General features: G+C 47.9%; 2 protein-coding genes across 2 annotated transcripts; both read left to right on the top strand.

Moving 5' to 3' along the window:
• The first annotated feature begins 19,188 nt into the window (after positions 1-19,188).
• On the top strand, positions 19,189-68,290 carry TRIM66 (tripartite motif containing 66). Its single transcript, XM_040410383.1, has 18 exons — positions 19,189-19,197; positions 19,680-19,836; positions 19,931-20,057; positions 21,275-21,391; positions 21,834-21,948; positions 22,231-22,377; positions 24,579-24,696; positions 24,820-25,676; positions 45,017-45,184; positions 47,703-47,966; positions 50,632-50,872; positions 50,964-51,021; positions 56,474-56,648; positions 57,808-58,196; positions 59,257-59,392; positions 64,335-64,409; positions 64,890-65,042; positions 67,394-68,290. The coding sequence occupies exons 1-18, from the start codon at positions 19,189-19,191 to the stop codon at positions 67,646-67,648; spliced, it is 3,561 nt and encodes a 1,186-aa protein (XP_040266317.1). The 3' UTR covers positions 67,649-68,290.
• A 22,372-nt stretch (positions 68,291-90,662) lies between these two features.
• On the top strand, positions 90,663-143,536 carry STK33 (serine/threonine kinase 33). The gene is made up of 13 exons (XM_040410319.1): positions 90,663-90,793; positions 112,623-112,739; positions 121,469-121,582; positions 121,742-121,846; positions 122,481-122,619; positions 123,602-123,690; positions 124,173-124,260; positions 124,681-124,756; positions 129,453-129,565; positions 131,883-131,968; positions 132,266-132,478; positions 133,380-133,463; positions 142,448-143,536. The coding sequence occupies exons 2-13, from the start codon at positions 112,623-112,625 to the stop codon at positions 142,643-142,645; spliced, it is 1,422 nt and encodes a 473-aa protein (XP_040266253.1). The 5' UTR covers positions 90,663-90,793; the 3' UTR covers positions 142,646-143,536.
• The last annotated feature ends 643 nt before the right edge of the window (positions 143,537-144,179 follow it).

A 144,179-nucleotide genomic window follows, 5' to 3' on the forward strand; every position in this document is an offset into this window, starting at 1 on the left:
TACATTCCACACGTGACCCTGCGCCCCATATACATTCCACACGTGACCCTGCGCCCCATATACATTATACACCTGACCCTGCGCCCTATATACATTCCACACGTGACCCTGCGCCCCATATACATTCCACACCTGACCCTGCGCCCTATATACATTCCACACGTGACCCTGCGCCCCATATACATTATACACCTGACCCTGCGCCCCATATACATTATACACGTGACCCTGCGCCCCATATACATTATACACGTGACCCTGCGCCCCATATACATTATACACGTGACCCGGCACCCTATATACATTATACACGTGACCCTGCGCCCCATATACATTCCACACGTGACCCTGCCCCCATATACATTATACACGTGACCCTGCGCCCCATATACATTATACACGTGACCCTGCGCCCCATATACATTATACACGTGACCCTGCGCCCCATATACATTATACACGTGACCCTGCGCCCCATATACATTATACACGTGACCCTGCGCCCCATATACATTATACACGTGACCCTGCGCCCCATATACATTATACACGTGACCCTGCGCCCCATATACATTATACACGTGACCCTGCGCCCCATATACATTATACACGTGACCCTGCGCCCCCTATACATTATACACGTGACCCTGCGCCCTATATACATTATACACGTGACCCTGCGCCCCATATACATTATACACGTGACCCTGCGCTCCATATACATTATACACGTGACCCTGCGCCCTATATACATTATACACGTGACCCTGCACCCCATATACATTATACACGTGACCCTGCGCCCCATATACATTATACACCTGACCCTGCGCCCTATATACATTATACACCTGACCCTGCGCCCCATATACATTATACACGTGACCCTGCGCCCCATATACATTATACACGTGACCCTGCCCCCTATATACATTCCACACGTGACCCTGCGCTCCATATACATTATACACGTGACCCTGCGCTCCATATACATTATACACGTGACCCTGCGCCCCATATACATTATACACGTGACCCTGCGCCCTATATACATTATACACGTGACCCTGCGCCCTATATACATTATACACGTGACCCTGCGCCCCATATACATTATACACGTGACCCTGCGCCCTATATACATTCCACACATGACCCGGCACCCTATATACATTATAGATGTGACCCTGCGCCCCATATACATTCCACACGTGACCCTGCGCCCTATATACATTATACACCTGACCCTGCGCCCCATATACATTATACACGTGACCCTGCGCCCTATATACATTATAGATGTGACCCTGCGCCCCATATACATTCCACACGTGACCCTGCAACCTATATACATTATAGATGTGACCCTGCGCCCCATATACATTCCACACGTGACCCTGCGCCCCATATACATTATACACCTGACCCTGCGCCCTATATACATTATACACGTGACCCTGCGCCCCATATACATTATACATGTGACCCTGCGCCCCATATACATTATACACGTGACCCTGCGCCCTATATACATTCCACACGTGACCCGGCGCCCTATATACATTATACACGTGACCCGGCACCCTATATACATTATAGATGTGACCCTGCGCCCCATATACATTATACACGTGACCCGGCACCCTATATACATTATACACCTGACCCTGCGCCCTATATACATTCCACACGTGACCCTGCGCCCCATATATATTATACACGTGACCCTGCGCCCCATATACATTATACACGTGACCCTGCGCCCTATATACATTATAGATGTGACCCTGCGCCCCATATACATTATACACCTGACCCTGCGCCCCATATACATTATACACGTGACCCTGCGCCCCATATACATTATACACGTGACCCTGCGCTCCATATACATTATACACCTGACCCTGCGCCCCATATACATTATACACGTGACCCTGCGCCCCATATACATTATACACGTGACCCTGCGCTCCATATACATTATACACCTGACCCTGCGCCCCATATACATTATACACGTGACCCTGCGCCCCATATACATTATACACCTGACCCTGTGCCCCATATACATTATACACGTGACCCTGCGCCCCATATACATTATACACGTGACCCTGCGCCCCATATACATTATACACGTGACCCTGCGCCCCATAGTCATTATACACGTGACCCTGCGCCCCATATACATTCCACACGTGACCCTGCGCCCTATATACATTATACACGGCTGACCCTGTGCCGCCCCATATACATTATACACGTGACCCCTGCGCCTATATACATTATACACGTGACCCTGCTCACCCATATACATTATACACGTGACCCTGCGCCCCATATACATTATACACGTGACCCTGCGCCCCATATACATTATACACGTGACCCTGCGCCCCATATACATTATACACCTGACCCTGCGCCCCATATACATTATACACGTGACCCTGCGCCCTATATACATTATACACGTGACCCTGCGCCCTATATACATTATACACGTGACCCTGCGCCCCATATACATTATACACGTGACCCTGCGCCCCATATACATTATACACGTGACCCTGCGCCCCATATACATTATACACGTGACCCTGCGCCCTGTATACATTATACACGTGACCCTGCGCCCCATATACATTATACACGTGACCCTGCGCCCAATATACATTATACACGTGACCTGCGCCCCATATAATTATACACGTGACCCTGCGCCCCATATACATTATACACGTGACCCTGCGCCCCATATACATTATACACGTGACCCTGCGCCCATATACATTATAGATGTGCTCCATATACATTATACACGTGACCCTGCGCCCATATACATTATACACGTGACCCTGCGCCCCATATACATTATACACGTGACCCTGCGCCCCATATACATTATACACGTGACCCTGCGCCCCATATACATTATACACGTGACCCTGCGCCCCATATACATTATACACGTGACCCTGCGCCCCATATACTTTATACACGTGACCCTGCGCCCCATATACATTATACACGTGACCCTGCGCCCCATATACATTATACACGTGACCCTGCGCCCCATATAATTATACACGTGACCTGCGCCCCATATACATTATACACGTGACCCTGCGCCCCATATACATTATACACGTGACCCTGCGCCCCATATACATTATACACGTGACCCTGCGCCCATATACATTTCTACACGTGACCCTGCGCCCCATATACATTATACACGTGACCCTGCGCCCCATATACATTATACACCTGACCCTGCGCCCCATATACATTATACACCTGACCCTGCGCCCCATATACATTATACACCTGACCCTGCGCCCCATATACATATCCCGTGACCCTGCGCCCCTATACATTATACACCGTGACCCTGCGCCCTATATACATTATACACGTGACCCTGCGCCCCATATACATTAACACGTGACCCTGCGCCCCATATACATTCCACACGTGGACCCTGCGCCCCATATACATTATACACGTGACCCTGCGCCCCATATACATTATACACCTGACCCTGCGCCCCATATACATTATACACGTGACCCTGCGCCCCATATACATTATACACGTGACCCTGCGCCCCATATACATTCCACACGTGACACGGCACCCTATATACATTATACACGTGACCCGGCACCCTATATACATTATACACGTGACCCTGCGCCCTATATACATTATACACGTGACCCTGCGCCCTATATACATATATCTTTCCCACAATTCCACAGTGGCATCTCTGAACCTCCAGTGCCATGCATATGCACACACTCCGCACTCCTTTTAAAGGGAGTCTTTCACCTAAACTGACCATTACAGAACACGAACCCCATGATCTGCATCATAGTCCCCATATTGGAATGCTACTTACCGTATAGCTGTCCGTCACTTATTTTCGTTAAAAAAACACTTTTATTCAATATGTTAATTAGGTTGTGAAGGTGCCCAGGGGCGGCGTTCATGTGGCCGGTGACCAGGCCCCTTGTCGCTTTTCATATGAAACCCCTCTGGCCGCCCCTAGGTTCTTCAGAAATCCAGCGCCGTTCACAAGATTCGCCGCGCACTTCATTCCCCATTATGGGCAGAGGCACAAGAGCGTTTACTGCACATGTGGCGGCCCGTACATCTAGCCGGCCTTGTGCCTCCGCCCATAATGGGGAATGAAGTGCGCGGCGAATCTTGTGAACGGCGCTGGATTTCTGAAGAACCTAGGGCGGCCAAAGGGTTGAAAGGGGGGGGGGGGGGTTTCATATGAAAAGTGACGAGGGGCCTGGGCACTGCCAAATCTCTATACCTTGCCAAAAGTCTATACCGGAAGTGACGAGATCGCCAAGGAATCAGCTGGAGGAGGGTGTGCGCGGCACTGCGCAAGCGCACATCCACCGGCTTAGCAAAGAATTATTGCAGCGCCGCGATAGAAGTACTTCCTACACAGCGCGTGCGCACTTAGGGGTATAGAGATTTTGCAGCGCAAAATGTTGCATCAGATCTCCCTACCCCTGAGTGCGCAGGCGCCCACAAATCATCAGTTGCAGTTCATCTCTACTATGTGGTGAGCTCGGTATCCAGCACTCAGCTCTGCGGTAAACTGATGATTTGTGGGCGCCTGCGCACTCAGGGGTAGGGAGATCTGATGCAACATTTTGCGCTGCAAAATCTCTATACCCCTAAGTGCGCACGCGCTGTGTAGGAAGTACTTCTATCGCGGCGCTGCAATAATTCTTTGCTAAGCCGGTGGATGTGCGCTTGCTTAGCGCCGCGCACACCCTCCTCCAGCTGATTCCTTGGCGATCTCGCCACTTCCGGTATATAGACTTTTGGCAAGGTATAGAGATTTGGCAGAACACCGCCCTGGGCACCTTCACAACCTAATTAACATATTAAATAAAAGTGTTTTTTAACGAAAATAAGTGACGGACAGCTATACGGTAAGTAGCATTCCAATACGGGGACTGTGATGCAGATCATGGGGTTCGTGTTCTGTAATGGTCAGTTTAGGTGACAGACTCCCTTCCATATCTGTGGGTGAGAAGCACAGCTCGGGGCGCAGGACTGGAGCGCTCTCCCATATTACTATTGTAGGCTGCAGAGCATTCCTCTTGGTTTCTAGAGAGAATATATGCAAATTATTGGGAGAGCTCATTTGAATATCTTTCCCACAATCCCACAGGAGCATGGCCTTGCATACAATACCGCGCTCGTGTACTCCGCGTAAGAGAGGTTCTCCATTGTGACGGACTGAACCGTCACTGGGGCTGCTGGAGAGGCCTCCTTCCTATGGACTATGGAGAACCCCCTCCCCCTCACTCTCTTGGGGTTACTTTTAACCCTGATTTATGTGTGGAGTATTATAGGCCATATCGTTCCTATTGCCCATTAAAGAGGATCATGGGCCTGAACATTGTAAGATAACTATCTGGACATGTAGAGCGGCGCCAAGAGATCTCCCTGCAGTTACTATTATCCCTGGGCGCCGCTCCGTTCGCCCGCTGTGTCCCCCGTTACCGTCTCCCGCGCTGTATGGTAATTACTACTATCGGAACACCAGGGAGGAGACATCAGCTTCTCTCCCTGGGCGTCTCCTTCTCCATTGCTGTGACGTTCTGCGCTGCGATTGGACAGCGCTACCGCCGGGGAGAAGGAGACGCCCAGGGAGAGAAGCTGATGTCTCCTCCCTGGTGTTCCGATAGTAGTAATCACCATACAGCGCGGGAGACGGTAACGGAGGACACAGCGGGCGAACGGAGCGGCGCCCAGATATAATAGTAACTGCAGGGAGATCTCTGGGCGCCGCTCTACATGTCCAGATAGTTATCTTACAATTGGACCCATGAAAGGTCCTCTTTAATGGTGCAGGGGTGAACCCGGCAACACAAAAAGGGTTAACTCTGCACTGAGGCTCCCAAGGAATGTGTTAGTTCATTTGTCCCTTTGTTCTATTGTGTTAGTGATAGGATTAAGTAGCCTACTCCGGTGTAGAGGAGTAGATCACCCTCAGGAGATGATCCCATCATCACATGTGTCTCCTCTCTCCATCATGAGGAATCCACAGAAAGGAGCCCTTGTAATATGTCACAAAGTCCAGAAAATTGGCATAAACTGAGGTCCAGAAATGAAATAGAAAACATGATATGGAAGGTACAGAAACCAATGTAAGACAGTGATAGCCCTCTGAGTACAGATAATGTAGTAGATGTCACCTGCAGTCCTATGTAACACCACAGATAACACAGTGATAACCCTCTGAGTACAGATCATGTAGTAGATGTCACCTGCAGTCCTATGTAACACCACAGATAACAGTGATAACTCTCTGAGTACAGATCATGTAGTAGATGTCACCTGCAGTCCTATGTAACACCACAGATAACAGTGATAACCCTCTGAGTACAGATCATGTAGTAGATGTCACCTGCAGTCCTATGTAACACCACAGATAACACAGTGATAACTCTCTGAGTACAGATCATGTAGTAGATGTCACCTGCAGTCCTATGTAACACCACAGATAACACAGTGATAACCCTCTGAGTGCAGATCATGTAGTAGATGTCACCTGCAGTCCTATGTAACACCACAGATAACACAGTGATAGCCCTCTGAGTACAGATAATGTAGTAGATGTCACCTGCAGTCCTATGTAACACCACAGATAACACAGTGATAACCCTCTGAGTACAGATCATGTAGTAGATGTCACCTGCAGTCCTATGTAACACCACAGATAACAGTGATAACTCTCTGAGTACAGATCATGTAGTAGATGTCACCTGCAGTCCTATGTAACACCACAGATAACAGTGATAACCCTCTGAGTACAGATCATGTAGTAGATGTCACCTGCAGTCCTATGTAACACCACAGATAACACAGTGATAACTCTCTGAGTACAGATCATGTAGTAGATGTCACCTGCAGTCCTATGTAACACCACAGATAACACAGTGATAACCCTCTGAGTGCAGATCATGTAGTAGTCGTCACCTGCAGTCCTATGTAACACCACAGATAACACAGTGATAACCCTCTGAGTACAGATAATGTAGTAGTCGTCACCTGCAGTCCTATGTAACACCACAGATAAGACAATGAAAACTCTCTGAGTACAGATAATGTAGTAGATGTCACCTGCAGTCCTATGTAACACCACAGTGATAACTGAGTACAGATAATGTAGTAGATGTCTCCTGCAGTCCTATGTAACACCACAGTGATAACTGAGTACAGATAATGTAGTAGATGTCTCCTGCAGTCCTATGTAACACCACATATAACACAGTGATAACTCTGCCAGTACAGATAATGTAGTAGATGTTACCTGCAGTCCTATGTAACACCACAGATAACACAGTGATAACTCTCTGAGTACAGATAATGTAGCAGATTTCACCTGCAGTCCTATGTAACAGCACAGATAACACAATGATAAATGAGTACAGATAATGTAGTAGATGTCACCTGCAGTCCTATGTAACACCACAGATAACACAGTGATAACTGAGTACAGATAATGTAGTAGATGTCACCTGCAGTCCTATGTAACACCACAGATAACACAGTGATAACTCGCTGAGTACAGATAATGTAACAAATCAGAATTTCCATGATAAGTTGTGCCAGTTGACACACCCTGGAAGCCACATACAGCGGCACGCACGTACTTACCGTACAGGAGGGGCTCAGCACTGAGAACTGTTCTCTTTTCCATTACACAATCATAGCTGTTACCTGTAGTTGCCACCAGGTGGAGCTCACGGTTCACAGACCTGCACATGTAATATGGTTCATTACTGGCTGCATATCCATGTGCTCTCTGCTCCCCCTAGTGGTAGTTGTAGGCAGATTCATCTTTCCACTTCCTCCCCCTTTTACAGATGCAGCGAGGGAGGATTCACTATAGAAGTCTGGACATTTAGGGCTCATGCACATGACTGGTGTCGGCCGATGCCCGTATTGCAGCCCGCCAACAGCTGTTTGTGCACCGCCTCACGGACCGCAATCCAGAAGTGATAGAACTTGGATTTTTTTGCAGATCCGTCTGCATCCGTATCGTACACGGCGCTCCAGAATCCTGGCTTCAGAAAAGTTGCAGATTAGGGTTTTGTGATATTATGCTTTTTTTTTTTTACCGCTCACTTGTTTTCAATAGTGGTTGGGGGTGGGCGTGGACAGTTATGTTAATTAGGTGCACTCCAAAAAGTTGAAAACTCCGCTTCAGTAGGGGGTGCTGTAAAAATAAATAAATAATTGGCGTCAAATTTAACATTTCATAAATTGGGTGCAAAGGGCGCCAGCGCAGCCTCGAGGAGGGGCCGACCAATCATTCCCCACCTCTGGCCCTTGGTGGTTTAAAGGGCTTCTATCATCAGGAACATGGTTATTCGTAAACTGGCGGACTTCAGACATGCGCCAATGTCAGCATTGTCACCCTGGTCTACGCGCCTTCGTTTTTGTGAAAATTTATTTATGCAAATGAGCCTCTAGGAGAAATGGGGGGTTGCCCCTACTCTGGTCACGCCCTCATCATGTTGATTGACAGGGTTAGGCAGGATGATGTGAACTTTGCAGGGTCCTGTCAATCAACATGATGAGGGCGTGGCCAGAGGAGGGAGAACACCCCCATTTCTCCTAGAGGCTCATTTGCATAAATTAAGAGTTCATTTTTCACAAAAACTGAGGCGCCTAGAAAGAAGAGACACAGACATTGGCAGTCAGACAGTTTACTATTCAATGCTTCACCGTCTCCGAGATCTCTGCTTGCTGCTAGTGAATGGTAACAGTGTATCAGGGCAGAGCTCATCTGCTGCTGGCTCTTCGTGTGGCTCAGGGATTAAGCCACCACCTCTCGTCACCGGGGCCGCCGGTTCTAGTCCCGGGCAGGGTAGGTGAGACGTGCGCAGTCTCCAGTCCCAGGGTTGAGTGGAGTTTGCTTAGTGTCTCACAGATTGATGTGGAGGATGGGAAGGAGTGATTGTCACCCCTCCCCCGCTCACCTCCTACAGCTTGGATCACATTTTACCAGGATTCACGGCAGACATTGGGGGTCACTGCCATGGACATGACTGGAGCAGGTCCCTGTTCACTCTCCGCGGCCGCTCTGACGTTTCAGGCTTATTTCTACAGATTATCATCAAGATAACATCAGGGGATCTGCTGCTGGAGCGCCAAGAAAAGTGGCAATAAAAAAGTTGCAATTTTTTGCACAAAAATGTGCTGCTTTTGGTTACACCACTTCTCTGTAAAGCGAGGGTGTTTTAGTCGCGTCTTCATGTCGGGGCGTGACCTCTGCAATCTCGCGCTATGATTTCACGTATGCAAACTAGCAGAGCTGACCGCACCCACTCTGTCACCCACCCGGAAACAGTTTATCATTTTTGGTGCAAATGTGGACTTGGGCCAAAAATTTTGATTTTTCCACGCCAGAAAACTCTCCGACTTTGGATACGTTCAGATTTGATTAAACGTAGAAAAAATTCTGCAACAAGTTTACTAAATCAGGATTAGCGCTTCTGCCCCTTAACTCCTCGCAATTTCCGAGATCTCTGCTACTTGTCAGTTAATGGAAACATTCTAGAGGTTGGAAATGTCTGCTCTCCTTTCTCTGTTTCAAGTCACTGGGGCAATTACTGTAGCGTCTGGGGCTGTTTTTAGGCAAAAAAATGCTGTTTTAGACAGGCTTTTTTTTCGCATTTACTACTGAAAACGGACTCGTTTTGGGGGCATTTACTCCTTGTTCGGCTGTTTTAATTTTTTTTTACTAATTCAGAAGTTTTATAACTTTTTTGCCTAATTTCTGACCTATTTATGGAGGTGCGCCTGATTTAGTCACAAAAACAGTTTAATGTCTACTCCGCCCCAGGGCTGGCGGACATGTTTCGAGTGGTCAGTTGCTACGCATTTTGCCTAAGAAGAGGTCCTTTCATGGAGATGTGCGCCTAAATTTAGTTCACTTGCGTGACATTCTCATGCACATACTAATTGGACCAGTCTTAGTGAATATGAACCTGTCGTACTGACAAAGAACCACCAGGGGGCGGACTAATACTATGTCTAGTAATTTATGAAGCGCTGTGAGGCCTGGACAAAGTCCCCATGGTTTTAAACCATCGCCCCACACCAGCAGAATCAAGAAAAGTCAAGATAAAGTAGCAGGACAGCGCCGCGGTTCACGTTGGGTGCTTACAGTCTATTGCTCCCTGTTATCAGCCATTTCAGGGGAGAGGATGACTGTAGGACAGGAGAATACAGTCTATTGCCCCCTGTTATCAGCCATTTCAGGGGAGAGGATGACTGTAGGACAGGAGAATACAGTCTATTGCTCCCTGTTATCAGCCATTTCAGGGGAGAGGATGACTGTAGGACAGGAGAATACAGTCTATTGCCCCCTGTTATCAGCCATTTCAGGGGAGAGGATGACTGTAGGACAGGAGAATACAGTCTATTGCCCCCTGTTATCAGCCATTTCAGGGGAGAGGATGACTGTAGGACAGGAGAATACAATCTATTGCTCCCTGTTATCAGCCATTTCAGGGGGAGGATGACTGTAGGACAGGAGAATACAGTCTATTGCTCCCTGTTATCAGCCATTTCAGGGGAGAGGATGACTGTAGGACAGGAGAATACAATCTATTGCCCCCTGTTATCAGCCATTTCAGGGGAGAGGATGACTGTAGGACAGGAGAATACAGTCTATTGCTCCCTGTTATCAGCCATTTCAGGGGAGAGGATGACTGTAGGACAGGAGAATACAATCTATTGCCCCCTGTTATCAGCCATTTCAGGGGAGAGGATGACTGTAGGACAGGAGAATACAATCTATTGCTCCCTGTTATCAGCCATTTCAGGGGAGAGGATGACTGTAGGACAGGAGAATACAGTCTATTGCTCCCTGTTATCAGCCATTTCAGGGGAGAGGATGACTGTAGGACAGGAGAATACAATCTATTGCTCCCTGTTATCAGCCATTTCAGGGGAGAGGATGACTGTAGGACAGGAGAATACAGTCTATTGCTCCTGTTATCAGCCATTTCAGGGAGAGGATGACTGTAGGACAGGAGAATACAGTCTATTGCCCCCTGTTATCAGCCATTTCAGGGGAGAGGATGACTGTAGGACAGGAGAATACAGTCTATTGCCCCCTGTTATCAGCCATTTCAGGGGAGAGGATGACTGTAGGACAGGAGAATACAGTCTATTGCCCCCTGTTATCAGCCATTTCAGGGGAGAGGATGACTGTAGGACAGGAGAATACAGTCTATTGCCCCCTGTCATCAGCCATTTCAGGGGAGAGGATGACTGTAGGACAGGAGAATACAGTCTATTGCTCCCTGTTATCAGCCATTTCAGGGGAGAGGATGACTGTAGGACAGGAGAATACAGTCTATTGCTCCCTGTTATCAGCCATTTCAGAGGAGAGGATGACTGTAGGACAGGAGAATACAGTCTATTGTCCCCTATTATCAGCCATTTCAGGGGGGAAGATGACTGTAGGACAGGAGAATACAATCTATTGCCCCCCTGTTATCAGCCATTTCAGAGGAGATGATGACTGTAGGACAGGAGAATACAGTCTATTGCCCCTGTTATCAGCCATTTCAGGGGAGAGGATGACTGTAGGACAGGAGAATACAGTCTATTGCCCCCTGTTATCAGCCATTTCAGGGGAGAGAATGACTGTAGGACAGGAGAATACAGTCTATTGCCCCCTGTTATCAGCCATTTCAGGGGAGAGGATGACTGTAGGACAGGAGAATACAGTCTATTGCTCCCTGTTATCAGCCATTTCAGGGGAGAGGATGACTGTAGGACAGGAGAATACAGTCTATTGCTCCCTGTTATCAGCCATTTCAGGGGAGAGGATGACTGTAGGACAGGAGAATACAATCTATTGCCCCTGTTATCAGCCATTTCAGGGAGAGGATGACTGTAGGACAGGAGAATACAGTCTATTGCTCCCTGTTATCAGCCATTTCAGGGGGGAGGATGACTGTAGGACAGGAGAATACAGTCTATTGCCCCCTGTTATCAGCCATTTCAGGGGGAGGATGACTGTAGGACAGGAGAATACAGTCTATTGCCCCCTGTTATCAGCCATTTCAGGGGAGAGGATGACTGTAGGACAGGAGAATACAGTCTATTGCCCCCTGTTATCAGCCATTTCAGGGGGGAGGATGACTGTAGGACAGGAGAATACAATCTATTGCCCCCTGTTATCAGCCATTTCAGGGGAGAGGATGACTGTAGGACAGGAGAATACAGTCTATTGCCCCCTGTTATCAGCCATTTCAGGGGAGAGGATGACTGTAGGACAGGAGAATACAATCTATTGCCCCCTGTTATCAGCCATTTCAGAGGAGAGGATGACTGTAGGACAGGAGAATACAGTCTATTGCCCCCTGTTATCAGCCATTTCAGAGGAGAGGATGACTGTAGGACAGGAGAATACAATCTATTGCTCCCTGTTATCAGCCATTTCAGGGGAGAGGATGACTGTAGGACAGGAGAATACAGTCTATTGCCCCCTGTTATCAGCCATTTCAGGGGAGAGGATGACTGTAGGACAGGAGAATACAATCTATTGATCCCTGTTATCAGCCATTTCAGGGGAGAGGATGACTGTAGGACAGGAGAATACAGTCTATTGCCCCCTGTTATCAGCCATTTCAGGGGAGAGGATGACTGTAGGACAGGAGAATACAGTCTATTGCCTCCTGTTATCAGCCATTTCAGGGGAGAGGATGACTGTAGGACAGGAGAATACAGTCTATTGCCTCCTGTTATCAGCCATTTCAGGGGAGAGGATTACTGTAGGACAGGAGAATACAATCTATTGCCCCCTGTTATCAGCCATTTCAGGGGAGAGGATGACTGTAGGACAGGAGAATACAGTCTATTGCTCCCTGTTATCAGCCATTTCAGGGGAGAGGATGACTGTAGGACAGGAGAATACAATCTATTGCTCCCTGTTATCAGCCATTTCAGGGGAGAGGATGACTGTAGGACAGGAGAATACAATCTATTGCCTCCTGTTATCAGCTATTTCAGGGGAGAGGATGACTGTAGGACAGGAGAATACAGTCTATTGCCCCCTGTTATCAGCCATTTCAGGGGAGAGGATTACTGTAGGACAGGAGAATACAGTCTATTGCCCCTGTTATCAGCCATTTCAGAGGAGAGGATGACTGTAGGACAGGAGAATACAGTCTATTGCCCCCTGTTATCAGACATTTCAGGGGAGAGGATGACTGTAGGACAGGAGAATACAATCTATTGCCCCCTGTTATCAGCCATTTCAGGGGAGAGGATGACTGTAGGACAGGAGAATACAATCTATTGCCCCCTGTTATCAGCCATTTCAGGGGAGAGGATGACTGTAGGACAGGAGAATACAATCTATTGTCCCCTGTTATCAGCCATCTCAGGGGAGAGGATGACTGTAGGACAGGAGAATACAGTCTATTGCCCCCTGTTATCAGCCATTTCAGGGGAGAGGATGACTGTAGGACAGGAGAATACAGTCTATTGCTCCCTGTTATCAGACATTTCAGGGGAGAGGATGACTGTAGGACAGGAGAATACAATCTATTGCCCCTGTTATCAGCCATTTCAGGGGGGAGGATGACTGTAGTTTTCTTTCATATGTTATGAAGTTGCTTCAATGATCACTACATTTTTATAAACATTACATACAATAATCCGCCATCTTTCTGGTAAAGGGTTAAACATGCCGCGGATGATGAGGATGATGAAGGTCCCATTAGAGCTCATTGTGAATTCCCCCGTAGTCGGGTATCTGTGCGATGCTGCGCCCCCCGGAGGATATCTGATGTCATTTATTCAGATTGGATGGGAGCTCGGGTCACTGGGGTCATATCATACAATGTTCAGCTCTGCAACTTTCTGATACACTTTGTACTAAAAGTTCTCACTATTGTCAATATCTCTGTTTGCTATCAGTGAATGGGAACACTCTGGTTTACGTCCACGTGTCTGATTTGCCACATTGTCCAGTACTGCTCCCTGCATAGGAGTCAATAAGAGGAGGAAATACATAAGCGGCGCTCGTCTCGTCGAGAGGTTAAATCCTTTGTAATCAATTCTCCCTCCAGAATGTACTGCATAGCCCTGTTTATCCAGAGCAAGGAATAGAATACCAGCACTACAGTGAAGACTGACACCAGGTGGAAACCCAGAAGAAAGGGGACAGCACCAGACAATAATGCAAACCACAAGGAAGATAACAGAAGGGTTAATGCTCCGCCCCTTTGGAGTGTCAGCTCTGCAGGTCAGAAGCAGAGAGGCTGCGCAGTTCTGAGGTTGTGGCCCCCTCCCCGGCTGTGTCTGGGCCCCCAGGGGCTGCTATTTACATCTAGTGCTTGCATCATTCAGCTCTTCGTATAAACAGGCTCCGCCGCCTGGGACAGAGCTGAGAGCGGAGCTGCTGCACCGAGGGCTGCGCCACCTGCACCGGACACTCCAGGTACCAGCGGGGGAGACGCTCTGCAGGACGGGGAAGGGAGGGAAGGGAGACGCTCTGCAGGACGGGGAAGGGAGACGTTCTGCAGGACCGTAGTGCCAGGAGCGGAGATGTTCTGCAGAGCTACACGAGAGACGTAAATGTTGACTCAAGGTGTTTAAAAACTAGAGATGTTCTGCCAGAGCTGCGAGTGAAATGAACCTGTTTAGCTAGGATGCGATGTTCTGCATAGATATATTAACTTATGAGCATGTTTTTTGTTTTTTTTTAGCTAGGGTGAAATGTTCTGCACAGTTGGATTGAGTTCTCTGCATTGACTAGATTTGAGTATATTTAGCATCGGGTGAGATGTTCTGCATAACTATAAGTACACTGGCATGTGAGTCTAATAGGAGGTGAGATGTTCTGCTGAACCGTAGTTACATTGGCATGTATGTTTAACAGCAGGTGAAATGTTCTGCAGAACTGTAGCTACATAGGCATCGGTGAGATGTTCTGCATTGCTATAAATCTATTTACAGCTGTATAGTCAGCAGCAGGTGAGATGTTCTGCAGGCCTGTAGCTACATTGGCATGTATGTTTAACAGCAGGTGAGATATTCTGCAGAACTGTAGCTACATAGGCATCGGTGAGATGTTCTGCATTACAATAAATCTATTTACAGCTGTATAGTCAGCAGCAGGTGAGATGTTCTGCAGGCCTGTAGCTACATTGGCATGTATGTTTAACAGCAGGTGAGATATTCTGCAGAACTGTAGCTACATAGGCATCGGTGAGATGTTCTGCATTACAATAAATCTATTTACAGTTGTATAGTCAGCAGCAGGTGAGATGTTCTGCAGGCCTTTAGCTACATTGGTATGTATGTTTAACAGCAGGTGAGACGTTCTGCAGAACTGTAGCTACATAGGCATCGGTGAGATGTTCTGCATTACTATAAATCTATTTACAGTTGTATAATCAGCAGCAAGTGAGATGCTCTGCAGAGGTGTACACCCTGAGGGTGAAATAGGGAGGAGGTGTTGCTCAGATGTGTCCATCACGACTGGTTTCCCGAGTATTATACCGTCATATAGTGATCATATCCAGCAGGCAGCGAGGTCAGGGGACATCGGGCCTCACATATTAACGTCCTGCGCCATTCTCCTACATGAGGCCTCTGTCGTCACATTAATGAATGTGTCCTGGCGTATGTGCAATATGGCGGCATGCGTTATTGTCAGGACACGTTCACATGTGTCCTAAATTTCTGCCAGATGGCAGCGCCCATCACCCACAATGGTAAATAGGAGTTATCAAATCCGATAACCTGGGAGCCTGTGGCATCATGTGGTGGCCAGGGTGGCATCATGTGGTGGCCGGGGTGGCATCATGTGTTGGCCGGGGTGGCATCATGTGTTGGCCGGGGTGGCATCATGTGTTGGCCGGGGTGGCATCATGTGGTGGCCGGGGTGGCATCATGTGGTGGCCGGAGTGGCATCATGTGGTGGCCTGGGTGGCATCATGTGTTGACCGGGGTGGCATCATGTGGTGGCCGGGGTGGCATCATCTGGTGGCCGGGGTAACATCATGTGGTGGCCGGGGTGGCATCATGTGGTGGCCGGGGTGGCATCATGTGGTGGCATTATGTGGTGGCCGGAGTGGCATCATGTGGTGGCCTGGGTGGCATCATGTGTTGGCCGGGGGGGCATCATCTGGTGGCCGGGTGGCATCATCTGGTGGCCGGGGTGGCATCATCTGGTGGCCGGGGTGGCATCATGTGGTGGCCGGGGTGGCATCATGTGTTGGCCGGGGTGGCATCATGTGTTGGCCGGGGTGGCATCATGTGTTGGCCGGGGTGGCATCATGTGTTGGCCGGGGTGGCATCATGTGGTGGCCTGGGTGGCATCATGAGTTGGCCGGGGTGGCATCATCTGGTGGCCGGGGTGGCATCATCTGGTGGCCGGGGTGGCATCATCTGGTGGCCGGGGTAACATCATGTGGTGGCCGGGGTGGCATCATGTGGTGGCCGGGGTGGCATCATGTGGTGGCCAGGGTGGCATCATGTGGTGGCCGGGGTGGCATCATCTGGTGGGCGGGGTGGCATCATGTGGTGGCCGGGGTGGCATCATGTGGTGGCCGGGGTGGCATCATGTGGTGGCCGGGGTGGCATCATCTGGTGGCCGGGGTGGCATCATCTGGTGGCCGGGGTGGCATCATGTGGTGGCTGCGGGCAGGGGTGGACTGGGAACTGGAAAAATCACTAAAAGTGGCCCCGTTTTGTAGTTGGGTCCAAACTGATGGAAGGCAGGGCCAGCAATCCCATGTTGCGGCACATTATACCGCCCCAACAGAGCCAAATACCACAGCCCCAGCAGCACAAACTACATCCCCAAAAACTTCCACTGGCCGACCATGAGGAGGGCTCGGGCGGCCCCCTGGGCATCTGCCCACCAGGAAATTACCATGTAAGGTCTATGGCCAATCCGTGTTTGGTGGCATATTCTGGTGGTTACATGTGGACTAGTGATGTCACTGAGTGAGAGGTTGGGGTTACATGGGGATTGATGATGTCAGAGTGGGAGGGCGGGATTATATATGGAGGACTGGTGATGTCATCATATACAGGTAAAGCCTGTACTGAGCCAGCCTGGGATGAGAAAGGAGAAAATAATGTCTGGGGGTCCCAGGTGATGGCGGGCCCTGTTATAAAGCTTTGTTATGGGCCCCTGACTGAGCACTAACCTGTACACAGGGGATCAGACGTGACAGGGGCCACACTGGCTCCAACACCACACAGATAACAAAAACTGGAAGCGGCCCCTGCGACTCCAGGATTACTGTCACACTGTGCGTGCATTTCCAGCATGGAAAGAGTTAAGCAGTGGAGTTACATGGCAGCATCTGGAGGGGCCCCTGGCATGGTATGTCATCAGATTGCCTCATTCACCGGGCCCCCAGTTATCAGAGGAGCAGTGACGCAAGAGACCCTCATGGCTGGTGATTAAGCCAGGCATCAGCTGTGGTGAGGAGTCCCAGAGCAGCAGGAACGCCGCACACACAAATCCGAACAGGTGGAGTGATCTGCGCTGGATCCCGGGAAAGGATCTCATGGGATCCAGAATTAGAGCAGCGCAGATTGCAAGAGAAAACAGGGCTCTGCAGAGGATCGCACCTCTATGGTGCAGCACTGAGATTCTGCCCAGTCACAATAGAGCACTGGGTCACTAAGTTCTGAGCAGACTGCGTCCTCAAGGCGGTTGTGTTGTACTTAGCCCCTCCCCCAGAACTTGATTAGCATATAAAAGAGATAATAGTACCGTCATATGGATCCTACATAGAAGGGCCATCAAATAATGCTAATTCTGCTATACTCAGTACTAACTATATGTGTCTGATATCAGCCGCTCCTCTTATAACGCTGCTGTACTGTAATAAGATGGGACTGATATCAGCCGCTCCTCTTATAACGCTGCTGTTCTGTAATAAGATGGCACTAATATCAGCCGCTCCTCTTATAACGCTGCTGTACTGTAATAAGATGGAACTGATATCAGCCGCTCCTCTGATAACACTGCTGTACTGTAATAAGATGGGACTGATATCAGCCGCTCCTCTGATAACGCTGCTGTACTGTAATAAGATGGGACTGATATCAGCCGCTCCTCTGATAACACTGCTGTACTGTAATAAGATGGGACTGATATCAGCCGCTCCTCTGATAACACTGCTGTACTGTAATAAGATGGGACTGATATCAGCCACTCTTCTTATAACACTGCTGTACTGTAATAAGATGGGACTGATATCAGCCGCTCCTCTTATAACGCTGCTGTACTGTAATAAGATGGGACTGATTATCAGCCGCTCCTCTGATAACACTGCTGTTCTGTAATAAGATGGGACTGATATTAGCCGCTCCTCTGATAACGCTGCTGTACTGTAATAAGATGGGACTGATATCAGCCGCTCCTCTGATAACACTGCTGTACTGTAATAAGATGGGACTGATATCAGCCGCTCCTCTGATAACACTGCTGTACTGTAATAAGATGGGACTGATATCAGCCGCTCCTCTGATAACACTGCTGTATTGTAATAAGATGGGACTGATATCAGCCGCTCCTCTTATAACGCTGCTGTACTGTAATAAGATGGGACTAATATCAGCCGCTCCTCTGATAACGCTGCTGTACTGTAATAAGATGGGACTGATATCAGCCACTCTTCTTATAACGCTGCTGTACTGTAATAAGATGGGACTGATATCAGCCGCTCCTCTTATAACGCTGCTGTACTGTAATAAGATGGGACTGATATTAGCCGCTCCTCTGATAACGCTGCTGTACTGTAATAAGATGGAACTGATATCAGCCGCTCCTCTGATAACGCTGCTGTACTGTAATAAGATGGAACTGATATCAGCCGCTCCTCTGATAACGCTGCTGTACTGTAATAACGTCTGTACTGGTCATTCAGTTTTGCAAACCCTTTTGTAGGTTATCAAGCAGCAGGTGCGGAGGGGGTGGAGCCACGCATTGTTTCTGCACAGGAGCTGCATACATAGAACGGTGGCAGTGCTGGCTGCAGCGCCCTGGTCCCTGTATACATCCAGCTGCCGATTTGTCTTTCAGGTGCCGCCTCATGCCCCGCGCTGTGCCCGCTGTGAATCTCTCCAGGGTGCAGTCTCTTCACCATGGCTAAGGTGGGTGCATTACACGTGTGGAACGTACCGTGTATTATAAGGCAGCGCTTCCTAATCACAGGGGGACGGCGTGTAATTAAAGCGCCGCAGCGCAGTGTGAATTCCCAGCTATAAATATCCACTTTCCATGACTGGCAGGTAAACAAGATAATTACCGCCTGCACCCCCCGCATCAGCTCCGCCAGCCGTTCCCCACACATTAGTCATACACCCAGGCAGAAAGTCACAGATCTCACTGCATAGACATGGGAAAAGATCTCTGCTGGCTGTCAGTGAATGGACACATTTACAGATCCAAAATGTACCACAGCTGAGGGTTTGCTACACTGATCCATCCTCAGTTGTGTGAACAGGATATGGTCATGAGGGGTTCTAAGCCTCATGGAAAAGTTTCCATTCACTGACAGCAAGGAGAGCTCTTAGAAACCGTACTGGGACTTGTAGTTCCTCAGGCAGCTGACATCATCTCTTCTGTGTTTTAGACCTGTTACGAGTGCACGGAGAAGAACCCGGCTCACAGCCTCTGCACCAAGTGCAACAAGTGGCTGTGCAGCACCTGCGCCGAGCAGCACCGGCACAGCAAGGCGGCCGCCGCCGCCGGGGATCATTACCTGGCGACATCTCAGAGAGGTAAGACCGGCCAGAGGGTGTTACTCACCTCTCCAGAAGCCCTCAGTGGCGCCCCCTTCCTGTCCGTTCTGTGCGGTGACATGCTGACGTTTCCCCCGTGCAGGGAGCGACGGCTCCGGAGGTCTCATCTTCTGCCCCATCCACAACCAGGAGTCACTGAAGTTATTCTGCGAGTCATGCGACGTCCTGATGTGTCGCCACTGCCTGCTCCTGGAGCACAAGGATCACAGGTAGCAGAGTTATGTCCGTGTAACCTCCTGACTGGTACAGAGGGATATATCCTGCAGATTATCACACCTCTAACCTCTAGAGATCTGCAGATCATAGCTCTGTCCTCTCTACCTCCTGACAGATACATAGTGATATATCCTGCAGATTATCACACCACTGACCTCTCTAGAGATCTGCAGATCATCGCTCTGTCCTCTCTACCTCTTGACCACTACGTAGTGATATAGTCTGCAGATTATTACACCTCTGACCTATCTAGAGATCTGCAGAACATCGCTCTGTCCTCTCTACCTCCTGACCACTACATAGTGATATATTCTGCAGATTATCACACCACTGACCTCTCTAGAGATCTGCAGATCATCACTCTGTCCTCTCTACCTCCTGACCACTACATAGTGATATATTCTGCAGAATATTACACCTATGACCTCCCCAGAGATCTGCAGATCATCGCTCTGTCCTCTCTACCTCCTGACCACTACATAGTGATATATCCTGCAGATTATTACACCTCTGACCTCTCCAGACATCTGCAGATTATCGTTCTGTCCTCTCGACCTCCTGACCAGTACATAGTGATATATTCTGCAGAATATTACACCTATGACCTCCCCAGAGATCTGCAGATCATTGCTCTGTCCCCTCTACCTCCTGACCACTACATAGTGATATATCCTGCAGATTATCACACCACTGACCTCTCTAGAGATCTGCAGATCATCACTCTGTCCTCTCTACCTCCTGACCACTACATAGTGATATATTCTGCAGAATATTACACCTATGACCTCCCCAGAGATCTGCAGATCATCGCTCTGTCCTCTCTACCTCCTGACCACTACATAGTGATATATCCTGCAGATTATTACACCTCTGACCTCCCCAGACATCTGCAGATTATCGCTCTGTCCTCTCGACCTCCTGACCATTACATAGTGATATATTCTGCAGAATATTACACCTATGACCTCCCCAGAGATCTGCAGATCATTGCTCTGTCCCCTCTACCTCCTGACCACTACATAGTGATATATCCTGCAGATTATTACACCTCTGACCTCTCCAGACATCTGCAGATTATCGCTCTGTCCTCTCGACCTCCTGACCACTACATATATTCAGCAGAATATTACACCACTGACCTCTTTAGAGATCCGCAGAACATCGCTCCGTCCTCTCTTGTGGAGGTTTCAATCTCTTTTCCCTCTGGCAGATTTCGGAGACTGGATGAGGCTCTGCAGAACCAGAGAGTTTTGTTGGAAAATGTTATAACTCAAGTAGAAGAAAAGAAAATAGTCGTCCAGGCGGCGGGGAAGCAGATCGAGGAGCGGTGAGTGCGCGCCCAGGTTCTCTCCATATGCTAGTAGGCCACGCCGGTGGAGTCCACGAGCTTGGACCTCCCGTGTCCAGCACTTTACACTGCAGACCCTTTTAGCTTTGCTGAGAGATGACCGATCCACCAGTAACCTACAGGTCAGAAGACCGAGTCTGATGGATCCGGTCCGAGATTTTAATGTTATGGCACGTCAGACAGGTTTAGAGGTGGCAACCCCAACCACAGAGCTCATGGCCCGTCTGTGCCATTGACCTGGTGTCCCAGGTGCAGAGGTCTCTAGTGCCCCTACTGTTCGACTGGTGCATGACAACGGAAAGGCTCGTCCTGCGAGGGCTCACTCCTCGGGGGTGGGCCTCAGCATATGATCATTACACAGGAATTATCACCCTGAAATAACATAGGAGATGCCGATTGGTCTTTGTTCTGTTGTACGCAGGTTGTATGAGATAAAGCACATGCAACGGAAGGTGGAGAACCAGATAAAGATGACGAAGATGGTGATAATTAATGAGCTGAACAAGAGGATGAACTCCCTGCTGGAGCAGCTGGAGGTGAGGAGGCGACGGGGTTAATTCTGCACAGAATCGGGCCGGCCCAAAAGAGGACCCGGGGGCCTGGTTCTGATGACCTAAGAAGAATGCAGCACCTAAATAAGGCTGGAATCACACATGCAGTTTTTGGTGCAGTTTTTTTTGTGGTTTCACCAATGGAAGGACATGTTCCTCCCCCTCCAGAACCTGCGTGTGTGACTGCAGCCCTATAGGACCGTGACGAGTATGTGTCGGGGTATGTCGCTGCCCCATCTGCCATGACACAGCTTCTTCTTCTTGCAGAAAATCACCAGCGAGAAGCAGCAGAAGTTTGAGCAGCAGCTGCAGTCGGTTCTCCTTCTAAACCGTCAGCTGGAACACGTACAGAACTTTGTGAACTGGGCCATGTACAGCAAGAACAGCGTGCCGTTCCTGTTCAGCAAGGAGCTGGTAAGTGAGAGGACGACAGATACGTGCAGACGTCACTGCGGCCTTAGATTGCTTCCTTCCATCGGGCCTATGATCCACAGGTGGAACCAAGCAATGCCCTGTAGACACCAGGGGTCTGTAAACCTGGAGAAGATGGCATCATTGTCTGGGCAGCAGGTGCCAACTGCTGATCACCACAATGTGGCTGCAGCACTAGGGGGGCTGGCTAGCTGTCGGCTCCGACTGAGTGGCAGCACGGCCGTCACTTTTGGTGGCCTTCACTGGGTGACAACCACTAATAGTCGCCATTACACTGCTGATCGCCATATTAGGCTACATGCACACGAACGCTGTTTCGTTGTTTCGTTTCAAAAAACGCGGACAGCACACCGTGTGCTGTCCGCATCAGTATGTCCGTTCCGTTATTACAATGGATCCGCAAAAAAAAAAAAACGGATCCGCAAAAAAAACGGATGCCATACGGAACGTCATCAGTTTTTTTGCGGATCCGCAATTTACGGACCGCAAAACACATACGGTCATGTGCATGTAGCCTTAGGCCTCATGCACACGGCCGTTGTTTGGGTCCGCATCCGAAAGGAGATTTCCAGGACCAGACTATGGATGGTTTATACGTGTGAAAGGCTATCGATATCAGATCAACACCCAGCACAGGCGCCAATCACTGACTGGCCTCTTCAGCACCACATCCATTTCACTGCTTTCCAATCACAGTGCCACACCTTTCGTAGAGGCCGTGTCTCGTATTGCAGCTCACCGCAGCTCCATTCCAGCAGTAATACCTGGCACATCCTCTACAAAAGGTGTGGCGCTGTGCCTGGAAAGCAACGAAAGGGACATGGAGCTGGAACTGTGCATCACCTTCAGTCCGCTGATCAGTGGGTGTGCCGGAAGTCAGACCTCCACCCATCTGAATGATTTCTCCTATGAACAGGCCATCCATTTGCTAGTCCGTGAAAAGTACTTAAAGGGGTTGTCTCATCTCGCCGTTACTAAGGCGATATGAGACACAGTTCCAACTACCAACTGTCCGGGAAACAGCAGAACGCTCCTGCGCTCTGCTGTTTCAGTAGCTCTCATTGCTGGGCAACACTGTTTCAGTAGCTCTCATTGCTCTGCTACACTGTTTCAGTAGCTCTCATTGCTATGCTACACTGTTTCAGTAGCTCTCATTGCTCTGCTACACTGTTTCAGTAGCTCTCATTGCTCTGCTACACTGTTTCAGTAGCTCTTATTTCTTTGCTACACTGTTTCAGTAGCTCTCATTGCTGTGCTACACTGTTTCAGTAGCTCTCATTGCTCTGCTACACTGTTTCAGTAGCTCTTATTTCTTTGCTACACTGTTTCAGTAGCTCTCATTGCTGTGCTACACTGTTTCAGTAGCTCTCATTGCTGGGCAACACTGTTTCAGTAGCTCTCATTGCTCTGCTACACTGTTTCAGTAGCTCCTATTGCTCTGCTACACTGTTTCAGTAGCTCTCATTGCTGGGCAACACTGTTTCAGTAGCTCTCATTGCTCTGCTACACTGTTTCAGTAGCTCTTATTGCTCTGCTACACTGTTTCAGTAGCTCTCATTGCTGGGATACACTGTTTCAGTAGCTCTCATTGCTCTGCTACATTGTTTCAGTAGCTCTTATTGCTCTGCTACACTGTTTCAGTAACTCTCATTGCTGGGATACACTGTTTCAGTAGCTCTCATTGCTCTGCTACACTGTTTCAGTAGTTCTCAATTGCTCTGCTACACTGTTTCAGTAGCTCTCATTGCTGGGATACACTGTTTCAGTAGCTCTCATTGCTCTGCTACACTGTTTCAGTAGTTCTCAATTGCTCTGCTACGCTGTTTCAGTAGCTCTCATTGCTCTGCTACACTGTTTCAGTAGCTCTCATTGCTCTGCTACACTGTTTCAGTAGCTCTCATGCACGGCAATGAGAGCTAATTAAACAGCAGAGCGCGGGAGTAACGGCGAGATGAGACAACCCCTTTAACGCTGGAATTGCAGATGGAGTTTGTAGACCCAAAGCATAAAACAGATCCAGCAGGAAGAAGAAGTACAAGTCCTTCCTTTACATTTCATATTCCCTTCGTATCCACTTCTGACTTTGGCTCAAAAACTGCAGCAAAAAAAAAAAAAAAATCCTAAACGAAGCTTTGGTGCTTTCGTGCAGCTCATTAAGACGTCAACCCTTCTTTCTCTGACAGATTGTTTTCCAAATGCAGCGACTTCTGGAAACGAGCTGCGGAAATGACTTTGGGCGCCCCTTGAAGATGAAATTCAGCTGGGAACCCTCTTTTTGGACCAAGCAGATCTCAAACTTAGGTAATAGACGAGTAAAGGGAGATGCATATAAAATGGCGCACCTCGTTTCCTTTTGATGAATCTCCCATTCGTTTCAGTTGGGTCATTAATTCCAGGGTGCCTCATGTCTCTGCTTCTCCTTAGGTTGTATACTGACGGACAGCGTGCACTTACCTCCTACGGAAGTCCCTACTTATGGAGCTGTAGAAGACGTGCAGTCACCTTATTACCAGCCTCATCTCCCTGCTCCCACTCCCCACCTAGCGACCGTCGGCAACTCTCAAAGCTACGCACCCACTGTCCAGTGCCCCACCCCGGTTTGCTGTGCCCACTGCCATACACTGCCATCTATTACTAAAAGCCAACCCGCCAACAGCACTGTAAGCCACCACATGAATGTTACCCATTCCACGACCATAAAGCAGCAGGTGGTGCAGCCCATCCAGTACAGCTCCAGTAAAGAGCAGAAATGCCTGTCTCGACCTCTGAGAGTCATTCAGCCATGGCTACCTCACCAGCCGGCCATAGACCACGAGAACTCGTCTTACTGGTCGGAGAACCAGCAGCAGAGAGCCGCCATCCAGCCCCCAGTGCAGAACGTGGCCCCGATATGTTCAGTGACATCGCAGGACTTTAGCCAGGTGCACACGGCCATCCCGCTGAGTACGACTACACCCTTACCGACCCCCTCTATACAGATGCAGCTGAACCCAGTGCACAGTGTCCAACAGCAGAGACACCAGAGCCAGACCACGGTGTGCCCAGCCGACAACGCCCACGAGCAGGTCATGCACCACAGTCTGGACATCATTAACCAACAGTTTGAGCTGGAGCAGATGCAGAAAGGACTTGAGCTTCTCCTCCAGAGTCAGCCATCAAATGTCCAGCTGAACCAGAGCAAGCAGCCCCAGCACGTCCAGCAAACCATCGTGGGGCAGATTAACTACATTGTGCGCCAGCCTGCGCCCCTGCCGCTGCAGAGCCAGGAGGAGGTGCCCCCGGTCAGTCTACAGCTCATGCCTATATATCCCCTGCCCATAATATATATTAATAATTAGCATGTGCAGGATGAGTGTAAAGAACATGCATGGAGAGGATAAGGAGTAGAGTACGGTATAAGGAAGCAAAGCTGCATAATATGCATAAAATATAGAAAGTGGACAGGATACTGACCAGGAAGAATTATTTCAGAAAGTTTCTCTAAAATCCGTATAAAAACAAACTAAAATCTTATTGGGAGGAAGAACTAAAATAATGTGAATGCATAAGTACCCACAGTGCACGCGCTTAGGTCCCCTGCACATGACCGCGTGCAGGCGGCACATTGACTTCAGGGTACATGCACACGTTCAGGATTCATGTGCGGGGCATCCGCACTGAAATCCGCAGGTGTTCGCAGGCAAATCTGTGCGGTCAATCCGCATCAATTGGTGCAGATTTGCATGCGGATTTGCGCATTTGGTTTTGATTTGGTGCGGTTTCGGTGCGGATTTTACTAAGTGAATGAAGAAAATCCGGTCAGGAAAAATAAAATAAATTGACATGCTGCAGATTTTAAAATCCGCACCGCAGGTCAAAATCCGTGCGGAAAAAATCCACATCGTGTGCACTGAGAATTTAAAATTCTCATAGAATAAAATGTACATAACCTACAGTGCGGATTATCCGCACGCAAATCCGCGCGGAAAATCCGCACGCAATCCTGATCGTGTGCATTTGGCCTCAAGGGGTCTGCGATCCGCAAGATGCGGCTAATGCCGTGCCTCTGCATACTGTAATATAGAGTGAAATGTATAGAGTGCACTGCACGGTATATAGTGTAATATAGAGTGGAATGTATATAGTGCACTGCATGGTATATAGTGTAATATAGAGTGGAATGTATAGAGAGCACTGCATGGTATATAGTGTAATATAGAGTGGGATGTATACAATGCACTGCATGGTATAGAGTGGGATGTATATAGTGCACTGCATGGTATATAATGTAATGCAGAGTGGAATGTATACAGTGCACCGCATGGTATATAGTGTAAAATAGAGTGGAATGTATACAGTGCACTGCATGGTATATAGTGTAATACAGAGTGGAATGTATAGAGAGCACTGCATGGTATATAGTGTAAAATAGAGTGGAATGTATATAGTGCACTGCATGGTATATAGTGTAATACAGAGTGGAATGTATACAGTGCACTGCATGGTATATAGTGTAATATAGAGTTGAATGTATATAGTGCACTGCGTGGTATATAGTGTAATATAGAGTGGAATGTATAGAGAGCACAGCACGGTATATATTGTAATATAGAGTGGAATGTATACAGTGCACTGCATGGTGTATAGTGGAATATAGAGTGGAATGTATAGAGAGCACTGCATGGTATATGGTGTAATATAGAGTGGAATGTATACAGTGCACTGCATGGTATATAGTGTAATATAGAGTGGGATGTATACAGTGCACTGCATGGTATATAGTGTAATACAGAGTGGAATGTATATAGTGCACTGCATGGTATATAATGTAATGCAGAGTGGAATGTATACAGTGCACCGCATGGTATATAGTGTAATATAGAGTGGAATGTATAGAGTGCACTGCATGGTATATAGTGTAATACAGAGTGGGATGTATATAGTGCACTGCATGGTATATAATGTAATGCAGAGTGGAATGTATACAGTGCACCGCATGGTATATAGTGTAATACAGAGTGGAATGTATATAGTGCACTGCATGTTATATAGTGTAATACAGAGTGGAATGTATAGAGAGCACTGCATGGTATATAGTGTAATATAGATGGAATGTATATAGTGCACTGCATGGTGTAAAGTGTAATATAGAGTAGGATGTATACAGTGCACTGCATGGTATATAGTGTAATACAGAGTGGGATGTATATAGTGCACTGCATGGTATATAATGTAATGCAGAGTGGAATGTATACAGTGCACCGCATGGTATATAGTGTAATACAGAGTGGAATGTATATAGTGCACTGCATGGTATATAGTGTAATATAGAGTGGAATGTATAGAGAGCACTGTATAATATATAGTGTAATATAGAGTGGAATGTATAGAGAGCACAGCACGGTATATAGTGTAATATAGAGTGGAATGTATACAGTGCACTGCATGGTGTAAAGTGTAATATAGAGTAGGATGTATACAGTGCACTGCATGGTATATAGTGTAATATAGAGTTGAATGTATAGAGAGCACTGTATGGCATATAGTGTAATATAGAGTGGAATGTATACAGTGCACTGCATGGTATATAGTGTAATATAGAGTTGAATGTATAGAGAGCACTGTATGGCATATAGTGTAATATAGAGTGGAATGTATACAGTGCACTGCATGGTATATAGTGTAATATAGAGAGCACTGTATGGTATATAGTGTAATACAGAGTGGAATGTATATAGTGCACTGCGTGGTATATAGTGTAATGCCGAGTGGAATGTATACAGTGCACTGCATGGTATATAGTGTAATATAGAGTGGAATGTATATAGTGCACTACATGGTGTATAGTGTAATACAGAGTGGAATGTATACAGTGCACTGCATAGTATATAGTGTAATATAGAGTGGAATGTATATAGTGCACTGAACTGTATATAGTGTAATATAAAGTGGAATGTATAGAGTGCACTGCATGGTGTATAGTGTAATATAGAGAGCAATGTATAGAGAGCGCAGCACGGTATATAGTGTAATATAGAGTGGAATGTATACAGTGCACTGCATGGTATATAATATAATATAGAGTGGAATGTATACAGTGCATTGCATGGTATATAGTTGAATGTATACAGTGCACTGCATGGTGTATACTGTAATATAGAATGGAATGTATAGAGAGCACAGCACGGTATATAGTGTAATACAGAGTGGAATGTATATAGTGCACAGCACGGTATATAGTGTAATACAGAGTTGAATGTATATAGTGCACTGCATGGTGTATAGTGTAATACAGAGTGGAATGTATACAGTGCACTGCATGGTATATAGTGTAATACAGAGTTAAATGTATATAGTGCACTGCATGGTATATAGTGTAATATAGAGTGGAATGTATACAGTGCACTGCATGGTATATAGTGTAATACAGAGTGGAATGTATATAGTGCACTGCATGGTATATAATGTAATACACAGTGGAATGTATCCAGTGCACTGCATGGTATATAGTGTAATATAGAGTGGAATGTATATAGTGCACTGCACGGTATATAGTGCAATATAGAGTGGAATGTATATAGTGCACTGCACTGTATATAGTGTAATATACAGTGGAATGTATATAGTGCACTGCACTGTATATAGTGTAATATAGAGTGGAATGTATATAGTGCACTGCATGGTATATAGTGTAATATAGAGTGGAATGTATACAGTGAACTGCATGGTGTATTTAGTGTAATATAAAGTGGAATGTATATAGTGCACTGCACGTTATATAGTGTAATATAGAGTGGAATGTATATAGTGCACTGCATAGTATATAGTGTAATACAGAGTGGAATGTATATAGTGCACTGAACTGTATATAGTGGAATATAGAGTGGAATTTATATAGCGCACTGCACGGTATATAGTGTATTATAGAGTGGAATGTATATAGTGCACTGCATGGTATATAGTGTAATATAAAGTGGAATGTATACAGTGCACTGCATGGTATATAGTGTAATATAGAGTGGAATGTATATAGTGCACTGCACGGTATATAGTATAATACAGAGAGGAATGTATACCGTGCACTGCATTGTATATAGTGTAATATAGAGTGGAATGTATATAGTACACAGCATGGTATATAGTTTAATACAGAGTGGAATGTATACAGTGCACTGCATGGTATATAGTGTAATATAGAGTGGAATGTATATAGTGCACTGCATGGTATATAGTGTAATACAGAGTGGAATGTATAGAGAGCACTGCATGGTATATAGTGTAAAATAGAGTGGAATGTATATAGTGCACTGCATGGTATATAGTGTAATACAGAGTGGAATGTATACAGTGCACAGCATGGTATATAGTGTAATATAGAGTTGAATGTATATAGTGCACTGCGTGGTATATAGTGTAATATAGAGTGGAATGTATAGAGAGCACAGCACAGTATATAGTGTAATATAGAGTGGAATGTATACAGTGCACTGCATGGTGTATAGTGGAATATAGAGTGGAATGTATAGAGAGCACTGCATGGTATATGGTGTAATATAGAGTGGAATGTATACAGTGCACTGCATGGTATATAGTGTAATATAGAGTGGGATGTATACAGTGCACTGCATGGTATATAGTGTAATACAGAGTGGAATGTATATAGTGCACTGCATGGTATATAATGTAATGCCGAGTGGAATGTATACAGTGCACTGCATGGTATATAGTGTAATATAGAGTGGAATGTATAGAGAGCACTGTATAATATATAGTGTAATATAGAGTGGAATGTATAGAGAGCACAGCACGGTATATAGTGTAATATAGAGTGGAATGTATACAGTGCACCGCATGGTATATAGTGTAATATAGAGTTGAATGTATAGAGAGCACTGTATGGCATATAGTGTAATATAGAGTGGAATGTATACAGTGCACTGCATGGTATATAGTGTAATATAGAGAGCACTGTATGGTATATAGTGTAATACAGAGTGGAATGTATATAGTGCACTGCGTGGTATATAGTGTAATGCCGAGTGGAATGTATACAGTGCACTGCATGGTATATAGTGGAATATAGAGTGGAATGTATATAGTGCACTACATGGTGTATAGTGTAATACAGAGTGGAATGTATACAGTGCACTGCATAGTATATAGTGTAATATAGAGTGGAATGTATATAGTGCACTGAACTGTATATAGTGTAATATAAAGTGGAATGTATATAGTGCACTGCATGGTGTATAGTGTAATATAGAGAGCAATGTATAGAGAGCGCAGCACGGTATATAGTGTAATATAGAGTGGAATGTATACAGTGCACTGCATGGTATATAATATAATATAGAGTGGAATGTATACAGTGCATTGCATGGTATATAGTTGAATGTATACAGTGCACTGCATGGTGTATACTGTAATATAGAATGGAATGTATAGAGAGCACAGCACGGTATATAGTGTAATACAGAGTGGAATGTATATAGTGCACAGCACGGTATATAGTGTAATACAGAGTTGAATGTATATAGTGCACTGCATGGTGTATAGTGTAATACAGAGTGGAATGTATACAGTGCACTGCATGGTATATAGTGTAATACAGAGTTGAATGTATATAGTGCACTGTATGGTATATAATGTAATACACAGTGGAATGTATCCAGTGCACTGCATGGTATATAGTGTAATATAGAGTGGAATGTATATAGTGCACTGCACGGTATATAGTGCAATATAGAGTGGAATGTATATAGTGCACTGCACTGTATATAGTGTAATATACAGTGGGATTTATATAGTGCACTGCACTGTATATAGTGTAATGTAGAGTGGAATGTATATAGTGCACTGCATGGTATATAGTGTAATATAGAGTGGAATGTATACAGTGAACTGCATGGTGTATTTAGTGTAATATAAAGTGGAATGTATATAGTGCACTGCACGTTATATAGTGTAATATAGAGTGGAATGTATATAGTGCACTGCATAGTATATAGTGTAATACAGAGTGGAATGTATATAGTGCACTGAACTGTATATAGTGTAATATAGAGTGGAATTTATATAGCGCACTGCACGGTATATAGTGTATTATAGAGTGGAATGTATATAGTGCACTGCATGGTATATAGTGTAATATAAAGTGGAATGTATACAGTGCACTGCATGGTATATAGTGTAATATAGAGTGGAATGTATATAGTGCACTGCACGGTATATAGTATAATACAGAGAGGAATGTATACCGTGCACTGCATTGTATATAGTGTAATATAGAGTGGAATGTATATAGTACACAGCATGGTATATAGTTTAATACAGAGTGGAATGTATACAGTGCACTGCATGGTATATAGTGTAATATAGAGTGGAATGTATATAGTGCACTGCATGGTATATAGTGTAATACAGAGTGGAATGTATAGAGAGCACTGCATGGTATATAGTGTAAAATAGAGTGGAATGTATATAGTGCACTGCATGGTATATAGTGTAATACAGAGTGGAATGTATACAGTGCACTGCATGGTATATAGTGTAATATAGAGTTGAATGTATATAGTGCACTGCATGGTATATAGTGTAATATAGAGTGGAATGTATAGAGAGCACAGCACAGTATATAGTGTAATATAGAGTGGAATGTATACAGTGCACTGCATGGTGTATAGTGGAATATAGAGTGGAATGTATAGAGAGCACTGCATGGTATATGGTGTAATATAGAGTGGAATGTATACAGTGCACTGCATGGTATATAGTGTAATATAGAGTGGGATGTATACAGTGCACTGCATGGTATATAGTGTAATACAGAGAGGAATGTATATAGTGCACTGCATGGTATATAATGTAATGCAGAGTGGAATGTATACAGTGCACCGCATGGTATATAGTGTAATATAGAGTGGAATGTATACAGTGCACTGCATGGTATATAGTGTAATACAGAGTGGGATGTATATAGTGCACTGCATGGTATATAATGTAATGCAGAGTGGAATGTATACAGTGCACCGCATGGTATATAGTGTAATACAGAGTGGAATGTATAGAGAGCACTGCATGGTATATAGTGTAATGCCGAGTGGAATGTATACAGTGCACTGCATGGTATATAGTGTAATATAGAGTGGAATGTATAGAGAGCACTGTATAATATATAGTGTAATATAGAGTGGAATGTATAGAGAGCACAGCACGGTATATAGTGTAATATAGAGTGGAATGTATACAGTGCACTGCATGGTGTAAAGTGTAATATAGAGTAGGATGTATACAGTGCACTGCATGGTATATAGTGTAATACAGAGTGGAATGTATACAGTGCACCGCATGGTATATAGTGTAATATAGAGTTGAATGTATAGAGAGCACTGTATGGCATATAGTGTAATATAGAGTGGAATGTATACAGTGCACTGCATGGTATATAGTGTAATATAGAGAGCACTGTATGGTATATAGTGTAATACAGAGTGGAATGTATATAGTGCACTGCGTGGTATATAGTGTAATGCCGAGTGGAATGTATACAGTGCACTGCATGGTATATAGTGTAATATAGAGTGGAATGTATATAGTGCACTACATGGTGTATAGTGTAATACAGAGTGGAATGTATACAGTGCACTGCATAGTATATAGTGTAATATAGAGTGGAATGTATATAGTGCACTGAACTGTATATAGTGTAATATAAAGTGGAATGTATATAGTGCACTGCATGGTGTATAGTGTAATATAGAGAGGAATGTATAGAGAGCGCAGCACGGTATATAGTGTAATATAGAGTGGAATGTATACAGTGCACTGCATGGTATATAATATAATATAGAGTGGAATGTATACAGTGCATTGCATGGTATATAGTTGAATGTATACAGTGCACTGCATGGTGTATACTGTAATATAGAATGGAATGTATAGAGAGCACAGCACGGTATATAGTGTAATACAGAGTGGAATGTATATAGTGCACAGCACGGTATATAGTGTAATACAGAGTTGAATGTATATAGTGCACTGCATGGTGTATAGTGTAATACAGAGTGGAATGTATACAGTGCACTGCATGGTATATAATGTAATACACAGTGGAATGTATCCAGTGCACTGCATGGTATATAGTGTAATATAGAGTGGAATGTATATAGTGCACTGCACGGTATATAGTGCAATATAGAGTGGAATGTATATAGTGCACTGCACTGTATATAGTGTAATATACAGTGGAATTTATATAGTGCACTGCACTGTATATAGTGTAATATAGAGTGGAATGTATATAGTGCACTGCATGGTATATAGTGTAATATAGAGTGGAATGTATAGAGAGCACAGCACAGTATATAGTGTAATATAGAGTGGAATGTATACAGTGCACTGCATGGTGTATAGTGGAATATAGAGTGGAATGTATAGAGAGCACTGCATGGTAAATGGTGTAATATAGAGTGGAATGTATACAGTGCACTGCATGGTATATAGTGTAATATAGAGTGGGATGTATACAGTGCACTGCATGGTATATAGTGTAATACAGAGTGGAATGTATATAGTGCACTGCATGGTATATAATGTAATGCAGAGTGGAATGTATACAGTGCACCGCATGGTATATAGTGTAATATAGAGTGGAATGTATAGAGTGCACTGCATGGTATATAGTGTAATACAGAGTGGGATGTATATAGTGCACTGCATGGTATATAATGTAATGCAGAGTGGAATGTATACAGTGCACCGCATGGTATATAGTGTAATACAGAGTGGAATGTATAGAGAGCACTGCATGGTATATAGTGTAATGCCGAGTGGAATGTATACAGTGCACTGCATGGTATATAGTGTAATATAGAGTGGAATGTATAGAGAGCACTGTATAATATATAGTGTAATATAGAGTGGAATGTATAGAGAGCACAGCACGGTATATAGTGTAATATAGAGTGGAATGTATACAGTGCACTGCATGGTGTAAAGTGTAATATAGAGTAGGATGTATACAGTGCACCGCATGGTATATAGTGTAATATAGAGTTGAATGTATAGAGAGCACTGTATGGCATATAGTGTAATATAGAGTGGAATGTATACAGTGCACTGCATGGTATATAGTGTAATATAGAGAGCACTGTATGGTATATAGTGTAATACAGAGTGGAATGTATATAGTGCACTGCGTGGTATATAGTGTAATGCCGAGTGGAATGTATACAGTGCACTGCATGGTATATAGTGTAATATAGAGTGGAATGTATATAGTGCACTACATGGTGTATAGTGTAATACAGAGTGGAATGTATACAGTGCACTGCATAGTATATAGTGTAATATAGAGTGGAATGTATATAGTGCACTGAACTGTATATAGTGTAATATAAAGTGGAATGTATATAGTGCACTGCATGGTGTATAGTGTAATATAGAGAGCAATGTATAGAGAGCGCAGCACGGTATATAGTGTAATATAGAGTGGAATGTATACAGTGCACTGCATGGTATATAATATAATATAGAGTGGAATGTATACAGTGCATTGCATGGTATATAGTTGAATGTATACAGTGCACTGCATGGTGTATACTGTAATATAGAATGGAATGTATAGAGAGCACAGCACGGCTATATAGTGTAATACAGAGTGGAATGTATATAGTGCACAGCACGGTATATAGTGTAATACAGAGTTGAATGTATATAGTGCACTGCATGGTGTATAGTGTAATACAGAGTGGAATGTATACAGTGCACTGCATGGTATATAGTGTAATACAGAGTTGAATGTATATAGTGCACTGCATGGTATATAATGTAAAACACACTGGAATGTATCCAGTGCACTGCATGGTATATAGTGTAATATAGAGTGGAATGTATATAGTGCACTGCACGGTATATAGTGCAATATAGAGTGGAATGTATATAGTGCACTGCACTGTATATAGTGTAATATACAGTGGAATTTATATAGTGCACTGCACTGTATATAGTGTAATATAGAGTGGAATGTATATAGTGCACTGCATGGTATATAGTGTAATATAGAGTGGAATGTATAGAGAGCACAGCACAGTATATAGTGTAATATAGAGTGGAATGTATACAGTGCACTGCATGGTGTATAGTGGAATATAGAGTGGAATGTATAGAGAGCACTGCATGGTAAATGGTGTAATATAGAGTGGAATGTATACAGTGCACTGCATGGTATATAGTGTAATATAGAGTGGGATGTATACAGTGCACTGCATGGTATATAGTGTAATACAGAGTGGAATGTATATAGTGCACTGCATGGTATATAATGTAATGCAGAGTGGAATGTATACAGTGCACCGCATGGTATATAGTGTAATATAGAGTGGAATGTATAGAGTGCACTTCATGGTATATAGTGTAATACAGAGTGGGATGTATATAGTGCACTGCATGGTATATAATGTAATGCAGAGTGGAATGTATACAGTGCACCGCATGGTATATAGTGTAATACAGAGTGGAATGTATAGAGAGCACTGCATGGTATATAGTGTAATGCCGAGTGGAATGTATACAGTGCACTGCATGGTATATAGTGTAATATAGAGTGGAATGTATAGAGAGCACTGTATAATATATAGTGTAATATAGAGTGGAATGTATAGAGAGCACAGCACGGTATATAGTGTAATATAGAGTGGAATGTATACAGTGCACTGCATGGTGTAAAGTGTAATATAGAGTAGGATGTATACAGTGCACCGCATGGTATATAGTGTAATATAGAGTTGAATGTATAGAGAGCACTGTATGGCATATAGTGTAATATAGAGTGGAATGTATACAGTGCACTGCATGGTATATAGTGTAATATAGAGAGCACTGTATGGTATATAGTGTAATACAGAGTGGAATGTATATAGTGCACTGCGTGGTATATAGTGTAATGCCGAGTGGAATGTATACAGTGCACTGCATGGTATATAGTGTAATATAGAGTGGAATGTATATAGTGCACTACATGGTGTATAGTGTAATACAGAGTGGAATGTATACAGTGCACTGCATAGTATATAGTGTAATATAGAGTGGAATGTATATAGTGCACTGAACTGTATATAGTGTAATATAAAGTGGAATGTATATAGTGCACTGCATGGTGTATAGTGTAATATAGAGAGCAATGTATAGAGAGCGCAGCACGGTATATAGTGTAATATAGAGTGGAATGTATACAGTGCACTGCATGGTATATAATATAATATAGAGTGGAATGTATACAGTGCATTGCATGGTATATAGTTGAATGTATACAGTGCACTGCATGGTGTATACTGTAATATAGAATGGAATGTATAGAGAGCACAGCACTCTATATAGTGTAATACAGAGTGGAATGTATATAGTGCACAGCACGGTATATAGTGTAATACAGAGTTGAATGTATATAGTGCACTGCATGGTGTATAGTGTAATACAGAGTGGAATGTATACAGTGCACTGCATGGTATATAGTGTAATACAGAGTTGAATGTATATAGTGCACTGCATGGTATATAATGTAAAACACACTGGAATGTATCCAGTGCACTGCATGGTATATAGTGTAATATAGAGTGGAATGTATATAGTGCACTGCACGGTATATAGTGCAATATAGAGTGGAATGTATATAGTGCACTGCACTGTATATAGTGTAATATACAGTGGAATTTATATAGTGCACTGCACTGTATATAGTATAATGTAGAGTGGAATGTATATAGTGCACTGCATGGTATATAGTGTAATATAGAGTGGAATGTATACAGTGAACTGCATGGTGTATTTAGTGTAATATAAAGTGGAATGTATATAGTGCACTGCACGTTATATAGTGTAATATAGAGTGGAATGTATATAGTGCACTGCATAGTATATAGTGTAATACAGAGTGGAATGTATATAGTGCACTGAACTGTATATAGTGTAATATAGAGTGGAATTTATATAGCGCACTGCACGGTATATAGTGTATTATAGAGTGGAATGTATATAGTGCACTGCATGGTATATAGTGTAATATAAAGTGGAATGTATACAGTGCACTGCATGGTATATAGTGTAATATAGAGTGGAATGTATATAGTGCACTGCACGGTATATAGTATAATACAGAGAGGAATGTATACCGTGCACTGCATTGTATATAGTGTAATATAGAGTGGAATGTATATAGTACACAGCATGGTATATAGTTTAATACAGAGTGGAATGTATACAGTGCACTGCATGGTATATAGTGTAATATAGAGCGAATGTATATAGTGCACTGCATGGTATATAGTGTAATACAGAGTGGAATGTATAGAGAGCACTGCATGGTATATAGTGTAAAATAGAGTGGAATGTATATAGTGCACTGCATGGTATATAGTGTAATACAGAGTGGAATGTATACAGTACACTGCATGGTATATAGTGTAATATAGAGTTGAATGTATATAGTGCACTGCGTGGTATATAGTGTAATATAGAGTGGAATGTATAGAGAGCACAGCACAGTATATAGTGTAATATAGAGTGGAATGTATACAGTGCACTGCATGGTGTATAGTGGAATGTATAGAGAGCACTGCATGGTATATGGTGTAATATAGAGTGGAATGTATACAGTGCACTGCATGGTATATAGTGTAATATAGAGTGGGATGTATACAGTGCACTGCATGGTATATAGTGTAATACAGAGTGGAATGTATATAGTGCACTGCATGGTATATAATGTAATGCAGAGTGGAATGTATACAGTGCACCGCATGGTATATAGTGTAATATAGAGTGGAATGTATACAGTGCACTGCATGGTATATAGTGTAATACAGAGTGGGATGTATATAGTGCACTGCATGGTATATAATGTAATGCAGAGTGGAATGTATACAGTGCACCACATGGTATATAGTGTAATACAGAGTGGAATGTATAGAGAGCACTGCATGGTATATAGTGTAATGCCGAGTGGAATGTATACAGTGCACTGCATGGTATATAGTGTAATATAGAGTGGAATGTATAGAGAGCACTGTATAATATATAGTGTAATATAGAGTGGAATGTATAGAGAGCACAGCACGGTATATAGTGTAATATAGAGTGGAATGTATACAGTGCACTGCATGGTGTAAAGTGTAATACAGAGTGGAATGTATACAGTGCACCGCATGGTATATAGTGTAATATAGAGTTGAATGTATAGAGAGCACTGTATGGCATATAGTGTAATATAGAGTGGAATGTATACAGTGCACTGCATGGTATATAGTGTAATATAGAGAGCACTGTATGGTATATAGTGTAATACAGAGTGGAATGTATATAGTGCACTGCGTGGTATATAGTGTAATGCCGAGTGGAATGTATACAGTGCACTGCATGGTATATAGTGTAATATAGAGTGGAATGTATATAGTGCACTACATGGTGTATAGTGTAATACAGAGTGGAATGTATACAGTGCACTGCATAGTATATAGTGTAATATAGAGTGGAATGTATATAGTGCACTGAACTGTATATAGTGTAATATAAAGTGGAATGTATATAGTGCACTGCATGGTGTATAGTGTAATATAGAGAGCAATGTATAGAGAGCGCAGCACGGTATATAGTGTAATATAGAGTGGAATGTATACAGTGCACTGCATGGTATATAATATAATATAGAGTGGAATGTATACAGTGCATTGCATGGTATATAGTTGAATGTATACAGTGCACTGCATGGGGTATACTGTAATATAGAATGGAATGTATAGAGAGCACAGCACGGTATATAGTGTAATACAGAGTGGAATGTATATAGTGCACAGCACGGTATATAGTGTAATACAGAGTTGAATGTATATAGTGCACTGCATGGTGTATAGTGTAATACAGAGTGGAATGTATACAGTGCACTGCATGGTATATAGTGTAATACAGAGTTGAATGTATATAGTGCACTGCATGGTATATAATGTAATACACAGTGGAATGTATCCAGTGCACTGCATGGTATATAGTGTAATATAGAGTGGAATGTATATAGTGCACTGCACGGTATATAGTGCAATATAGAGTGGAATGTATATAGTGCACTGCACTGTATATAGTGTAATATACAGTGGAATTTATATAGTGCACTGCACTGTATATAGTGTAATGTAGAGTGGAATGTATATAGTGCACTGCATGGTATATAGTGTAATATAGAGTGGAATGTATACAGTGAACTGCATGGTGTATTAAGTGTAATATAAAGTGGAATGTATATAGTGCACTGCACGTTATATAGTGTAATATAGAGTGGAATGTATATAGTGCACTGCATAGTATATAGTGTAATACAGAGTGGAATGTATATAGTGCACTGCGTGGTATATAGTGTAATATAGAGTGGAATGTATAGAGAGCACAGCACAGTATATAGTGTAATATAGAGTGGAATGTATACAGTGCACTGCATGGTGTATAGTGGAATATAGAGTGGAATGTATAGAGAGCACTGCATGGTATATGGTGTAATATAGAGTGGAATGCATACAGTGCACTGCATGGTATATAGTGTAATATAGAGTGGGATGTATACAGTGCACTGCATGGTATATAGTGTAATACAGAGTGGAATGTATATAGTGCACTGCATGGTATATAATGTAATGCAGAGTGGAATGTATACAGTGCACCGCATGGTATATAGTGTAATATAGAGTGGAATGTATACAGTGCACTGCATGGTATATAGTGTAATATAGAGTGGAATGTATATAGTGCACTGCACGGTATATAGTGCAATATAGAGTGGAATGTATATAGTGCACTGCACTGTATATAGTGTAATATACAGTGGAATTTATATAGTGCACTGCACTGTATATAGTGTAATGTAGAGTGGAATGTATATAGTGCACTGCATGGTATATAGTGTAATATAGAGTGGAATGTATACAGTGAACTGCATGGTGTATTTAGTGTAATATAAAGTGGAATGTATATAGTGCACTGCACGTTATATAGTGTAATATAGAGTGGAATGTATATAGTGCACTGCATAGTATATAGTGTAATACAGAGTGGAATGTATATAGTGCACTGCGTGGTATATAGTGTAATATAGAGTGGAATGTATAGAGAGCACAGCACAGTATATAGTGTAATATAGAGTGGAATGTATACAGTGCACTGCATGGTGTATAGTGGAATATAGAGTGGAATGTATAGAGAGCACTGCATGGTATATGGTGTAATATAGAGTGGAATGTATACAGTGCACTGCATGGTATATAGTGTAATATAGAGTGGGATGTATACAGTGCACTGCATGGTATATAGTGTAATACAGAGTGGAATGTATATAGTGCACTGCATGGTATATAATGTAATGCAGAGTGGAATGTATACAGTGCACCGCATGGTATATAGTGTAATATAGAGTGGAATGTATACAGTGCACTGCATGGTATATAGTGTAATACAGAGTGGGATGTATATAGTGCACTGCATGGTATATAATGTAATGCAGAGTGGAATGTATACAGTGCACCGCATGGTATATAGTGTAATACAGAGTGGAATGTATAGAGAGCACTGCATGGTATATAGTGTAATGCCGAGTAGAATGTATACAGTGCACTGCATGGTATATAGTGTAATATAGAGTGGAATGTATAGAGAGCACTGTATAATATATAGTGTAATATAGAGTGGAATGTATAGAGAGCACAGCACGGTATATAGTGTAATATAGAGTGGAATGTATACAGTGCACTGCATGGTGTAAAGTGTAATATAGAGTAGGATGTATACAGTGCACTGCATGGTATATAGTGTAATACAGAGTGGAATGTATACAGTGCACCGCATGGTATATAGTGTAATATAGAGTTGAATGTATAGAGAGCACTGTATGGCATATAGTGTAATATAGAGTGGAATGTATACAGTGCACTGCATGGTATATAGTGTAATATAGAGAGCACTGTATGGTATATAGTGTAATACAGAGTGGAATGTATATAGTGCACTGCGTGGTATATAGTGTAATGCCGAGTGGAATGTATACAGTGCACTGCATGGTATATAGTGTAATATAGAGTGGAATGTATATAGTGCACTACATGGTGTATAGTGTAATACAGAGTGGAATGTATACAGTGCACTGCATAGTATATAGTGTAATATAGAGTGGAATGTATATAGTGCACTGAACTGTATATAGTGTAATATAAAGTGGAATGTATATAGTGCACTGCATGGTGTATAGTGTAATATAGAGAGCAATGTATAGAGAGCGCAGCACGGTATATAGTGTAATATAGAGTGGAATGTATACAGTGCACTGCATGGTATATAATATAATATAGAGTGGAATGTATACAGTGCATTGCATGGTATATAGTTGAATGTATACAGTGCACTGCATGGTGTATACTGTAATATAGAATGGAATGTATAGAGAGCACAGCACGGTATATAGTGTAATACAGAGTGGAATGTATATAGTGCACAGCACGGTATATAGTGTAATACAGAGTTGAATGTATATAGTGCACTGCATGGTGTATAGTGTAATACAGAGTGGAATGTATACAGTGCACTGCATGGTATATAATGTAATACACAGTGGAATGTATCCAGTGCACTGCATGGTATATAGTGTAATATAGAGTGGAATGTATATAGTGCACTGCACGGTATATAGTGCAATATAGAGTGGAATGTATATAGTGCACTGCACTGTATATAGTGTAATATACAGTGGAATTTATATAGTGCACTGCACTGTATATAGTGTAATATAGAGTGGAATGTATATAGTGCACTGCATGGTATATAGTGTAATATAGAGTGGAATGTATACAGTGAACTGCATGGTGTATTTAGTGTAATATAAAGTGGAATGTATATAGTGCACTGCACGTTATATAGTGTAATATAGAGTGGAATGTATATAGTGCACTGCACGTTATATAGTGTAATATAGAGTGGAATGTATATAGTGCACTGCATAGTATATAGTGTAATACAGAGTGGAATGTATACAGTGTACTGCATGGTATATAGTGTAATATAGAGTGGAATGTATAGAGAGCACTGCATGGTATATAGTGTAATATAGAGTGGAATTTATATAGTACACTGCACGGTATATAGTGTATTATAGAGCGGAATGTATATAGTGCACTGCATGGTATATAGTGTAATATAAAGTGGAATGTATACAGTGCACTGCATGGTATATAGTGTAATATAGAGTGGAATGTATATAGTGCACTGCACGGTATATAGTATAATACAGAGAGGAATGTATACCGTGCACTGCATTGTATATAGTGTAATATAGAGTGGAATGTATATAGTACACAGCATGGTATATAGTTTAATACAGAGTGGAATGTATACAGTGCACTGCATGGTATATAGTGTAATATAGAGTGGAATGTATAGAGAGCACTGCATGGTATATAGTGTAATATAGAGTGGAATTTATATAGTGCACTGCACGGTATATAGTGTATTATAGAGTGGAATGTATATAGTGCACTGCATGGTATATAGTGTAATATAAAGTGGAATGTATACAGTGCACTGCACGGTATATAGTATAATACAGAGAGGAATGTATACCGTGCACTGCATTGTATATAGTGTAATATAGAGTGGAATGTATATAGTACACAGCATGGTATATAGTGTAATACAGAGTGGAATGTATATAGTGCACTGCATGGTGTATATAGTGTAATACAGAGTGGAATATATATATAGTGCACTGCATGGTATATTGTGTAATATAGAGTGGAACGTATAGAGAGCCCTGCATGGTATAGAGTGGAATGTATATAGTACACTGCATGGTATATAGTGTAATATAAAGGGGAATGTATACAGTGCACTGCATGGTGTATATAGTGTAATATAAAGGGGAATGTATACAGTGCACTGCACGGTACATAGTGTAATATAGAGTGGAATGTATACAGTGCACTGCATGGTGTATATAGTGTAATACAGAGTGGAATGTATATAGTGTGCAGCATGGTATATAGTGCAATATAGAGTGTAATTTTATAGAGAGAACAGCACGGTATATAGTGTAATACAGAGTGGAATGTATATAGTGTGCAGCATGGTATATAGTGCAATATAGAGTGTAATTTTATAGAGAGAACAGCACGGTATATAGTGTAATACAGAGTGGAATGTATATAGTGCACTGCATGGTATATAGTGTAATGCAGAGTGGAATGTATAGAGTGCACTGCATGGTATATAGTGTAATATAGAGTGGAATGTATACAGTGCACTGCATGGTATATAGTGTAATACAGAGTGGAATATATACAGTGCACTGCATGGTATATAGTGTAATATAGATTGGAATGTATATAGTATACTGCATGGTATATAGTGTAATACAGAGTGGAATGTATACAGTGCACTGCATGGTATATAGTATAATATAGGGTGGAATGTATAGAGTGCACTGCATGGTATAGAGTGGAATGTATATAGTGAACATCATGGTATATAATGTAATACAGAGTGGATTGTATATAGTGCACTGCACGGTATATAGTGTAATATAGATTTAAATGTATACAGTGCACAGGAAGGTTACAGTATATAGCAGGCATCCTCAAACTGCGGCCCTCCAGATGTTGCAAAACTACAACTCCCAGCATGCCCGAACAGCCTACAGGTATTAGCCTACAGAAGGGCATTGTGGGAGTTGTAGTTTTACAACAGCTGGAGGGCCGCAGTTTGAGGATGCCTGGTATATAGTATAATATAGGGTGGAATGTATATAATGCACAGCATGGTATATAGTATAATATAGGGTGGAATGTATACAGTGCACTGTATGGTATATAGTATAATATAGGGTGGAATGTATATAGTGCACAGCATGGTATATAGTATAATATAGGGTGGAATGTATAGAGTGCACTGCATGGTATATAGTGTAATACAGAGTGGAATGTATACAGTGCACTGCATGGTATATAGTGTAATACAGAGTGGATTGTATACAGTGCACTGCATGGTATATAGTGTAATACAGAGTGGAATATATACAGTGCACTGCATGGTATATAGTATAATATAGAGTGGAATGTATATAGTGCACTGCATGGTATATAGTGTAATACAGAGTGGAATGTATACAGTGCACTGCATGGTATATAGTGTAATACAGAGTGGATTGTATACAGTGCACTGCATGGTATATAGTGTAATACAGAGTGGAATATATACAGTGCACTGCATGGTATATAGTGTAATACAGAGTGGAATGTATACAGTGCACTGCATGGTATATAGTATAATATAGGGTGGGATGTATAGAGTGCACTGCATGGTATATAGTATAATATAGGGTGGAATGTATACAGTGCACTGCATGGTATATAGTGTATTATAGAGTGGAATGTATACAGTGCACTGCATGGTATATAGTGTAATACAGAGTGGAATGTATACAGTGCACTGCATGGTATATAGTGAAATATAGAGTGGAATGTATAGAGTGCGCAGCGTGATCGTTAATCTTGGGACCCTTACATGGCGGACCGTTTGTTACTCTCCGGTTCTGGCCTAAGTTTCTCTTTTCTTGTTGCTTTAGGTGTGTGAGGAGCCCATCTCCCCCGGGGGCCACACTGTGGACTTATCCCCAGTAACGGCTCACTCTCCTGGGATTCCCCAGTCACAGTCAATAGCAGATGAGATTATTGCGGCCGTGGAGAGCGACGCTTGCCGGAGGAACCAGCTTTCTGAAAATCCAACCAGGAAGGTAAATCTGCCGGATCAGTGAGAACCATCAGGTCTAGAACCATCAGCGCCCGTCTCTGGAATATGTGACTGAGAATGTAGTTTGGCTTCAGTGCCTTGTATATAAAGCTACATTTTCCTGACATATTTTGCAGACTTCTTAAAGGCTTGCTAGTAGCTGCTACCAAGATTCCCCATTTTCTTTTTAGCCTAGTGTCAGATTATGGCATCTACAGAAAACAATGCCAGGCTGCGCCCCCTGTGGACTAATCTGGTAAACACTGCACTTGGGAAATACTGGTGTATTGCTGATACTGGTGCACTATGAGAAACCTGCACACTGCTGATACTGGTGCACTATGGGAAATCTGCACACTGCTGATACTGGTGCACTATGGGAAACCTGCACACTGCTGATACTGGTGCACTATGGGAAATCTGCACACTGCTGATACTGGTGCACTATGGGAAACCTGCACACTGCTGATACTGGTGCACTATGGGAAACCTGCACACTGCTGATACTGGTGCACTATGGGAAACCTGCACACTGCTGATACTGGTGCACTATGGGAAACCTGCACACTGCTGATACTGGTGCACTATGAGAAACCTGCACACTGCTGATACTGGTGCACTATGAGAAACCTGCACACTGCTGATACTGGTGCACTATGGGAAATCTGCACACTGCTGATACTGGTGCACTATGAGAAACCTGCACACTGCTGATACTGGTGCACTATGGGAAATCTGCACACTGCTGATACTGGTGCACTAGGGGGAAACATACACACTGCTGATACTAGTGCACTAGGCAGATACCTGCATACTGCTGATAATGGTGCACTAGGCAGATACCTGCATACTGCTGATAATGGTGCACTAGGCAGATACCTGTACACTGCTGATACTGGTGCACTGGTGGAAACCTGCTCACTGCTGATACTGGTGCACTAGGGGGAAACCTACACACTGCTGATACTGATGCACTATGGGAAACCTGCACACTGCTGATACTGGTGCACTATGGGAAACCTGCACACTGCTGATACTGGTACACTACACAGATACCTGTACACTGCTGATACTGGTACACTACACAGATACCTGTACACTGCTGATACTGGGGCACTACACAGATACCTGTACACTGCTGAAACTGGTACACTAGGGGGAAACCTGCACATTGCTGATACTGGTGCACTAGGGGGAAACCTACACACTGCTGATACTGGTGCACTATGGGAAACCTGCACACTGCTGATACTGGTGCACTATGGGAAACCTGCACACTGCTGATACTGGTACACTACACAGATACCTGTACACTGCTGATACTGGTACACTACACAGATACCTGTACACTGCTGATACTGGGGCACTACACAGATACCTGTACACTGCTGAAACTGGTACACTAGGGGGAAACCTGCACATTGCTGATACTGGTGCACTAGGGGGAAACCTGCACATTGCTGATACTGGTGCACTATGGGAAACCTGCACACTGCTGATACTGGTGCACTATGAGAAACCTGCACACTGCTGATACTGATGCACTATGGGAAACCTGCACACTGCTGATACTGGTGCACTATGAGAAACCTGCACACTGCTGATACTGATGCACTATGGGAAACCTGCACACTGCTGATACTGGTGCACTATGGGAAACCTGCACACTGCTGATACTGGTGCACTATGGGAAACCTGCACACTGCTGATACTGGTGCACTACACAGATACCTGCACACTGCTGATACTGGTGCACTAGGCAGATTCCTGCACACTGCTGAAACTGGTGCACTAGGGGGAAACACAACCAAATGTTTTTTTTATCAATGTGTAGATTTTCCTCTCGAATGGTATATTCAACATATACAGTAGGAGTGTAGCTGGAGACTGTGCTACCGGTCTCACAAAACACAGGTATAATACTAGAAGCAGAATGAGACGCCACCCCTGGACTATAAAGTAATAGGCTAATCTGACATGGAGCTACTTTTGTTTCATGTCGGCTTCGTGGTATTTCCAGACCACTGGATGCTGGATTAAAGGAATTTCATCATCTGTACCTTGTGAATGGTTATGAGATCCTTTTACAGGCAGAAGATGCAGGATTATCACACTTAGGCCTCATGCACATGAACGTATTTTGTTTCCATGTCTGTTCTGTTTTTTTTTTGCGGATAGGATGCGGACCCATTCATTTCACTGGGTCAGCAAAAAATGCGGACAGCACGCCGTGTGCTATCCGTATGTCCGTTCCGTAGCCCCGCAAAAAATTAGAACATGTCCTATTCTTGTCCGTTTTAGGCATTGTTACAATGGATCTGCAAAAAAAAAAAAAACGGATGGCATATGGATGTCATCCGGTTTTTTTTTGCGGATCCGCAATTTGCGGACCGCTAAACACATGCGGTCGTGTGCATGTAGCATTACAGCGTGTGCCGCCTGCCGCTTCATCTCCAGCGTCTGCAGTGTGAACAGTGGATTATACACAAATTCTAAAACTCGTTTCTTTGTTTCTTCTGCAGCGTTCAGCCTCGGAAAGTTTCTCAAATTCTCCAGATCTAGAATTATCATCCCCCAGACTATCTCGTTCTGTGGACCCCCAAATGCAAGCGGTGCCCTGTCAGTTCTTCAGTCAGCCCCAGGACAGGTGTTACAGTGCTGAAGGGGAGGCAGAGAGAATGACGGCTTACAGCCCTGTGGAAGCAGCTGTCGCTGAGGAGATGCACTTAGGATCCAACGATCACCTGGCAACAGGGGGCGCTCTCCTGGGAAATGCAATATGTAAGGTATGATTTACTGATCCCTGGGAGGACTGACACACAAACAATGCAGCACTCTGAGACCGCACAGCTTCTCCTCACTGTGCAGATCAGGGACGACCACAGGGCTCCCGGCTCCACACTCCAGGGGTTCAGGGCACTAATGATACAATGTAACAACCGAGCGCTCATTATATGAGGGAGATCAACTCGGGCGTCGCTGTGCTGTACCCCGAGTGTGAGCGCGTCACTGTGCTGTACCCCGAGTGTGAGCGCGTCACTGTCCTGTACCCCGAGTGTGAGCGCGTCACTGTCCTGTACCCCGAGTGTGAGCGCGTCACTGTCCTGTACCCCGAGTGTGAGCGCGTCACTGTCCTGTACCCCGAGTGTGAGCGCGTCACTGTCCTGTACCCCGAGTGTCAGGGGGTCACTGTCCTGTACCCCAAGTGTGAGCGCGTCACTGTCCTGTACCCCGTGTGAGCGCGTCACTGTCCTGTACCCCGAGTGTCAGGGCGTCACTGTCCTGTACCCCGAGTGTCAGGGCGTCACTGTCCTGTACCCCAAGTGTGAGCGTGTCACTGTCCTGTACCCCGAGTGTCAGCGCGTCACTGTCCTGTACTCCAAGTGTCAGGGCGTCACTGTCCTTTACCCCAAGTGTGAGCGCGTCACTGTCCTGTACCCTGAGTGTCAGCGCGTCACTGTCCTGTACCCCAAGTGTCAGTGTCATTATCCTGTACCCCGAGTGTCAGTGTCATTATCCTGTACTCCGAGTGTCAGTGTCATTATCCTGTACCCCAAGTGTCAGTGTCATTATCCTGTACCCCAAGTGTCAGCGTCATTATCCTGTACTCCGAGTGTCAGTGTCGTTATCCTGTACCCCGAGTGTCATTATCCTGTACCCCAAGTGTCAGTGTCATTATCCTGTACCCCGAGTGTCAGTGTCATTATCCTGTACCCCAAGTGTCAGTGTCATTATCCTGTACCCCAAGTGTCAGTGTCATTATCCTGTACTCCGAGTGTCAGTGTCATTATCCTGTACCCCGAGTGTCATTATCCTGTACCCCAAGTGTCAGTGTCATTATCCTGTACCCCGAGTGTCAGTGTCATTATCCTGTACCCCGAGTGTCAGTGTCATTATCCTGTACTCCGAGTGTCAGTGTCATTATCCTGTACCCTGAGTGTCAGCGCGTCACTGTCCTGTACCCCAAGTGTCAGTGTCATTATCCTGTACCCCAAGTGTCAGTGTCATTATCCTGTACTCCGAGTGTCAGTGTCGTTATCCTGTACCCCGAGTGTCATTATCCTGTACCCCAAGTGTCAGTGTCATTATCCTGTACCCCGAGTGTCAGTGTCATTATCCTGTACCCCAAGTGTCAGTGTCATTATCCTGTACCCCAAGTGTCAGTGTCATTATCCTGTACTCCGAGTGTCAGTGTCATTATCCTGTACCCCGAGTGTCATTATCCTGTACCCCAAGTGTCAGTGTCATTATCCTGTACCCCGAGTGTCAGTGTCATTATCCTGTACCCCGAGTGTCAGTGTCATTATCCTGTACTCCGAGTGTCAGTGTCATTATCCTGTACCCCGAGTGTCGGTGTCATTATCCTGTACCCCGAGTGTCGGTGTCATTATCCTGTACCCCGAGTGTCAGTGTCATTATCCTGTACCCCAAGTGTCAGTGTCATTATCCTGTACTCCGAGTGTCAGTGTCATTATCCTGTACCCCAAGTGTCAGTGTCATCATCCTGTACCCCGAGTGTCAGTGTCATCATCCTGTACCCCGAGTGTCGGTGTCATTATCCTGTACCCCGAGTGTCGGTGTCATTATCCTGTACCCCGAGTGTCAGTGTCATTATCCTGTACCCCAAGTGTCAGTGTCATTATCCTGTACTCCGAGTGTCAGTGTCATTATCCTGTACCCCGAGTGTCATTATCCTGTACCCCAAGTGTCAGTGTCATTATCCTGTACCCCGAGTGTCAGTGTCATTATCCTGTACCCCGAGTGTCAGTGTCATTATCCTGTACTCCGAGTGTCAGTGTCATTATCCTGTACCCCAAGTGTCAGTGTCATCATCCTGTACCCCGAGTGTCAGCGTCATTATCCTGTACCCCGAGTGTCATTATCCTGTACCCCGAGTGTCAGTGTCATTATCCTGTACCCCGAGTGTCAGTGTCATTATCCTGTACCCCAAGTGTCAGTGTCATCATCCTGTACCCCGAGTGTCAGTGTCATTATCCTGTACCCCGAGTGTCATTATCCTGTACCCCGAGTGTCAGTGTCATTATCCTGTACCCCGAGTGTCAGTGTCATTATCCTGTACCCCGAGTGTCAGTGTCATTATCCTGTACTCCGAGTGTCAGTGTCATTATCCTGTACCCCAAGTGTCAGTGTCATTATCCTGTACCCCAAGTGTCAGTGTCATTATCCTGTACCCCGAGTGTCAGTGTCATTATCCTGTACCCCGAGTGTCAGTGTCATTATCCTGTACCCCGAGTGTCGGTGTCATTATCCTGTACCCCGAGTGTCAGTGTTAATCCCATCCTCACAGCTGTGAACATGAACTTGGTTGTAGGGGGCGCTCACACTGAAGTGAACGGTGACAAACTCCGTACAACGCTGTGTAGTATGTTGGCGCTATGTAAGCAGCATAAATAAAGTTACAATCTTTATCGTTTTCACATGTTTCTTCAGATAGAAAACGAGAATTTCAGCTGCAGTGGACCCCCGCCGCCGCCGCCACCTCCACCTGACAACACCTTGGGGACGGACTCTGGGACTGCGCTGAGTGATATCGTGCTGCCGCTGGATAACATGTTTGAGGAGCCAATTAATCTCTCCCTTAAAAAATGTTTCCCACCCGATTCGTCCTCTGCACCCCGACGAGACCCCACCCCCCCACAACCGGTTATCAAGGAGATAAAGAATGAAGCAGGTGACTGGACTACGATAAGGAGTCACATAAGAGAAGTACAGCAACTGTAACCTGATCACAGTCTTTTCTGACACCTCCTCCTTAGATACAGATAATCGCTTCCAGCCACGTTACCCTGAAGAGCTGAAGCGGCAAGAAAACCCAAGCAGGTAATTCCGGAAAACCGGCCAGAGTCGGGCCCTGTTCACACACACCTGCAGACTGAGCGTTCCTACTGCCCCCCCTGTATTACAGGATCATCTCATATATTGATGGCAGATCTCTAGGATATGTCATTATTAATGTCAGAGAGGCGGGGGGTCCCAATTATGAGACCCACTCGTATGTCCAGAACAGAGCCAAGGAGATTACACCGCGCACATGCTCTCTATGGGAGTTCCGAAAATAGACGAGCGAGCACGATCGCTCTATTCACTGCTATGGGACTGCTGGAAATGCAATACAAACAAACGTGTGCTGGCCGTGCATGAATTGCAGCCTGCTAACAGCTGCTCCGCAATATACGGCCACTGGCCGCGTGCGGACCCATTCACTTGAGGGCAGAGACACGGAGCGGAAGGCCACAGAAGCACTATACAGAACTTCCGGGGCATTTCGGTCTCTGCCTCCGCACTGCAAAAAAATAGAACATAGAACATGCGGACGGATCTGGAAATCCTTCAAGCTGAATGGGTCTGCGTCCGTCAGCACAGGCCACACGGACAGTGCCCATCTATTGGGGAATACAATTTGCCGTCCCCGATGCACAGGCAGCAGATGTTCATGTGCATGAGCCCTCACTGTCAAGCAAGTTGAAGATGAAATGATCTCCAAAAACAAGTTTTTAAATTTCCATATTTAACATTTTCAAAATAACAAAAAAGGAACAAATCCTTCCCGACGGAGGTCAGCTGCTGTCTTCCGAGTCTGACACCGACCACAATCCGTCGAAGACGTTGATGTTGCCTCTGCCCGTGTCTCCAGCGATATCCTTCAGTCAAGAACACCACAGTCACGTACCAAAAACAGTTTCTGCAAAAACACTTCAATTCACTCAAAAGATTAAAACGTATAAAACTGCATAAAATAATCCTTGCGGACTGCCCTCGGGGTTGTTTTATATGCTGCTTTACATGTTTTAATCCTGTGAGTGAATGTGACATGCGGTGCGCTTGGCTGAAGGATATCGCTGGAGACACAGGCAACATCAACGTCTTCGGTAGATTGCAGTGATTGTGGTCGGGGAACGGCGGGTCGGGATCAGACTCGGAAAATAACGGCTGACCTCTGTCAGGAAGGATTTGTTTCTCGTCTCTCCAAGATTTCTCTGGATGTCCCCGCGGTGAGAACCACATTTAGGGTTGAATCGAGCTTCTGATCATAGATTGATTCGTTAAAAAAACTTTGTACTGCTGTTTCCATACGGCCTTTACAATGTATTTGCTCCGTGTAGGAAAACTTCGTCGCGTCCGAAGATGCGCAAGACTTCAGTAGATGACTTCTGTATTCCTATCTGTGGATTTAACATTTTAAAATAGGAATCTGAAGTCGGCTTCAGTACCGAGGTACCAGCCAGTACGGGACCCGACTTCAGATTCCTATTTTAAAATGTTAAATCCACAGATAGGAATACAGAAGTCGTCTACTGAAGTCTTGCGCATCTTCGGACGCGACGAAGCTTTCCTACACGGAGCAAATACATTCTAAAGGCCGTATGGAAACAGCAGTACAAACGAAGTTTTTTAACGAAGCGACTTCTGGTCTCAATTCACTCAACCCTATATATAGACCTGTTCTACAGGACCCTGCTGACGTTTTACACCTTATACAAGGGACAGTTTTATTCAATTTTTGCTAAAAAAAAGAAAAAGGTCTGAAGCAAAACTTTGGGCGTCCTGCATGGTTAGTACCTAGTAGCACCCCCTTTGGCAAGTATCACAGCTTGAAAACGCTTTTTGTAGCAGCCAAGAGTCTTTCAGTTCTTGTTTGAGGGATTCTCCTCCATTCTTCCTTGCAGACAACTTCCAGTTCTGTCAGATTCCTGGGCCGTCTTACATGCTCTGCGCTTTTGAAGTCTATCCACAGATTTCCAATAATGTTCACATCAGGAGACTGTGAGGGTCATGGTAAAACCTTCAGCAGATCAGGGGACTGTGAGGGTCATGGTAAAACCTTCAGCAGATCAGGGGACTGTGAGGGCCATGGTGAAACCTTCAGCAGATCAGGGGACTGTGAGGGCCATGGTAAAACCTTCAGCAGATCAGGGGACTGTAAGGACCATGGTAAAACCTTCAGCAGATCAGGGGACTGTGAGGGCCATGGTACAACCTTCAGCAGATTAGGGGACTGTGAGGGTCATGGTAAAACCTTCAGCAGATCAGGGGACTGTGAGGGCCATGGTAAAGCCTTCAGCAGGGGGACTGTGAGGGCCATGGTAAAGCCTTCAGCATATCAGGGGACTGTGTGGGTCATGGTAATACCTTCAGCAGATTAGGGGACTGTGAGAACCATGGTGAAACCTTCAGCAGATCAGGGGACTGTGAGGGCCATGGTAAAGCCTTCAGCAGATCAGGGGACTGTGTGGGTCATGGTAAAACCTTCAGCAGATTAGGGGACTGTGAGAACCATGGTGAAACCTTCAGCAGATCAGGGGACTGTGAGGGCCATGGTAAAGCCTTCAGCAGATCAGGGGACTGTGTGGGTCATGGTGAAACCTTCAGCAGGGGGACTGTGAGGGACCTGGTAATACCTTCAGCAGATTAGGGGACTGTGAGAACCATGGTGAAACCTTCAGCAGATCAGGGGACTGTGAGGGCCATGGTGAAACCTTCAGCAGATCAGGGGACTGTGAGGGCCATGGTAAAACCTTCAGCAGGGGGACTGTGAGGGACCTGGTAATACCTTCAGCAGATTAGGGGACTGTGAGGGACCTGGTAAAACCTTGAGCAGATCAGGGGATTGTGTGGGTCATGGTAATACCTTCAGCAGATCAGGGGATTGTGTGGGTCATGGTAATACATTCAGCAGATTAGGGGACTGTGAGGGCCATGGTAAAACCTTCAGCAGATCAGGGGACTGTGAGGGCCATGGTAAAACCTTCAGCAGGGGGACTGTGAGGGCCATGGTGAAACCTTCAGCAGATCAGGGGACTGTGAGGGCCATGGTAGAATCTTCAGCAGATCAGGGGACTGTGAGGACAATGGTGAAACCTTCAGCAGATCAGGGGACTGTGAGGGCCATGGTAAAACCTTCAGCAGATTAGGGGACTGTGAGGGACCTGGTGAAACCTTCAGCAGATCAGGGGACTGTGAGGGCCATGGTGAAACCTTCAGCAGATCAGGGGACTGTGAGGGCCATGGTAGAATCTTCAGCAGATCAGGGGACTGTGAGGACAATGGTGAAACCTTCAGCAGATCAGGGGACTGTGAGGGCCATGGTAAAACCTTCAGCAGATCAGGGGACTGTGAGGGACCTGGTGAAACCTTCAGCAGATCAGGGGACTGTGAGGGACCTGGTAAAACCTTCAGCAGATCAGGGGACTTTGAGGGCCATGGTAGAATCTTCAGCAGATCAGGGGACTGTGAGGGACATGGTAAAACCTTCAGCAGGGGGACTGTGAGGGCCATGGTAAAACCTTCAGCAGGGGGACTGTGAGGGCCATGGTAAAACCTTCAGCAGATCAGGGGACTGTGAGAACCATGGTGAAACCTTCAGCAGATCAAGGGACTGTGAAGGCCGTGTTAAAACCTTCAGCTTGCACCTTTTGAGGTAGTCTATGGTGGATTTTGAGGTGTGTTTAGGATCATCATCCATTTGTAAAAGCCATCTTCTGGATCTGGATTTACACACCCCAATAATTAGCACCGCTCTTGCGAACACTCGTTCCCAATAATCTGGCCATCTAAATGTGGAACCTGCACTCCCTGAATTTTATGGTGGCCGTTATGGCACATAACAGGTAGAATTTAGTGTTAGGTCCCGTCTTACAGAGATCGCCTTGACGTTTGGCAGACGGGCCCAAATAATTTTGTACAAAATGTATTTGCCAAGAATCTCAAATTTACAAAATAAGCGCAGTATTAGCACCAGAATATTTTCTATTACTATGGCATTCTTGTGCTTTCTTTGGTTTGCAGAGTGCTGCTGCTTTGTGGTTTTTTCTTTGGTTTACATTCAGATACAGTAAACATGTGAATAGCCAGTTTTGCTCCCACGTTGAGTGTTCCATTTAGACAATGCTCTGCGAGTTAAACGCGTCAGTAGCCGCTGTCCAGATCTATCTAGTCTGCTACAATGTATCAGTCTGGAGCCCGGGGTGTTTAGAGCATTGTCTGGACTGGTACAATTGTAGCCATTTCTCAGTTGCGAGCAGCAGGAGCTGTGTACGGCTTTACTGCCTCTGAATGTAGCCAAGCCAGGGGCCCCTCCATACACACGGGGCCGAGAATCTGCAGCGAGGTGTGGAACCGTGACCTGTGTCGAGGACTTTATAATCCGCAGCTTATTCGCTTCTGTTGTGGATTTGGTGTGGTGAAATGTGCAGCGATTCCACGTGTCGATCATTTTGCTGTGCATTCGTCATATTTTGCGCCGGATGTTTCTTTCCTGTGTGGACGTACCCTAAAGGTTCATACGGAAAGAGCTGAGATAAGCGTCTCCGCTTTCCGCTGTGACCGAGCTGCAGCTGCATGTCCGAGGTCAGAGCTGAGATTAGGGACAAGGGCGGCCCAGGAGCAGAGCCAGAGGTAAAGCGAGGTCATCAGAAAAACAAGCACAATCCTTATCGGAGAGAGCGGCGCTCAGAACGCCAGCGCGCAGGTGGCGACTTTCCCTGAGGCGCCAATCACTATGAGACTATAGAAGCTGATGGCTGCGGGTCAGACTCTCCTTTGGAAAGGCTCCTGTACAGCACGTGACCAGCGTCTTTCCATTACAGCATCAAAGTGAACAAGGGTTGTGGCGCCCTGAGGACAATACGCACACGCCTCAATACTACAGCGGGGTCACTTACTTGTAGGTGGAGCGTGAGCCGGACGTCCTCGTATCCATGTCCTGCCGGCTCCCACTGACTGACAGCCTTCTCCATATTAGGGTCCATTCGCACGTCCGTATGAATGGGTCCACATCTGCTCCGCAATTTTGCGGAAAGGGTGCAGACAGCACACAGTGTTCTGTCCGCATCCGTAGTTCTGTTCCGCAGCCCCACAAAATAAGAATAGGCATTGCTATCACAGGGCCGGCCATGTGCGGTCTGCAAACCCTTACTGTGCATCTGGAGAAGCCTGCGGGGAGCCGGAGGACTCCAGCGCGGCGCCCCTACACTGCCGCAGTCGTAGAATGAGGGTGTTGGACACTGCCTGAGCTACCGCTCTGTTCCTGTTCTTTGAATGCAGCATGCAGAGGTTTTTTTTATATGGTTGTTAGGACCACTAAGACATTAACCTGGACATAGCCATGACAGCAGTATGGAAACCTCCATTCTTTTCACTGCAGGCTGCATCCATTATATTACAGAGAGATAAACGTCAGTCCCATGTAAATCATTGAGTTCTTCCTGGACATGGCTCTGCAGGTCTACATGTGGCAGACGTCTTAATGTACAGTATTAATGCTTCATTTCAGGGCAGAATCAAAAGAAACCAAGATCCCGTACGTGCGTCTGGAGCGTCTGAAGATCTGCCCGCCGCCGTCCGGAGAGCTGCCCGTGTTTAAGGTGCAGCCGCAGAAGAAGGATGAAGACGGATCCCTGCGCCTGCTTATTAAGTATGGCGCCCGATACAAAAGTATGTCGATAAAGGTAAGTCTGGAGAGAGCGCGCACGCCACAGTGTCAGTAGCTGAAAGCAGACCTATACTCTAGTCACATCCAGAGCTGCACTGAACTCTGTCACACCCAATGATGTATTGGACCTTTGCTTCATTAAATTGTGACAGATGTTGGAAAATCTCAAGCTTCTTCAACAGGAAACCAGTAAGAAAGTAACTGCAGCTCTGGATGTGACTGGAATATAAAACAATATTACAGCAGAATAGTGAATGCAGCTCTGGATGTGACTGGAGTATAAGAAACAATATCACAGCAGAATAGTCAATGCAGCTTTGGATGTGACTGGAATATAGGACATGTTTTAACAAGAGAACAGTGGATACAGCTCTGGATGTGACTGGAGTATAAGACGCAGTAAAACAGTTGAGTAGTAAATGCAACTCTGGATGTGACTGGACTAGAAGACACAATATAACAGGAGAGTAGTGAATGCAGCTTTGGATGTGACTGGAATATAGGACATGATCTAACAAGAGAACAGTGGATCCACTTTTGGATGTGACTGGAGTATCAGACAGTATATTAGTAAAGTAGTAAATGCAGCTCTGGAAGTGACTGGAGCATAACACACAGTATAATAGGAGGGTAGTGAATGCAGCTCTGGAAGTGACTGTAGCATAAGACACAGTATAACAGGCGAGTAGTGAATGCAGCTCTGGAAGTGACTGGAGCATAATACACAGTATATTAGGAGGGTAGTGAATGCAGCTCTGGAAGTGACTGTAGCATAAGACACAGTATAACAGGCGAGTAGTGAATACAGCTCTGGAAGTGACTGTAGAATAAGACACAGTATAACAGGCGACTAGTAAATGCAGCTCTGGAAGTGACTGTAGCATAAGACACAATATAAAAGGTAAGTAGTGAATGCAGCTCTGGAAGTGACTGGAGTATAATACACAGTATAATAGGAGGGTAGTGAATGCAGCTCTGGATGTGACTGGAGTATAATACACAGTATAATAGGAGGGTAGTAAATGAAGCTCTGGAAGTGACTGGAGTATAATACACAGTATAATAGGAGGGTAGTGAATGCAGCTCTGGATGTGACTAGAGTTGATTTGCATATTTGCTTTACCCGACTGTAGTGAATCTATAGGGTTTGACCTGTTTATTCCTGAATGTTGCAGGTGAATGCGGACAGCTCGCACTCGTCACCTCCTTCCACCGATATCTCACCGCAGTCTACAGTTCCGTATGGAACAGACGCCATACCACCAGCCGCGGCGCATCCCGTGCAGGTGCCACCACTACAGCCGCACCCCTTTCCTCGGATACAGTCTTACACCGGGGGGTCTCAGGAGATCAGACATGTTGTAGATCCTGAGCCGGCGGATGAACCCCTCCAAGAATGTAAAATGAATACAGGGCCGTCGAAAAAACCGGAGGGCCCCAATCACATTGAGAACGAGGATTTCTGTGCTGTGTGTCTGAACGGCGGCGAGATGCTGTGCTGCGACACCTGTCCGAAGGTTTACCACTTGTCCTGCCATGTGCCGGCGCTGCTCAGCTTCCCGGGGTACGACCTCACAGTCCTGTGCAACCTAGGGATAATGAAAGGGGGGCTCCAGGTCAAGACCTACACTTGCTGTCATGGAATAGAAGCATTTCACCATATAATGAAAGTTTCTGCAACTCTTTAGTTGTTTTTGTTTTTCATTTCCTCCCCATTCTCATGATATCTGCTTCCTGTCAGTGAATGAGAACATCCTAGTTTCTATTCAGAGGTCCTGTCTAACTGAAACAGGTGCAGAGCTCGTGACAGTGTATCAGAGGGAGTTCTTATCCACGTGGCTCAGTCAGACATGACTGGGAAAAGATGTAAAAAAGAATGTCCCCGTTCACTGGCAGCAAGTAGAGATCTTGAAAAGAGTGAGGTGCCGTAGATTGGAGCTATAATGTATAGTAAATTAGTTTTCTGGCCGGAGGCCACATGCCCTTTTACTGAGCCACCCTGTTTTTTTAAGTGGATAGAGCAGCATCAAAATGGGGAAATTTGCCACTTGCTCAAAAATATGCAACTTTTGTATCCAAGAAATCGGGTTTATGTATTTGATCAAATACATTGGTGCTCAGTACAGAAGTCCACTGACTGCATGGACGACAACGTTTCAGATATGATATGCCATAAATGACTAGTGGGGAATAAACCTTTAAAGGGGTTCTCCGAGTTAATTCAAATGTTTTCAAAAGCCCCTGGAAGTAACAAAGCATGAGCCTGTACGCCACTGCGAGGTCCTCGCCGGTGTTCGCGGTGATGCAGCCGTGACGCGGACCAGGGCTGCGGCCCTGAAAATAGCGGCGTTGAACAGGCTCATATTTTATTTTGTTACAGTTTAATGTAGTTTTAAATAAACTTGGAGAACCCCTTTAGGAGGCAAAACAACACCGGATCCTCCAGAAGGAAGCAGAACGTCCCATTCCTGACAGGCAGTGTGAATACGGCCATAGCCCTGAGCTGAAAGAGCTCTGCTGCCACCTGCTGGCCCAACATACGCACTGCACGATGTATCTAACAATCCTACTGTAGAGGGCGCCACTTCCGGGCATTTATCACTAATGTGGTCCATTTGTTACAGCGGTGAATGGGTCTGTACACTGTGCCGGAATCTGAACAAGCCAGAAGTGGAATATGACTGTGATAATACACGTTACAGCAGGGAAAACAAGATCGAAGAGGGGATGTTACCGCACCTGGACGCAGTGGATGAAAGGGTGAGCGAGACCGGCCTCTCATTATAACGGACAACGCACAAGGCCGACGTATCGAGACTCTACATGTGATACTGTCTGCTAAGCTGTGTATCTAATCCTATCCTGTGTGATACAGTCTGCTGTGTATCTAATCCCATCATATGTGATACTGTCTGCTGAGCTGTGTATCTAATCCCATCATATGTGATACTGTCTGCTGAGCTGTGTATCTAATAATATCCTGTGTGATACTGTCTGCTGAGCTGTGTATCTAATCCTACCCTGTGTGATACTGTCTGCTGAGCTGTGTATCTAATCCTATCCTGTGTGATACTGTCTGCTGAGCTGTGTATCTAATCCTATCCTGTGTGATACTGTCTGCTGAGCTGTGTATCTAATCCTATCCTGTGTGATACTGTCTGCTGAGCTGTGTATCTAATCCTATCCTGTGTGATACAGTCTGCTGAGCTGTGTATCTAATACTATGCTGTGTGATACTGTCTGCTGAGCTGTGTATCTAATCCTGTCCTGTGTGATACTGTCTGCTGAGCTGTGTATCTAATCCTATCCTGTGTGATACAGTCTGCTGAGCTGTGTATCTAATCCTATCCTGTGTTATACTGTCTGCTGAGCTGTGTATCTAATCCTCTCCTGTGTGATACTGTCTGCTGAGCTGTGTATCTAATCCTGTCCTGTGTGATACTGTCTGCTGGGCTGTGTATCTATTCCTATCCTGTGTGATACTGTCTGCTGAGCTGTGTATCTAATCCTATCCTGTGTGATACTATCTGCTGAGCAGTGTATCTAATCCTATCCTGTGTGATACTGTCTGCTGAGCTGTGTATCTAATCCTATCCTGTGTGATACTGTCTGCTGAGCTGTGTATCTAATCCTATCCTGTGTGATACTGTCTGCTGAGCTGTGTATCTAATCCTATCCTGTGTGATACAGTCTGCTGAGCTGTGTATCTAATCCTATCCTGTGTGATACTGTCTGCTGAGCTGTGTATCTAATACTATGCTGTGTGATACTGTCTGCTGAGCTGTGTATCTAATCCTGTCCTGTGTGATACTGTATGCTGAGCTGTGTATCTAATCCTATGCTGTGTGATACTGTCTGCAGAGCTGTGTATCTAATCCTCTCCTGTGTGATACTGTCTTCTGAGCTGTGTATCTAATCCTATCCTGTGTGATACTGTCTGTAGAGCTGTGTATCTAATCCTATGATGTGTGATACTGTCTGCTGAGCTGTGTATCTAATCCTATCCTGTGTGATACCGTCTGCTGTATATCTAATCCCATCATATGTGATACTGTCTGCTCAGCTGTGTATCTAATCCTGACCTGTGTAATCCGGTCTGCTGTCATGTGTATCTCATTCTGTGTGATCCGGTCTGTGTCCTGTGTATCTCATCCTGTGTGATCCGGTCTGCTGTCCTGTGTATCTCATCCTGTGTGATACGGTCTGGTATCCTGTGTATCTCATCCTGTGTGATCCGGTCTGCTGTCCTGTGTATCTCATCCTGTGTGATCCGGTCTGCTGTCCTGTGTATCTCATCCTGTGTGATCCGGTTTGTGTCCAGTGTATCTCATCCTGTGTGATCCAGTTTGTGTCCAGTGTATCTCATCCTGTGTGATCCAGTTTGTGTCCAGTGTATCTCATCCTGTGTGATCCGGTCTGCTGTCCTGTGTATCTCATCCTGTGTGATACGGTCTGGTATCCTGTGTATCTCATCCTGTGTGATCCGGTCTGCTGTCCTGTGTATCTCATCCTGTGTATCTCATCCTGTGTGATCCGGTCTGCTGTCCTGTGTATCTCATCCTGTGTGATCCGGTTTGTGTCCAGTGTATCTCATCCTGTGTGATCCAGTTTGTGTCCAGTGTATCTCATCCTGTGTGATCCGGTCTGTGTCCTGTGTATCTCATCCTGTGTGATCCGGTCTGTGTCCTGTGTATCTCATCCTGTGTGATCCGGTCTGTGTCCTGTGTATCGCATCCTGTGTGATCCGGTCTGTGTCCTGTGTATCTCATCCTGTGTGATCCGGTCTGTGTCCTGTGTATCTCATCCTGTGTGATACGGTCTGTGTCCTGTGTATCTCATCCTGTGTGATACGGTCTGTGTCCTGTGTATCTAATCCTCTCCTGTGTGATACTGTCTGCTGAGCTGTGTATCTAATCCTGTCCTGTGTGATACTGTATGCTGAGCTGTGTATCTAATCCTATGCTGTGTGATACTGTCTGCAGAGCTGTGTATCTAATCCTCTCCTGTGTGATACTGTCTGCAGAGCTGTGTATCTAATCCTCTCCTGTGTGATACTGTCTTCTGAGCTGTGTATCTAATCCTATCCTGTGTGATACTGTCTGCTGAGCTGTGTATCTAATCCTATCCTGTGTGATACTGTCTGTAGAACTGTGTATCTAATCCTATGATGTGTGATACTGTCTGCTGAGCTGTGTATCTAATCCTATCCTGTGTGATACCGTCTGCTGTATATCTAATCCCATCATATGTGATACTGTCTGCTCAGCTGTGTATCTAATCCTGACCTGTGTAATCCGGTCTGCTGTCCTGTGTATCTCATCCTGTGTGATACGGTCTGTGTCCTGTGTATCTCATCCTGTGTGATCCGGTCTGGTATCCTGTGTATCTCATCCTGTGTGATCCGGTCTGCTGTCCTGTGTATCTCATCCTGTGTGATCCGGTTTGTGTCCAGTGTATCTCATCCTGTGTATCTCATCCTGTGTGATCTGGTCTGTGTCCTGTGTATCTCATCCTGTGTGATCCGGTCTGTGTCCTGTGTATCTCATCCTGTGTGATCCGGTCTGCTGTCCTGTGTATCTCATCCTGTGTGATCCGGTCTGTGTCCTGTGTATCTCATCCTGTGTGATCCGGTCTGTGTCCTGTGTATCTCATCCTGTGTGATACGGTCTTGTGTCTTGTGTATCTCATCCTGTGTGATACGGTCTTGTGTCCTGTGTATCTCATCCTGTGTGATATGGTCTGTGTCCTGTGTATCTCATCCTGTGTGATACGGTCTGTGTCCTGTGTATCTCATCCTGTGTGATACGGTCTGTGTCCTGTGTATCTCATCCTGTGTGATCCGGTCTGCTGTCCTGTGTATCTCATTCTGTGTGATCCGGTCTGCTGTCCTGTGTATCTCATCCTGTGTGATACGGTCTGTGTCCTGTGTATCTCATCCTGTGTGATACGGTCTGTGTCCTGTGTATCTCATCCTGTGTGATCCGGTCTGCTGTCCTGTGTATCTCATCCTGTGTGATCCGGTCTGCTGTCCTGTGTATCTCATCCTGTGTGATACGGTCTGGTATCCTGTGTATCTCATCCTGTGTGATCCGGTCTGCTGTCCTGTGTATCTCATCCTGTGTATCTCATCCTGTGTGATCCGGTCTGCTGTCCTGTGTATCTCATCCTGTGTGATCCGGTTTGTGTCCAGTGTATCTCATCCTGTGTGATCCGGTCTGTGTCCTGTGTATCTCATCCTGTGTGATCCGGTCTGTGTCCTGTGTATCTCATCCTGTGTGATCCGGTCTGTGTCCTGTGTATCTCATCCTGTGTGATATGGTCTGCTGTCCTGTGTATCTCATCCTGTGTGATCCGGTCTGTGTCCTGTGTATCTCATCCTGTGTGATTCGGTCTGTGTCCTGTGTATCTCATCCTGTGTGATACGGTCTTGTGTATCTCATCCTGTGTGATACGGTCTTGTGTCCTGTGTATCTCATCCTGTGTGATCCGGTCTGTGTCCTGTGTATCTCATCCTGTGTGATCCGGTCTGTGTCCTGTGTATCTCATCCTGTGTGATACGGTCTGTGTCCTGTGTATCTCATCCTGTGTGATCCGGTCTGTGTCCTGTGTATCTCATCCTGTGTGATACGGTCTGCTGTCCTGTGTATCTCATCCTGTGTGATACGGTCTGTGTCCTGTGTATCTCATCCTGTGTGATACGGTCTGGTGTCCTGTGTATCTCATCCTGTGTGATCCGGTCTGTGTCCAGTGTATCTCATCCTGTGTGATCCGGTCTGCTGTCCTGTGTATCTCATCCTGTGTGATACGGTCTGGTATCCTGTGTATCTCATCCTGTGTGATCCGGTCTGCTGTCCCGTGTATCTCATCCTGTGTGATACGGTCTGGTGTCCTGTGTATCTCATCCTGTGTGATCCGGTCTGCTGTCCCGTGTATCTCATCCTGTGTGATACGGTCTGGTGTCCCGTGTATCTCATCCTGTGTATCTCATCCTGTGTGATACGGTCTGTGTCCTGTGTATCTCATCCTGTGTGATCCGGTCTGTGTCCTGTGTATCTCATCCTGTGTGATCCGGTCTGTGTCCTGTGTATCTCATCCTGTGTGATACGGTCTGGTGTCCTGTGTATCTCATCCTGTGTGATACGGTCTGGTGTCCTGTGTATCTCATCCTGTGTGATCCGGTCTGTGTCCTGTGTATCTCATCCTGTGTGATCCGGTCTGTGTCCTGTGTATCTCATCCTGTGTATCTCATCCTGTGTGATACGGTCTGGTGTCCTGTGTATCTCATCCTGTGTGATCCGGTCTGCTGTCCTGTGTATCTCATCCTGTGTGATCCGGTCTGGTGTCCTGTGTATCTCATCCTGTGTGATACGGTCTGGTGTCCTGTGTATCTCATCCTGTGTGATCCGGTCTGCTGTCCTGTGTATCTCATCCTGTGTGATCCGGTCTGGTGTCCTGTGTATCTCATCCTGTGTGATACGGTCTGTGTATCTCATCCTGTGTGATCCGGTCTGGTGTCCTGTGTATCTCATCCTGTGTGATACGGTCTGTGTATCTCATCCTGTGTGATACGGTCTGCTGTCCTGTGTATCTCATCCTGTGTGATCCGGTCTGGTGTCCTGTGTATCTCATCCTGTGTATCTCATCCGGTGTGATACGGTCTGGTGGAGGAGTGTTATAATCTACAGCGGTGTCTCTTCTACAGAAGTGTGAGAAGCTGGTGCTGTCCCTGTACTGTAACAGCCTGAGTGTCCCGTTCCAGGAGCCGGTCAGCCCAGTGGTAAGTGACGCGCCCCCCGCTGGAGGGTGACATTGCGGCACCACTGCGCGCCCGCAGATTATCGCCTCTGGGCCCCTGAACAGCAGTGTGCGGCGCAGCCATCGCTCTCCTTCCTCCACACTGAGGTGCCGAGCACAGAGATCTTATGGCCGAGCAGTCTTAAAGGCACCCCGTACCCCCCTGGCAGACCCCGCCCCTCTGTGTACCACCTGGGCAGCCAGTCTGTATGAACTCTGCTGCTGCTCCTGATTCCTCTGTGCTGCTGATAAGGACCGTGTAATAAAACTAATGCTGTCAGTTACTTTGGGAGACACCAGTGTTTTATGTGGGACACCGTTCATGTGTCTACCGCCCCCCCCCCTTTATAATAGCTCCCCCCCCCCATGCATCCAGATAGCTGAGAACAGCTACATAATCGTGCGGATTCTTGCATCGCTGATTACACTAATTGGTGTGTTATATGCACGTCTTTTAATGAAGGCACGTCACTATTACCAGATTATAAAGAGGCCCATGGACCTGTCAATCATTCGAAAGAAGCTTCAGAAGCGGCATATCCCTCATTACTCCGCCCCCGAGGAGCTGGTGTTTGACATAAGGCTCATGTTATGGAACTGCGCCAAGTTTAATTACGTAAGTGACCCGTTTGTATCATGTCTTGAAAGTGGGGGAGACCACAGCTCAAGCTCTAAGCTTTGAGGGCATCTGTCAGCAGTTCTGACCATGCTAAACTGCTGACAGAAAAGCTGCCCTGACCTAGTTCTGCTTTCCAGGTCAGGGGTTTGTTACAATGTACCAGTGTAGGTAGATATCCCGGACAGGAGAGAGGTTGCTGCTGCGCTTCGCTCAGAGAGGATTGTCTGCACTGACACATTGTAACAAGCCGATTGTTTCTTTCTGCAGGGTGAGCTCACACGTTGACAGGAAACATGTTGATAGATTGGAGGGCCCTCTGCGGATTTTCTGATCTGTAATATATAAGGAAGAGAACCATCTCGCCAGCACCACCTCTTGGAAGTCAAAATCCGATGGGGGAATATAATAGGTTAGATGGGGGAATATAATAGGTTAGATGGGGGAATATAATAGGTTAGATGGGGGAATATAATAGGTTGGCTGGAAAGTTGCAATTTGTCTCAGGAACCACCAGGTGGCGATGGTGAGATGGTTCTCTTCCTTGGGAGATACCTCTGTGCATATATTGCCAATATCTCCATACAGGACTGTCCCCTTTAAAGGGGTTCTCCGGGCTCTCCTATATTGATGACCTATCGTCAGGATCAGCTGTACGAGGAGGCAGCGCGCGCAGTGTACACGCGCCGTCCCCCTTCCTGCTCAATGCTTCTGTCTATGGCAAAGCAGCGGTGAGTAGAAAGAGAGACAGGAGACGCCACATGCACACTGTGCGCGCCGTCTCCCCTGGGTGTTGGACCCCCGCCGATCTGATATTGGTGACCTATCCTGACGATAGGTCATCAGTATAGGAGAACCCCTTTAAGGAGGTTCAGCACCCTGCCGAAGCTGCAGTACTTAGGGTGAAATCTGCACCAAAGTCCATACCAAAACCTCTGCGCCGATTTGTTGCAGCAGAAGTTGAAACCCAGTCTATAGCCCCTCATGCACACGGCCGCGTGCGTTCCGTAATTTCGCACTCTGCACTTCCTGCCCCAATGTTAAAAATGCCTAAAGGTATGGGAATAGGACAGGCTCTATTTTATTTGCAGGATGGCGGACTGGACATACGGATGCAGACATCACCCAAAGAGGAGGCTTCGTTTACAGGAAATCCCCTTTAGGCCTCCTGCACACGAAAGTGTGCGCCCCGTTGCCGTATTGCGGATCCGCAATACACGGGCGCCGTTCCTTGTGCCTTCCACATCACAGATGTGGAACCATTCACTTCAATGGGTCCGCAAATCCGGAGATGTGGAATGGTGCAGAACGGAAGCACGGAACGGAACCCTACGGGAGTACTACGGAGTGCTTCCGTGGGGTTTCGTCCCGTACTTCCGTTCCGCAAAAAGATAGAACATGTCCTATCTTTTTGCAGAACGGACGGATCGCGGACCCATTAAAGTGAATGGGTCCGCGATCCGCTGCGGCTGCCCCACGGACGTTGTTTGTGCACGAGGCCTTAAGGCGCCATTTTCTAGACGGTTTTTGGGCAGCAGATGGGAAGATGACAGAAGGGCGCCCAGGAGCCGCCATTACTAGCCTGCAGCCGCTCGTCCTGGCCGCCAGTTTGCTCAGACTATATAAATATTGGTTCAGGCTTTCATCATTGGGGTTTAGATAATATGAAGGCAATTAATGTCCTTTCTCCAGTTACACAATATCTCCTGAACACTTGGGCCGGCGCCAGGTCCTTTCATTGTGCGCGGCCGCTCATGGGGCACACGATACTGGAGAGTGAAATAGAAGCTGAGGATCAGGAGGGATGATGAATGGCGCTCAGTAATGGGAGAGCCCTGTGTGCCCAAATAATGGATCCCGTCACCGCCGCAGATCTCGCACAGTATCGTCCAGGCAAGTCAGAGTCATCGACACCGTGCAGTATAACGACACATACCGGCCTGCGCTGGGTGCATGGGGGGTCGATATGTGCGCCGGGGGCTCGCTCAGCGCATCCATCGAGCATGTTCACAAATAAGGTGTGACCGGGGCCTGCGCGGCGCAGCAGCATGATGCACCGGGGTCTGCGCGGCGCAGCAGCATGATGCACCACCAGCTCAGGCTCGTGTACACTGTAGCATGTCAATTGTGTGGACTTTCAGTGCAGATTTTACCCTCAGATCTGGGCCAAATCCCCATCAAAACCTGCAAGTAAAAAATGCAGATTTTGGCGCGGAAACAGAGAAAAATCCCACGAAAATCTGTGTGGAAAACCAGCATAGATTACACCGCCTCGTGCCGCTTAATAGGACGTTGCGTTTTTTTTATGGGATTATTCTAAGGATTTTCATGTGTCTCCTCTCATCTCACAGGAAGACTCGGAGGTGGCGGAGGCCGGAAGGAACCTGGGGCTGTGTTTTGAGGACATGTTAAAGGAGATCTACCCCGGCCGGGCGTTCCCCTTTCCACAAGATGACGACTCTGAGACAGAGGAGATCGGGGCGGATAACTGCCCCTTGAATCTGAAGAGCTTCCATTGGCCAAACTATGGACAAGACTGTGTTCAGCCCAAGAGAAGGAGGCGCCACCCCATGACCCAGAAGACCAGAGACTTCAACCTCTGCTAGATGCCCCCAAAGCCCCTCACAGCGCATGGACCGGAAGACATGGCACTGGGGCAGGAGGGGCGACTCCGCTGGGATAATCATACTCATCACTCTCACATTTTTACTTCTATGCAAAACCCGGTGACAAGAGACATGTCCTTCCACGAGGAAGTACCACGTGCCTTAAAGGGGGCCTGATGTCATGTGTAGGAAGAAACCTAAAGCGGTATTCCGATTATGTAATGTTATCCTCAATCCTCAGGATAGGGGAGGACTATTAGATCGGTGGGGGTCATACACGGATCACAAGAACAGGGACCCCGTAACCCTGTGGAGCCCCTCAAAATGAACGGAGCGGCCGGCTATCTCCAGAACTCCCATACAAATAAATGGAGGACTGGGACCCCCACGATCTAATCTTATCCCCTATCCTGTGGATACATAACCGGAATACCCCTTTAACTTTATCTCAAGTGACTATTAAAAGGAAACCAACCCTACAGTCTACAGTTCTCTATGTATTGTATAGGTGAATGCAGTCTATTGCTCCCTGGTATCCGCAGAGGCTGGGGCGGGGGAGACCGAGGTATAGGGCAGTGTCCTCTTATAACGCTCCGGCACTGATATAACCTCCAGAGACATTACATCATATGTGACTGATATCAGCCGCTCCTCTTATAACGCTCCAGCGCTGATATAACCTCCAGAGACATTACATCATATGTGACTGATATCAGCCGCTCCTCTTATAACGCTCCAGCGCTGATATAACCTCCAGAGACATTACATCATATGTGACTGATATCAGCCGCTCCTCTTATAACGCTCCAGTCCTGATATAACCTCCAGAGACATTACATCACATGTGACTGATATCAGCCGCCCCTCTTATAATGCTTCTGCGCTGATATAACCTCCAGAGACATTACATCCTATGTGACTGATATCAGCCGCTCCTCTTATAACGCTCCAGCGCTGATATAACTTCCAGAGACATTACATCCTATGTGACTGATATCAGCCGCCCCTCTTATAATGCTCCAGCACTGATATAACCTCCAGAGACATTACATCCTATGTGACTGATATCAGCCGCTCCTCTTATAACGCTCCAGCACTGATATAACCTCCAGAGACATTACATCATATGTGACTGATATCAGCCGCTCCTCTTATAACGCTCCAGTGCTGATATAACCTCCAGAGACTTTACATTATATGTAACCGATATCAGCCGCTCCTCTTATAATGCTCCAGCACTGATATAACCTCCAGAGACATTACATCATATGTGACTGATATCGGCCGCCCCTCTTATAACGCTCCAGTACTGATATAACCTCCAGAGACATTACATCACATGTGACTGATATCAGCCGCTCCTCTTATAACGCTCCAGCGCTGATATAACCTCCAGAGACATTACATCACATGTGACTGATATCAGCCGCTCCTCTTATAACGCTCCAGTACTGATATAACCTCCAGAGACATTACATCATGTGACTGATATCAGCCGCTCCTCTTATAACGCTCCAGCGCTGATATAACCTCCAGAGACATTACATCATATATGACTGATATCAGCCGCCCCTCTTATAACGCTCCAGTACTGATATAACCTCCAGAGACATTACATCACATGTGACTGATATCAGCCACTCCTCTTATAACGCTCCAGCGCTGATATAACCTCCAGAGACATTACATCATATATGACTGATATCAGCCGCCCCTCTTATAACGCTCCAGTACTGATATAACCTCCAGAGACATTACATCACATGAGACTGATATCAGCCGCTCCTCTTATAACGCTCCAGCGCTGATATAACCTCCAGAGACATTACATCCTATGTGACTGATATCAGCCGCCCCTCTTATAACGCTCCAGCGCTGATATAACCTCCAGAGACATTACATTATATGTGACTGATATCAGCCGCTCCTCTTATAACGCTCCAGCGCTGATATAATCTCCAGAGACATTACATCATATGTGACTGATATCAGCCGCTCCTCTTATAACGCTCCAGCGCTGATATAACCTCCAGAGACATTACATCACATGTGACTGATATCAGCCACTCCTCTTATAACGCTCCAGTGCTGATATAACCTCCAGAGACATTACATCGTATGTGACTGATATCAGCCACTCCTCTTATAACGCTCCAGCGCTGATATAACCTCCAGAGACATTACATCACATGTGACTGATATCAGCCGCTCCTCTTATAACGCTCCAGTGCTGATATAACCTCCAGAGACATTACATCACATGTGACTGATATCAGCCGCTCCTCCTCTAACGCTCCAGCGCTGATATAACCTCCAGAGATATTACATCACATGTGACTGATATCAGCCGCTCCTCTTATAACGCTCCAGCACTGATATAATCTCCAGAGACATTACATTATATGTGACTGATATCAGCTGCCCCTCTTATAACGCTCCAGCGCTGATATAACCTCCAGAGACATTACATTATATGTGACTGATATCATCCACTCCTCTTATAACGCTCCAGTACTGATATAACCTCCAGAGACATTACATCAAATGTGACTGATATCAGCCGCTCCTCTTATAACGCTCCAGCGCTGATATAACCTCCAGAGACATTACATCACATGTGACTGATATCAGCCGCTCCTCTTATAACGCTCCAGCCCTGATATAACCTCCAGAGACATTACATCACATGTGACTGATATCAGACGCTCCTCTTATAACGCTCCAGCACTGATATAACCTCCAGAGACATTACATCACATGTGACTGATATCAGACGCTCCTCTTATAACGCTCCAGCACTGATATAACCTCCAGAGACATTACATCCTATGTGACTGATATCAGCCGCTCCTCTTATAACGCTCCAGCACTGATATAACCTCCAGAGACATTACATCACATGTGACTGATATCAGCCGCTCCTCTTATAACGCTCCAGCGCTGATATAACCTCCAGAGACATTACATCACATGTGACTGATATCAGCCGCTCCTCTTATAACGCTCCAGCGCTGATATAACCTCCAGAGACATTACATCAAATGTGACTGATATCAGCCGCTCCTCTTATAACGCTCCAGCGCTGATATAACCTCCAGAGACATTACATCACATGTGACTGATATCAGCCGCTCCTCTTATAACGCTCCAGCCCTGATATAACCTCCAGAGACATTACATCACATGTGACTGATATCAGACGCTCCTCTTATAACGCTCCAGCACTGATATAACCTCCAGAGACATTACATCACATGTGACTGATATCAGACGCTCCTCTTATAACGCTCCAGCACTGATATAACCTCCAGAGACATTACATCCTATGTGACTGATATCAGACGCTCCTCTTATAACGCTCCAGCACTGATATAACCTCCAGAGACATTACATCCTATGTGACTGATATCAGCCGCTCCTCTTATAACGCTCCAGCACTGATATAACCTCCAGAGACATTACATCCTATGTGACTGATATCAGCCGCTCCTCTTATAACGCTCCAGCACTGATATAACCTCCGGAGACATTACATCACATGTGACGGATATCAGCCGCTCCTCTTATAGCGCTCCAGCACTGATATAACCTCCAGACATTACATCATATGTGACTGATATCAGCCGCTCCTCTTATAATGCTCCAGCGCTGATATAACCTCCAGAGACATTACATCACATGTGACTGATATCAGCTGCTCCTCTTATAACGCTCCATCGCTGATATAACCTCCAGAGACATTACATCACATGTGACTGATATCAGCCGCTCCTCTTATAACGCTCCAGCACTGATATAACCTCCAGAGACATTACATCACATGTGACTGATATCAGCTGCTCCTCTTATAACGCTCCATCGCTGATATAACCTCCAGAGACATTACATCACATGTGACTGATATCAGCCGCTCCTCTTATAACGCTCTAGTACTGATATAACCTCCAGAGACATTACATCATATGTGACTGATATCAGCCGCCCCTCTTATAGCTCTACTATGGAGTTTGTACATGCTGTGGATTTTAGGGTTAGTGGCCTTAATGTACAAAAGGTAAAATAAAGTTACCCTTCATTTCAATGCCTGTAAACCTTCCATTAGTGACCTGGGTCATAGAATATTATCTACAATCGCCTTTCTTAGCAGACGTCGGATACGGATTGTAAAGTGACAATAAAACAAGAACTTTCATCATTAGCAGCGATGAGAAACCCCGTGCGCCTGTAAATAAAATCTGACCCTGAAATCTGCTGTGCACGTCTTTAACCCTTTCAACCCCGGGCCAGTTTTCACCTTCCTGCCCAGGACATTTTATTTTTTTTTATCTGACCAGTGTCACTTTATGTGGCAAACTACGCCCCCAAGGTATTCAACACTGATTTTACAAACTTTGTTAACCCTTTAGGTGTTCCACAAGAATTAATGGAAAATGGAGATGAGATTTCTGAATTTCACTTTTTTGGCATATTTTCCATTTTTATAATTTTTTTCCCCACTAACACATCAAAGGTTAACATCCAAACAAAACTCAACATGTGTTCGTAAACTGCTGTACGGGCACACGGCGTTGCGCAGAAGGAAACGAACGCCATATGGTTTTTGGAAAGCAGATTTCACTGGGATAATGTTGAGCTGTCAGGTCATATTTGAAGACCCCCTGATGCACCCCTAGAGTAGAAACTCAAAAAATGACCCCATTTTGGAAATTACGGGATAAGGTGGCAGTTTTGTTGGTACTATTTTAGGGTAAAAATTATTTTTGGTTGCTCTATATTACACTTTTTGTAACAAAAAAGATCTGTTTTGGCACCGTTTTTATTTTTTGTTATTTACAACGTTCATCTGTCAGGTTAGATCATGTGCTATTTTTATAGAGCAGGTTGTTACGGACGTGACAATACCAAATATGACTACTTTTTTTGTTGTTTGTTTCAGTTTTACATAATAAAGCATTTTTGAAAAAAAATATTTTTTTAGTGTCTCCACATTCTGAAAGCCGTATTTTTTTATATTTTTTTTTGGGTGACTGTCTTATATAGCGGCTAATTTTTTTGGTATGAGATGATGGTTTGATTGGTACTATTTTAGGGTGCGTATGGCTTTTTGATCATTTGGTATTACACTTTTTGTGATGTAAGGTGACAAAAAATGGCTTTTTTGACACCGTTTTTATTTTATCTTTTTTACGGCGTTCACCTGAGGGGTTAGGTCCTGTGGTATTTTTATAGAGCAGGTTGTTACGGACGTGGCAATACCTAATATGTATACTTTTTTTTATATATTTTTTTACATTTAAAGGGAACCTGTCATCAACTTTATGCTGACCGTACTGAGGGCGGTATAAAGTAGTGACAGAAATGCTGATGTCAGCGCTGTGTCACTCAGGAGCTAAAAGTAATTGGTTGCTGAGAACCGGCATCATAACCATTGCAGCCCAGGCCTCGAAGAGAGTCCCATCTACCTGAGAAGAGTCCTGGTTATTATAATCTCCTGCTGATGATTGGCAGTTCTCTCCTAGAGAGAAAGGGAGAAAACCAGGTAGAAGCCGGTCAGTCATCAGCAGGAGATCAGGAGTAACCAGGACTCTTCTCAGGAGTCCGGGACTCTTTTCCAGGCCCAGTCTGCAATGATTGTGATGTTGGTTCTCGGCAACTACACTGAACAAAAATATAAACGCAACACTTTCGGTTTTGCTCCCATTTTGCATGAGCTGAACTCAAAGATCTGAAACATTTTCTACAGACACAAAAGACCCATTACTCTCAAATGCTGTTCACAAATCTGTCTACGTCTGTGTTACTGAGCGCTTCTCCTTTGCCAAGGTAATCCATCCCACCTCACAGGTGTGGCAGATCAAGGTGCTGATTAGACAGGGGAGACCGTGGTGAATGTGGTAAACCAGGAGCTACTATAGGGGAGACCGTGGAGGATGTGATAAACCAGGAGCTACTATAGGGGAGACCGTGGAGGATGCGGTAAACCAGGAGCTGCTACAGGAGAGACCGTGGTGAATGTGGTAAACCAGGAGTTGCTACAGGGACACCGTGGTGGATGCGATAAACCAGGAGCTTCTATAGAGGAGACCGTGGAGGATGCGGTAAACCAGGAGCTACTACAGGGGAGACCTGCAGTGTCCCACTATGTGCTACATGTGGGCACTTTAAACTTTTGAGATGTCATGTCAAAGCATTGCTGTGTAAACAGTAATTCCTAATAACAAGCTGCTGTAGATAAGAGTGTCATTACATCTATTCACCCCTAGGTGGTGCTGGCACCACATATACAGTTGTGTTCCAAATTATTCAACCCCCAATGCTGTAAAGGGTTTTAGGGAATTTAGTGTACATTTGTAATTGTGTTCAAAATGAAATCTTACAAGGACTTTTTAAAGAACCAAATGCAACTAAAATGACATCAATTGTTTTTGTAATACAGTATTAAATGTTTTTTTTGTGATTTCTTCATTGACACAATTATTCAACCCCTTAAAGACTACCACTCTTAAGAACAGAGGTTCATTCAAGTGTTTTCGATCAGGTATTGAAAACACCTGTGGATGTCAAGGAGCCGCAATCAAGCATAATAAGCACCAATTAGGCCGATGTAAAAGGACTGTGATACTCGGCTTCTTCTAGACATTTACTGGTGTGTTTACAAACATGGTGAAGTCAAGAGAATGGTCCAGGAAGACAAGAGAAGAGGGGATTTCTCTTCACAGGAAGGGCAATGGCTATAAGAAGATTGCAAAGATGTTAAACATACCAAGAGACACCATAGGAAGCATCATTCGCAAATTCAAGGCAAAGGGCACTGTTGAAACGCTACCTGGTCGTGGCAGAAAGAAGATGCTGACTTCGACTGCTGTGCGCTACCTGAAGAGCAAAGTGGAGAAAAGTCCCCGTGTGACTGCTGAGGAACTGAAGAAAGATCTGTCAGATGCGGGCACTGAAGTCTCAGCTCAGACAATAAGGCGCACACTGCGTAATGAAGGCCACCATGCCAGAACTCCCAGGCGCACCCCCTTGTGTCTCCAAAGAATAAGAAGAGTCGACTGCAGTATGCCAAAAGTCATGTGGACAAACCACAAAAGTGTTCTGTGGACTGATGAAACAAAATGAGAACTGTTTGGGCCCATGGATCAACGCTATGTTTGGAGGAGGAAGAACAAGGCCCATGAAGAAAAGAACACCTTGCCTACTGTGAAGCATGGCGGGGGGTCAATCATGCTTTGGGGCTGTTCTGCTTCTACAGGTACAGGGAAGCTTCAGCGTGTGCAAGGTACCATGAATTCTCTTCAGTACCAGGAGATATTGGATGAAAATGTGATGCCGTCCGTCACAAACCTGAGGCTTGGGAGACGTTGGACCTTTCAACAGGACAATGACCCCAAGCATACCTCCAAGTCCACTAGAGCATGGCTGCAGATTAAAGGCTGGGACATTGTGAAGTGGCCATCGCAGTCACCAGACTTAAATCCGATGGAGAACCTCTGGTGGGACTTAAAGAAAGCAGCTGCAGCGCGCAAGCCTAAGAATGTGACTGAACTGGAGGCTTTTGCCCATGAAGAATGGGCGAAGATACCCGTAGATCGCTGCAAGACACTTGTGTCAAGCTATGCTTCACGTTTAAAAGCTGTTATAACTGGAAAAGGATGTTGTACTAAGTACTAAGATTGAATGTCACTTGGGGGTTGAATAAAACGGATAATGATGTGAGCACAGAAAAGACATTTGTGGTTATTTCATTATAAATGTTGTTATATTTGTCTGACTTACAAGGGCCTCTTTGATTTAATTGTAAACAAGACGACTGAAATGATCAAAATCAATGTCAAACTGGGGCCAAAACACTCCATTTCAGTGGGGGTTGAATAATTTTGAAAACAACTGTATATATCTGAGGATGTGCTAATACTAGGGAGAACAGAGAGGAAGTTTGCTGAGTAGAAGGAAGGAAGTATGTTATGTGTGAGGAAGTGAATAAGAACAGTCCTAGATGTAGCTGCCACTTTGGCCCTTTGGCCCTGATCAAGCTGAGGGAACGTGGACTAGATCTTTATAGCTACCTAGCACCGACCAGTGAGTCAATGTATGGATATAGAGCAGGTCTAGTGGAGATAGAAGCAGCATTAGTTTATGGACTCCACAGCACCAGTGACCGGGAGAAGCATAAAAGCGCCTGGACACAGCCGGACGACTAGGCGGAAAGTTGTCCAATACCACAAACCTCTATGGACATTGTGGACCTGAGTTTTATGGAATGTTATCGCAATTCATGTGATTCTCATCTTCTTTGTGTGGTGCCAAATCAATTAGAAGTATAAGTATGAGCACTCCATACTGCTTTCATAATGAGACCAGACACACAAGTTGGTTTCATGAAAGCATCTTCTCATCCCCCCTGAGACGGAACAAGAGAGAGCTTTATTCAAGTCACATTCACTTAAATAGCAGACATGACATCACCAAAGGGGCATTCCTTAAGAAGAGACTATTGAGAAGAGACCAGCGGAAAGGAGCCCAGCACAGCCCCAAGTCCTCCGAATCTCCTCCTTGCTGGCTGACGTCACAGAGCTGGAGCGCCGAAATCTTGCGATGCGAAAAAGGCTCGGCGAAAAGCCATCTCGGAGGAAGTGCAGCTAATGCTGAGGCTGGATGTCATCGAGGAGTCTAAAAGTGAGTGGGCCAGCCCAATAGTTCTAATACCCAAGCCAGACGGGAAATTACGTTTCTGTAATGATTTCCGTAAACTAAATTAGATTTCTAAATTTGATGTGTATCCCATGCCCCGGGTGGATGAGCTAATCGAGCGGTTAGGACAGGCAAGGTATTTCTCGGTCTTGGACCTCACCAAAGGGTACTGGCAGGTGCCCTTAACGGAGGCTGCCAAAGGAAAAAACTCCCTGAGGGGTTGTATCAGTATAAGGTGTTACCCTTTGGCCTTCCGTTTCAACGATTAATGGACATTGTGCTTAGTCCCTATCGTAGGTACGCCTCGGCTTACCTGGAGGATATTGGCATTCATAGTACCGACTGGGAGAGTCATCTGCCCAAGGTGCAGGCCGTAGTGGACTTCCTTCGGAAGGCTGGACTAACCGCTAACCCAAAAAAATATGCTTTTGGGTTAGAAGAGACTAAGTACCTGGGGTATGTCATTGGGCGTGGACTCATCAAACCCCAATTTAACAAAATAGAGGCGATACGGAACTGGCCCCGACCTGTCACCACTAGGCAAGTAAAGTCATTCCTGGGAATGGTGGGCTATTATATGAGGTTCGTTTCCCATTTTGCCACTTTAGCGGCTCCGTTGACAGGGTGTCACGCCTTGCCCTGTGAATGTGCGGAGGTCTGTCAGACTGGCTGCACATGTCTGAGTTCTCTGTTTGTTTTGTTTTGGGTTTGAGCTGGATCCACCTTCCCTCAGGTGTACTGGGTTTCATTGTTAGTGAGACTATTTATCCCTCCTTCCCCTAGTGGCCTGTGTGGGTTGTAGTTCTTTCCTGTGATCTCTGGATGTGTGGTGGATCGTCTGCTCTAGCTCTGCTCCAGATAAGTCCTCTCCTTTATTTCCCTTTGTGTGTTTTATCTAGGCCTCTAGGGAGACGCTTGCTTCCTCCTGGTTTGAAGAAGCAGGTTGCCTCTTCCCTTTCTCCTGCTGCTTAGGATTTGCCCAGGGTGTTTAGGTTTAGGCATGAGGGCATGTGCATATCCACCCTAAGGGTATGCACATGGGCACAGCAGTTTAGGGAAAGCTTTTAGGGATCGCTAGGAGTTGACCCTTTTCTCCCTAGCTTTTGGGCCTAGTCGTTCGTTCTGTTTGTTTTCCCGTGTTTGGTTATTTCCCCGCTTACCTACCTATCTTGACACAGTGCTCTTGAAGGGACGGAAGTCCGTGATGGTCCACTGCAATGACCAGGCGGAGGAGGCTTTTTCCGCATTGAAGTCGGTCCTGTGCGGGTCACTGGTTTTGGTGACGCCCGACTTCAAGAGGGAGTTCATGGTACAGACCGACGCCTCCGAAGTGGGCCTCTGTGCTGTACTGTCTCAGGCAGTCAATGGGGAGGAGCATCCCGTTGTTTTCCTGAGCCGCAAACTCACCCCAGCCGAGACCAGGTACAGTATAGTGGAGAGAGAGTGCCTGGCCATCAAGTGGGCACTCGAGTCTCTCCGCTATTATCTGTTGGGGACCGACCACTCCCCTCTCAAGTGGATGAGCCAGGCCAAAGACAGAACTGCCCGGGTCACCAGGTGGTTCTTATCCATACAGAACTTTAAGTTCTCGGTAGAACACAGAGCAGGCCGGTTGCAGGGAAACACGGATGCCCTGTCCCGGCTGCACTGTTTGGCATGTGCTCACCCCCTCAAGGTTGAACAAAAAGGGGGGGGGGGGGGGGGATGTGACACAGTAAAGGGAGTTGTATGGGGAGGCAGGTATTTTCCTCCCAGTGTGTGCTGCTGGACTGATTAGCGACCAGGTGGGGTCAAACACCGGACTGGACTCATGTGCCGGTCTGGGTTTTGACAACACCTAGCTGCCTTCAAAAGACAGCTGGGATCAGCAGAAAGGATCTCTGTATTGGGACCTGAGGCTTGTGCTGGGCTTGGAGGTCCGAGACCAGTGTGAGGGGAAACAGGCCGCCTAAAGCCTGCTCATGGAGTCTGAGGCAGAACTGCCAGCTGGGTGTGAACTAACACCAAAACCAAAAGGTGACTTTTTTGTGTTGAATGTGACTTATTGTTTATGAACTTGCCAAGAGTGTGAATAAACACTGAACTGTTTGATTTAAGAACTGGTTGGTGCCTCTATACTGCGTCCGCTTATCCTGTCTACCAGAGCGAATCCCCACAACAGATATAGAGAGAGAAGGAGAACTCCTCAAGTTACAATTGCCAAGCCTGTTACAAGGATTACAGATAAGCTAATATTTGGATTATTGCTTTTGCTATATAGATGAACTGTTGTCACGGTCTCTAACGTGACAGGTGTCAGAAGATCTAAGAGACTGGCTGCCCGTGATGTGATCTGACAGCCTCTTTGGTTTCACTTGTTTTCAGTGTGGTTGCTGGTAATGACCTCTGGTCTCAGGTGTAGCTTAGTGGTCATTCCAACTCCTCTGGCGTCACCCATCATGCTATGCGGTTGATAGCTTCAGTTTGGTATTGGAAGTGCTGGTGTGTGGTCCTCTTCTGAGTTCCTGCTCGTCCACTTACTTTTAAGTGTTACTTCCCTTTTATATTTTGTTGTTTCCCCTCTGTCTTTTGTTACTAGGCCTCAGGGAGACGCTGGTTCTTTCATAAGGGAAGGAACAGACCGTCTCAAGCCCAGACACTACTCCAGGGCAATTCAGGGTTTCCAGGGTCTCAGGTTCCTGTGTATGAACATTCCTACCCAAAAGGTCCGTTTATACGGATAGGAGTGAGGGCTAGGATTAAAGGGGTTGTCCGGGTTCAGAGCTGAACCCGGACATCCCTCCATTTTCACCCCGGCAGCCCCCCTGACATGAACTGCTCCGATGCTCTCCTTTGCCCTGCGCTAAATTGCGCAGGGCAAAGGCATTTTTTGGAGATCCGGTGAAGTACCGGGGCTCTCCATGGGGCTGCCAGGAACCCCGGTGACGTCACCGGCACTGATGGGTGGGATTTAGCTCTGCCCTAGCCAGTAAAACGGCTAGGGCAGAGCTAAAGCCCGCCCCTTAGAGCCTGTGACGTCACCGAACACACTGCCGGGAAGTTACCGCCCGGCAGTGTGTTATTGAAAACAAAAGAGCCTGTGCCCTGCGCGACTTAGCGCAGGGCAAGGGAGCGCATCAGAGCATGAGATGCTCCGATGCTAGCCTCAGGGGGGCTGTCTGGGTGAAAATAAGGGTATGTCCGGGTTCAGCTCTGAACCCGGACAACCCCTTTAAGGTTTCCATAGGGTGTGTCCGTTTCCCTTTTCCTAGCTTTGAGGCCTAGTTCCTTTTCCCTTCCCTCCTGTTGTCGGTGTGGTGTTCCCTCCCACATCACTACGTGACAACTATACTGACTACTCTGAGACAATTGATCAAGTAAAAAGTTCTGTTGTTTACAACCATTGATTCATCCTTTCTACCACCTTCCTTTGCGCTTAATGGTGCTGGCGTCACGAACACCAGGGACCCTGCCTCCAAGGCACCTAAAAACCCATTCCACCAAGGGCACCTCAACTACCATCTGGCGGGAATCCCTGGACAAACAGAGAGTGCCCCGAAGGAACTGGTTCTGTCCTTCCAATCACTGCATGCCGGCCCAGGGAGCGCTGCTAACCGTGAGTAAAACAACTACTACCCCCATTTGCCCACTGAAGCTCACGTGTTACCCCTGCAACCCGATTGCTGCAAAAATTGGCGTCACAAACAGGATCAAAATCCTCTGCACCTAGTGTGAATAGGACCTTCAATTGTAGATTCTTTGAGAAAGACTGTATATGTGCTTTAACTCCTTACTGTCAGTGAAGCGACTTTAAACGTCTTTATTGAGCTGAAAAAGTGTTCATGCGGATTACGAATTGCATGAGAATAGTATACAAGAACCCTACTGCAAAATTGCATTGTCAAAAGTAATTTTTTTTTTAGATTTTTGTGTCACTAAAACTGATTGCTGTCATTGAATGGACTGTTAAGTTGCACCTAAAATGGGCGCCTGAAGGCTTTACTGCGCCATCACTGTGGAAAAAGCTAGTAAAACCCCGTCAAAAGCGGGAAAATTTAGTTGCCACCCCTTTAAAAGAGCGGGAAGATAATTAATTGGCTGCACCATCATAGACTTTTCATTATGTCTCCAAATGTCTATGCCGCCCAACTTATGCAAGTGAACCTAGGGGGCAGGCTTGTAAGAAGGTGGAGTCTGTCTGATGGCTGGAGAGATGTGCTCAACGTCTATTGCTGTGCTAGGCCCCAAAAAATCAAGCAGAAGATTCCCCAGTGGGCCGGAACCTATTTTTGCAGGCTCAGGGGCATGGTAGTGTCCAGAATCATTCTGGGCGGCATGGAACCTGTGCCCGCTGCCAGCGCTTCCTCCCGCTCGCTCAGCACTTTTCCGGCTCCTGCAACGCATTAAACTAATAATTCTTTACATAATTAGGAAATGAAATGTCCAGAGAAGGAAGCCCCATCAAAATAAGACCCCTCTCCGTAATGGAGCCAGAGCCATTGGTTAGTGAGAGACTCCTTGTTGTCATTCAGTGGTAGTTTGCCACGCCACTCAGGAGCCTACTACCCCCTTTAAAGGACTCTACCCTGGGCTCCACTAATGTTCGCTGAAATGTCACAAGTTGCGCTCACTTTGCACCATTTTATCCCCTTTTTACCCCATTCTCAGGTTTCCGGGGACTCTTAAGTTTCTGCAACGTTTAAGTGAAGTATCCAGAAGGACATTCTTCTGCGTTTTATCCTATGCAACGCACGTGTTTTAAGAATGAGAGACTTTGCACTTTAACCTATGGGATTACAAATATTTATGCCCCAAATCAGGGATGGACTTTGTCTCAGAGGACTTTGCCATGGACTTTATTTCCCCATTTTAAGATCAACGCCCTGTTGTCACCGTCAAGCACCGAAGTTACAACGCCCAATGTCCTTTTGAGCCATGAGAGCAGAAAGAAAAATATTTCAATAAATGTGTATTGTTATGCATAACCCTTTGCTTACATGAGGTTATCGAAGTAACATAATAGTACTTTGCAACAGTAATTATATGCATATTTGTGTTTGCGGCGCGTGTTTTGTATTTTGCAGGTGACGGCGTAAAGATCCACAGCATCTAGCAAGATAAACGCCGAGGACGGCTTATCTTAAACCAAGGGGGGATGCAGTGTCTCACTATGTGCTACATGTGGGCACTTTAAAGTTTTGAGATATCATGTCAAAGTATTGCTGTGTAAACTGTAATTCCTTATAACAGGCTGTTATAGATAAGAGTGTGATTACATCTATTCGCCCCTAGGTGGTGCTGGCACCACATATATACCGTATTTTTCACCCTATAAGACGCACTGGCCCATAAGACGCACCTAGGTTTTAGAGGAGGACAATAAGAAAAAATATTTTTCATTACACCTCAGGTCAGACCACCAATCAGACCCCCAATGTTAATCAGACCCCAGCTGACAGCCCCAATCAGACCCCCAATGTTAATAAGACACCAATAAGACCTCAGATCAGACCCCCAATCAGATGTCCGCTCAGACCCCAATGTAAATGACCCCCAATCACACCTTAGATAAGAGCCCCATGCTTTTCATCATCCTCCATGCCTCTCATCAGCCCCTATTATCAGCCTTATGCCTCTCATCACCCCCATTGCTTCAGATCAGCCCCAAGCAGCCTCATGCTTTATAAAATAAAAAAGCACTTACCTCTCCTGCTCCTGGATGCCGCCGCTCCTCACCGCCCACGATCTCCTTCCTCCTGCTGTCGGCTGTGCTGTGAACTGGCGCGTACAGCGTGAGGTCACAGAGCGCCCTCACGCTGTGCACAGCCAACAGCTGAGGACCAGGAAGCGGTGAGTACAGAGCCTTCATCGCTTCCTGGTCCTCCGGTACAAATGAGTGCTTCCATAATGGAAGCGCTCATTAGTTGTGACAGAACCATCTGTATTTGGAATTGTATTGTATGTTATGTGAGGGTACCCAGATAGCTATGAAAACCATGGAGCCTGTTCGTGAAATTAAAGACTTTGGCTCCATGTCGATTTTATTGTATTTGTGTAGTCTGAGTGCCATTCACCTAATAATATGCACTCAGACTTGAGCTATCTGGGGATATGTTAAATGTCTGTGTTTACTGTAATGGTTGTGACATTGTATGTTTAAATGGTGATTTCTGTCCTGTTGTCCCCACATGTGTATTGGCGATTTCCCTTTGTCCTGAGAGATAATTGAATTGCTCCTCGGGTGTCTCCAGGGCAGAGAGGAGGAAACCATGATACATTGTGGGGATGTATTGTGTCTGTGTATCCTGAATTGCTGCATATCTGTCCTGTGTCACAGTCTTCCATCTGGTCCCCTAGGGGCGTGTCCACCAGATGGGGAACTGCATAAATACGGGCGGGTAGCCCTCAGTAAAGGTGATTCTGATTTACCCTCAACACAGAGCTTGGTCTCGGTTTTTTTTTGGGGGGGGGGGGGAGTTCTTCTAAACGGCGGTTTCACCCTCTCCTGTCGAGAGGATCGTAACATTAGTATTCGCCCTGGGGGGGGGAATGCATCTTATGGGGAGAAAAATATGGTACAGTCCTGATCAAAAGTTTAAGACCACTTGAAAAATGTCAAAAACTCCTATTTATCATGGCTGGATCTTAACAAGGTTCCAAGTAGAGCTTCAACATGCAACAAGAAGAAATGGGAGGGAGACAAAACATTTTTTTAACATTCAATTTAATGAAAACAACGAATAAACTGAAACAGGCTGTTTTTCAGCTGATCAAAAGCTTAGGACCACACCTCCAAAAAAAAACTAAACCCCCCAAAACAGAAATCCAACTTCCAAACATGAACTAAGTAATGAGTAGCTCCGCCGTTATTGTTTCGGCATGCTTGATGCAAGCGTTTCCATGAGGTGAGTGGGAACATTTCTCCAAGTGGTGAAGACGGTGAAGGCCATCTACTGTCTGGAACTGTTGTCCATTTTTGTAAACTTCCCTTGCCATCCATCCCCAAAGGTTCTCAATTGGATTTAGATCAGGGGAACACGCAGGATGGGCCAAAAGAGTGATGTTATTCTCCTGGAAGAAGTCCCTTGTCCTGCGGGCATTGTGTCCTGTAGCCTTGTCCTGTCACCACACAGACGAGGGCCCTCAGCCATGAGAAATGCTCTCTGCAACATCCGGACATAGCCCGCGGCCGTTTGACGCCCCTGCACTTCCTGAAGCTCCATTGTTCCACTGAAGGAAAAAGCACCCCAGACCATTATGGCGCCCCCTCCACTGTGGCGCGTAGAAAACATCTCAGGTAGGATCTGCTTGTCATGCCAGTAACGGTGGAAACCATCAGGACCATCAAGGTTACATTTTTTCTCATCAGAGAATAAAACTTTCTTCCACCTTTGAATGTCCCATGTTTGCTGCTCTCTTGCAAAGTCCAAACGAGCAGTTCTGTGGCGTTCAAGGAGACGAGGTATTTGAAGACCTTTTTTTGTTTTTGATGCCCTTCAGTCTCAGATGCCGTCTGATGGTTATTGGGCTGCAGTCAGCACCAGTAAGGGCCTTAATTTGGGTCGAGGATCGTCCAGTGTCTTGACGGACAGCCAATTGGATCCTCCGGCTCAGTGCTGATGAAATTTTTTCAGCCTTCCACTTGACTTTTTTGTTCCATAACCCTGAGGATCATTTAAGAAATTCCAAATGCCTGTCTTCCTGCGTCCGACCTCAGCAGCGATGGCGCGCTGTGAGAGACCCTGCTTATGCAGTTCAACAACCCGACCACCTTCAAAAAGGGAGAGTTTTTTTGCCTTTGCCATCACAACGTGTGACTACCTGACAGAAGATGACAATGAATCCACATCTTTGCACAGATTTGGCCTTTTAAAGGCATGTGGTCCTAAACTTTGGATCAGCTGAAAAACAGCCTGTTTCAGTTTAATCGTTATTTTCATTAAATTGAACGCCCAAAAAATGTTTTGTCTCACTCCCATTTCTTCTTGTTGCATGTTGAAGCTCTACTTGGAACCTTGGTAAGATCCAGCCATGCTAAATAGGATTTTTTGCCATTTTAAACTTTTGATCAGGACTGTATATCTGAGGATGTTCTAATACTAGGGAGAACAGAGAGGAAGTTTGCTGAGTAGAAGGAAGGAAGGATGTTATGTGTGAGGAGGTGAACAAGAACAGTCCTAGATGTAGCTGCCACTTTGGCCCCTTGGCCCTGATCAAGCTGAGGGAACGTGGACTAGATCTTTATAGCTACCTAGCACCGACCAATGTATGGATATAGAGCAAGTCTAGTGGAGATAGAAGCAGCATTAGTTTATGTCACGAACACCAGGGACCCTGCCTCCAAGGCACCTAAAAACCCATTCCACCAAGGGCACCTCAACCACCATCTGGCGGGAATTCCTGTACACCAGAGTGTGCCCCGAAGGAACTGGTGCTGTCCTTCCATTCACTGCACGCCGGCCCAGGGAGCGCTACTAACCGTGAGTAAAACAACTACTACCCCCATTGGCCCACCGTAGCTCACGTGTTGCCCCTGCTGCCTGGTCACTGCAGACCATGGTGGATGCGGCAAACCAGGAGCTGCTACAGGGGACACCATGGTGGATGCGGTAAACCAGGAGCTTCTATAGAGGAGACCGTGGTGGATGCGGTAAACCAGGAGCTGCTACAGGAGAAACCGTGGTGGATGTGGTAAACCATGAGCTGCTACAGGGGACACCGTGGTGGATGTGGTAAACCAGGAGCTGCTACGTGGACACCGTGGTGGATGCGGTAAACCAGGAGCTGCTATGGGGAAGACCGTGGTGGATGCGGTAAACCAGGAGCTGCTACAGGGGACACCGTGGTGGATGCGGTAAACCAGGAGCTGCGACGGGGACACCATGGTGGATGTGGTAAACCAGGAGCTGCTACAGGGGACACCGTGGTGGATGTGGTAAACCAGGAGCTGCTACAGGGGACACTGTGGTGGATGTGGTAAACCAGGAGCTGCTACAGGGGACACCGTGGTGGATGTGGAACACCTCCTACACTCTGCTACTGTCCGTAATGGTCTAGCATAATGTCATCTTATGTATTTATTCCAGGTCCTATACACTGTGCATTACTAATGTTTTGTAACTGTTCATATGTAATGTGCCTGGTTCACCAGCAGGTGGCAGCAAATATGGCAGATCTACAGTTAGATAGAATGAAACCTTCCATTCCATTCTAACCCCCCACTGGAGAGAGGTGGGCAAGTCCTATTTCTACTTCCTGCAGGAAGGGTGGGGCAGAAGTTCTAGTCAGTCTAGTTTACTCCCAGCCAGGGGAAGGGTGTGCAGGGGCACGTCTCTGCTAGACGTGCCTACGACAGCCAGAGCACCCTAAGCTCTGCTGGCCATAGAGGCCAAAGCTTGAAGTCTCAGGAGCCAGGAGGAAAGTTCCCTGGCATAACCTAGAGTCAGAATACAGAGAAGAAGTGCAGCATACAGAAGAATCTGAGTTATACAGCCAGCCTGTCAGTACAGCAGAGTCAGAGAGAAACAGATGTAGCAGAGTTTGCCTGCCAGTTTAATGCTAAAGCCTGCTGGAACCAAGACAAAGTCTGTAAACAGTTTTGGAGAACGTTAATGCAAAGTAAAGCTGCCATTGAACTTCATCTCAAGGTCTGGACTCCAGTTATTCTTTTATCCCTCAATTATTCCCCCTATTTATTGGTTCGGAGCCAAAGCCTGGGGTCCAGCCGTATCCAGGTAGGAGCACCGTGACACACATAAAGAGACATTTTAGGCCGCACTATACCACTTGGCATTCCTACACCTAGTTCGCGACATATAGAGGGCCCTGGGGTGCGGCCGCGCGTTGCAGATGCAGTAAACCAGGAGCTGCTACATCACCGACTGCTGAACTCCAGTGCCAGGAGGTGCATGGAGGCTCCCAAACAGGAGCCGAGCCGAAAATCACACAACTGAGTGAAGAGCCTGTGCAAGCGCTGCAGAGTGCAGGGCCTTACTAAGGAATAAGAAATGAGACGCTAATTAAAGACGGGCGCAGCCAATATGTCTGTATTTTTTTCTCCAAAAAAGGCGAGTTTGATAAATGTGCCCCAATATAGAATGGAATGGAGAAGAAGGATCGGCTTATATTATGTAGGATTTTTGTGTTACCCACTCTCACGTTATGTATTATAATTAAATCTGAGGAATATCCCTTGGATGGATACATATTTTGGAAGACCAATAGGATCATGTTCAAATATGTTTGGGCTTTACTATTGATTATGGGGGTGTCCCCCCCCCCCTTTTTCACACTTTTTTTTCACACTTTCTCTGTTACACTTTTTTCACTTTTTTCCAAGATAGCAATGTTGTAGACCTTTTTCCTTCATCACATAGTCTAATTACAGCATCGTGCAAACAATATATAGAAAACGCACATGAAGATAAAAAAAAACGCATAGAAAACGCAACTAAACCGCAAGGATCAATTTCTGCTCCAGTCCTGCTTTTGACGACTACTGGAGGATATAAAAGGATATGACGGACTAATGGGGGTAGAGCCGCTGAGGAAGGGGAAAGAAGTCCCCGAAACGCGTCTGGCGTGACCCACCCCTGCATCTTCACTAACTGGAAATTTTGATCAATATCCTTGGATGGACTGACTAAACAAAATTGGAGCGCTCCAAAGTCCCATATCTCCAGGATCGTTCTACTTACAACCCGATCACGGTAACTGAAAGGCCGTTCTCGCGATCCTTGACGGAAACCACGTGACAGCCAGTGGTGAGCGAGGACGCCGACGGGGAAACATAGAGACGCATGCAGCAGTGAGTAGGAGTCTGCGGTACGGAACTGACAGTCACCGGTCTTGAGACGTCACCGATAAGACATACAGTCCCACGTAACCTACCACCTCTATCTAACCACCAGTAATAAACTTGGCAAAACCAGTTGTGATGATATAATCTGCACTACGTCTGACGGACTGACCCTCTGCATGATTGGACTGATATAGGTTCACTGGGCGCTCTCTTCAGGAGTGATTTTCCTCCCTCGGGTGAATATTTGGATATTTTTGTAGGAACACATTGCTGTCCACAATTAAACCTCCTCAGAACTTACTTTTTTTTATTACAGCCGTTGGATTTCCTCTCCTGCACAGCTATAATTTAGGCCCCTTTCACACGGGCGAGTATTCCGCGCGGATTCTATGTGGGAGGTGAACGCATTGCATCCGCACTGAATCATGACCCACTCATTTCTATGGGGCTGTGCACATGAGCGGTGATTTTCACGTATCACTTGTGCGTTGCGTGAAATTCGCAGCATGCTCTATATTCTGCGTTTTTTACGCAACGCAGGCCCCATAGAAGTGAATGGGGTTGCGTAAAAAATCGCAAGCATCCGCAAGCAAGTGCGGATGCTGTGCGATTTTCACGCACGGTTGCTAGGAGACGATCAGGATGGAGACCCGATCATTATTATTTCCCCTTATAACATGGTTATAAGGGAAAATAATACATTCTGAATACAGAACACATAATACAATAGCGCTGGAGGGGTTAAAAAAAATAAAAAAATTATTTAACTCACCTTAATCCAGTTGATCGCGCAGCCGGCATCTCCTTCTGTCTCCTTCTTTGCTGTGTGCAGGAACAGGACCTGTGGTGACGTCACTCCGGTCATCACATGATCTTTTACCATGGTGATGGATCATGTGATGGATCATGTGATGACCGGAATGACGTCACCACAGGTCCTGTTCCTCCACACAGCTAAGATGAATACAGAACAGAAGCCGGCTGCGCGAGCAAGTGGATTAAGGTGAGTTAAATTATTTTTTTTATTTTTTTTAACCCCTCCAGCGCTATTGTACTATGCATTCTGTATTCAGAATGCTATTATTTTCCCTTATAACCATGTTATAAGGGAAAATAATACAATCTACAGAACACCGATCCCAAGCCCGAACTTCTGTGAAGAAGTTCGGGTTTGGGTACCAAACATGCGCGATTTTTCTCACGCGCGTGCAAAACGCATTACAATGTTTTGCACTCGCGCGGAAAAATCGCGCATGTTCCCGCAACGCACCCGCACCTTTTCCCGCAACGCCCGTCTGAAAGAGGCCTAAGGCTCTTTCACACTTGCGTTGTCCGGATCCGTCGTGCACTCCATTTGCCGGAGGTGCCCGCCGGATCCGGAAAAACGCAAGTGAACTGAAAGCATTTGAAGACGGATCCGTCTTCAAAATGCGTTCAGTGTTACTATGGCAGCCAGTACACTATTAAAGTCCTGGCTGCCATAGTAGTAGCGGGGAGCGGGGGAGCAGTATACTTACCGTCCGTGCGGCTCCCGGGGCGCTCCAGAATGACGTCAGAGCGCCCCATGCGCATGGATGACGTGATCCATGCGACATGTCATCCATGCACGTGGGGCGCTCTGACGTCACTCTGGAGCGTCCGGGGAGCCGCACGGACGGTAAGTATACTGCTCCCCCGCTCCCCACTACACTTTACCATCGCAAACAGGACTTTAGCGTCCTGGCAGCCATGGTAACCATGCCGGAAGAAAAGAACGCAAGTGTGAAAGAGCCTAAGGGACCAAATATGTGTCTTTTGAGAGATTGACGATGGTCCCTTCTTTCTCCCTTTCTGTGTAGGTGCATTGTTTCTACATTTTTTTACCTACGTTTTGTTAGTAGCATGAATTGCGTAGCCTATATGTGACATAATAGGTAATTGTGTTTTCATGTGATTCACATACAGTGAGTGCCAGTCTTACCCATTTTCTCTACTTTTGCCAAAATAAAACATTACTGTGATGGGATTAAACCAGTCCAAATGTCGCTTGTCTGCGCTCACCTGAATGGACAGCGCTCCGGGAGGCACCGACTGGCGCTGGACACAGCAAAGTCAGCGGCGAAGTCCAGCTACGGAGGTCCGAAACGCGTAGACGCTTCATGGGGAGTATGGATTTTATTTGCACATTTGTTATTCAATAAAGCAAACCACTTTTGGATAAGCTGGACTTCACCGCTGCTATGTCTTCATTACTGTAATGAGGTATATTATAATGTCAGGTAATATACTACAAAGTGAGGTAATAAAATGAGAATATGTCAGTATATAATATCCGTAACGTAATAACACGGGGCAAAGCAGAGTAAAACAGAACTTACCAGAGGGTTATAACGTGGTATAATACGGCAGAGTATTCAACTTTGTGTGATATCTGAGGTGTTATAATATAATACAGTGATATCTGAGGTGTTATAATATAATACAGTGATATCTGAGGTGTTATAATATAATACAGTGATATAGGAGGTGTTATAATATAATACAGTGATATCTGAGGTGTTATAATATAATACAGTGATATCTGAGGTGTTATAATATAATACAGTGATATCTGAGGTTTTATAATATAATACAGTGATATCTGAGGTGTTATAATATAATACAGTGATATCTGAGGTGTTATAATATAATACAATGATATCTGAGGTTTTATAATATATTACAGTGATATCTGAGGTGTTATAATATAATACAGTGATATAGGAGGTGTTATAATACAGTGATATCTGAGGTGTTATAATATAAATACAGTGATATCTGAGGTGTTATAATATAATACAGTGATATCTGAGGTGTTATAATATTATACAGTGATATAGGAGGTGTTATAATATACAGTAATATAGGATGTGTTATATAATGGACTGTGATGTAATATAATATAATACAGTGATATAGGAGGTGTTATAATATAATACAGTGATATAGGAGGTTGTGTAATATAATACAGTGATATAGGAGGTGGTGTAATATAATACAGTGATATAGGAGGTGGTGTAATATAATACAGTGATATAGGAGGTGGTGTAATATAATACAGTGATATAGGAGGTGGTGTAATATAATACAGTGATATAGGAGGTGGTGTAATATAATACAGTGATATAGGAGGTGGTGTAATATAATATACAGTAATATAGGAGGTGTTATATAATGGACTGTGATGTAATATAATATAATATAATACAGTGATATAGGAGGTGGTGTAATATAATACAGTGATATAGGAGGTGGTGTAATATAATACAGTGATATAGGAGGTGGTGTAATATAATATACAGTAATATAGGAGGTGTTATATAATGGACTGTGATGTAATATAATATAATATAACACAAGAGCCGGTGACTCTGAGCCGCTCGGTCACCTCAGGTTCAGTCAGAAGCACAAGTCCCGCCCCTCGGCTCCGGATTGGCTTACATTCCTCATGCTCTGAAGTCCTGCTCAGTGATTGGACGGCTCACTAGTGTAACCCCGCCAAAGTGTCGCTATTGGGGAAGTTTGTACCATTCCGCGCCTCGTACTTGCACTTCTCTGCCAGGCTGATGGCTGGAAAGTTTTAGCAGAAGTTCGGGCACGGCGGAAGAACACGGGTGACCAGCCTGCGCCCCACGTCGTCTCCGGGCAGGCTAACGGTAAGCGGGGGGCTCCGGGGGTAGAGAGGGCAGCGTGCAGCCGGGTACAGGCTGAGTTGTGTGGTTGTCATGGTAACCGATGAGCCAGCTCCTGCCATGCGATCTGCGGTCCTCAGCAGGATGGAAGCCGGGGGCAGCTGTGTCCGGGCTGTGGAGGAGCTGACCCTCTGATTACACCTCCTGGTCACTGTATTATATACTGCGGAGGAGCGGACCCTCTGATTACACCTCCTGGTCCCTGTATTATAACCTGCGGAGGAGCTGACCCTCTGATTACACCTCCTGGTCACTGTATTATATCCTGCGGAGGAGCTGACCCTCTGATTACACCTCCTGGTCACTGTATTATATCCTGCGGAGGAGCTGACCCTCTGATTACACCTCCTGGTCACTGTATTATATCCTGCGGAGGAGCTGACCCTCTGATTACACCTCCTGGTCACTGTATTATATCCTGTGGAGGAGCTGACCCTCTGATTACACCTCCTGGTCCCTGTATTATATCCTGCGGAGGAGATGACCCTCTGATTACACCTCCTGGTCCCTGTATTATATCCTGTGGAGGAGCTGACCCTCTGATTACACCTCCTGGTCACTGTATTATATCCTGCGGAGGAGCTGACCCTCTGATTACACCTCCTGGTCCCTGTATTATATCCTGCGGAGGAGCTGACCCTCTGATTACACCTCCTGGTCACTGTATTATATCCTGCGGAGGAGCTGACCCTCTGATTACACCTCCTGGTCACTGTATTATATCCTGCGGAGGAGCTGACCCTCTGTTTACACCTCCTGGTCACTGTATTATATCCTGCGGAGGAGCTGACCCTCTGATTACACCTCCTGGTCCCTGTATTATATCCTGCGGAGGAGCTGACCCTCTGATTACACCTCCTGGTCACTGTATTATATCCTGCGGAGGAGCTGACCCTCTGATTACACCTCCTGGTCACTGTATTATATCCTGCGGAGGAGCTGACCCTCTGATTACACCTCCTGGTCACTGTATTATATCCTGCGGAGGAGCTGACCCTCTGATTACACCTCCTGGTCCCTGTATTATATCCTGCGGAGGAGCTGACCCTCTGATTACACCTCCTGGTCCCTGTATTATAACCTGCGGAGGAGCTGACCCTCTGATTACACCTCCTGGTCACTGTATTATAACCTGCGGAGGAGCTGACCCTCTGATTACACCTCCTGGTCACTGTATTATATCCTGTGGAGGAGCTGACCCTCTGATTACACCTCCTGGTCACTGTATTATAACCTGCGGAGGAGCTGACCCTCTGATTACACCTCCTGGTCACTGTATTATAACCTGTGGAGGAGCTGACCCTCTGTTTACACCTCCTGGTCACTGTATTATATCCTGCGGAGGAGCTGACCCTCTGATTACACCTCCTGGTCACTGTATTATATCCTGCGGAGGAGCTGACCCTCTGATTACACCTCCTGGTCACTGTATTATATCCTGCGGAGGAGCTGACCCTCTGTTTACACCTCCTGGTCACTGTATTATATCCTGCGGAGGAGCGGACCCTCTGATTACACCTCCTGGTCCCTGTATTATATCCTGCGGAGGAGCTGACCCTCTGATTACACCTCCTGGTCACTGTATTATATCCCGTGGAGGAGCTGACCCTCTGATTACACCTCCTGGTCACTGTATTATATCCTGCGGAGGAGCTGACCCTCTGATTACACCTCCTGGTCACTGTATTATATACTGCGGAGGAGCTGACCCTCTGATTACACCTCCTGGTCACTGTATTATATCCCGCGGAGGAGCTGACCCTCTGATTACACCTCCTGGTCACTGTATTATAACCTGCGGAGGAGCTGACCCTCTGATTACACCTCCTGGTCCCTGTATTATATCCTGCGGAGGAGATGACCCTCTGATTACACCTCCTGGTCCCTGTATTATATCCTGCGGAGGAGCTGACCCTCTGATTACACCTCCTGGTCACTGTATTATAACCTGTGGAGGAGCTGACCCTCTGATTACACCTCCTGGTCCCTGTATTATATCCTGTGGAGGAGCTGACCCTCTGATTACACCTCCTGGTCACAGTATTATATCCTGTGGAGGAGCTGACCCTCTGATTACACCTCCTGGTCACAGTATTATAACCTGCGGAGGAGCTGACCCTCTGATTACACCTCCTGGTCACTGTATTATATCCTGCGGAGGAGCTGACCCTCTGATTACACCTCCTGGTCACAGTATTATATCCTGTGGAGGAGCTGACCCTCTGATTACACCTCCTGGTCACTGTATTATGTCCTGCGGAGGAGCTGACCCTCTGATTACACCTCCCGTCCCTTTAAGGTCTGGTTGAGATGCTGCAGTCCAGACTGAAGTCACGGGGTGTACGGGAGGTGACGCCGCCGTCCTGCGCTCTCCGCATCCTCTGATTTCTGTCTCCGCTACATTAGGACATGGCTCCACCTCGGCTGCAATGTCTTTTAGAGTCTGTGGTAGTCTAAAATCCACCTACTGCTTCGTAAGAGACGCACTCCGTTCTTCTGCCTCCTCCATACTTTACACTGCAGTCCTGCATACTGACATCAAGCAGAAGATCAGTATATGGAGAGGTGACTGCACATGTCTGTGGGTGGTCTGCCTATACAGGAGCGGCGCCCTCCGCAGGTTGTATGATGCCGCACTGCGATCAGTAAGTGCTCAGCTCCCCTGCAGCGCCCCCACAGACGGGGCAGGGCATTACACCGTTCTCATTCATATCACTGGGTTGTCTGTAAGGTAGGACAGGAGGGGTCCCCCAGGAAGAGACCAAGAGATGAGGGTCCTGAACAGCGGACCCGCCATATTCACTGACTGGTATGTCAAGGGGCACCCCCGCACCAGCAGATGACTGTGGGCCGGCGGCGGTGCTGCGGGATGTCCCTTTATCCCCAGTATTTCAGGCTCAGACAGATAATCTGGTTTGAACGTCGGCCATGTTTAAAGGGATAGCGTCTACTTGTGAAAACACGGCTGCCGGCCGCACTGGTCTGTGCTCTGATTCTTGCAGTGAATGGAAACCTGACAACATGGGCAGGGAGGACTCAGGAGCCCGGTCTGTGGGGCCACACTGCAGGATCACTTCTGCTCCCTGATGTCATCCCAGACGAAAACCAACAGAATTCATGAGCAGCCCCCAAAACCCGAGCCCCCCGATCCAGAGAAAATCTGTAACGAAACCAGTAACCCGCTAATTAACTGGAGGAAAATGGCAAAGATGTCACCTGACCCGATCATAGCCCCGGAGTGTGAGCGCGACCTCGCTGAGTATGACCGCTACCAGCGGTGTTATCCTATGTGTCATGGGGGGCCGGGGTCAGGTATGTCTCAGTTATAGGACGGCTGCAGGTTGTACATTATGGGCCGTTACCCGAGTCAACATACCGGCCCCCCATTATATATGGGGTAACGCCCCCTAATGTACAACCTGCAGCCGCCCTCTGAGACATACCGGCCCCCCATTATATATGGGGTAACGCCCCCTAGTGTAGAACCTGCAGCAGTCCTATAACTGAAACATACCTGCGCGACACCCAGCTCCCTCTATTATATATGGAGTAACGCCCCCTAATGTACAAGCCCAGCCGCCCTATAACTTAGACATACCCGAGTCCAACATACCGACCCCCCCTTTTATATATGGCGTTACTCCATATATAATAGAGGGAGCTGGGTGTCGCGCAGGTATGTTTCAGTTATAGGACTGCTGCAGGTTCTACACTAGGGGGCGTTACCCCATATATAATGGGGGGTCGGTATGTCTCAGAGGGCCGCTGCAGGTTGTACACTAGGGGGCGTTACACCATATATAATGGGGGGTCGGTATGTCTGTTATAGGGCGGCTGGGCTTGTACACTAGGGGGGCGTTACCCCATATATAATGGGAGGTCGGTATGTCTCAGAGGGCCGCTGCAGGTTGTACACTAGGGGGCGTTACCCCATATATAATGGGGGGTCGGTATGTCTCAGAGGGCCGCTGCAGGTTGTACACTAGGGGGCGTTACCCCATATATAATGGGGGGTCGGTATGTCTCAGAGGGCCGCTGCAGGTTGTACACTAGGGGGCGTTACCCCATATATAATGGGGGGTCGGTATGTCTCAGTTATAGGGCGGCTGGGCTTGTACACTAGGGGGCGTTACCCCATATATAATGGGGGGTCGGTATGTCTGTTATAGGGTGGCTGGGCTTGTTCACTAGGGAACGTTACCCCATATATAATGGAGGGTCGGTATGTCTCAGAGGGCCGCTGCAGGTTGTACACTAGGGGGCGTTACCCCATATATAATGGGGGGTCGGTATGTCTCAGTTATAGGGCGGCTGGGCTTGTACACTAGGGGGCGTTACCCCATATATAATGGGAGGTCGGTATGTCTCAGTTATAGGGCGGCTGGGCTTGTACACTAGGGGGCGTTACCCCATATATAATGGGGGGTCGGTATGTCTCAGTTATAGGGTGGATGGGCTTGTACACTAGGGGGCGTTACCCCATATATAATGGGGGGTCGGTATGTCTCAGTTATAGGGCGGCTGGGCTTGTACACTAGGGGGCGTTACCCCATATATAATGGGGGGTCGGTATGTCTCAGTTATAGGGCGGCTGGGCTTGTACACTAGGGGGCGTTACACCATATATAATGGGGGGTCGGTATGTCTCAGAGGGCCGCTGCAGGTTGTACACTAGGGGGCGTTACCCCATATATAATGGGGGGTCGGTATGTCTCAGTTATAGGGCGGCTGGGCTTGTACACTAGGGGGCGTTACCCCATATATAATGGGGGGTCGGTATGTCTCAGTTATAGGGTGGATGGGCTTGTACACTAGGGGGCGTTACCCCATATATAATGGGGGGTCGGTATGTCTCAGTTATAGGGCGGCTGGGCTTGTACACTAGGGGGCGTTACCCCATATATAATGGGGGGTCGGTATGTCTCAGTTATAGGGCGGCTGGGCTTGTACACTAGGGGGCGTTACACCATATATAATGGGGGTCGGTATGTCTCAGAGGGCCGCTGCAGGTTGTACACTAGGGGGCGTTACCCCATATATAATGGGGGGTCGGTATGTCTCAGTTATGGGGCGGCTGGGCTTGTACACTAGGGGGCGTTACCCCATATATAATGGGAGGTCGGTATGTCTCAGTTATAGGGCGGCTGGGCTTGTACACTAGGGGGCGTTACCCCATATATAATGGGAGGTCGGTATGTCTCAGTTATAGGGCGGCTGGGCTTGTACACTAGGGAGCGTTACCCCATATATAATGGGGGTCGGTATGTCTCGGTTACAGGGCAGCCTGGCAGGTACAGCGGAGCTGGCCCTCTCGCCCCCACCTCCGGGTACAGGCTGTTCTCCCTTGGCGCTTTTCTGCTGTTTTATTTGGCCGGTAATGGCTTTGCTAATTAGTATTTGGCGAAACGTCCGTACGTGTTGTGGAATGTTAATGACCCTGACAGGTAAGTACATAGTGATGCAGATTCCGAATGTCCCCCCCCACTGCACTGAGGAGCAAACATCCCACGGCCGACTGCTGCGGAGAACGTGGAGGCGCTCAGGACGCGCTCTGCTGGGGGGGGGGGGAATAGATCCTGAGTCCTCGACCACAGACTGACACATTGTAACAAACCTAATGCAAGTTATTCTATGATTGTGCGAGCGCCTTCTGCCTCATGGCCCTGGAGGCCAGAAACGCGATCTTACATTCTGCTCAGAGACCTCTTGCAGTTATCCCAGCATTCCCTGCTGGTTCACTGTCTGCACAAGGGCTCTTTCACACGAGCGTGTCTCCTGCGGGAATCGTGCTCCGTGTGCGAGAGGGATCGTGCGCTCTAGACTACTGCCTGACCTTACTTCTACAGCATCACACTGACATGAAGCTGTCAGGATAATTCCGTTACAGAAATGTCAGGCAGAGGCACACAGCATCATGAAATGCCCTGCGCTTCTGCAGAATAGTGAGTGCAGCTCTGGAGTATAATACAGGATGTAACTCAGGATCAGTAATGTATGTACACAGTGACTGCACCAGCAGAATAGTGAGTGCAGCTCTGGAGTATAATACAGGATGTAACTCAGGATCAGTACAGAATAAGTAATGTATGTACACAGTGACTGCACCAGCAGAATAGTGAGTGCAGCTCTGGAGTATACTACAGGATGTAACTCAGGACTAGTACAGGATAAGTAATGTATGTGCACAGTGACTGCACCAGCAGAATAGTGAGTGCAGCTCTGGAGTATAATACAGGATGTAACTCAGGATCAGTACAGGATAAGTAATGTATGTGCACAGTGACTGCACCAGCAGAATAGTGAGTGCAGCTCTGGAGTATAATACAGGATGTAACTCGGGACTAGTACAGGATACGTAATGTATGATTCTCTCTGTAATCTGCGGAGTTCTTGCATACGCTGCTGTTAGGTGAGTTCCCCCTGTATCTTGGCTCTCCTTTCTTGTACACAGAGTGGGTTGCTGTCTGGATCTGCTCTCCCGCAGTGTGTGATCTATGGGATCTGTTTGTTTTGCGGTGTCAGTTGTCGGCGGCCGCAGGGTTCATTCTCTTGTGGTCTGGCGCCCGGCATCCATCCTGCTCTGCAGTCTTCTCCTTCATCTTCCTCTCCCAGCACCTCATTCAAACTTCCGTTGTTCCGTGCATTGGGGGCTGCAATATACTGTACCCAATGCACGGGCACCATCCGTTCGACGTACAAGGTTTGGGTTATCTAAGAAGTTCTCTCAGCGCCAATCCAGACCCATTCAACTTAAATGGGTCCGTGATCCGTCCGCACCACGGAGGCACGGGCAGAAACCCCATGGCGGCTCTCTGTTCCGCACCGACCTTCTGGATTATAGACCTATTTAAGTGAATGGGTCTGCATCCGTGATGCGGTGAGCACACGACCGGTGCCCACATATTAGGGACCCGCTTTTTGTGTGCCGCTATATGGGCATGGCTGTACAACGGGCGTGTGCACGAGCCCTTAGTTTCATGTTTCTTTTGAATCCACTTCTAGCATTGACAATGACCCTACAGCGCTGTGTGTGGACCCTATCTGATGAGTCCCGGTACCGCAGGACGTCGTCCGGACGCCGATGTTTCGTTGGTTTCTTTGTTACAATTCTGCTTCTTGTTGCCACTGAAGACAATTCACTTTTATGAGGTCCGGGGCGCGCGGTGTGTTGTCGGGGTTGCCCTGGCGGTGTGTTGTCGGGGTTGCCCTGGCGGTGTGTTGTCGGGGTTGCCCTGGCCGTCCGTTGTCGGGGGTTGCTGAAAGGCATCAGTAGACGGGGTAATGACAATGTAGACATAATACATAGAGGGGTAATGACAATGTAGACCTAATACATAGAGGGGTAATTACTAGGTGGATGCAGTAGGAGTGCAGCCTGTCATGAAACCCTTTGTTTTGCAGGGTAAATGTCAGACTTCCGCCATCTTTGTGAGTTTGACCCTGATTTGGAAAGGACTAACAAGATGAAACGGAGACCAGATGGCGCCGCCGCTTTATTAGGGTGCTCGGTTTTCGGCCCTCCTCTAGGTTACATTCCAGCTGCTTAAGTTCTGATGGGGCGAGTGGCCCCCAGCCCCTCCGTACAGGACGCCCTGAGTGACCATCTGTGTCGGCGTCCTTGGTTATGGCACATTCCTTCTCTCCACTTCAGTGGCCCTTGTGCTCCGCGCTGTGCGTCAGCTGCTCCGCCTCGCCGCCTGTCAATGCCAGGAATTGTTGTCTTCCTCTGTCACGGCCTGTGATTGGAGAGCCTCCGGTTACACTCCTAGCAACCGAAATAGACATTTTTGCTTGTTGCTGTGTGTGGAGAGGTTTGTTTGTGAGTTACCCCCCCGGGTGGTGGTGCTGCGTGCCTCATGCCTCATTGTTGACCTGTCTGAGCTGACTTGATGGGTGCACTGAGTCGTGTGCAGAGACTGATACCAGATACTGCTGTATGACGGCACGTCCTGATCTGGGCGGTACACGGACCATGCTCACGGACAGGCCGGGCTGCAGGTGTATGACGGCATGTCCCGATCTGGGCGGTACACGGACCAGGCTCACGGACAGGCCGGGCTGCAGATGTATGACGGCATGTCCTGATCTGGGCGGTACACGGACCATGCTCACGGACAGGCCGGGCTGCAGATGTATGACGGCATGTCCTGATCTGGGCGGTACACGGACCACGCTCACGGACAGGCCGGGCTGCAGATGTATGACGGCATGTCCTGATCTGGGCGGTACACGGACCATGCTCACGGACAGGCCGGGCTGCAGATGTATGACGGCATGTCCTGATCTGGGCGGTACACGGACCATGCTCACGGACAGGCCGGGCTGCAGATGTATGACGGCATGTCCTGATCTGGGCGGTACACGGACCACGCTCACGGACAGGCCGGGCTGCAGATGTATGACGGCATGTCCTGATCTGGGCGGTACACGGACCATGCTCACGGACAGGCCGGGCTGCAGATGTATGACGGCATGTCCTGATCTGGGCGGTACACGGACCATGCTCACGGACAGGCCGGGCTGCAGATGTATGACGGCATGTCCTGATCTGGGCGGTACACGGACCATGCTCACGGACAGGCCGGGCTGCAGATGTATGACGGCATGTCCTGATCTGGGCGGTACACGGACCATGCTCACGGACAGGCCGGGCTGCAGATGTATGGCTGCCAAGGGAAGTTCTCATTCAGCACCTGTTGTTCTCTTGCAGGGATCTGTAGCTCTGTTCATCCTGATCCTTCAGGTTCATGAACATAAGAAACGATTCTGTTGTACAACCCCTGATGGCTGCCAATAGTGACTGTCACTTTCTGCATCTATAGCTCTGTTCATCCTGAGCCACCTGGTTCATGAATAACAGGGTCTACAGCAATAGGGGGGCAGGAGATGTGACTGCACAGCTGGGGGAGCGTCTCTAGTCACTGTAATGGCGGTCATTAGCGGAGGTCATGGGGTTGCGGTGCAGGTGTCACATTGTATGGGTGGCTGTCACCTTCTCATGACTGTCTCCAGGTCAGAGGTGCCGAAACCTCCTCAACTTCTAACAGACGTTTCCATTCTTTACCATTTCCAAGATACCTGCTTGCTGTCAGTGAAAGGCAGCATGTATCATTTATATCCCGGAAAACCCTGTACACACCTAATCTTTCTCCCATTTGTTACAATGTATCGGTGCAGGCGTGGATGGCTGTACTTTGCTCTTACGATGTGGCGGACACTTTTGGCCACGCGTGGACTCTCATGCCACTAGGTGCAAGGAATGTGATGGACGCAGCAGATCTGAAGGTGAAACATAAGGCTACATGCACACAACCGTTGTGTGTTTTGCGATCCGCAAACCATGGTTGGCGTCCGTGTGGCGTTCCGCAATTTGCAGACCGGAGCGGACAGCCATTAATATAACTGCCTATTCTTGTCCGCAAAACGGACAAGATTAGGACAGGTTATATTTCTTTTGCGGAACGGAGCAACGGATGCGGTTGCACACGGGAGTGCTGTCCGCATCTTTTGCGGTCCCATTGAAGTGAATGGGTCCGCATCCAAGCCCCAAATACTGCGGCTCGGATGTGGATCAGTCCAACCGTCGTGTGCGTGAGGCCTAATACTGTAAGGCCTCTTTCACACGAGCGTGGCGGATTGGCTCCGGATGCTTTCAGTAAAACTCGCACCATTTTGCAAGCAAGTTCAGTCAGTTTTGCGTTCAGTTTTTTCCGCGCGGGTGCCATGCGTTTTGATGCGTTTTTCCGCGCGGGTGCAAAAACTGAAGGTTTACAAACAACATCTTTTAGCAACCATCAGTGAAAAACGCATCGCATCCACACTTGCTTGCAGATGCGATTTTCACGCAGCCCCGTTCACTTCTATGGGGCCAGGGCTGCGTGAAAAACGCATAATCTAGAACATGCTGTGATTTTCACGCAACGCAGAATTGATGCGTGGAAAAAAAAACCCGCTCCTTTACACAGACCCATTGAAATGAATGGGTCAGGGTTCAGTGCGGGTGCTATGCATTCACGTCACTTATCGCACCCGCGAGGAAAACTCGCTCGTGTGAACGGGCCCCAACACTTCTGCAGCTAACCTGCTTGTTGACAGTTTCCATCTGGCCAGTAGAAACTAACTAAAAATGCACATAAATGGCAGAAAAGCTGGGGGTGACTGTAGAGCTGCCGATATCCAAGGGGAAGTGTCCCTTTAAGAGGTCCTGTGTCCCTGGAAGCTCCAGATACCGGCAGCCGACTCTGCAAATATTGAGAGGGACAGGACGCGCCCTGTGTTTTGTCTGATTCCTCGACTGACGTCAGGAGCTGAGATACCTGTGTGATAGAGCAACAGTCTGATGTCGAGATGATAGCAACGCAAATACTGAGCGCAACAGGGAGAGCGGGCGCCACCAAGCACAAGTGGGGGGGGGGGGGGCAGGCATTCATTTACTTACATAGTATGACTCCACCTGATGTTCAGTTACTTGCATAGTATGACTCCACCTGGTGTTCAGTTACTTGCATAGTATGGCGCCCCCTGATGTTCAGTTACTTACATAGTATGGCGCCCCCTGGTGTTCAGTTACTTACATAGTATGGCTCCACCTGGTGTTCAGTTACTTACATAGTATGGCGCCCCCTAGTGTTCAGTTACTTACATAGTATGGCTCCCCCTAGTGTTCAGTTACTTACATAGTATGGCGCCCCCTGGTGTTCAGTTACTTACATAGTATGGCTCCACCTGGTGTTCAGTTACTTGCATAGTATGACTCCACCTGGTGTTCAGTTACTTACATAGTATGGCTCCACCTGGTGTTCAGTTACTTACATAGTATGGCTCCCCCTAGTGTTCAGTTACTTACATAGTATGGCGCCCCCTGGTGTTCAGTTACTTACATAGTATGGCTCCACCTGGTGTTCAGTTACTTACATAGTATGGCGCCCCCTAGTGTTCAGTTACTTGCATAGTATGACTCCACCTGATGTTCAGTTACTTACATAGCATGGCTCCCCCTGGTGTTCAGTTACTTACATAGTACGGCTCCACCTGGTGTTCAGTTACTTGCATAGTATGACTCCACCTGATGTTCAGTTACTTACATAGTATGGCGCCCCCTGATGTTCAGTTACTTACATAGTATGGCTCCACCTGATGTTCAGTTACTTACATAGTATGGCTCCACCTGGTGTTCAGTTACTTGCATAGTATGGCTCCCCCTAGTGTTCAGTTACTTGCATAGTATGGCTCCACCTGGTGTTCAGTTACTTGCATAGTATGGCTCCACCTGATGTTCAGGTACTTGCATAGTATGGCTCCCCCTGGTGATCAGTTACTTACATAGTATGGCGCCCCCTAGTGTTCAGTTACTTACATAGTATGGCTCCCCCTGGTGTTCAGTTACTTACATAGTATGGCGCCCCCTGGTGTTCAGTTACTTACATAGTATGGCGCCCCCTGGTGTTCAGTTACTTACATAGTATGGCGCCCCCTGGTGTTCAGTTACTTACATAGTATGGCGCCCCCTGGTGTTCAGTTACTTACATAGTATGGCGCCCCCTGGTGTTCAGTTACTTACATAGTATGGCGCCCCCTGGTGTTCAGTTACTTACATAGTATGGCGCCCCCTGGTGTTCAGTTACTTACATAGTATGGCGCCCCCTGGTGTTCAGTTACTTACATAGTATGGCTCCTCCTGGTGATTAGGGCAAAACCTCATCATAATCTACAAGTAGCAGATGTGGAAACGCCCCCGTGTGCAGGTAGCCTGAGGGTTTTGATGCAGTGGTCGCATGCCCTGGGGCAGGCCGGGATCTTGCGGCGTGGTGGTCGCGTGCCCTGGGGCAGGCCGGGATCTTGCGGCGTGGTGGTCACGTGCCCTTGCTCGGCCTTGCGGTGGACACTGTTACCTTGTAATGCATTAATACTGGGATCTCCAGACACAAGCCACCCTGCTCTGTGGTCATGTAGTCAGGATTATGGACACAATGTCTGGCGGAGCGGCTGCTGTTTGCCTACGTAGCTGCGCAGCCGCTCCAGACGACCATTCCTAGTAAATATGTTTGTGGAGCTTAGACGACCATTGTCCATGTCCTGTCAACTAATAACAGCAAAATGCAGTCTGGGTCTGAACAGAAGACCTGAGCTTTATATCATACAGCCGAGAGAGGAGTCGGTGCAGAGGGAAGTGTGCAAGATGGTGCTCTCTGACAGCAGCCCCAGTATCGTCCGTCTGTACCTCTGTCTCTGGAGGTTATATCAGCGCTGGAGCGGCTGATATCAGTCACATGATTAGGGCTGAAACGATTACTCGATTAAATAGAGTAATTCAACACCAAAAAATCCTCAATGCAAACTTTTTGCATAGAAGATTCGTTTGTGTCATGTGACCACGGAGCGGGAGTGAAGCGCTTGCTATTACTCCCGCTCCGTGGTCTCCCTTTCCAGCAGGGGGCCTCCGGACACTTCACAGCACGTCCATGGTCCCGCGCTGCTCTGACGTACGCACGCCGTGACCTGACGCACTGTGTGACGTCAGGCGCAGAGCAGCACGGAACGATGGAGTATCGGCAGCGCCCCTGCTGGAAAGGTAAGTTAGTGAAACCGAGGGGGTGGGGGCGCAACTAAGGCCGGGCGCCTGGAGTGCACAGCGTTATAGTAACCAATGACTCTGTGCAATCCGGGTGTCAGGAGGAGCAGGGCAGCAGAGCTGATGGCACAATGGGGGAGTAAAGCTGATGGCACAATGGGGGAGTAAAGCTGATGGCACAATGGGGGAGTAAAGCTGATGGCACAATGGGGGAGTAAAGCTGATGGCACAATGGGGGAGTAAAGCTGATGGCACAATGGGGGAGTAAAGCTGATGGCACAATGGGGGAGTAAAGCTGATGGCACAATGGGGGAGTAAAGCTGATGGCACAATGGGGGAGTAAAGCTGATGGCACAATGGGGGAGTAAAGCTGATGGCACAATGGGGGAGTAAAGCTGATGGCACAATGGGGGAGTAAAGCTGATGGCACAATGGGGGAGTAAAGCTGATGGCACAATGGGGGAGTAAAGCTGATGGCACAATGGGGGAGTAAAGCTGATGGCACAATGGGGGAGTAAAGCTGATGGCACAATGGGGGAGTAAAGCTGATGGCACAATGGGGGAGTAAAGCTGATGGCACAATGGGGGAGTAAAGCTGGGGTGAGGGAGAGCTGATGGCACTGGGGTGAGGGAGAGCTGATGGCACTGGGGTGAGGGAGAGCTGATGGCACTGGGGTGAGGGAGAGCTGATGGCACTGGGGTGAGGGAGAGCTGATGGCACTGGGGTGAGGGAGAGCTGATGGCACTGGGGTGAGGGAGAGCTGATGGCACTGGGGTGAGGGAGAGCTGATGGCACTGGGGTGAGGGAGAGCTGATGGCACTGGGGTGAGGGAGAGCTGATGGCACTGGGGTGAAGGAGAGCTGATGGCACTGGGGTGAAGGAGAGCTGATGGCACTGGGGTGAGGGAGAGCTGATGGCACTGGGGTGAGGGAGAGCTGATGGCACTGGGGTGAAGGAGAGCTGATGGCACTGGGGTGAAGGAGAGCTGATCGCACAGTGGGGAACGAAGGCTGTTGGGGACTAATGGCAGGGGGTCTGATGAGTTTTTATAAAGGAAAACAGTCTATTAATTATAATTTTTTTCTTATTAGATTACTCGATGAATCGTAAAAAATAATCGATAGAATACTCGATTACAGAAATAATGGTTTACTGCAGCCCTACACATGATGTAGTGTCTCTGGAGGTTATATCAGTACGATAGAGTTTTATTACAGTCAGATTCCCAGCATGTGATGTCGCTGCAGCTGAATGGGGATAATCTATTTCCGCTCTCTGAATCTCGCACTCACCTTCCAGTCAGGTTGTAAAGACCATATATACAGCAACACTCCACACCGTCCACACACCTGCGCAGACACACAATTCGCTACCAGAGCCCAATGAATTTTGAGCTGATAGAGACCCAGCACACACAGCTCTTCATCAGTCAGGGTGGAAACACGATCTAGGAAAGGCTATGGATTCTTCAGAGCATACAAGGACCAAACATGTTAAAGTTTTGGAAAATATTTTCATATTAAAGGGTCCATCAAAGTTCCATCATTCATTTTTACTTCCTCTGACAATTTACAGCCTGTTCCTAGGTTCATACTTTTCTCATGTGGGCGTGTCCCCCAGTAATACATGCTGGATGGGAGGTCTGTGTGTCCCCCAGTAATACATGCTGGATGGGAGGTCTGTGTGTCCCCCAGTAATACATGCTGGATGGGAGGTCTGTGTGTCCCCCAGTAATACATGCTGGATGGGAGGTCTGTGTGTCCCCCAGTAATACATGCTGGATGGGAGGTCTGTGTGTCCCCCAGTAATACATGCTGGATGGGAGGTCTGTGTGTCCCCCAGTAATACATGCTGGATGGGAGGTCTGTGTGTCCCCCAGTAATACATGCTGGATGTGAGGTCTAGGTCCTCCAGTAATACATGCTGGATGGGAGGTCTGTGTGTCCCCCCCCCCAGTAATACATGCCGGATGGGAGGTCTGTGTGTCCCCCCCAGTAATACATGCTGGATGTGAGGTCTGTGTGTCCCCCCCAGTAATACATGCTGGATGTGAGGTCTGTGTGTCCCCCCCAGTAATACACGCTGGATGTGAGGTCTGTGTGTCCCCCCCAGTAATACACGCTGGATGTGAGGTCTGTGTGTCCCCCCCAGTAATACATGCTGGATGTGAAGTCTGTGTGTCCCCCCAGTAATACACGCTGGATGTGAGGTCTGTGTGTCCCCCCAGTAATACATGCTGGATGTGAAGTTGGTGTGCCCAGGATTCTACTGCCTTCTCTAGCTTTCATCTTTCAGCACAGCTGAATTCCTGAACTGATTCTTTTTCCTTCTACAGCTCATGATGGATCTCCTCTCTTTTGGTCACTGATGCTGAGGACTATGTAGCCTCTCTTCCTCCCCCTGTACAGTCTGCCGTGGGCCTCTGCTTTCTCTCTACGCTCGTATACAGCCTAGGGCAGTGGTGGTGAACCTATGGCACGGGTACCAGTGGTGGCACTCGGAGACCTCTCTGGCACCTGCACCCTGGAAAAAGTCTATGTTGTGCCAACACGCCTTGGCCTTTTCCTGCCATTCATCTGCACAGGACGTGCTATCAACAGCACCGGCATCGCATTGAATGCAGACAGGCTATCGTAGCTAAATGATATAGTTCAGGTTACATTGCCGTGTTGGCACTATGCGATAAATACATGGGTTTTGGGTTGCAGTTTGGGCACTCGGTCTGTAAAAGGGTTACCATCACTGGTCTGGGGGATTCTTCTTGTGCAGACTGCCTTGTGTGTGCTTTCCTCTCTGTTACAACCTGTGCAAGCTGTCCTCCTTGGATGCTTTCCCCGCTACACTCTCTGATCTGTTGTATGCAGTCTCCTTCATGCTGCTGTCTCTAAGGGTTAATGCACACGAACATAAATGCCCGTACTGTGGACTGCAATGCACGGCACCGTTTGGATGCGGACCCATTCAAGAGATGGTCCAGACTGACACTTGTTCTATTATTATTATTATTTTTGGAGTGCACAGGGTCAGTGCCCACATATTGCGGACTGGTGTATGCGGACCGCAATACGGGCACGGGGCACACATGGCCGTGTGCATGAGCCCCAACACTGAGAGGGAGAGCACGGAGAGAGACGCCAGTAACAGAGAGAGCTCTGACAGATTTATTCAGCAGCTAGGTGAAGGAATGGCGCAGACTCTGCAGAAGCAGGAGGTTCGGTGTCCGCAGGCTCTGAGTGCTCTGCAGAGGTTTCGGGGCAGCGACTTACCTCTCACGGTTGTGGTCAGTGTATTGCAGCTTTAGATGAGCCGCGAGGAGGACTCGCTGGGGGTCATTGTCTTTGCTGCACACAGATGACGTCTGCGCTGCGGATACTCCGGGGCTTAGCGTCTGTTTGCAGTATGTGAGCAAAAAAGAAGCTGCATGAAGTCCTGCTGACAGACTTCGTACAGTCGTCGCGCGCAAAGGAATTTAGACAAATTTTATTATTGATTTATGGCAAAAAGAACAGATGTTTGCTCCCGGCCAACACTTCTCAGGTGCACCGTTCCAAAACGTGACACGCTCCGGGTTTATTACTGCCGCGCCGTAAGTGTATTACCTAAGAGGAGGGAAGGAAAGAGTCTCCGATGCACCTAAGAGGCGTCAGCTCTGCGCCATAGCATGCACCACGGTGATGGATTTGGCACATCTGCCTTGTCACCGTCGATCTGTATCTCGGGATTTAGTAAACGCGCCCCCGAGATTTCATCGAAGGCCGTGGCGGCGGCTGGTATAAGTGCAGCCTGTGACCTGTGGCCCGTGGCGGCTTCTCCTCTGTGTGACCACGGTCTGTCATGGCGGATCTGTAGCCTCGCCGGCCTCCGGAGGTGCGGTGATGCATTAGTTTATGCGTCGCTCTGTAACAGGATCGCCCGCGCCCCGGTTTCATCTTCCACTGAAATTCAATCTCTGTGAAACATTTAATTGATTAAATGTTCAGATTACTGACATCAATGGCGCTCACCGCGTGCCGCCAGCCGACACACAATCCTGCGCTAATATTTAATAACTGTGATCGGAATGTGATCTCGTCGGTGTGGATAGAACATGGAGGAAGACTGCCACCTGCTGGAAGAGAGCGGCAGCGCATAGTCGCGCTGCATTATGCTGAAGAGCTGCCAATCTACGGATTACTTCATTGTTTTACTGCAGCATCGATACTACTTCTGAGGAAGCCTCCGCTTTATATCCTGCCATAAGACAAGCCCTCATCTCCTCGCTCCAGCCCCAACACCCCCAGACAATATCCGCTTAACGGTCAGAAGTGTCACTTTACATCCTGACTTATACTCCAGTCACATCCAGAGCTGCATCTACTGTTCTAGAGCTGCCTCTGCCAAGGTCCCACAATGCTGTGCATGGCTGCTCTACATGGCCCAGAATGCAGCACAGCAGGACGCGGCTGAGAGTCAAAGTGACAGATTGTGATGTGACTGGAGAAATACAGAATAACTAAAGCAGAGTCACTCAGTGACGTGCGGGGAGTCGCCTATAGAAGCGTAATGTGTCACTGAGCAGAACTGAATGACTGCTCCGGAGGCTGCAATGTATAACGGCCCCGAGGCTCATGGTGCTAAACGTTGCTGGATCTGAAGGCTTTCATGCAGTCCTGTCAGGTGCGGTGTCTATTAAATTACGGGGCTTCTCCCTCCTGCGGCCGCGGTTATTGCAGCAGTCACGGCGGCCAGATGGTGTTTGTATATTACTTTTTATGAACCATCTTGCAGTTTCTTAATGTCTGTTTTGTAAACTACAAAGAAAAGTCTTCAAGAAGCCGAGGACAAGTCCGTGTCAGGCCCAGAACTTTAAAGTGTCCGTCGCCTCAAATCACTGATATACAATTGTGTAAGTTAGGCTGAGAGAGGGAAGGATGATGGGAAGGTAGAGCATTACACGGTATGGGTGCAGCACAGGAGAGGTCCTGGAGATGGCAGTGAGAAGGTAGAGCATTACACGGTATGGGTGCAGCACAGGAGAGGTCCTGGAGATGGCAGTGAGAAGGTAGAGCATTACACGGTATGGGTGCAGCACAGGAGAGGTCCTGGAGATGGCAGTGAGAAGGTAGAGCATTACTCGGTATGGGTGCAGCACAGAAGAGGTCCTGGAGATGGCAGTGAGAAGGTAGAGCATTACATGGTATGGGTGCAGCACAGGAGAGGTCCTGGAGATGGCAGTGAGAGGGTAGAGCATTACACGGTATGGGTGCAGCACAGGAGAGGTCCTGGAGATGGCAGTGAGAAGGTAGAGCATTACATGGTATGGGTGCAGCACAGGAGAGGTCCTGGAGATGGCAGTGAGAGGGTAGAGCATTACTCGGTATGGGTGCAGCACAGGAGAGGTCCTGGAGATGGCAGTGAGAAGGTAGAGCATTACTCGGTATGGGTGCAGCACAGGAGAGGTCCTGGAGATGGCAGTGAGAAGGTAGAGCATTACACGGTATGGGTGCAGCACAGGAGAGGTCCTGGAGATGGCAGTGAGAAGGTAGAGCATTACTCGGTATGGGTGCAGCACAGGAGAAGTCCTGGAGATGGCAGTGAGAGGGTAGAGCATTACACGGTATGGGTGCAGCACAGGAGAAGTCCTGGAGATGGCAGTGAGAAGGTAGAGCATTACACGGTATGGGTGCAGCACAGGAGAGGTCCTGGAGATGGCAGTGAGAAGGTAGAGCATTACACGGTATGGGTGCAGCACATGAGAGGTCCTGGAGATGGCAGTGAGAGGGTAGAGCATTACACGGTATGGGTGCAGCACAGGAGAGGTCCTGGAGATGGCAGTGAGAAGGTAGAGCATTACACGGTATGGGTGCAGCACAGGAGAGGTCCTGGAGATGGCAGTGAGAAGGTAGAGCATTACACGGTATGGGTGCAGCACATGAGAGGTCCTGGAGATGGCAGTGAGAAGGTAGAGCATTACACGGTATGGGTGCAGCACATGAGAGGTCCTGGAGATGGCAGTGAGAAGGTAGAGCATTACTCGGTATGGGTGCAGCACAGGAGAGGACCTGGAGATGGCAGTGAGAAGGTAGAGCATTACTCGGTATGGGTGCAGCACAGGTGAGGTCCTGGAGATGGCAGTGAGAGGGTAGAGCATTACACGGTATGGGTGCAGCACAGGAGAGGACCTGGAGATGGCAGTGAGAAGGTAGAGCATTATACTGTATGGGTGCAGCACAGGAGAGGTCCTGGAGATGGCAGTGAGAAGGTAGAGCATTAAACGGTATGGGTGCAGCACAGGAGAGGTCCTGGAGATGGCAGTGAGAAGGTAGAGCATTACTCGGTATGGGTGCAGCACAGGAGAGGTCCTGGAGATGGCAGTGAGAGGGTAGAGCATTACACGGTATGGGTGCAGCACAGGAGAGGTCCTGGAGATGGCAGTGAGAAGGTAGAGCATTACACGGTATGGGTGCAGCACAGGAGAGGTCCTGGAGATGGCAGTGAGAGGGTAGAGCATTACACGGTATGGGTGCAGCACAGGAGAGGTCCTGGAGATGGCAGTGAGAAGGTAGAGCATTACACGGTATGGGTGCAGCACAGGAGAGGTCCTGGAGATGGCAGTGAGAGGGTGTGATAGGAGAAGGTAGAGCATTACACGGTATGGGTGCAGCACAGGAGAGGTCCTGGAGATGGCAGTGAGAAGGTAGAGCATTACACGGTATGGGTGCAGCACAGGAGAGGTCCTGGAGATGGCAGTGAGAGGGTAGAGCATTACACGGTATGGGTGCAGCACAGGAGAGGTCCTGGAGATGGCAGTGAGAAGGTAGAGCATTACACGGTATGGGTGCAGCACAGGAGAGGTCCTGGAGATGGCAGTGAGAAGGTAGAGCATTACTCGGTATGGGTGCAGCACAGGAGAGGTCCTGGAGATGGCAGTGAGAAGGTAGAGCATTATACTGTATGGGTGCAGCACAGGAGAGGTCCTGGAGATGGCAGTGAGAAGGTAGAGCATTACACGGTATGGGTGCAGCACAGGAGAAGTCCTGGAGATGGCAGTGAGAAGGTAGAGCATTATACGGTATGGGTGCAGCACAGGAGAGGTCCTGGAGATGGCAGTGAAAAGGTAGAGCATTACACGGCATGGGTGCAGCAGAGGAGAGGTCCTGGAGATGGCAGTGAGAAGGTAGAGCATTACTCGGTATGGGTGCAGCACAGGAGAGGTCCTGGAGATGGCAGTGAGAAGGTAGAGCATTACACGGTATGGGTGCAGCACAGGAGAGGTCCTGGAGATGGCAGTGAGAAGGTAGAGCATTATACTGTATGGGTGCAGCACAGGAGAGGTCCTGGAGATGGCAGTGAGAAGGTAGAGCATTACTCGGTATGGGTGCAGCACAGGAGAAGTCCTGGAGATGGCAGTGAGAAGGTAGAGCATTACACGGTATGGGTGCAGCACAGGAGAGGTCCTGGAGATGGCAGTGAGAAGGTAGAGCATTACATGGTATGGGTGCAGCACAGGAGAGGTCCTGGAGATGGCAGTGAGAAGGTAGAGCATTATACGGTATGGGTGCAGCACAGGAGAGGTCCTGGAGATGGCAGTGAGAAGGTAGAGCATTATACGGTATGGGTGCAGCACAGGAGAGGTCCTGGAGATGGCAGTGAGAAGGTAGAACATTATACTGTATGGGTGCAGCACAGGAGAGGTCCTGGAGATGGCAGTGAGAAGGTAGAGCATTACACGGCATGGGTGCAGCACAGGAGAGGTCCTGGAGATGGCAGTGAGAAGGTAGAGCATTACATGGTATGGGTGCAGCACAGGAGAGGTCCTGGAGATGGCAGTGAGAAGGTAGAGCATTACATGGTATGGGTGCAGCACAGGAGAGGACCTGGAGATGGCAGTGAGAAGGTAGAGCATTACATGGTATGGGTGCAGCACAGGAGAGGTCCTGGAGATGGCAGTGAGAGGGTAGAGCATTACTCGGTATGGGTGCAGCACAGGAGAGGTCCTGGAGATGGCAGTGAGAAGGTAGAGCATTACACGGTATGGGTGCAGCACAGGAGAGGTCCTGGAGATGGCAGTGAGAAGGTAGAGCATTACATGGTATGGGTGCAGCACAGGAGAGGTCCTGGAGATGGCAGTGAGAGGGTAGAGCATTACACGGTATGGGTGCAGCACAGGAGAGGTCCTGGAGATGGCAGTGAGAAGGTAGAGCATTACACGGTATGGGTGCAGCACAGGAGAGGTCCTGGAGATGGCAGTGAGAAGGTAGAGCATTACACGGTATGGGTGCAGCACAGGAGAGGTCCTGGAGATGGCAGTGAGAAGGTAGAGCATTACTCGGTATGGGTGCAGCACAGAAGAGGTCCTGGAGATGGCAGTGAGAAGGTAGAGCATTACATGGTATGGGTGCAGCACAGGAGAGGTCCTGGAGATGGCAGTGAGAGGGTAGAGCATTACACGGTATGGGTGCAGCACAGGAGAGGTCCTGGAGATGGCAGTGAGAAGGTAGAGCATTACATGGTATGGGTGCAGCACAGGAGAGGTCCTGGAGATGGCAGTGAGAGGGTAGAGCATTACTCGGTATGGGTGCAGCACAGGAGAGGTCCTGGAGATGGCAGTGAGAAGGTAGAGCATTACTCGGTATGGGTGCAGCACAGGAGAGGTCCTGGAGATGGCAGTGAGAAGGTAGAGCATTACACGGTATGGGTGCAGCACAGGAGAGGTCCTGGAGATGGCAGTGAGAAGGTAGAGCATTACTCGGTATGGGTGCAGCACAGGAGAAGTCCTGGAGATGGCAGTGAGAGGGTAGAGCATTACACGGTATGGGTGCAGCACAGGAGAAGTCCTGGAGATGGCAGTGAGAAGGTAGAGCATTACTCGGTATGGGTGCAGCACAGGAGAGGTCCTGGAGATGGCAGTGAGAAGGTAGAGCATTACACGGTATGGGTGCAGCACAGGAGAGGTCCTGGAGATGGCAGTGAGAAGGTAGAGCATTACTCGGTATGGGTGCAGCACAGAAGAGGTCCTGGAGATGGCAGTGAGAAGGTAGAGCATTACACGGTATGGGTGCAGCACAGGAGAAGTCCTGGAGATGGCAGTGAGAAGGTAGAGCATTACACGGTATGGGTGCAGCACAGGAGAAGTCCTGCTCCCCCATGATATTTGCCCCCCCCCCCTCCCCCCTCACATATCATCTCTTCTGCACCGAGTCCATGAGACTAATTTTCATTGTTATTTTCTTGTGGTTAAGATGCTGAGCTCTGAAGGACGAGATGCTGGAAGGAAGATGGTGGCACAGTGGCCTCCAAGCAGCAGCGGGGAGAATAAAGTGCCGCACAGCCGAATGGACGATGAAGCCGCCATCCAGGTATCTTGTCTTCTGTCTCAGGCTACTTTCACACTTTCATTAGGAGCGGATCCGTCTGGTGTCTGTACAGACGGATCCGCTCCTATAATGCAAACGCTTGGATCCATGGTGATGGGGACGCTTCAAGTTAGAATATACTAAAAGAACTGTGTACATGACTGCTGCCAGGCAGCAGGGGGCAGACCCCCCCCCCCCTCCATTTAACTCATTGGTGGCCAGTGCGGCCCCCCCCCCCCCCCCCCGCCCCTCCCTCCCCTGTAGTTCTGTAGATTCATTGGTGGCCAGTGGGCTCCCTCCCCCTCCTAATTAAAATCTCCCCCCCCCGATCATTGGTGGCAGCGGAGAGTACCAATCGGAGTCCAAGTTTAATTGCTGGGGCTATAAGCAATGCGCCGCACAGACCTGTCACTTACCAGTAGGAGGAGCACCCGGCCGGTCACAGACATCGCAGGTAAGTATAATGCTTCTAAAAATTGCTAAGTAACCATGGAAACCAGGACTGCAGTAGCGTCCTGGTTGCCATGGTTACCGATCGGAGCCCCAGCTGGGACTCCGATCGGTACTCTCCGCTGCCACCAATGATAGGGGGGAGGGGGAGGCCCACTGGCCACCAATGAATCTACAGAACTACAGGGGAGGGAGGGGGGGGGGGGGGGGCGGCCGCACTGGCCACCAATGTGTTAACTACAGGGGAGGGAGGGGGGGCCGCACTGGCCACCAATGAGTTAAATACAGGGGGGGGGGAGGTGGGGGCAGTCATGTACACAGTTCTTTTAGTATATTCTAACCTGAAGCATCCCCATCACTATGGGAACGCCTCTGTGTTAGAATATACTGTCGGATCTGAGTTTCACGATCTAACTCAAATCCGATGGTATATTCTAACATAGAGGCGTTCCCATGGTGATGGGGACGCTTCAAGTTAAAATATACTATCGGATTGGAGAAAACTCCGATCCGATGGTATATTAATAGGGACTCCTGACTTTACATAGAAAGTCTATGGGGGACGAATCCGTTTGGGGCCGCTTGTGAGAGCCTTCAAACAGAACTCACAAGCGGAACCCCGAACGCTAGTGTGAAAGTAGCCTCACCTCTTCTCTTTCTCTCTCTACCATGTCTTCAATTCGTCTCTCTCTTGTCCTGTCTTCTTTCTCAGCCTCTTCTTCTCATCTTTCTTTTTGTTTTTGTTTTTTTTTTCTTCTTCTTCTTTCTTCTTCTTCTTCTTTCTTCTTCTTTCTTCTTCTTTCTTCTTCTTTCTGTCCTAGTCCTGCCCCCACCATGTTCCCCGTCCATTACGGCTTCCTCTCCGTTTCATACCATACAATGTAGAAACGTACCTTACCAGATTAACCTCTTCATCACCAGCTAGGTGCCATTTTTTTTTCTGATTGACCACTCTTCATGAAATGGAGTGTGTGCTCTTGTGGACAGGAGCTTATACCCCACATGTAATGTCAGGCAGCTGCCGCCATATTGTGTGACCCTGGCCTGACACAGATTGTTGTCAGTTACCTGACAACCTAACACTAGCTTCTGATGTGACAACCCCTGTCATTTGTGACAGCGAGATGATAACTTAGCTGAGAACAATTGCCATTGTGTGAGGAGTCGTCAGTCTCAGCCGTCACATCCGCTCGTTATCAGTGTGGAGATCATCACTTCTACTGCGGCATTAATTACCGCCAGTAATTACAAGAGATTTATGCAGCAGTGAACTTGTGGAGTCGATATTGTGTAGATCCTGATCAGTGTGTATCACAGAGAACCGCAGAATAGTGAGTGCAGCTCTGGAGTATAATACAAGATGTAACTCAGGATCAGTACAGGATAAGTAATGTATGTACACAGTGACTGCACCAGCAGAATGGTGAGTGCAGCTCTGGGGTATATTACAGGATGTAACTCAGGATAAGTACAGGATAAGTAATGTATGTACACAGTGACTCCACCAGCAGAATGGTGAGTGCAGCTCTGGAGTATAATACAGGATGTAACTCAGGATCAGTACAGGATAAGTAATGTATGTACACAGTGACTCCACCAGCAGAATAGTGAGTGCAGCTCTGGAGTATAATACAGGATGTAACTCAGGATCAGTACAGGATAAGTAATGTATGTACACAGTGACTGCACCAGCAGAATAGTGAGTGCAGCTCTGGGGTATATTACAGGATGTAACTCAGGATAAGTACAGGATAAGTAATGTATGTACACAGTGACTGCACCAGCAGAATAGAGAGTGCAGCTCTGGGGTATAATACAGGATGTAACTCAGGATCAGTACAGGATAAGTAATGTATGTACACAGTGACTGCACCAGCAGAATAGTGAGTGCAGCTCTGGGGTATTATACAGGATGTAACTCAGGATCAGTACAGGATAAGTGATGTATGTACACAGTGACTGCACCAGCAGAATAGAGAGTGCAGCTCTGGGGTATAATACAGGATGTAACTCAGGATCAGTACAGGATAAGTGATGTATGTACACAGTGACTGCACCAGCAGAATAGTGAGTGCAGCTCTGGAGTATAATACAGGATGTAACTCAGGATCAGTACAGGATAAGTAATGTATGTACACAGTGACTGCACCAGCAGAATAGTGAGTGCAGCTCTGGAGTATAATACAGGATGTAACTCAGGATCAGTACAGGATAAGTAATGTATGTACACAGTGACTGCACCAGCAGAATAGTGAGTGCAGCTCTGGAGTATAATACAGGATGTAACTCAGGATCAGTACAGGATAAGTAATGTATGTACACAGTGACTGCACCAGCAGAATAGAGAGTGCAGCTCTGGGGTATAATACAGGATGTAACTAGGTGATTTTCCTAGTCTTTGACGGAAAGTCATGGTTTTATTAAAGACACGGAGGCGAGTATTGCTATCTCCTTCTTTACTGTCACCACACAGCAGCAAAGAAAAAACTTTACATAACATGACGTAACCATAGTAACATCTCCCTCCCCTCATAGTCCATATAATAGACGGCTCCTCCTATAGATCCTCCTCTTTCTTTACGAGCCTGACACCATGACCGGAACCACCGAACACGAAACCGGAACCTTGAATCGGGAAAACGACCAGCACGGAACCACCGGAACCTCCGAACGAACACCATCAGCTGAGATCACTGGAACCCTTCTTCCTTGAAAGCCAACATGGCTATAACTGGAGCAGAGCAATTGAAGCCCGTAGCGAATCAACTTCCTCCTGAAAGTGATAAACAAATTAAGCAATGGGCAGAAGAATACATCGCTAGTCATACGCGATCCTGCCATAATAAATATCTTAAACCGACTATGCAGACAAAGCATGCAAATCAGAGTAAAAACCACAGTAAATACATTGTAAGGGAGGGAATCCCCGGGTGGGCAATACTCGCCTCCGTGTCTTTAATAAAACCATGACTTTCCGTCAAAGACTAGGAAAATCACCTAGTTTTACAGCAAGACACGGAGGCTCCTATTGCTAAGTTTAAAGTTGAGCAATCACAGCAGAAAACAAATGTGGAGGCGGTCTAAAATAATACTCCCTGAATGTCGATGCCGAAGACCAGTCCGCAAGACGTAGAATATCCTCCAATCGTGCCCCCGAAACAGCCAAGGCGGTAGCTGATGCGCCTCTAGCGGAATGAGCTGTAAATATGGAAGTATCAATTCCTGCTAACGACATAATCCACTTCATCCAACGCGCCAAAGTAGGGCTGGAGACAGGACCAAATGGATGCCGAATGGACAAGAAAAGCTGAGGAACCGAAGACAACCGGTAAGCACGCGTCCGAGATTCATACTCCTTCAAACAAGCCACCGGACAAAGAACCGGCGAGGCTGGAAACGATGGGTAAGAGACCGACCTAATGTTGGTCTTAGTACGTCTGGATATATTGAAGGTGACCCCTTCCGGAGTAAATGATCTGGCGTCATGATCAAGCGCCCGAACATCAGAGACCCGCTTACAGGATATCAGGCAAAAAAGAACCACTAACTTAGCCGACAACTGCCGTAAGGTGAGATCCGGGTTACCTGGCCAGTTGGATAAAAAGGACAAAACCAAAGAAACGTCCCAAGTCGTGGTAAAGCGAGGACGGGGAGGACGAGACATGCGGGAACCGCGAAGCAAACGCGATACGGAAGGGTGCTGTCCCGCAGGGACACCATCAAAACCCTGATGCGTAGACGAAATAGCGGATCTGAACAAATTAATTGTGCGATAAGCTTTACCCGCTTCGAAAAGAGAGGTAAGAAAATCTAAAAGATGGGTCACAGGGGCCGAAACGGGATCCAAGTCCCGTTCCACGCACCAACTAGACCAAGATCGCCAGGCTGCCCGATAAGATTTTCTGGTGCCGGGAGCCCATGCGTTGTCCAAAAGGCGTCTAGTTGCCTCTGAAATATTACCGATTTCTCCAGGCGTCCTGAGATCCGGCAGGCTATCAGACGTAGGGATCCGTCCAACAGGAGCGGGTGGTGTAAACCTCGAGGGTCCTGGAGGAGATCCATCCGATTCGGGAGAAGAAACGGCACATCTATCAGGAGACCCAGTAGTGACGGAAACCAAGCCTGAGTCCCCCAGAAGGGAACCACCACTACCAATTCGGCCAGATGACGACGAACATGTAACATCATCCTCGGGATCATAGCAAATGGCGGGAATGCATACATCAGCGGACCGGACCAGGGTTGCAGGAACGCGTCCACTGCCTCTGCCGCCGGATCCGGGCGCCAGCTGAAAAACCGTGGAAGCTGGGTGTTCAGACGTGAGGCAAATAGGTCTATCGCAAAAGGACCCCAATTCCTGGATAACTCTGAAAATGTTTCTGGCGCTAGCATCCAATCGCTGCTGTCCGTAAGGTATCGAGAGCCCCAATCCGCCCGACTGTTGTGGAGTCCCGGGAGGAATTCCGCTTGAACCATGACATCCCTGGAGAGACAAAAGGCCCAGAAATCTTTCGCTAACCGAGCCAAGGTAGCCGAGCGCGTACCTCCCAACCGGTTGATGTATCGCACTGCAGACACATTGTCCATCCTCAAACGAATGCACGCCCGAGCCATCCCGTTGGTGAAACTCCGAATGGCAAAGGAACCGGCAAGAAGTTCCAACGCGTTGATATGAAGTCGCGCCTCTTCTGTGGACCACCGGCCACCCGTGGAGATCCCGTTGCAGTGGGCACCCCAACCGTGAAGGCTGGCGTCCGACTCGACAGTGAAATCGGGATGTAAACCGAATATCGCTTTGCCGTTCCAAGCTTCCAGGTTGTCGATCCACCAAGCGATCTCTTCCCGAGATTCCGGGTCCAGGATCAGAGTGTCTGCGAACGCAGCGCCAGAGCGGAGATGCGCTATCTTCAAGCGCTGCAGGGCCCTGTAGTGCAATGGGGCCGGAAACACTGCTTGGATCGAAGAGGCAAGAAGACCTATGATCCTGGCCAAATGGCGTAGGGACAGCCGAGGAATAGACAGGGCATGTCTGAGTTCCTTGCGTATGGAACGCAGCTTCGTTGCGGGAAGCGAGAGGGATTCGGAAACCGAATCCACGGTAAACCCCAAAAACTCCATCCTCTGCGATGGTTCTAAGCATGACTTCTCGTGGTTGACTAGAAAACCTAGACGGGATAGAAGGTCCGTCGTCCAGCTGAGATGTATCAACAGAGTCGAGGCTGACTGGTGCATGACAAGAATGTCGTCCAGGTATATTATGAGGCGTACCCCACGACTGCGGAGCCAGGCCACCACTGGTCGCATAAGTTTTGTGAAGCACCATGGCGCTGAGGAAAGGCCGAAAGGGAGGCAAGAGAACCTCCAGATTTCTCCCCTCCACAGGAAACGCAGTAAGTCCCTGGATGGGGCGGACACAGGTACTGTTAAGTAAGCGTCCTTGAGGTCTAGTTTTACAAACCAATCGCCCGTCATGAGGAGATCTCGGAGTAGATGGATGCCCTCCATCTTGAAGTGGCGATAGCGGACGATCGCATTCAGAGCCCGTAAATTGATAACAGGGCGCATCTGACCCCCTTTCTTCTGGACCAGAAAGATAGAGCTGATGACACCTGACATGCCTGGTGGTGCCCTCTCGATCGCCCGCTTGTGGTAGAGGGAAGAGAGTTCTAGGTCTACCAGCGCGGCGTCGGGGCGAGACAGCAGGGAGGTGGGAGGGGTTGGAATCTGGTCTGGCGAAGCCACGAGCTCCACGTGGAAGCCTTCTACAGTGGATAAAATCCAAGGGTCGGATGTTATTGCCGCCCAAGCAGGGGAAAAATGCAGGAGTCTGCCCCCTATGCAATGCTCCAAAGAAGCCCCCATCGGGGGAGGACTTACCGAAATGTCGTCTTGAGGACTGATTTCCTCTGTAGGGTCTGCCACGCCATTGTCCACCTCTGGCCGGGAAGAACGGGGATGGAAACCTCTGTTCCTGGAAGGCGGGGCGTTGATGAAAGGAGCCTCTGCCCGCGTTGCGGGTTTGAAAATTGGAACGGCCGGACAGACGGCCCCTAATACTGCCGGCCCTGGTGGAGACCCGTCCCTGGAATACTCTCCTAATTGAAGATTGGGCCTTATCTAGGGCAGTGAAAGCTCCCACGAACCGGCTTAAATCCTTTATAAAGGAGTCTCCAAAGAGATGACCCTGAGCATCTGCGCCTGATTCGGTAAGGGCCAGGTTGGCCAGTTTCGGGTCAATTTTAAATAAAATTGCCTTCCTTCTCTCTATTGCTAGAGAGGAATTGGCGTTGCCAGCAATGCAGATTGCCCGCTGGATCCAGCCTCTCATTTCCTCAGGGTCAATAGGGGACCCATCTGATCTGGCATTCTCAGCCATCTCAAACAGTTTGGTTAGAGGACCAAACACATCTAGGAGCTTGTCCTGACAGCTGCGCAGAGCTGAGTCTAACCCCTTACGGGGATTCCAGCCGGACTTGGCAAGGAATTGTGTGACCTTGGGATCTACCACAGGGGTGTCACAAACCTTATTAGGCACAATGGGCCTAGGGCATTCAGCCTTCATCTTATTTCTCGCCTCCTTGCTAAGGGGGCGGCGGACCCAATGTTCCAGGTATTTACCAACATGGTCCGTCGGCAGCCACTCCGCCGATCTGGGATGGTGGAGGGCGTTAGGGTCAAACATGGGCTCTCCCAAATGGTCAACAAGGGAGGAAGCCGGAGTGGCCCTCGCAGAGGAATCCTTCACTTGAGAAGTGGAAGGAGTGGGGCAGAGGGGGGAACTGGGCCCCGCATGCGTTTCATCCTCAGACTCAGCATTTGTATCAGCAAAGGCCTCCTCATCTGACCCAATATCGGCGTCAGAATCACTCAATTGTTGCGCTCTAGCGCATTTCCAAGGCCGCGCCCGTTCTGCCTGGCGCGGAAAGGCTCTCTTACGCGATCTATGCGCGTGTTCAAGGGTGGCCGGAGGCGCACCAGTCAATTGTACCTGTGACACAGGACTATTCATAGGAGGTTGCTGAGCTGTGGGGACCGCAGGCTGCACAGACCCTGAAACAGGGTGACCAGACAGAGCCTGTGCTATCGTCTGAGACAGCACAGAGGACATGGAGTCCATTGCAGCAGTAATTGCGGCCGTGACAGAGCGCTGCAGCGCTACTGCCTGAGTGTCAACTCCAATATGGGCATCCCTATCAGGGGAGGAGGGTGTAGAGGCCTCATGGGTAGGCTCGGATCGAGGCATGATAGGAACCAGGACGGTCTCCCTGTATAACTGACTGATGGTGGCACTAGGTTACACTGCTCTAATGGTGGGGCTAAATGAGGGCTTAATAGGCCGGATATATTTGTTATATTGCAGGGCAAGCAGAATAGGTACTGAAACAGGGTTAGTCACCCGATGTGCAGGAGCGCCGGAGCCGGCGACTGGATCCTAGGACGGAAGCGGAGAACCAGGAAGTGCCGCCGAGATCCCGCGAGAATCGGCGGGAAGAAACAGAGAAAACTAAAATGGCCGCCGAAATCCCGCAAGAACAGCGGGAGACGGCCCAAGGAGTACCAATATGGCCGCCGAGATCTCGCGAGATCACGCGGCCATAGGAAAAGACTGAGGTGAGCGCGGGAACGCAGCGCCGATGGGGTAGGAACGGAACCTGCAAAGGAATAATATAATGGGGTACAATGATAAACCGCAATAATCGGCACCTATAGGGCCAGAGGGGGAGGACTAGGTAAAACAGGCCTAATAACCTTAATAAAATGAAAATGATATGAGCACAGGGAGCAAAGTCCCAGGCAATGAACAGCAAGAAACACGCTAGCAGAAGCGTGAAATAACAGCAAGTGACAATACACAGTAATATAATCACATATATAAGCTATATATAAGATATAAAATCTAAACACAGGAGCTGCCAAAATGAGCACTTATCTTGGTGGCAGCAGCAAAGAAAGAGGAGGATCTATAGGAGGAGCCGTCTATTATATGGACTATGAGGGGAGGGAGATGTTACTATGGTTACGTCATGTTATGTAAAGTTTTTTCTTTGCTGCTGTGTGGTGACAGTAAAGAAGGAGATAGCAATAGGAGCCTCCGTGTCTTGCTGTAAAACTCAGGATCAGTACAGGATAAGTGATGTATGTACACAGTGACTGCTCCAGGAGAATAGTGAGTGCAGCTCTGGAGTATAATACAGAATACTGTCCTCTGTATATACCGCACTGTAGGTATTATCTAGTATTACTGTATGGAGGTATTCATTTAACTTTTTTTTATGTTTTAGCAAATTTATACGTTTGGTAAGAAGTTGGGACAGGGCAGCTTTGGAGTTGTCATTGAAGCCACTTACAGGGAGACGGGGAAGAAGTGGGCGATTAAGAAGGTGAATAGAGAGAAGGTAAGATGTTGTGTGTTGCTCTCGTTAGATGATGGTGGTGATAATCTCAGCATCCATCCATCACCAGAAAAATAAAATCCAGATTCACTTCACCAGCTACTATCACCCCCAGCATGCTCTGCACCCCCACTTTCTTCCCTGACCTCTCCTTCTCCTTAGGCTGGGAGCTCCGCTGTCAAACTGCTGGAGCGGGAGGTTTCCATCTTGAAAAGCGTAAATCACGACCACATCATCCACCTGGAGGAAGTGTTTGAAACTCCCAAGGTAAGTAGTCCTTGTTTCCTGTCCTTACCACTGGAGATTGGCCGAGTGTCCCCTGATCGGGCCCTAAACTACACACCATGGCTGGGCTCCCCTGTAAGGTGCCGTTTATCCTGCAGCATGTCGGAGCTGCGTTCCCCCTTCTGTAGTTAAATCCTGTCTCATACTCCAGTCACATCCAGAGCTGCCTTCTCCCTCTTGTTACATTGTGTCTTATTCTCCAGTCACATCCAGAGCTGCCTTCTTTACTCTTGTTACATTGTGTCTTATTCTCCAGTCACATCCAGAGCTGCCTTCTTCTCCCTCTTGTTACATTGTGTCTTATTCTCCAGTCACATCCAGAGCTGCCTTCTTCTCCCTCTTGTTACATTGTGTCTTATTCTCCAGTCACATCCAGAGCTGCCTTCTTTACTCTCTTGTTACATTGTGTCTTATTCTCCAGTCACATCCAGAGCTGCCTTCTTCACCCTCTTGTTACATTGTGTCTTATTCTCCAGTCACATCCAGAGCCCGGTGTGAACAGGACAAGCCCCACAATGCATTATACCCTGTACCGTCACAAGGGGGCAGCCTGTGGGCTAACTAGAAGCAGAACTAGTATGCAGGTTTAGATGTAACCGGAGATCATTTCCTTCAGAGGGTGTACCTGGTAATGGAGCTGTGTGAAGGCGGAGAGCTGCGGGAGATCCTGCACCGGAGGAAGCGGCTGTCCGAGACTGAAACCAGACACATCATCCACAGCTTGGCTTCGGCCATCGCCTATCTTCACAAGAAAGGTATGCAGCGCGGCTGCTGAGTGATGATCCAGTGGGATCTGCAGGACCGGGCTGCCACTGACTCCTAGTTCAGAAATGGAAACAGTCAGCAAGCCTAAAATAAATGGATGTGTAAAAACCCCCCATAGGCTGTCATTATTCTGAAAACAGCCATGTGATGACCAATAAAAAGCACCCTTTACATGGCTGTGTGAATGATTGTAAGCTCTTGTGGGCAGGGTCCTCTATCCCTCTGCACCAGTCTGTTAATAGTTTCTTGTTTACTTTTTTTTTATTTCTGTGTAACCTCAACTGGATGTACATGGAAGTAACGGGGCTTTAAAACCAGTAATAACAGTGATGGCCGAAACCTTGAGTAACAGAGCCGTGATCTGCTGTCCACTGGCGCCCTCTGCTGGTGGCTCCGAGGTGCTGCACATAATGTGCTTCCGTATACTTCTATCTCTGATCCTCCATTGTTAACTTACATAAAGTAAAGGGATTGTCCTGAATGTCTCTCAGCCAGCCGCTGTCTATCAATCAGCAGACAGTGACTGTCTACAGTGGTCACAACATAATCACTGCACGGTTACATCGGAGTTGTGGGGTATTTTCCGAAGTGAGTTGTGCTTATTTAGTTATTTTATCACATCCCTTTAATTATACATTCTAAACAACAAAGTCCCTGTATACATACATTACTTATCCTGTACTGATCCTCAGTTACATCCTGTATTATACTCCAGAGCTGCACTCACTATTCTGCTGGTGCAGTCACTGTGTACATACATTACTTATCCTGTACTGATCCTCAGTTACATCCTGTATTATACTCCAGAGCTGCACTCACTATTCTGCTGGTGCAGTCACTGTGTACATACATTACTTATCCTGTACTGATCCTGAGTTACATCCTGTATTATACTCCAGAGCTGCACTCACTATTCTGCTGGTGATCTTGCAGGGGTTGCACAGATATCATCTTCTGTCTTTGCTCTTGTAGACATCGTCCATCGGGATCTGAAATTAGAAAACATTTTAGTGCAGAGCGAGGAGGCAGCAGAAGGTGGAGAGATGAAGCTGAACATCAAGGTGCGACCTGCCTGACCTTCTCTATGATCTTACAGGGGTTGTCCTCTCCTACGTTGGTGGCAGATAGGTGCGGGTCCCAAAGCAAAGGAGACCTGGCGCTCGTCTATTTTCAGGACTCCTATAGAGTTTGGGGCGCGGTTCTGGAGATGGGTACGGGTCTGACAGTGGTAGCATGTCCTAGCAATATGCCGCCAGTCTCTTAGATGAGACAACCCACTTAACGTCAATAATTATTCTCAACCAGAAGGGGGCAGCAGCGCCTTATACTGATCCTTCTCCACTGCAGCGTTCAGTTACACAGGCAGCAGGCTTGCAGAACCCCTGATACTGCTGGAGGGGAAGCATTATACGGCCCCCTTTAGTCAGGGCTCTGGTCATAATGAGGTCCTGACGGGGGGCCCCACATGTCCTAGAAGAAGGTTCCCTTCTTGAATCTCAGTGGTTTAATTCGTTCTATTTTTTTAACTTTTTTTCTTGTTTAGGTGACCGATTTTGGTCTGGCCGTACAGAAAGGTGGGGTCGGCAGTGAGAACCTGTTGCAGGCCACCTGTGGGACTCCGATATATATGGGTAAGAGCACAGGGATGGACGCCCATGGTTGTATGCATCAGTCAGGTCCGGATCGGTGACGCTGCGCAGTCGTGCCGGTCGGGTCGCTCCACTTTGAGCCTTAGTTTTGCAGGATCAGCAGCCGCCACATCAAACATTTAGGCCTGGATCTTGTAGCTCGGTCTGCGCTGCGCCCCAGCTGCTGGTGCAGTCACTTCCAACAATTAAAAAGTCACCTATCATCCGGATATTCCTCCAGTCATCACTTCTGTGGGAGGGAAACACGGACTGAACGAGTCTGTACATAATTCATCTCAACATCTGCCGTCTTCCTGGGCTCATCAGGGAATAAATTAGACGCCATCAGCGAGTTTGCTGCGCGGCGTGTTTAAGCATTTATAAGTGAAATCTGTATTATTAATATTAGTGTTTATCCGGCAGCTCCCGAAGTGATCAACGCCCACGCCTACAGCCAGCAGTGCGACACCTGGAGCATCGGGGTCATCATGTATATGCTGTGAGTAGTCGGCTCGTCTCCAGAACATGGGGCCACCTCTATACCGTACGCTTGTTACTAAGAGTGCTAGGGAATCCTCTTCAGTACAGAGGGTTGTACCCCATCTGTTGAGCACCGCCACTCTCCCCCTCCCCCAGTCTCTTGCGGGTGCCCCCTTGGGTCCCCCAGTCGCTGTCATGACGGGCAGTGGGGGAAACCCCCCACCGTGCGGTGTCAGAGGGTAAAGGGGATCAGCCTGGCCAAAAGGAGTAATAAGGGAGCAGGTCACCTCCTACAACATCCCTAATCCTCTCCCTGACTCCTCACTGTATGAGTGGACCCCGATGGTTAGACGACTCATACTCAGGATTCCTAGAAACCCTAATTCGCCCTGGTAATCCCTCACATAGGAGCCGGGGAGAGACAACATGTTCATCCCAGTAATGGAGGAACAGGAGTCTCTATCTGAGGCCAGGCTGAGAGAGGGGAACACATACAGCTATAGAGATGGCAGGTAAGCGAGACCAGTAACACACTTCCCTGCCACAGACACACTGACTGGAACCCGTGCACAAGTGCTGGTGTCCCCACCAACATTAAAAAGGACACAGCACAAACCACACAGGAACCCAGGACACCCATAGCTGCAATAAACGTGAGACACCAGAAGAACATCTATGACCACAAGGGTGGCCCTCACTGGACAGATGGACTATGAAGACCAGGAGGATAGCTCCAGCATACACCATGGCTGGAGAACCCCCCAGCTTCAGGCATCCAGCAGAGGCTAAATAGCCCAAGCAGCCGCCCCCACACATAAACCCAGTGTTCACAAAACACTAGGAAGGGAGTTAACCCTTCCAATACCAGGCAAGGGAAGGAAGCCACTTAAAGGGGAAGTGCACACACAAACATAGGAAGCTACACGTTGCCGCCGGCAACAGCATGCGTAGCAACAGTGTCACAGCGCACACCATAGGCCGTGACAGTCGCTAGTGGGTGCCCCCTCTGTCCCCCCCCAGTCTCTAGCGGGTGCCCCCTCTGTCCCCCCCCAGTCTCTAGCGGGTGCCCCCTCTGTCCCCCCCAGTCTCTAGCGGGTGCCCCCTCTGTCCCCCCCAGTCTCTAGCGGGTGCCCCCTCTGTCCCCCCCAGTCTCTAGCGGGTGCCCCCTCTGTCCCACCAGTCTCTAGTGGGTGCTCCTCTTCTTGCCTATAGAGAACTGCACCCCACTGAATGGAGGCTTGCCCGTCACTTGGCAGTAGCGGTGATTACACTTGCGTTGTGGAGACTCTCCGGCGGTAATCTGCGCGACGTGGAGTGAAATGTAGAATCGGCATTCTGTCGTCTGTTCCCCGAACCACAGTCTGTTACCATCCCCCTGATACGTCCCGTCCTCGTCGCCGCGGCGTTGTCACTGCAGATGGATATTTAGTTTTTTTTTTTTTTTTTTGTTGTTTTTTATTTTATTTTTTACCACTCAGATCATAGTGTGAAAACATCCCGTAAATCGTGGCGCCATTCTCTGCTCTCCCGAGTGACTAATTGTGATTTTCATTATTCCGTCTATAATATCTTTATACGTCCACAAAACAAATAAAAGGAATTTGCATTTTGATGAGGATCATTATGTAATGGCGCGCGCTGACACTTGTGAAATTGGGTTACGTTCATTGGCGGAATAATTGACTACCAGAAAAAGAGCCATTTATTAGTCAATAAAGTTCATCAGATGAGCGACAGCGACCCCTGCAGGCCGGCCAGGCGCATCACATCCTGCAGGGAAATTCCTTTCATCCGGGATCGGCACCGCACCAGAGGGACAGCAGCAGGTTTTATCGTGGGCTCCCAGTTTCCCTATAGGTTCTCTGTCCTTACATGTGTGCGGCCATCTGATAATTAGCGTTGAGCGAACTTCTGTTTTAAGTTCGGCGTCTAAAGTTCGGCTTCCGGTTAGCGGAGAATCCCGATATGGATTCCGAATTCCGTTGTGGTCCGTGGTAGCGGAATCAATCGGCCATTATTGATTCCGCTACCACGGACCACAACGGAATTCGGAATCCATATCGGGATTCTTCGCTAACCGGAAGCCGAACTTTAGACGCCGAACTTAAAACAGAAGTTCGCTCAACACTACTGATAATCCAACATGAGGTGGTAGGTACCTCAATACCCACCGCCCTGGGGGTCTCCCTGCTCCCAGAATAGAAGATAAATTTCGCAAAGTTTTGGGATCTCAGGTGAGACCGGACGACCATCAGATGTGCATTAGGTGTTCAGCCTGTGATAAAGAGGTCTGGAGAGTTCTAGAAGAGGGGTCTGGAGGAAGGGGGCTGAGGGGTCTGGAGGAAGGGGGCTGAGGGGTACGGAGGAAGGGGTCTGGAGGAGGGGGGCTGAGTGTTCCGGAAGAGGGGACGGTGGAGGGGTCTGGAGGAGGGGGGCTGAGTGTTCCGGAAGAGGGGACGGTGGAGGGGTCTGGAGGAAGGGGGCTGAGGGGTCCGAAAGAGGGGACGGTGGAGGGGTCTGGAGGAAGGGGGCTGAGGGGTCTAGAAGGGGGGTACGGAGGAGGGGGGCTGAGTGTTCCGGAAGAGGGGACGGTGGAGGGGTCTGGAGGAAGGGGGCTGAGGGGTCCGAAAGAGGGGACGGTGGAGGGGTCTGGAGGAAGGGGGCTGAGGGGTCTAGAAGGGGGGTACGGAGGAGGGGGGCTGAGTGTTCCGGAAGAGGGGACGGTGGAGGGGTCTGGAGGAAGGGGGCTGAGGGGTCTGGAGGAAGGGGGCTGAGTGTTCCGGAAGAGGGGACGGTGGAGGGGTCTGGAGGAAGGGGGCTGAGGGGTCTGGAGGAGGGGGGCTGAGGGGTCTGGAGGAGGGGGGCTGAGGGGTCTGGAGGAGGGGGGCTGAGTGTTCCGGAAGAGGGGACGGCTGAGGGGTCTGGAGGAAGGGGGCTGAGGGGTCTGGAGGAAGGGGGCTGAGTGTTCCGGAAGAGGGGACGGTGGAGGGGTCTGGAGGAAGGGGGCTGAGGGGTCTGGAGGAGGGGGGCTGAGGGGTCTGGAGGAGGGGGGCTGAGTGTTCCGGAAGAGGGGACGGCTGAGGGGTCTGGAGGAAGGGGGCTGAGGGGTCTGGAGGAAGGGGGCTGAGGGGTCTGGAGGAAGGGGGCTGAGGGGTCTGGAGGAAGGGGGCTGAGGGGTCTGGAGGAAGGGGGCTGAGGGGTCTGGAGGAGGAGGGGACGGCGGAGGGGTCTGGAGGAGGAGGGGACGGCGGAGGGGTCTGGAGGAGGAGGGGACGGCGGAGGGGTCTGGAGGAGGAGGGGACGGCGGAGGGGTCTGGAGGAGGGGACGGCGGAGGGGTCTGGAGGAGGGGGACGGAGGAAGGGGGGGGGGGACGGAGGAAGGGGTCTGGAAGAGGGGGGCGGAGGAAGGGGGGGGGGACGGAGGAAGGGGTCTGGAGGGGGGGGACGGAGGAAGGGGTCTGGAGGAGGGGGACGGAGGAAGCGGTCTGGAGGAGGGGGACGGAGGAAGGGGTCTGGAGGAGGGGGGCTGAGGGGTCTGGAGGAGGGGGGCTGAGGGGTCTGGAGGAAGGGGGCTGAGGGGTCTGGAGGAAGGGGGCTGAGGGGTCTGGAGGAGGGGGGCTGAGGGGTCTGGAGGAAGGGGGCTGAGGGGTCTGGAGGAAGGGGGCTGAGGGGTCTGGAGGAAGGGGGCTGAGGGGTCTGGAGGAGGGGGGCTGAGGGGTCTGGAGGAGGGGGGCTGAGGGGTCCGGAAGAGGGGACGGTGGAGGGGTCTGGAGGAAGGGGGCTGAGTGGTCCGGAAGAGGGGACGGTGGAGGGGTCTGGAGGAAGGGGGCTGAGGGGTACGGAGGAGGGGGGCTGAGGGGTACGGAGGAGGGGGGCTGAGGGGTACGGAGGAGGGGGGCTGAGGGGTACGGAGGAGGGGGGCTGAGGGGTCTGGAGGAAGGGGGCTGAGGGGTCTGGAGGAAGGGGGCTGAGGGGTCTGGAGGAAGGGGGCTGAGGGGTCTGGAGGAAGGGGGCTGAGGGGTCTGGAGGAGGGGGGCTGAGGGGTCTGGAGGAGGAGGGGACGGTGGAGGGGTCTGGAGGAGGGGGACGGAGGAAGGGGGGGGGACGGAGGAAGGGGGCTGAGGGGTCTGGAGGAGGGGACGGTGGAGGGGTCTGGAAGGGGGGACGGAGGAAGGGGGCGGAGGAGGAAGGGGGCTGAGGGGTACGGAGGAGGGGGGCTGAGTGGTCTGGAAGAGGGGACGGTGGAGTGGTACGGAGGAAGGGGGCTGAGGGGTCTGGAAGAGGGGACGGAGGAATGGGCGGAGGAAGGGGGCAGAGGGGTCTAGAGAGGTGGCACAAAGGGGTCTGAAGGAGGGGGGACAGAGGGGTCTGGAAGAGCTGGGGGAAGGGTTCAGGAAGAGGGGACGGAGGGGGGGGCAGAGTAGTCTGGGTTGGGAGCGGAGGGGTCTGGAGGAGGGGGCACTATGGGATGAGCTGTGACGAGACGCTCACGATGCAGCCCCCCGCGCTCTTCTGTCCGCTGGTTTTGCTCTCCTGCTACTTTCCCCACTGTGATGTTTCTCTAATAAACCCTGACTGTGTGAACCTGGGCTAACGTGTTATTTGGGGTGAGCTTCGGTGTTGAGCAGGGGGTCCGCGTCGCTCCATGTCTGCTCCAGTTACTGGTCCTAGGGGTCCATAAATCCACTTTCTTGCCTCCTGATTTTTGCCTGTAGGTTATCCGGGGATCCGCCATTTATGGGAAGCTCAGAAGACAAACTTTTTGAACTTGTAAAGCGAGGGGAATTAAAGTTCTCGGCTTCAGTCTGGCAGTCGGTGAGCGAGGCGGGTAAGTGCCCACACAGAATGTCGCGTGTTTACATCCCCTGTAAGGACAGAAGCAGCGTGCGTCGCTGACAAAAGGCTTTTAATGGCCGCGAGGAGCCCGGGCCGGACCCAAGAGCCTTTCAGCAGCGACACGGCGGGCAGAGGCGGCCATTGTTCCGCTGACATGGAGGTTACTTAGGAAAGGTTCTGCTATCGATTGCCCGCCTTATGTAATATCTAATGTCAGCCAGCGGGAATGGATTGAGCCTCGCGCCTCCTCCTCCCACATGCACTTAGAGAAACCTCACACCCAGGGTCTGCACAATATTTAGGGGCAGTCGGGTGCAAACAAGGGGGGAGTCCGCACAGAATGGCCGCAGCCTCCATTTATTCCCCTGAATCTGGCAGTTTCACTAAAAGAAAAAAAACCTTGTTAATCAGCGAGACAAACGCTTAAAGGGATAGTCCTGTCTTCTGTGCTTAAAGGGCTAGCCCTGTCTTCTGTGCTTAGAGGGCTAGCCCTGTCTTCTGTGCTTAGAGGGCTAGCCCTGTCTTCTGTGCTTAGAGGGATAGTCCTGTCTTCTGTGCTTAGAGGGATAGCCCCGTCTTCTGTGCTTAGAGGGCTAGCCCCGTCTTCTCTGCTTAGAGGGCTAGCCCCGTCTTCTGTGCTTAGAGGGCTAGCCCCGTCTTCTCTGCTTAGAGGGCTAGCCCCGTCTTCTGTGCTTAGAGGGCTAGCCCCGTCTTCTCTGCTTAGAGGGCTAGCCCCGTCTTCTCTGCTTAGAGGGCTAGCCCCGTCTTCTCTGCTTAGAGGGCTAGCCCCGTCTTCTCTGCTTAGAGGGCTAGCCCCGTCTTCTCTGCTTAGAGGGCTAGCCCCGTCTTCTCTGCTTAGAGGGCTAGCCCCGTCTTCTCTGCTTAGAGGGCTAGCCCCGTCTTCTCTGCTTAGAGGGCTAGCCCCGTCTTCTCTGCTTAGAGGGCTAGCCCCGTCTTCTGTGCTTAGAGGGCTAGCCCCGTCTTCTGTGCTTAGAGGGCTAGCCCCGTCTTCTGTGCTTAGAGGGCTAGCCCCGTCTTCTCTGCTTAGAGGGCTAGCCCCGTCTTCTCTGCTTAGAGGGCTAGCCCCGTCTTCTCTGCTTAGAGGGCTAGCCCCGTCTTCTCTGCTTAGAGGGCTAGCCCCGTCTTCTCTGCTTAGAGGGCTAGCCCCGTCTTCTCTGCTTAGAGGGCTAGCCCCGTCTTCTCTGCTTAGAGGGCTAGCCCCGTCTTCTCTGCTTAGAGGGCTAGCCCCGTCTTCTCTGCTTAGAGGGCTAGCCCCGTCTTCTCTGCTTAGAGGGCTAGCCCCGTCTTCTCTGCTTAGAGGGCTAGCCCCGTCTTCTCTGCTTAGAGGGCTAGCCCCGTCTTCTGTACATATAGCTTAAAGGGATATTAAACTTTCTGCATTAATCCCTGAGGATTTTCAAGACCTCTGCTTGCTGTTATTTGCCCTGGGTGTGTGACAGAACACGGCACCGATAACTGCGCTGTAATGAGCAGTGTACCATCACACAGAACCAATGGATGTAAACATTGAAGGTTCCTCACGATTGCCAGCAAGCAGAGATCTTGAAAACTGTGAGGAATTGATGCAGAAAGTAAAAAGAAAATGGTTAAAGAGTTTCATTATGCAAAAAATAAGATTTATTGAATCCAGAATATCCCCTTATTAGGAAGTCCTGCAGCTTTATATTCGTTCTTCTTTCAGATCCTCTCCTCACCATTTTCTAGATCTCTGCTTGCTGTCCATGATTGGCATTTTGTTGTTAATATTCAGAAGCAGAGATTTCATCCTGATTTAATACTTCTCGCAGCTGAGGTTTTGTTATAGTTGCTTCCAGCCTATGTAATATTGTCGAGCAGGACAAAGCTCAGATTTCCTACAGGATTGCTTAGACCGGGCCAACCTGCGGCTCTCCCGCTGTTGGAAAACTACAACTCCCAGCATGCCCACAGCTGTCAGACTATAGCAGGGCAAGGTGGGAGTTGTAGTTTTACAACAGCTGGAGAGCCGCAGGTTGGCCATGCCTGACTTAGACCGATACATTGTAACAAACCCATCAACTGTATGAAGATTACTGGGTGGGTTTAAATTCTTTGGGTGCTAAGAAGAATGTTCCAGTTTGGTGACAGCAAACAGAGATCTTGAAAATAGTGGCATGATCAATGACTCATGTCAGTTGAGGGGCCCCGATTCAGATTATGCCTCAGGGCCCCGTAACTTCAGTTCTGTGTACCCCCCCTCCCCCGGCCTCTCATCCTTCCTGATATTCTGCATTTGTCTTATTGTTTGTTCTTTTTATTTTTTCTTCAAGCCAAAGATGTTCTGCAGAAGCTTCTGAGAGTGGATCCCGCCGACCGGATCACTGCTAACGAGCTGCTCGACAACCCCTGGATCACAGTAGGTTGCCGCCTATAGAAATTCAGTAAAATCCCGCGAACCCCAGGTTTCCCGGGCTGCACGCCAGGATAATCGCGCTTCACCTCAGGTCACAATGCAATATGGCGCCTCATCGCTGCTAATGCTTGCCATGGGTGTCACAGAAGTCCCATGTAAATATGGAGACACGTGCCCGCAATAACACCGCAGCTGGCAGTCCTGGGCGATCGGTGCTTGTGCCACCCTCCATATGGCGCCGCTGTCCGTGCAATGCGTTATCAATCCCCCTCTTACAGAGTCTTTTCTGTCATTGGTTAGGGGGACACCAGCAGCGTCCCGAGACCGTCCAATGTGCTGGAGATGATGAAGACATGGAGGAACATCCTGGACAATGATGACCATCCGGAAGGAGATTCAAACAGCGTTTCAGACGCCGCCATGTCGGGCACGGCGCGGAGCAGCCCAGCCAGCAGCAATGGCACGTCTGAGACCGACAGCTGCAGCAGCAAACCATCCACGCCAACCAAACCGGTATATAAAGGAGACCCCCACCCAGACGTGCACACACATGTATTTGTCTATGGGACCCCTAACCAGCCCCTTCCCACCTCTGCAGGAGAACGCTGCATCCCCTCCCCCCTCCGTAACGTACGGTCCCTTTGATTTACAGCACAGGCGCTGTCTTTCTGTGATAACACTCAAGCGTTAAAGCCGGGACGTGACCCCATTTAACGAGTAGCGTCCCATAAAATCTCCGTTTTATTGTTATTTGCGGTTTATTGACGAATCGGACGTTTCCCTTGCGCCGTATTTCTGAGCGACGTTTTCAGTGTCTTTTTACTGGACAGTAAATGTCAGCCTCTGACTTACAGACGGGATGGCCGCTACGTTTTCTCGTAATTCGTATCTTTGCTTAGTTTATTGCTGGGGGATAAACTCTTTGTGGCAAAGGAAGGACTCGCCGACGGTCCCATACTGCTCGTTCACCAACCGGTGCCTCTAAGTGGGTCCTGCCCCTCCTCATGCCCATTATACTGGACACCGTTATTAAAGGGATATTCCACTTTTGCAGATCATTCCTTAATGAAAAATTGTTCAACTTTTCAATACACATATGGCTGCGAACCCGTCCTGACCTAATGTGATAGGGAAAGCACAGATGTGATAGTAGCCTTACCCACATACTCCTGGGGGGGGGGCCCCTTTAACTTCCTCTGTTGGGGTCCCGGTTGACCGTTGCAGTGACAGCCGCTGTTTGCGGTCATTTCTTGGTCAGTGCTATAAACACCTGTAGACTGGGTGACGTACACAGCGCGGCGGCCGCCTCCCTTCCTGCGTCTGCTCCTTCTGTTGTATCCTCCACCGTCATCCTGCGTCCATTCAGTCCCCCCCCCCCCCAGCCGCTCATAAATCTTTGCTTCATTACTTTTAGGTTGAGAAGAAGAAGCTTCTATCCTGTTCTCTGCCAAACGGGACGGTCCTGAAGAAGAACGCAAGCCTCAGGCCTTCTAACGCAGTAAGTTCAGCATGCATGGGTCCGGGCACCGGCCAGGTAGGTTACTATCCATTGCTATTATTTCTGACCCCTCCATACACAATGGGCTCAGCTGAAGATGCCTGTTTACTGATTAACTCCAAGCGGGTACGGGCACCTGCCAGGTAGGTTACTGTCACTGTAAGTCAGCTGCACCCTGGGCTTAGACAAGCATGCATGTGTTTTCAGCCCTGATTACAGCTCTGAGGGGGTGAATGCACCAGCAGTCACTCGGTGGATCATTGCTTTATCTAGATAGAATTCTACATGGAAGTGACGCATTATCCGTATGTTTCCACCCAGGGGCGGACACAGACAGCAGAGGGCCCCTGTGCAAACAATGTGCCTGGGCCCCCCCCCCCCCCCCAGCCAAATTCGCAACCTAACCTATTCCGTCCTAACATTACTTAGAGCAATACAAAACATTCAGGGTGAGGCTACTTTCACACCTGCGGCACTACGCTCCGGCTGAAAATGCAAGGAATCGGCCGGACACAAACCGCAGCATGCGGCCCCGCTGATTCTCTGCATTTTTGCCAGATTGTGGCCGGATCTCTGCCGGACCCTTATTATAGTCAATGGGGCCGGCGGGCATTCTGTCTGCACCCAGCAGAGCCGGATCCAGTGAAGTCCAGCAGCCTGTTCTCTGCCAGGATCACTAACACAGATGTGACTGTAGCCTAATACAGCGCCTCATACCTCGTACATCCAGGGTAATACAGCGCCCCATACCTCGTACATCCAGGGTAATACAGAGCCCCATACCTCTTACATCCAGGGTAATACAGCGCCTCATACCTCGTACATCCAGGGTAATACAGCGCACATACCTCGTACATCCAGGGTAATACAGCGCCTCATACCTCGTACATCCAGGGTAATACAGCGCCTCATACCTCTTACATCCAGGGTAATACAGCGCCTCATACCTCGTACATCCAGGGTAATACAGCGCCCCATACCTCGTACATCCAGGGTAATACAGCGCCTCATACCTCGTACATCCAGGGTAATACAGCGCACATACCTCGTACATCCAGGGTAATACAGCGCCTCATACCTCGTACATCCAGGGTAATACAGCGCCTCATACCTCTTACATCCAGGGTAATACAGCGCCTCATACCTCGTACATCCAGGGTAATACAGCGCCCCATACCTCGTACATCCAGGGTAATACAGCGCCTCATACCTCGTACATCCAGGGTAATACAGCGCCTCATACCTCGTACATCCAGGGTAATACAGCGCCTCATACCTCGTACATCCAGGGTAATACAGCGCCTCATACCTCGTACATCCAGGGTAATACAGCGCCTCATACCTCGTACATCCAGGGTAATACAGCGCCTCATACCTCATACATCCAGGGTAATACAGCGCCTCATACCTCTTACATCCAGGGTAATACAGCGCCTCATACCTCGTACATCCAGGGTAATACAGCGCCTCATACCTCTTACATCCAGGGTAATACAGCGCCCCATACCTCTTACATCCAGGGTAATACAGCGCCTCATACCTCTTACATCCAGGGTAATACAGCGCCCCATACCTCTTACATCCAGTGACGTCTCCTCTGATGTAGACGTCCTCTGTCCTCATCTTCTCCTTTCAGACCAGACCGCCATGATGACTTCTTTCAGCCGTCTCTTCTCTCTGCAGAGTTTGAAAGACATCTTAGTTTCCTATTTTTCCATCATCCTCCCACCTTCCGAACACCCCGTCCTGCCACCCCCAATACTGTGCCCGCTGTTCCCCCGAATACTAGTTACACACATATGGTTCCCTTTTAATAATTACTGGCACACAGTGTCCTAAAAAATAACTGCGCCCAGGAAACAGTGTCCCTGACACTAATAGTGTGAACATAATGTTCCCCAAAAATAATTGTGCTAAGCTGATACCGTGCGAGGTGCCCCCCACAGTAATAGTGGTCCCCAAAATCCCACCAATAGTAATAATTATCTACCAGACAACACGTAGTAGTAATAGTGCCCCTACAGTAATAATGTGTATAACTGTGTCCAGAAGTAATAATGCTCCCATAGTGCTCATACTAGTATTCAAGTTCCTCATAGTCCCTCAACTGTAATAAAGCCCACCATAATGCCCCCGGTAGTAATAATTCTCTTTATAATGTGTTACAGTAAAAATAAAAGTGCCCTATTGTGTGGCAGAATAAAAAATACCTCCTCATAGTGCCCCCTGTAGAGCCAATGTCCCCATAGTACCCTCATAATGTGTGCCAATGCCCCTTACTGTGTGCCCAAAAAACCTTTTAGTGCCCCCAGTTGAGACAAGGTCCCCATAGTGCTCTATAATTTGCGCCAGTATAAAATACTCCTATATCGTGCCCCAATAGTGCGCCTCCCCTCATCCCCCATGGTGCCTGACAATGTGCCAGAATAAAATGCCCCCATAATGTGTGCCAGTATAATTTCCCTATATAATGACCCCAATAGTGCTCCTCTCCTCCCTTCTCCATAGTGCCCCCATGTGTGCCAGTATATAAGATAGGGTCCCCAAAGTGCTCCTCCCCTCCATTGTGCCCCCCCATGTGTTTCAGTATATAAAATAGGGCCCCCATATTTCTCCCCCCTCCATGGACATGACACATTATCCGTATGTTTCCACCTGTATCACCGCATGGACGTGACACATTATCCGTATGTTTCCACCTGTATCACCGCATGGACGTGACACATTATCTGTATGTTTCCACCTGTATCACCGCATGGACGTGACACATTATCTGTATGTTTCCACCTGTATCACCGCATGGACGTGACACATTATCCGTATGTTTCCACCTGTATCACCGCATGGACGTGACACATTATCCGTATGTTTCCACCTGTATCACCGCATGGACGTGACACATTATCCGTATGTTTCCACCTGTATCACCGCATGGACGGGACACATTATCTGTATGTTTCCACCTGTATCACCGCATGGACGTGACACATTATCTGTATGTTTCCACCTGTATCACCGCATGGACGTGACACATTATCCGTATGTTTCCACCTGTATCACCGCATGGACGTGACACATTATCCGTATGTTTCCACCTGTATCACCGCATGGACGTGACACATTATCCGTATGTTTCCACCTGTATCACCGCATGGACGGGACACATTATCCGTATGTTTCCGCCTGTATCACCGCATGGACGGGACACATTATCCGTATGTTTCCACCTGTATCACCGCATGGACGGGACACATTATCCGTATGTTTCCGCCTGTATCACCGCATGGACGGGACACATTATCCGTATGTTTCCACCTGTATCACCGCATGGACGTGACACATTATCTGTATGTTTCCACCTGTATCACCGCATGGACGTGACACATTATCCGTATGTTTCCACCTGTATCACCGCATGGACGGGACACATTATCCGTATGTTTCCACCTGTATCACCGCATGGACGGGACACATTATCCGTATGTTTCCACCTGTATCACCGCATGGACGTGACACATTATCTGTATGACCGCATGGACGTTACACATTATCTGTATGACCGCATGGACGTGACACATTATCTGTATGTTTCCACCTGTATCACCGCATGGACGTGACACATTATCTGTATGTTTCCACCTGTATCACCGCATGGACGTGACACATTATCCGTATGTTTCCACCTGTATCACCGCATGGACGGGACACATTATCTGTATGTTTCCACCTGTATCACCGCATGGACGTGACACATTATCTGTATGTTTCCACCTGTATCACCGCATGGACGTGACACATTATCCGTATGTTTCCACCTGTATCACCGCATGGACGTGACACATTATCCGTATGTTTCCACCTGTATCACCGCATGGACGTGACACATTATCCGTATGTTTCCACCTGTATCACCGCATGGACGGGACACATTATCCGTATGTTTCCGCCTGTATCACCGCATGGACGGGACACATTATCCGTATGTTTCCACCTGTATCACCGCATGGACGGGACACATTATCCGTATGTTTCCGCCTGTATCACCGCATGGACGGGACACATTATCCGTATGTTTCCACCTGTATCACCGCATGGACGTGACACATTATCTGTATGTTTCCACCTGTATCACCGCATGGACGTGACACATTATCCGTATGTTTCCACCTGTATCACCGCATGGACGGGACACATTATCCGTATGTTTCCACCTGTATCACCGCATGGACGGGACACATTATCCGTATGTTTCCACCTGTATCACCGCATGGACGTGACACATTATCTGTATGACCGCATGGACGTTACACATTATCTGTATGACCGCATGGACGTGACACATTATCTGTATGTTTCCACCTGTATCACCGCATGGACGGGACACATTATCCGTATGATTCCACCTGTATCACCGCATGGACGGGACACATTATCCGTATGTTTCCACCTGTATCACCGCATGGACGGGACACATTATCCGTATGTTTCCACCTGTATCACCGCATGGACGTGACACATTATCTGTATGACCGCATGGACGTGACACATTATCTGTATGACCGCATGGACGTGACACATTATCTGTATGTTTCCACCTGTATCACCGCATGGACGTGACACATTATCTGTATGACCGCATGGACGTGACACATTATCTGTATGACCGCATGGACGTGACCCATTATCCGTATGTTTCCACCTGTATCACCGCATGGACGGGACACATTATCCGTATGACCGCATGGACGTGACACATTATCTGTATGACCGCATGGACGTGACACATTATCTGTATGTTTCCACCTGTATCACCGCATGGACGTGACACATTATCTGTATGACCGCATGGACGTGACACATTATCTGTATGACCGCATGGACGTGACCCATTATCCGTATGTTTCCACCTGTATCACCGCATGGACGGGACACATTATCCGTATGTTTCCACCTGTATCACCGCATGGACGTGACACATTATCTGTATGTTTCCACCTGTATCACCGCATGGACGGGACACATTATCTGTATGACCGCATGGACGTGACACATTATCTGTATGACCGCATGGACGTGACACATTATCCGTATGTTTCCACCTGTATCACCGCATGGACGTGACACATTATCCGTATGTTTCCACCTGTATCACCGGATGGACGTGACACATTATCCGTATGATTCCACCTGTATCACCGCATGGACGTGACACATTATCCGTATGTTTCCGCCTGTATCACCGCATGGACGTGACCCATTATCCGTATGTTTCCACCTGTATCACCGCATGGACGGGACACATTATCCGTATGACCGCATGGACGTGACACATTATCTGTATGACCGCATGGACGTGACACATTATCTGTATGTTTCCACCTGTATCACCGCATGGACGTGACACATTATCTGTATGACCGCATGGACGTGACACATTATCTGTATGACCGCATGGACGTGACCCATTATCCGTATGTTTCCACCTGTATCACCGCATGGACGGGACACATTATCCGTATGTTTCCACCTGTATCACCGCATGGACGTGACACATTATCTGTATGTTTCCACCTGTATCACCGCATGGACGTGACACATTATCTGTATGACCGCATGGACGTGACACATTATCTGTATGACCGCATGGACGTGACCCATTATCCGTATGTTTCCACCTGTATCACCGCATGGACGGGACACATTATCCGTATGTTTCCACCTGTATCACCGCATGGACGGGACACATTATCTGTATGTTTCCACCTGTATCACCGCATGGACGTGACACATTATCCGTATGTTTCCACCTGTATCACCGCATGGACGTGACACATTATCTGTATGATTCCACGTGTATCACCGCATGGACGTGACACATTATCTGTATGTTTCCACCTGTATCACCGCATGGACGTGACACATTATCTGTATGACCGCATGGACGTGACACATTATCTGTATGACCGCATGGACGTGACACATTATCCGTATGTTTCCACCTGTATCACCGCATGGACGTGACACATTATCCGTATGATTCCACCTGTATCACCGCATGGACGTGACACATTATCTGTATGTTTCCACCTGTATCACCGCATGGACGGGACACATTATCCGTATGTTTCCACCTGTATCACCGCATGGACGGGACACATTATCCGTATGTTTCCGCCTGTATCACCGCATGGACGGGACACATTATCCGTATGTTTCCGCCTGTATCACCGCATGGACGTGACACATTATCCGTATGTTTCCACCTGTATCACCGCATGGACGTGACCCATTATCCGTATGTTTCCACCTGTATCACCGCATGGACGGGACACATTATCCGTATGTTTCCACCTGTATCACCGCATGGACGGGACACATTATCCGTATGTTTCCACCTGTATCACCGCATGGACGTGACACATTATCTGTATGACCGCATGGACGTGACACATTATCTGTATGTTTCCACCTGTATCACCGCATGGACGTGACACATTATCTGTATGACCGCATGGACGTGACACATTATCTGTATGACCGCATGGACGTGACCCATTATCCGTATGTTTCCACCTGTATCACCGCATGGACGGGACACATTATCCGTATGTTTCCACCTGTATCACCGCATGGACGGGACACATTATCTGTATGTTTCCACCTGTATCACCGCATGGACGTGACACATTATCTGTATGACCGCATGGACGTGACACATTATCTGTATGACCGCATGGACGTGACCCATTATCCGTATGTTTCCACCTGTATCACCGCATGGACGGGACACATTATCCGTATGTTTCCACCTGTATCACCGCATGGACGTGACACATTATCCGTATGTTTCCACCTGTATCACCGCATGGACGTGACACATTATCTGTATGTTTCCACCTGTATCACCGCATGGACGTGACACATTATCTGTATGACCGCATGGACGTGACACATTATCTGTATGACCGCATGGACGTGACACATTATCTGTATGACCGCATGGACGTGACCCATTATCCGTATGTTTCCACCTGTATCACCGCATGGACGGGACACATTATCCGTATGTTTCCACCTGTATCACCGCATGGACGGGACACATTATCTGTATGTTTCCACCTGTATCACCGCATGGACGGGACACATTATCCGTATGTTTCCACCTGTATCACCGCATGGACGTGACACATTATCTGTATGTTTCCACCTGTATCACCGCATGGACGTGACACATTATCTGTATGACCGCATGGACGTGACACATTATCTGTATGACCGCATGGACGTGACACATTATCCGTATGTTTCCACCTGTATCACCGCATGGACGTGACACATTATCCGTATGTTTCCACCTGTATCACCGGATGGACGTGACACATTATCCGTATGATTCCACCTGTATCACCGCATGGACGTGACACATTATCCGTATGTTTCCGCCTGTATCGCCGCATGGACGGGACACATTATCCGTATGTTTCCGCCTGTATCACCGCATGGACGTGACACATTATCCGTATGTTTCTACCTGTATCACCGCATGGACGTGACACATTATCCGTATGTTTCCACCTGTATCACCGCATGGACGGGACACATTATCCGTATGTTTCCACCTGTATCACCGCATGGACGGGACACATTATCCGTATGTTTCCACCTGTATCACCGCATGGACGTGACACATTATCCGTATGATTCCACGTGTATCACCGCATGGACGTGACACATTATCCGTATGTTTCCACCTGTATCACCGCATGGACGGGACACATTATCCGTATGTTTCCACCTGTATCCCCGCATGGACGTGACACATTATCTGTATGACCGCATGGACGTGACACATCTGTATGACCGCATGGACGTGACACATTATCTGTATGACCGCATGGACGTGACACATTATCTGTATGTTTCCACCTGTATCACCGCATGGACGTGACACATTATCCGTATGTTTCCACCTGTATCACCGCATGGACGGGACACATTATCCGTATGTTTCCACCTGTATCACCGCATGGACGTGACACATTATCTGTATGTTTCCACCTGTATCACCGCATGGACGTGACACATTATCTGTATGTTTCCACCTGTATCACAGCATGGACGTGACACATTATCTGTATGTTTCCACCTGTATCACCGCATGGACGTGACACATTATCTGTATGACCGCATGGACGTGACACATTATCTGTATGACCGCATGGACGTGACACATTATCTGTATGACCGCATGGACGTGACACATTATCTGTATGACCGCATGGACGTGACACATTATCTGTATGACCGCATGGACGTGACACATTATCTGTATGTTTCCACCTGTATCACCGCATGGACGTGACACATTATCCGTATGTTTCCACCTGTATCACCGCATGGACGTCACACATTATCCGTATGTTTCCACCTGTATCACCGCATGGACGTGACACATTATCCGTATGTTTCCACCTGTATCACCGCATGGACGTGACACATTATCCGTATGATTCCACGTGTATCACCGCATGGACGTGACACATTATCCGTATGATTCCACCTGTATCACCGCATGGACGTGACACATTATCCGTATGTTTCCACCTGTATCACCGCATGGACGTGACACATTATCCGTATGTTTCCACCTGTATCACCGCATGGACGTGACACATTATCCGTATGTTTCCACCTGTATCACCGCATGGACGTCACACATTATCCGTATGTTTCCACCTGTATCACCGCATGGACGTGACACATTATCCGTATGATTCCACGTGTATCACCGCATGGACGTGACACATTATCTGTATGTTTCCACCTGTATCACCGCATGGACGCGACACATTATCCGTATGTTTCCACCTGTATCACCGCATGGACGTGACACATTATCCGTATGTTTCCACCTGTATCACCGCATGGACGTGACCCATTATCCGTATGTTTCCACCTGTATCATGTCTGTTCTCTGTCCTCAGGCAGCCGAGAGGAAAACCTCTCCAAAGTCCAAGCCCAGACGGCTTCAAGATGGCCAGGACCAAACTCTGTCACAGACCTTAAGAGTGACCCCCGGGAAGGTGGACCCTGGAAGAATCTGCATGAGCTCCAGTCACAGCTTGGGCCACAGAGTGTCTCCCGGACCCCCGAACACCCACCGCCCGAAAAAGACGTTGTAACCTTCAACAATAGGAAATCTTTGTGCCAAAGTAACAGGGGCCCAACCCCCACAATGAAGAGCAGACACAGGAGATTTCATTCTCTGCTACGTGTGAACACCGCAATCAACACATTTACGGAACCGTCTCTGCCGGCGCCGAAGACCCGGCCCTTTGATTGCACTGACTTTAGGGAACACAATGCGGACCCCCCTGTGCCTTGTGTAGTGTCTTAGAGCAGATGCGCCGTCCTTCCCTGCAGATCCGGACCTTAACCACCTATCCATAACTTATCACCGTACCTTTTAAAGGAGAGATTGGTGCTTCATGAGGACGGCGGCAGGGAGCGGGTAAAGGCTGCTGCCCACTGCGGGCGTCAGTACAATGGAGGAATTTCTGAGGTCAAGGACTAGAAGTCCAGAGAGGGGACGGGTAGGACATGAACGCGTACGTAGACTACGTTGATAGCAGAGATTCCTCCATTGAAGCTGTAAGTCATCACGTCGTGGTGACGTCTGACGTGCCTGTGACTTTACATAGAATTGCATTGACACAAAGCACATCAGCGGGGCCGGCGGTGGCAGTCACACGAGGGGACAGCAAAACGTAATTCAGCCCGTATGTAGGCCGCCCCAATGGCCCAGCCCTCGCCATCATTCGCTTTCTTATTCAGTCAGCTGTGATCTGTCAAAAGATCTGGAGAAGTGACCGGATTTTTATTAAAATGACAATGGTCACGGCTTGAACCCCACAGACCGCTCCTAACTTTGTGCTGCTATGATGGCGTTGAGTGAAATCTGAGCGTGTAGCTGGGAGCGGCGCGCGCCCGACTTCGGAAAATCACATTCATGTGTTAACTCTTCAGATTTTCTCTTCCCATTAAAAACTTGTCATCTCGTCTGCTGCTGCCGTTTCTTCTGTGAAATTTGCATAAAAAAACAAGGGGATTTAGTCATTTGACAAAAATCTGATTAATAGGGCAGCAACAGAGAGAGCGCGTGTCGTCGGAGGTCCCATAATCCCCCTCTGCTCTGCGCCACCTCAGTCCTTACCTCAAGCTGCATTAGTAATCCGATTTTAGGTAGAGAGTCATCTTAAAGGGATTTATTCAGTTTAGAAAACGTTTCCCCACCAAGACCCTCGTCTGTGATCCAGGGCAGAGAGCGGCTGCCATTCTGGGGGGCCCCCCCCCCCTCTCATCTCTGCCTCCCATAGATTTCTACAGGATTCTTAATACTGATACATTGTAACAACCCCTCAGCATATGTAATAAATGTCCCAATTTAATGGTGAGGACTTGAAGTACAACGTATATTAGAAAGTTTCTGAGCTTCACATCGGAACGTATCTTGAGCAGCAGCCGCTTATAGGTGTAAAGCGGACGTGACGTTGAATCGCCGTTGCCACGGTTTATTAGGGTCTCCATTTAATAGGTTTCACGTATAAAAATCATCCAATCACAGAACATCCCCCCCCCCTCCCCCGCCGAGCTGTTAAATATAGTTTGTCTTCACCGCGCCGTCACCCCAGAATCTAAATTTAAGCCTTTTTTTTT

This window comes from Bufo bufo, chromosome 10 (genome assembly GCF_905171765.1).
Source record: "Bufo bufo chromosome 10, aBufBuf1.1, whole genome shotgun sequence".
Lineage (NCBI taxonomy): Eukaryota > Metazoa > Chordata > Amphibia > Anura > Bufonidae > Bufo > Bufo bufo.

Excerpts from the sequence above, each read along its gene's own strand:
- STK33 (XM_040410319.1), top strand. The coding sequence starts at position 112,623 with ATGCTGAGCTCTGAAGGACGAGATGCTGGAAGGAAGATGGTGGCACAG. Across the intron at positions 121,847-122,480 it reads AAGTGTTTGAAACTCCCAAG|AGGGTGTACCTGGTAATGGA; the intron begins GTAAGTAGTCCT and ends CATTTCCTTCAG. Across the intron at positions 122,620-123,601 it reads CGCCTATCTTCACAAGAAAG|ACATCGTCCATCGGGATCTG; the intron begins GTATGCAGCGCG and ends TTGCTCTTGTAG.
- TRIM66 (XM_040410383.1), top strand. Across the intron at positions 20,058-21,274 it reads CTGGAGCACAAGGATCACAG|ATTTCGGAGACTGGATGAGG; the intron begins GTAGCAGAGTTA and ends TCCCTCTGGCAG. Across the intron at positions 21,392-21,833 it reads GGGAAGCAGATCGAGGAGCG|GTTGTATGAGATAAAGCACA; the intron begins GTGAGTGCGCGC and ends TGTTGTACGCAG.